Here is a 144,179-nt window from a genome sequence, read left to right on the forward strand (position 1 = left end):
CTTAATAAAATCACCTTTTTGTACCAAAGACGTCTCAAGAATTCTTTTGTGGCTCTTGGCTCCAAACCCCACAAACTCCACCATCACCCCAAAAACTTCATCAATATCTACCTAATATATGTGCAGGAGGAGAAAAGACAAGAAACTGGATGAAGAAAATAATACTAGAAAATTTCTCTGAGCTGAAGAAAAATTTGATCGGCCAAAAAAAAAAAAATAGTCTCTCATATGAAATGGGAATTATCAAAAGGAGATAACTAGATGTTTGTTGCTGAAATGCTGTGCTCGCTTAGGCAGCACATATACTGAAATGCTTAGCCACATTCTTTCTGAGGGCCATGATTCTATAAATATAGCTTCTACAGAACAAAGCTCACTAGGTCTATTCTGTCTGCAAAAGGTGCATAGACAATGTCTGCATGGAATATGTTTTAAATGTCTGCTAGATTCATTCAAAGAAGGCACCTACCCATTTTATTCTACTTTTAGCAAGCATCTGCTGCAGAACAATATAGGCATGGATAATCACTCTGTGCTTGTCAGCTAACTAAGAAACACTAACGAACTATTTCATGTATATAAGAAAAGCTACAAACAATACTTTTCTTTGAGGTAGGGTGATTTAAAGGATAAATTATAACCACCTTAAGCTTTCCACAAATGGAAAGATTTCTTCACAATACAATATGTTGAGTCAGTTGCATTAAGCAATGATTTTATAGCCACAGGTTCATTCACTTGTTCACATTCTTCACTTCCCAAATGAGTCTTTGGAACCTAATCCCTTCCTGTGCACTTGCAAAATGCCATTCAAACTTTAATAAGTTGGTAAAGAAAAGTTTACACACACACACATACACAAAGGGAACATATAGAGAATATATACACACAAAATAACCTGTGACTCTGTGAGGCATTCTCTTCATAATTGTTTTAAAATATTTTCTTGTTTTACAAAGCCAATGTCACAGTAGGTGTGTTTTAGTATCCCAAATAAATTAACAAAGAACTAATCAAGGAGACAAACCCTGGCTGCTGCCACTGTGATGGATTTCTGATAAAACATAAGCTTTCAAGAAAATGAAACTGAATCATCACAGTTTGGAGACGGACTCAGATTTTGTTCAATAGTAGCACAGGAAGGGCAAGGCAGGAAAAAGAGAAACCAAAGTTCAAGTACCCCAAATTAGCTACTCTGTGCAAAATTGATCAACTTATGGGATTTTCCTTTTTTAGAAATAGTGTGAATTCTCACATTCCTGATCTGCTCTTTCAAATATTCCTGATTTCCTCTGACAGCTCATAGTCACAAGCAATCCCTTACAGCTAGCACTGCTCTTGTCCAGATAAAGATCTGTCCACTGTACTCTACTTGCTACTAGAACAAAAGCCACAACCATTAAAAAAAAAATCTTCCTAGCACACTTCCATTGGGAATGAAGAGGGCTTACATTTCATTCATGTGACAGTATGATTGATTTGTTGAAAACATCAGGTTTGCATTAATGTATTCAACAAAATTTTATAAAGCACCTACTATGTATGGAGTCCTATGTGAGTTCCTAGGTTGTAGTCATCCACAGGGTAAGTCAGCTTCCTGCCAAACAGAACTTTCCCATCTAATAAGGGATATCAGGAGACCCTTGTGCCCCAAGGGAACAGGTAAGTAGGGCATGTTGAGCTAAACTTGGCATGTTGTAGAGGGCTCCTAGATGTGGCCTCTGCACGTAGATAGAGGTTTCCCAACTTGGATTGTATTAACATTTTGGAGCAGTTAACTTGTCACTGTATGGAGCTGTCCTGTACCTGGCAGTATGTCTGGCAGCATCCTTGACCCTATCCACTAGATGCCACAAATGTGGTGAATGTCCCCAGACATTGCCAAATGTCCCTTGGAGGACAAACTCTTCCCTGGCTAAGAACCTCTGACTTAGGTGGAAGATAAGAAGAAAGTTGTGGGGTGAGAGGGAATCACTAGTACAAAGGTCCCTAAGATGATGAACACCTTGGTCTCTTGGGTGGGGGGAGATGCTAAGCCCAATATGAGAAAGAGATAACTAGTTTCAGATCCAAAGTGCCTGGGTAAGGCAGGTTGACAGCTTGGAGTTTGTAAATTATCTACTGCTGTGTAACAACCCCCAAGACACTCTTATGTAAAACAACAAACATCTATTGCCTAAACAGTTTCTGAGGGTCAGGAATCCTGGAGCAGCTTCGCTGGGCGGCTCTGGAATAGGGGCTGTCACAAGGTCTGAGTCTAGCTGCCAGCAGGCCCAGTCTCTGAAGACTGGATTTGCTATAGAAAGAGGAGGGTCTATGCTGGCTGTGAGCAGGAGCGTTCAGTTCCTTCCTGTGTGAGCCTTCTACCGACTGGCATTTCATTGCTTTTCCCCAGAGAGAGGGATGGAAGGGAAAATGTGCATTTAAAAACAATTGCCCTGGCTTCTACTTAGAGCAGAAGGCAGAAGGAATTCAACAATCATTTTTGAATGGAGAGGTGCCATCATTGTACAATTTATCATTTAAGCCCCTGGATACTTAGAAAGTGACTCTAATTACAGAAGGCCTTGGTCTCTAAATTGGTCACAGTTCCACAAAAGTACAAAGTAATTAAACTAGCAAATAATTGAGCTAGCTCTTCTTCTGAATTCAATAGTGGCAAAACCTGGAATGTAAATTGGTGTAGTCACTGTGGAAAATGGTATGGAGATTCCTCAGAAGATTAAAAATAGAAATGCCACACAATCTAGTAGTTACACTAGTAGGTATTCAACCAGAGAAAATGAAAACGCTAATTCAAAAAGATACATGTACCTCTATGTTTAGCGCAGTGTTATTTACAATAGCCAAAATGTGGAAGCAGCCCAAGTATCTATCAAAAGATAAATGGATAAAGAAGATGTGTTGTGTGTGTATATAATATGTATTATATATAATGGAATATTACTCATCCATAAAAAAGAATGCCATCTTGCCATTTGTGATAACATGGATGAAACTAGAGAGTATAATACTAAGTGAAATAAGTCAGAGAAAGACAAGTACCATATGATTTCACTTACAGATGGAATCTTTAAAACGAAACAAACAAAGCAGAAACAGTCCCATAAATAGAACAAACTGGTGGGGAGAATGGGCAAAACGGGAGAAGGGGAGTGGAAGATACCAGACATCCAGTTATGGAATGAATAAGTCACGGGGTGAAAGGTACAGCATAGAGAATATACTCAAGGGTCCTGTGACAGAGAGTAGCGACACTTGTGGTGAGCACCACATAACACACAGAGTTGTCAAATTACTATGTTGTCCAACTGAAACTAATATGACATTGTGTGTCAACCATCCTTCAATTAAAAAAAAAATACTGGCAAAACTTGAGCCCAGAGAATCTAAATGATGGCACTTCTGCTAAAGCTCATCAGATTTGATAAAACTCATCATTCCTTTATAAAGCTTTTCCACAGTGAGATGTTGAAGTCATCAGAGCCCATTTTCCCTTTCATGTAAAAATTGGTCTTAGGAGTTTCTCAGATTTTAAATAACCTGTTTTCTGTACCACTATGAGCATAAACCAATCGTCCAAGACTAGACAGCCCAAGGGAAATAGCAATTGCCCAGAGAAGCAGAGCTAGGTCCAGTCTAGCCAAGACACAGTGATTGATTATAAGCAAAGAGGCCTGGAAAGCTGTCGGGCAAGAGGCCTTGGACAATAGCAGGGAGGCAGGCAGTGTATCCTGAATCAGGAGCTGTGCAAAGGACCAGGAATTGGACAGAGATCTGCATATACCAAAATGTGGTGCAGGAGCAAACAAGTGAACAAGCTGGGGAAAGTGTGATTAACTCCCAATGCCCTTCTACGATCTTAGTCTCAAGCTATCAGGAACTCAGGCTGGCATATTTGTCCCTAGACAACGGTTACCAACAGGGTTGAAATGGAAGGGGAAATGAGTGTACCTTAAATACTGTACTTGCCGGGACGCCTGGGTGGCTTAGTCGGTTAAGCGTCCGACTTTCGCTTAGGTCATGATCTCGTGGTTCGTGGGTTCGAGCCCCGAGTCGGGCTCTGTGCTGACTGCCAGCTCAGAGTCTGGAGCCTATTTCAGAGTCTGTATCTCCCTCTCTCTCTGACCCTCCCCTTCTCACGCTGTCTCTCTCTCTCTCTCTCTCCTAGAAATAAATAAAAATATTAAAAAAAAATACTGTACTTGTCATATTCTTTTTTTTTTCTTAATTCTTTTAATGGTTATTTATTTTTAAGAGACAGAGTGTGAACGGGAAAGGGGCAGAGAGAGAGGGTGACACAGAATCTCAAGCAGGCTCCAGGCTCTGAGCTGTCAGCACAGAGCCTGACACAAGACTTGAACTCATGAGCTATGAGATCATAACCTGAGACAAAGGCGGATACTTAACTGAGCCACCCAGATGCTCCTGTACATGCCATATTCTACTTCACCAATCCACAGGCGGCATTTGATTGTTTCTGATTTTTAATATTATAAGCAAATCTGTGAATTTTTTTTGCTAGTTTTTTCCATACATCCATGCCTATTTCCTTAGGATAAATTTTTAGAAGTGAGAATACCTGGATAAAAGTGCAAATTTTTCTACTTTTAATGTATGGCGTCTAAGCACAAGATGCATTCAGTTCCCTGAGATCTGTGAGAAATCATTTGACCATCTGTACATTACTTCCCAGCCTTGTCTAATTCCTCATCTCCTGGTAGGTTAAACAACTCAAGAGGAAGTTGAAGTAATTGTAGTTGGGAGGTGTTGAAATCATGGAAACTTTAGCGTCAGAATGAAGTGAAAGAGAATGGGCTGGAAAGAATGAAGGGTATAAAGGGAGTCACCTAACAAGTGAAGTACTCCTCCATGTCACTCCTGAGAGAAGCCTCCTCTTTCAACACGATGCTCAAGGTATTGTTGTATTTTATGTGGCTTATTTAAATTGGTTTTCTAGCTTACCTCTCCTTTTCTCTATTTCCTTGGAGCCTCTTGCTTCTTCTTCAAAAATGGCATTTTAACATTTCTCATGCTTCTGGGCTATTTAATTAACTGCATCTTGTTTTTCATCAGTGTTTTACCAGTAAAAGACATGATTCTGTTGCATAAAATTAGGAAGAAAATGAATCATTGAAAGTTCATTGAATCAACACCTCCCAGTTTTGTCTGTGTCCATTATGGCGTGGCCAGATTGCCTTTGTAATGATCTATTTACTGTCCTTAGCTCCCCGAAGAAGATAATCTTTTTGTGGCAGGAATTGTAACATCTTGGTTTGGTATTCTAGAGATCTTAGCACAGTGCCAGATACAGTAAGACCTCATGAAATATTTATTAAATGGTTGCATGTTTTGCCTTAATATATAAATTAATCACAGTATGTTATTGAAAAGAAATGTAGGGCACCTGGGTGTCTCAATCAGTTAAATATACAACTTCGGCTCAGGTCATGATCTCATAGTTTCATGAGTTCGAGCCCCACATCGGGCTTTGTGCTGATAGCTCAGAGCCTGGAGCCTGCTTCTCATTCTGTGTCTCCCTCTCTCTCTGACCCAATCCTGTTCACACACTGTCTCTCTCTCAAATATAAATAAACATTAAAAAAAAATTTAAAGGTAAAATAAAAAGAAATGTAAATGCCATGAGAAAATCAGTAAGACCAAAAGAAATGTTTTAGAAATAGATGGGCTCAGGCAGAGAAGAACAAATACCATATGTTTGCACGTATAGGAGGATTAGGAGGAACTTGACGGAGGAACGAGAAGGGCGGAAATGGTGGGGGAAAGGGAGAGAGGCAAACCATGAGAGACTCTTGAATGCTGACAAAAACTGAGGACTGATGGATGTGGGGGGGAGGAGGGAAGGGCATGGAGGAGGGCACTTGTGGGGATGAGCACTGGGTGTTATGTGGAAACTAATTTGACAATAAACTATTTGTAAAACAAAAGAAAGAAAGAAAGAAAGAAATAGATGGGCTCGGGGCTACAGAGAGTGGAGCAGTTGCATGCTTATTTTCTCATGTTCCCTTCCTCATGAGCCATTTCTTTGGCATATAGAGTGCTATTCAGAACTTCTCAGGGAATCCCCACAGGGCCCTACCTGCATAGGTCACCAGCACCATGGGGTCATGCAAATGGATGGTACAGTCACCTTCCAGGTGCCATGTTAGTGCCCTGACAACAAATCCTCCCTTGGCACACACCTTTCCCCATAAGGCACTCCCAGGACAGATGTAACCCTGAAGAGGTGAACAACCCATCACCAGATGCCCTAAACTGTAGGAGCTGTGGGGGTGGAAAGAGACTTTGAAAAAAAGCTCATTTTGGTTACAACAAGGGGTCCAATCAGTTCTCAGAACCCTAAGTTTTACTTGGTGGATCATCAAGCCAGGGCTTTTTCCTCCTTGCCTCCGTCTGCCCTTAAATATGCCTAACCAAATCTCTAGCAGCGTGACAAAGTTATTGTTAGTCTCCCTCCCAGTTAGAAGAAACATCTGTGCCAGCATCCTCTCTCCCATTCACGTTCTCTCCTGCTCTCTCCCACCCCAGACTCGCTCGCCTTTCTACCAAAGCTTCAGAGACATACAGTGTAGTCCATCCTTTTGAAAATGGTGGGGTTTCCATGACTTGATCATCTGAAGACTGAAAATATGAGACTAGCCGGTGGCCAGCTTGACGACTTTCAGCTGGGCACTGGATGCAGCTCTGCACCTCTGTGCCGGCACTATTCTTAGACACCCCAGGTCTTCCAAATTTGAAAATTCCTTACCCTATAGCTAATGTTTTAAAACGAGGTATCTGGGGGTGCCTGGGTGGCTGAGCCAACTGTTGAGTACCCAACTCTTGGTTTTAGCAGGTCATGATCTCAGGGTTTATGAGTTTAAGACTCGTATTGAGCTCCATGCTGACTGTGCAGAGCTTGCTTGGGATTCTCCCTCCCCGTCTGCTCCTTCCCCCGCCCACTTGCTCTGTTTCTCTAGCAAATAAATAAACTTTAAAAAATAAATAAATAAATAAAAGTGTCTAATGCTCAGAGAGACAAAGGAAGTTGTATGATGATGCAATAATAAGAGCAGAAAAGGGAAAGCAGCTGGTATTTACTAAGTAGTACTAAGCACTAGGCATGTAGTGAAAAACAATTTAAGAGTAGAGGTTTTTAGCTACACATAATTGATGTTCTCTTAGGCAGATGTGTAGAAAACAAAATAATTGCCTACACATTGAAGAACTTGATATTTAAAGGAATTGCAAAGTACTCTGCTGCTTATGAAATGCAAATAGTCTTGCAGGTTTTTATTATCTGGTTTGTGGGCGGAAGCAGAATGGTCTTAGCTAGGATGACCGCAGGCACTTCATATTCAGCAAGTTCACAGTGAGCCCATTATCATTGTCCAGATAGCTGCTCCTCGTCCTGTGCTCCCTCTCTTGGCAAACAGCACTGCCATATCCCCATCCCAAACCTGGGCTATTGCGGTAGTCTCTTTCTTACCTGCCCTTGTCTACCCCTCAACCCATTGTCTACATGAGCACTACAGAGAGCTTTGCAAAACACAGTTCTGATAACATCTACCTTTTTAAAGACAGCACCATGGCACCCCCTTGACATGAAGTATTCAGCATAGTGGAACCTTCCTGACTCGGTTCAAGCCTGTGAGTCCCTCTTACTTCTGCCCCCTGTGTGCAGCTCTGTAGCTGGGGGGTTGCCTAAATCACTGCATCCTCTCATGCCTCCAAGTCCCTCTCATGCTGCACCTCTGCCTTTAACCTCCATCCTTGCCCCGGGCCCCTTCACCTGCTGACTCCCAGAAGTTTTCATAGCCAGCCCAAGTATCCATGCCCCCAGTAATCTACACCAATAAGAATGAATGGGAAGTCATTCTCAAGTGTAATTTTAAATCTTCTAGTAGCCATATTTTTAAAAAGTAAGAAGCTAGTAAAATTAGTTATAAAAATATATTTCATTTACCAATATATCCTAAATATTATCATCTTTAAAAGTCCGTCACAGAAAGCTTTGCCAGAGTGATCCATGGCTTGACAGTGGAGCACCTGACCGACCGTGTGATTCAGAGAAGCAAGAGGATGATTCTGGACACTCTGGGTGTTGGCTTCCTGGGAACCAACACGGAAGTGTTTCACAAAGCCAGTGAATACAGTAAGGTGAGGAGCTCAGTGTCTACTGTAGAGAGGAAACCGAGTGTACACATAAGCCTGCTCATGACGTATACCCACCAACGTGCCCAGAGATGTGTGCTTATGTTCTATCACTCTACTCTGCATTTTAGATATTCCTTGGTGTGTATAGCATGGTTGTATATGGCTTTATGCTTTTCTATGCTCTATTTATCTGAGTTTTAATATTGATCCCTATTCTTTACTAAGTTACTGTCTAAAGACCAATCTTAAGACTAGTTTTAACATTAGCAAGATCACAAAATTTACTGTTATTATGACACAAAGCACTTTCTACCTGAGAGTCCTAGATGCAATAACATCTACCCCAATAGGGTCTACCATTATTCATGCGAAGACTTTCAGAGTCTCTGGGAAAAAAGCTGGTTCAGCACTCTGAGCAGAGAGCGTATGTGGCAAACGGACATAACACCCGCTCTCCAAAGGATGTATTTTATACACAATTTGTCCACCTTCTACAGTATTTACCCTCAAGGAATAAATAAGAGTGAATTCAGATCCACCTGTGGATCAGTCTGGGAGACAGCATCTCCTCTCTTTTCCAGAGGGAAAGTATATTCTTCTACAAGAAAGAGAGGAATCTAAGGGTTAAGGCTGAGATCCAGCACAAAGTTTTCAAACAAGCACTATTACGGTCATGCCTCCAAAGATGAGGAACAGCTCTTGAAATGGTGATGTGGCATGCTGTGTTTCCACTATGTATTGCTGATTGCTATTCTTTTGTTCCAGATCTACAGTTCCAATGTGGCCAGCACTGTTTGGGGCCAGCCAGACTTAAGGCTCCCGCCGACATACGCTGCTTTTGTGAACGGTGTGGCTGTAAGGATGTTTACATATCTTTTCTACTGTTAGGCAATCATAATAATTTCAGAGCCAGGAAATATCTCAGAAATTGCTCAATTTCCACATTTCACTGATAAGTCATTGAGACTCAGAGAGATGAAGTGGTTGGTCCTCTCTTCTACGTAGTTATTGATGTTTTACAGTGAATTGATGCTTATCAAACACATTGTGAAGTAGAGGAAATCAGTTGGAGGAGTTAGATAAAAATACCTTTAATGTATCTAACTTTGAATGTATACAGCAAAAAATACAAAACCCAATATCCAGACTCAATTCCTTGTGTTGTGACCACTACCAGGTTTTATTCAGTAACCAGCTTTTCATCTATCCGTCCATTCAACACATGTTTATTGAGAAAGAAACAATAGCCATATGGTGTCTATATTTTCTGAAACAAAAATCAGCACTTTTTGTTCGACAGACAATTTTTATGCTTTGTGTGTCAGCAGCAGTCTGTATCTATATACAAGATATAATTTAGACACGAATGTCTTGGGATGTCTGATATATTTTTATATTTTTGTGGGAAAGTAGCTCAGAATACTGAAAATCAAACCCAGTAGTGCATCCAGGAGTAAATGTCCGGCAAGCAGTGTCCATATCAGCCACATCCAAGAGACGGAAATCAATTTTTAAGTGAACTTCTGGCTGTTACTATTTCGTATAAGGGATAAGCAAATGGCTAGGATGAAGAGGGAAAAAGCCTCATAGCAGAAAATAATGATTTTAAAATATAGCTTAATGGTTAATCTGGGTTCAAGAGGTCTTGCAACTTCCCTGTAAGTTTGAAAATATTTCATAACAAAAAAGTACAAAAATATATGGCCTGATATGGAATAAATGACATTAAACTTTTAGTGCAACTTGTCTGGACGGTGGGGGAGGAGGAGAGGAAGAGCTGCCTAATTTCACAGCTTTGTTTTCAAGGGGGATATTGCTCTTTCCAGGAGCCGTGGCAGAAAGCTCTGGCTACCTGGGTAAGGGCCAAGCTCGTTGGGGCTCTTTAGCTGCTCCCCAAAGTCCTGCCTGCTCTGGGCAGAGGACAGCACATCCAGTGCCCAGCTATACGACTGAGAATTACAGCCAGTTTATAGGTTTTATTTTCGGATAATCAGATTGAAAAATCTCATATCAAATAAAGTTATAACTAAGCTAAACCCTTACTGGTCCAAAAGCCACTTGTTCAGGTAAATCTAATTTGGTTTTTGGTTGTTGTCTGTGTGTGTCTATTTATACAGATTCACTCAATGGATTTTGACGATACCTGGCATCCTGCCACCCATCCTTCTGGAGCGGTCCTTCCTGTCCTTGTGGCTTTATCAGAAGCTCTGCCTCCAAGTCCAAAGTGTTCTGGCCTTGATCTGCTCTTGGCTTTCAATGTTGGGATTGAAGTGCAAGGCCAATTACTGAGTTTCTCCAAGGAAGCCAATGACATACCAAAGAGGTAGGGAATTTGCCCCATCCAGAGGCAGACACATTCCCCCTTCACCTGTCGACTGTTATCTCTGTAGAGCTTTCTGACACAGAGATTAGTTAGCCCAGCTGAAGATGCTAACATTAATGCTGACAGCTAAGTCAATTTTCCAGTCACACAGTAAACCATATATCCATATACAAAGGTGTGGTTCCAGAAGAACTAATGAAAAAATCTCCTTTGGGTTTAGAGAATCAACTAACCATGACCATAAAATAAATTGGGGCCTCTTGTCCTAGGGCAATTCATGTCATTTTGGCATCCGAGGGTACTGTGAATAGTCCCAATCTCGTCTCAGAGTAGAATCTACTTTGATATTTGCTGAGGTCCTTCAGACTGACAATATTCAGAAGATCCTGACCCTGACTGTTCAACCCATAGAATAAAAATAGTCACATGTTGGTTGTATCACGTGATTCAATCTTATATTTATTTTTCCACTTGATCCAGCCTGCTAGCAGAGGAGTAGATTGGAATACTAAGTGAAATTTCAATTTCTTCCAGGCCCTCCATTTTTATAGCTACTTACATGGGATTTCAGCAAGCAACAACTTTTGCCTTTCTGGCAATAATTATAAAGACGTTATCGTGTCAGGAACTGTTGGAAGCATGTGAATTCAGTCAAAACTCACAAAACCCTATGAGACAGATATTATTGTCACCATTTTATGTAAGAGGAAACAAGTACAAAAAAGTTGAATAACTTTCCCCAGATCACACAGCTAGTATGTGGTAGAGCTGAGATTTGAACCCAGTCAGCAGAGCTCCATTGTCTACATTCCTGACTACCGTACCATACTGCCTCCTGGTGGTTGAGGTCTGTAAATCTCCAACTCTGCTTTTTTGCTTTCCAGGTTCCATCCCCCCTCGGTGGTAGGAACCTTGGGTAGTGCTGCTGCTGCATCCAAGTTTTTAGGGCTCAGCATGACGAAGTGCCGAGAGGCCCTGGCCATCGCTGTTTCCCATGCCGGGGCACCCATAGCAAACGCTGCCACTCAGACCAAGCCTCTTCATATCGGCAATGCTGCCAGGCATGGGATGGAAGCTGCTTTTCTGGCAATGCTGGGTCTCCAAGGAAACAAGCAAGTCTTAGACATGCAGACAGGGTTTGGGGCCTTCTATGCCAACTATTCCCCAACAGTCCTTCCAAACCTAGATTCCCACACTTGGCTGCTGGAGCAGCAGGATGTGGCCTTCAAGCGGTTCCCTGCACATCTGGCCACCCACTGGGTGGCAGATGCAGCTGCATCTGTGAGAAAGCACCTTGTAACAGACAGAGCCCTGCTTCCCACTGACCGCATTGCAAGAATTGTGCTCAGAATTCCAGATGTCCAGTATGTAAACAGGCCCTTCCCAGACTCGGAGCATGAAGCTCGTCACTCCTTCCAGTATGTGGCCTGTGCCACATTGCTCGATGGTGGCATCACTGTCCCATCATTCCACAAATGCCAGATCAACAGGCCACAGGTGAGAGAGTTGCTCAATAAGGTGGAGCTGGAGCACCCTCAGGACAACCTGCCAAGCTTCAACACACTATACTGTGAGATAAGTGTCACTCTCAGTGACGGAGCCACCTTCACGGAGCGTTCTGATACCTTCTATGGCCACTGGAGGAAGCCATTGAGCCAGGAGGACCTACAGGAGAAGTTCAGAGCCAATGCCTCTAGCGTGCTGTCCTGTCACACAGTAGAAAGACTTACAGAGATAGTAGAGAATCTAGAAGACCTAGAAGACTGCTCTGTACTAACCACTCTTCTGAAAGGACCCTCTTCACCGGAGTTGGTTTCAAAATCTATCTAACATCTAATAATTCCATCAGACAATCTCTCTTGAGGCTTATCAATATCTAAGTGACTTTATATTGGGGAAAAATCAATGATTTGCTTTATAGAGCAAGGGTTTACTGTTGGTTTGCCGAGGAATAAGTGAAGCAAGATGGAGAAAGTCTAGAAATAGAATTGGATTTTTATGGAAGGAGTCTTTTCCTATAAATTCTGCAAGACAGTTCTATTACCTACAGAAAAATAATAAATATGCAAGAAACACAGAGAAGTGAATTTTTTATAAGCATTCATAAGGCTGAAATTCAAGTCACCTGTGATTTGCTTGTAAAGTTAATTTTTACAGAGGAGTTCTTTATGAACTTCATGAACTTTAAGGTGTGGGAGGAATTTGAACCTACATGTAAGTTTGCTGACAATGGACAAGGGTTCTGGCATATTGTGCTAGCAACACATTTCTTAGACCATGGGATTTTACGAGCCCTCCACAGTGGAGGCATGTTATTGGGTTTAAATATAAGGAATTAGTAGGTACAAATCCTGCCCCTATAACTTAATAGATGTGACTCTACTGTTACTGGGTAGCCCTCTGCCTCAGTTTAAAACAGAAATAAAAAGCAGTAGAAAAAGTAAAACAGTCTGGCTCTCGAAACCATGCTGCTAACCACTACAATATATTTCCTCTTGTTACAAAAAAATCTTTTGAGAACAAGATCCTGGATGAAGAGTTTGCCATGTAATAAAGAGTGAGAGCAAAAAATGTGTGTAATTAAAAACTATTGATTTGTTTTAATAATAAAAATGTCTTATGGGGTTAAAAATTGTAACTTTAGCAATACATATAAGCAGGGAGTTACTATAATTAATGTGTTCTAAATTCCTTATGTCATTCAATGGGGCGCCTGGGTGGCTTAGTCGGTTAAGCGTCCGACTTTCGCTTAGGTCATGATCTCGCGGTTCGTGGGTTCGAGCCCCGCGTCGGGCTCTGTGCTGACTGCTGGCTCAGAGCCTGGAGCCTGTTTCAGTCTGTGACTCCCTCTCTCTCTGACCCTCCCCTGCTCACGCTGTCTTTCTCTCTCTCTCTCCTAGAAATAAATAAAACATTTTTTAAAAATTGAAAAAAAAATAAAAAAATAAAATAAATTCCTTATGTCATTCAAGAAAAAGGCAAAGCTATTAACTGTAGACTTTGATTTGTAAGTATGCATGTTGACATTTCCAGGGTAACCATTATAAGACAGCAGTAGAATATACCACTTCCAGTTAACAGAGAGAGAAATATGGAATTAGGAAAAAAGAAAATAAACCAAAGTAAGGCAAGAAAGGAGGAGAAAAGAAATATAAAAAAGATAAAATCTATAGAAAGCACAGTATAAAATGACAGGGATAAAATCCAAATATATCCATAATTACAAAAAGAATAAATGGACTAAATACTCCAGTTAAAAAATACAGAGACTATGTACACATTAAAAACAATCTTTACCAAGTTTATTACCATCTAATTTATAAACCATCAACTCATCTATTTTGTGACTAGTTCAATGGATTTTAGTAAATTTATAGAATTATTACAAACATCACCACAATCCAGTTTTGGAGAACTTCTTTTTTTTATTAAGATTTTATTTCTATTTTAAAAAACTTGTATTTTTAAGTAATCTTAAGCAATCAAATCCATTAACTCTGAGATCAAGAGTCACATGCTCTACCAACTGAGCAAGCCAGAAACCCCTGGACTACTTCTATCATGCCAAAAACAAAGAAACAAACAAAACTCTCATGCTGGTCTGTAGTCAATCCCTATTCCTACCTCCAGCCCTCAGCAACCAATGATCCATTTTCTATCTCTATGGTTGTGTCTTCTCCAGATACTTCATATAAATGGAATCATACAATGTGTAGTCTTATGTGTCTAGTGTCTTTCACTTAGCATAATGGTTTTAGATTTTTCCACATATGTATCAATACTTTATTCCCTTTCACTGCCGAGTAGCACTCTGTTGTATGGATATATGACATTTATTTACCCACTCAGTAGTTGATGGGCAGCAGATTGTTTGCATTTTGGGTCTACTATGAATAATGTTTCTATGAACATACATATGCATGTCTTGGTGTAGACATATCTTTCCATTTCTGTTAGGTCTATGCTTTAGTAAATACATGTTTAACTTTAGAAAAAACTGCTCTCCAAAATAGCTCTACCACATTACATTTCCACCAGTAATGTATGAGGGTTCCAGTTTCTCCAAATCCTCACCAACTCTTGGAATTGTCAGTCTTTTTTATTTTGTCCTGTCTAGTGAGTATGTAATGGTATCTTGTGATCTTAATTTGCATTTTCCAAATGACTAATTCTTGCCCATTTTTGACAATTATTTTAATTAGGTTGGCTTCTTATCATTCAGTTATAGGAATTCTTTATATATCCTGAATATAAGTTCTTTATCAGATTTATGTTTTGTGAATATTTTCTCCCAGTCTGTGGCTTGTCTTTTCATGTTTTGAGTGGTCTCTTTTAAAGAGCAAAAGTTTTAAATTTTAATCAAGTCCATTTTATCACTTTAAAAAATTTTACTAAAAAATATAGAAAATTAAAAAATTGTTATTGTTCCTGCTTTTGGTGTCATCAGAAGTCATTTTTTTATCCAGTTATATAAGTTATTTAAGACTCATGAGGATGCAGAAAAGTTCAAAGTAAAAAAAAAATGGGGGAATATTGATGGAACACTAACAAAAGCAAGCTGGAATACATAAATGTTAATATTAAACAAAATAGAATTCAAGCAAAAAGCAGTCAGTTAAGCATCCAACTCTTGGTTTTAGCTCAGGTCATGATCTTGTGGTTTTGAGTTTGAACCCCACATCAGGCTCTGTGCTGTCAAAGCTGCTTGAGATTTTCTCTCTCTCCCTCTCTCTACCCCTTCTCCACAGGCGCTGTCTCTGTCTCTCTCAAAATAAACAAATAAAAATTTAAAAATAAAGAAAATATAAGATAAATAAAATAAAAATCTCACAGAACACTGAAGGGGCACCTGGGTGGCTCAGTCAGTTAAATGGACAGCTTTGGCTCAGGTCATGATCTCACAGCTTGTGAATTTGAGTCCTGCACTGTGTTTGCTGCTGTCAGTGTGGAGCCTGCTTTGGATCCTCTCTCTGCAGCCCCTACTCTCACATGCTCTATCTCTTTCTCAAAAATAAACATTAAAAATGCATTCAAAATAAAAATCTCACAGAGCATTTACAAAAAAGGACCATATACTGAGCCATAAAGCAAATCTTAACAACTTTTCAAAGGACTGAATGGTATAGATCATCTTCTCTAATCACAATGTAATTTAAGTTCAATGTTGAAAAAAAAAGATAATTTGACAAGACTGAAATGTTTAGATATAAAAATTCCTTGAACTAACTTGGGTCACAGAAGAAATGATCATAAAAATCATAAAATATCTAGAACCAACCAATAACAAAAGCCACATATATCAAAATTTTAGGCTACAGCTAAAACAGTACTCGTAAGTGCGTAGAATTTTCTATGGCTGGCTCTGTATCACTTGGATTATGCTCTTCCATGGGACATATCCTGTAACTCTAATTAATCTGTCTGAACACAGTAAATAAAATAGGAGGTCAAAGTGGTGGTTTCTACTGTGGCCTTCAGATAAAATTTAATTATCCCATCTTTATACACAGAAATTTCTAGAGGCAAGACTAAGGGCTAGTGATAATATCCTCAGATAATCCCTGTTAAAAACAAGAGAGCAGGCCCCAAATGGAGTCCTTATGCTAAGTTCCAGGTCAGTAAAATAAGATTTACTTACAGTTTCAGCACTCCCAGAAATGAAATCTTAAACAGGTCATTGAGAAATTGCCAGATCAGCACCAGTTAGCCAATATGCCTAATAGACCCCTGCCATCCCCCTAAAGAAAAGTAACCTTGCAATAACCTGTTTTGTCTCCTGTAACTTCCTTGTTCCTCCTCCCTTCTACCTAGAAAAGTCTCTCATCTTACAGAGCTCCTTGGAGCTCCTTTCTATCTGCTAGATTTCATGTTGTATGATTCATATCAATTTTTGTTCAAATAAATTCTTTAAAAAAAATCAATAGGCCTCAGTTTATCTTTTCACACCCTTGATGGATGTTTCAGACAAAAAGCAGGGGTTGGGAAGAAGATCTCTCCTGAGGGGACAACAGCACTCAAGGTGACCTTGATATTGGTTGTTATGCGCACCGAGTTAACTGAAGGCAGGAGAAAATATGGGGGGATCTGGGTCTGTAGAGAGAGCATAAGGGTCCTCTTCACTGCAGCCCCGAGCGCCATCCGCCCCCACCGTACCACATACAAAAAAACAGATGATTCCTTTCTGGGAGAGTCAAAAGCCAGGGCATTGCTGAGCCAGAGTGCTAGTAGAGAGCTTTTGAGGAACTGGGAGAGGTCACGCCGAGTCTCTTGTCCCTTCTGTCCGTGAGGCTGGAGAACTAGGACAGCTTGTGAGCCTCCTCACCCTGAGAAAGGCCACGGTGGGGGCCTGGACCGCTCCGATCTGTGGTCTAGGCGCTGTGGCAGATGCTTGCGTTTCCCCTTCCATTCCCTTGGCGGTGGCAGCAAAGCATCCTGTTCAGCCTTTCGTGTTATCGGCCCTCTATCCAGGCAAAGGAGTCCTCCGAGTGGATCAGGCCAGACAACGAGGGAGAAAACCCACCCAAGACCCGGACAAAGGCCCCGGCTCAGAAAGAGGTTCATTCGAGCAGCCTGTGTTGCTGCATCCTCAGCACACGTCCGAGGCCTGGAGGCAAACTACCTGTCACCAGACACACCTGAGGAGCCCTGGTGCCGGCTAGTGTATGTTTCTGGGATCCCAGGGCCACACGCACACTCGGGGATCGGTAGGGGAACTTCTGGGACTCTGCAAGAAGGTGTACTCTGGGTAAGGTTTATTACAGTGCAAGGTTACATGACAGGATCAACTGGAGAAACAGACACTGGCAGAGTCTGGAGGTTTCTGACCCCCCCTCCCACCAGTGAGGAGACACATGAGTGTGTTTCTCTCTCCGGGAGTAAAAAATTCACTGAAGTGCGTGCACTGTGTCTGCCCTGGGAAGAGACTCTTCACCCAAGGCTTTTAATAGTGTGTGCTCATGTAGGCCCCTCCCCCCAGCAGCGATCGCAATCCCAAACTCAAAGAAGAAGAGTACGTGTTCGGCATAACTCTCTGCTGAACAATGATGTCCGCACAGTCTCGGCCACGTGAACCATTTTTATCAGTCAGGGAGTAGCTTACGTGCCAAGCTCCCAGACGCCGGCCAAGGACGAACCTCAAGAATAAGCCCTGATAAAGGCAGCAGCTTGAGGCCCGCTACGATCTCTTAACTGCACAACTTTTCCCATCCTCAAATGCCTTTCCTTCCTATTTGTGTGGCTTTGCAGGGCGCAGAGGAATGACCCAGAACCACAGGACTTTGCCTCCACTGCAGGGGTGTCTCTGCTCTGCAGCACTTGAGCCCTGTGCTCCATCGCAGTAGGAACGAAGACCGGTAGCCCCGTGCGCTTAAAGCTGTCACAGACCAAAGAGCTGTCGTGATTTTAACCCAGGCACTGACAATGAAAATGTGACTTTGAAGGGATTTTTTTATATATCATATTTTGTAACACCTTTATTTTGAATGCTTTATCTAAAAACGTTATCAGGTAAGTCTCCTCTGACCCCTCTTAAGGTCTGCAATGGCTTATGGAGGGGTTTGGAGATGCTGAGTGACTGGTGGGCATGCATTACCAACAAATTCGTATCAAGGGCTTAATATGCTAGAGGATGTTCTCAGTGCAGGTGATAAAGCAATCAACAGAATATTCAAGAACCTTTTACAATCATGAGTTTATAATCCAGTATGAGTAGAGAGATCAGCAAATTAAGAACCTAGGATAAGGAGAGTGCTCCGTAGCTACTCCGGCCTGGCTGTGCTTCCTTCATGCCTCCCCTGGAGGGAATCTGAACCCTCCTTCTGTGGAATTTATGGTTCCCAGTCCTTCCTGAGCCAGAGCATAACCTGTGACATTAAGAGATTTGCGGCACTGTAGAATGCAGCTTCCTCGTCAGTTCTGGAAGGACTTCCCTGCAAAGAGCAAAGCTCTAGGGAACTGAAGACAAGAGCAAAGCCACAATAAGACACACAGCTATCCTGCCAGCAGAGCTGTGCACCAGAGCGCATGCCCGTGTGTTATCTCTTCCCACCGTACGAAATCTACCTGCAGTGTTGCAGGTTTTTATCCCTCAGTGAGATTGTTTCATTCTCCCTCTCTTTTCCTATCCCATATTTTTAAAAAAGTATAGGGATAATTCATAGCAAATAAGTGATCATTAAAAAGACATCCAAAACAGAGGAGGGTTGCACAGGCTACTCCGGGTCCTGCTAAAGCCCGGGTGCCCGGCAACTGATAGCTGAACAGCGCGTCAAAAGAATGCATGATGCACAGGAACTTTAAGAAGGGTCCTGGCTTTATGTGAATCATAAAGAACAGAATACCTTCACAGAAATCGTGAAGATTCGTCATTTAGTTCCGTTGTAAACGCAGAACTCAACATCTGAGAATCTCACTCAAATTCTCCCTGCTTTCTGTTACAGTTATTATTAAAAACCACCCAACCCACCCCAGCTACAGTTGGTGTCCGTACAGGAGCCAAACTGGAGGTTCAGGAAAAAGCCTTTGGAACGGCCCAGCGCCCATCTGTTTGCAATGCGGCGTGAGGATGTTGTTTCTGACTTTAAAAAATGGAGGCTAGAACCGACAGTGTGCTATTTAGAAACCATGTACATCTGAATGATTCAGTGATGGTAATTTAATCTTGCAGCAAAGATCACATTGAAAGTTCTCACCAGGAAGTGATAAAGTGTGTCCTTCATTTGGTTGGAACTAAATATTTTTACTTGAACAATTTCTTCTAAATATTATAAGTAAAGCATCACTTTTCAAATCCACTATAAAACATTATAAAGCGCCCATTCTTCCTAATCCTCCACAAAGCCCGTGGAGAGGGGCCGTACCTGTGCGGTGTGGCATCTCACCAGGACTCACACCCCCGCAGCCGTGTTCGCATCAGGCTCCGTGGCCGTGGCTCCAGAAGCAGCATCGAACCTATCAGAAGAGAGGACAACGGGGGGTAAGGAAAGGTTTCTTTGGCAATAGATAGCAGGACTGTAAAGAGAGTTAAAATGATCGGTTTGCACTGGTCTCTCAAATGCTGCAGTATTTGGAACAAAAGCTCCCAGGCACTCTGCACGTAAGGTATCTGTTCTGATATGAGGCTTCATTTGAATATTCTCTTCCTAAGAGAAATGAAGGCTGTATGTACTAGGATCAATAGGAAATAATAAAGCAAGTATAATTTGGTCCATGCAGCTGAATGATATCATACAAGGCAATTGCTGTATCGAAACTCATTTCTTACAGAGAAAGCCAATATGTGTTGAGAGAATATTTCCCCTATGATTCAAAGCCATCTGGTGCCATCACCTTAAATCACTGTCCCTTACCATGTCCGCCCCCTGCCCTAATGCCAATCGCCAAATATGGCAACCCCACAATGAAAGATGATTTGTTAAGCAGTCACATGTATATTCATCTGGAGGAAGGAAAATAGGAAAGCACTGTAGAGCCTGCTTACCCAGCAGTAAGCTTTCATCCTTTTCTCCCCCTCCATCCACAATAATATTGTGACCCACTGTGACTTCACAAGCAGGAAGGCCGTAGCTGCCAGCATATGGGGCATGCGGCACCCGCTGGCAGGCATCTTGGCAGAGCGGAGGGCTGAAAGAGTCCTTTACAGAACTGTTGATGGCGCAGTTCTGGGCCACCCCAAAACCACCTACAAAGACAGGGAACCCAGGGTTACGTGAGGGAGCTGACAAGAAGAACCTATGAACAATTAGTTCTTAAGCAAAGAATTGAGGCATATGAGAGCAGTAACACATGCTTAGAATAGAAAAATAGCATTTCTTTAAGTCTTCTGGGGTTGACAATGACTCTTGTTAATTCATTAACTTCATTTTAAAAGTCACTTTAACCCCTATTTGTCAAAGTTGTTCAGAGATCCTTTTGACTTTCATTTAAAAAAATTTTTTGGGGGCGCCTGGGTGGCTTAGTCGGTTAAGTGTCCGACTTTCGCTTAGGTCATGATCTCGCGGTTCGTAGGTTCGAGCCCCGCGTCGGGCTCTGTGCTGACTGCCAGCTCAGAGCCTGAAGCCTGTTTCAGTCTGTGACTCTCTCTCTCTCTGACCCTCCCCTGCTCACGCTGTCTCTCTCTCTCTCCTAGAAATAAATTAAAAAAACATTTAAAAAAATTTTTTTAAAGTTTATTTATTTGAGAGTGAGAGAAAGAGAGGGAAACAGAGAGAGAGAGAGAGAGAGAGAGCACATGCATGTGCATGAACTGGGGAGGGGCAGAGAGAGGGAGAGAGAGAATCCCAGGCAGGCTCCACGATCCGTGCAGAGCCCGATCCCACAAACTGTGAGATCATGACCTGAGCCAAAATCAAGAGTCAGATGCTCAACCAACTGAGCCACTCAGGTGCCCCTCAGAGACTCTTGTGTAAGAAGCTGGTGCCAAATGCTAAAACAGCAACCCAATTATTAGGGGCTTTACATGGCTTCAATGTAGCCCTGTAGCAAATGGATTTTTACAGATATAGAGGATTTATATTAATTAAATAATAACCACCATTTTGCACCAACAGTAAAATTCTGAAGTTACAAGCTGGGATACCCATGATGATGATGATAATTTTTGCTAAATATTTCAAGTGTGGTACAAAGCAGAGCTATGTATTTTTAAAAAGCATTGAAGTAATTTCATTTCTCCTAAAAACAAAATGCATCTGCATGTATTAGAATAAAAGATTTTTTCCAGGTCACGGTAATTTTTAAAAATTGATTTATAAATAACACCAGTTTAGATATAAAAATACTAATTTTAACATTTGACCTCATGCGCAATAATCTTTACAAAGTTATCTCAGGGCATACCTATTGGCAGCGAAAGAGAAAAAGAATAAATCCACAAAACACCAGCAGCTCAAATAAAATTATCTCCCTTATCATGCCCACCCTGCATTTTGCAACTAGATACTTAAATTTATGTTATATATATAGTGTGCAGCAAGTCTTCAAAGATGGCACCCAAGATGCATGCCTCCTGGTCTCTGTGCCCTTTGGTAGTCTCCTTTCTTTGAATCTTGCCTCCCCTTTGATCCACAGAATGTGGTAGAAGTGATATTGAGGGACATCTGTGGCTAGAGCAAAAGAGGAAAAGCCCAGGTCTCTTGGAATGCTTGCTCTGGAGGATGTCAGCTTCCATGTGAGAAGCTCAGACACCCCGAGGTCTATAGGTTACAGGGAAGCCCAAGTCTGCCACACGGAATGGCCAGATGGCCGCGCAGCCAGCGGATCCCAGCTCAGGCAGCAGACTGGAGCCAGATCGAGCCCGCAGATGTCTGCAGCTCCAGCTACCATGCAGATGCAGGAGAGGCCTCAAGCAAAGCTCAAGCTAAGCCTAGTTAGCCAACAGAACCAAGAAAGATAATAAAGTATTGTTTAAGACACTACATTTTGGTGGTAATTGTCACATCTCACTAGATATCTGGAATACTTTATATGTAAAACAGCAGTAAGCAACCTGCTCAGATAAATATGTATAAGCATCCACAAGTGGCACACTTCTTTTTAATGTTTTTTAGTATTTAATTTTTGAGAGGGGGAGAGAGAGAGAGAGATAGAGAATGACCAGGGGAGGGACAGAGAAAGGGAGACACAGAATCCAAAGGAGGCTCCAGGCTCTGAGCTGTCAGCACAGAGCCCAACATGGGGCTTGAACTCACAAACTGTGAGATCATGACCTGAGCCAAAGTTGGACGCTTAACTGACTGAGTCACCCAGGCACCCCAGCACACTTCTTATCTAAAGCCATGATTTCCAAGTCTCACGGTGGGACATCTCCAAACTGACTCCATAGACTTCAAGAATATTGTGAATGTTTAAAATAACTTTTTAAAAATGTTTTATTTATTTCTGAGAGAGAGATAGCATGTGCAGGGGACGGTCACAGAGAAAGGGAGACACAGAATCTGAAGCAGGCTCCAGGCTCTGAGCTAGCTGTCAGCACAGAGCCCAATGCGGGGCTCGAACCCACGACCGTGGGATCATGCTCTGAGCCAAAGTCAGACGTTCAACCACTGAGCCACCCAGGCACCCCTAAAATAATCTTAAACTAGGGGCACCTGGGTGGCTGAGTCAGTTGAGCATCTGACTCTTGATTTCAGCTCAGGTCACAATCTCACAGTTTGGGAGATCAAGCCCTGCATCTGGATCCGCAATGGCAGTGTGGAGCCTGCTTGGAATTCTCTCTCCCTCTATCTGCCCCACCCCTGTGTGTGCATATATGCACACACACTCTCTCTCTCTCTCTCAAAATAAATAAATAAACATTTAAAAAAATAAAATAGTCTTAAAATAAAACTGATTGTTAATGTTTAAGCCAACCAAACAAACTTGGGACACCTGGGTGGCTCAGTTGGTTAATCATCAGACTCTTGATTTCCTGGCTCAGGTCACGATCTCATGATTCGTGAGTCTGAGCCCCACGTCGGTCTCTGCTCTGACAGCAAGGAGCCTGCTTGGGATTCTTTCTCTCTCTCCCTCTCTCCCCCTCCCCCACTCTCTCTTTCTTTCAAAATAAATAAATAAATCATATATATATATATATATATATATACACACACACAAACTAAAACAGGTTGTATTATATATATATATATATATATATACACAAACTAAAACGGGTTAGTTTGAATAATAAATATATAACATTCAATTCCCTATGAGAGAATTAAATAAAAAGAAATAAAAAATATCTAAGACCATTATACTTGTAAGTCAATCATTTATTTTAAAAGGTAGGTCTACAGCCATGTGTATAGGTATGTAGATAGGTAGGTCACCTACCTATCAAGTGATTACTGCAGTGAAAAGGTCTAGAAATAGGCAACCCTCCACTGTGACTTACAGAGTCTCGAGGTCTCAAAATGTGGGCTGCATGCCACATGCCACTGTCACCTTCACCTAGAGCTGGATGAGAATTTGCACTGGAACAAGATCTCCAGGTGAATTGTGTACCATATCGAACTTAGAGATATGCTGTTCTAGCGCAGTGGCTCCCAAATATGTCCACACATGAGAAGCATCTAGGAATCTTAAAAATCCCCAAATCCAAGCCACAGGGATACAGGCATTGGCGGTTTGGTTTTAACGCCTACCAGGTGAGTCCAGGTGCAGCCAAGTTGGGAACCACGGGTCATTCTTGATAGCGCACTGGTTCCTGAACTTTGCCTCACAGTGGAATAATCTTTAAAGCATCAAAAAGCACTGACATCTGTTTCCACCCCCAGAAAGTCTGATGTAACTGGTCTCAGTGTGACCCAGGCAGTGAGACCGTTTAAAGGCTTCCCAAGTGACTTTTGTGTGCAGCAAAGTTTGAGAACCATTGCCTACCACCTGGCACAGAGGCTTCAAAATGGTAGCTAAATCTGCACAGCTCTTGCTGGAAGAGGGTCTGAAGGCAGTGGACGTTAATTAAAATGAACAGTTGGCCTCACAGCTTTCAGCTAACTCACCAGTGTAATGGCATCCTCAAGCTTGCTGGAGTTCAGATCTGCCAAATCTTGTGTGCCCCCGTGGGCTCTTCTGGCACTTTCCTTCAGTACATTTCTCTTCTCTTCTGTTGGGCTCCCTTTCAAGTGATTAACAATGTACATCTGCTCAGCATTAGGAGCAAATAGCTTCACCTTCAAAAATAGAAATAAAAACAAATGATGTCATTGCCGCTTTGAAAACAATCAAGCAAATCAATCTCAGAGCATAAATAAACCAGGAAGAAAAGTCAGAAAACCACTAAGTAATTCCATATGCCTTCAGGGACAATACCAAGCACAATATCAGCCACAAGGAAGAAACTGCAAGGGACTTCTGGTGGGGGGGGGGGGCGCGGGGAAAGAGCTATAAATTAGCTTCTATAAAGAAAGTAGAATAGAAACAGGTTGCTTCCCAAATACGTACATACATATACCTACCTATATATACACACATACAAAAATGTGTGTGTGTGTGTTCAAAGTTTGCCTTTGAACAACACAGGAGTTAGGGACACTGACCTCCTGTGCAGTCAAAAATTCATCTATTGGGGCACCTGGATGGTTCATGTGGTTAATCTGACTCCTGATTTCAGCTCAAGTCATGATCTCACACTTCGTGGGACTGAGCCCCACACCAAGCTCTGTACTGATAGCACAGAGCCTGCTTGGGATTCTCTCTTTCCCTCCCCGCCCCTCCCCTGCTTACACATGTGTGCTCTCTCTCAAAATAAATAAATAAATATTCTTTAAAAATTTGTATGTAACTTTTGACTCCCCCAAAACTTAACTACTAACAGCCTACTGTTGACTCAAAGCCTTACTGAAAATATAAACTGTCAATTAACACATATTTTGTATGTTATGTACATGAGAGTCATCTAGGAATCTTAAATATATATATACATACATATATATGTATGTATGTATATATATACTGTACTCTTATATAAAGTAAGCTAGGAGAAAAGAAAATGTTAAGAAGTCATATGAGGGGCGCCTGGGTGGCTCAGTCGGTTAAGCGTCCAACTTTGGCTCAGGTCATGATCTCATGGTTTGTGGGTTCAAGCCCTGCGTCAGGCTCTATGCTGACAGCTAGCTCAGAGCCTGGAGCCTGTTTCGGATTCTGTATCTCCCTCTCTCTCTGACCCTCCCCTGCTCATGCTGTCTCACTCTCTCTCTCTCTCTCAGAAAAAAATAAAACATTAAAAAATATTTCTAAAGCAGGGATTCTCAACCCTGGCTGCATATTAGAATTACTTGGGGGGAGTTGAGGCCCAAACAGACCAGTTACACGGGAATTTCTGGGAATGAAGCACTAGCTTGGACGTTGGTATGTCTTATAATCTCCTGAGGGGATTCCATCATTTGTCAGGGTTAGCAATGACTGATCTAAAGCAAACGGAAAATAAAACTCACCAACTCAGGCCTCTGAGTTGAAATCTCAGGTCTAAATGCCAATAGCCCAAAGCAGACTATTGGAAGCTCTTACTTGACCCACCTTCACACATCCAGTCCAACCAAGCTCTGGAAACACCCCCAGCCTGCCATGAGAAACAGTTCCTCTTTCCCCAGCCGGTGGATGCTGCGGGGGCTCTGATTTGGGGAGCCATGAGGATTTGGAGGCAAGGAAGCTCAAGGTGGGCACTTGTATACTGGGGAGCCTTGGTGTCTTACCTTCTTCACTGACTTCTACCCTATCCCAAAACTTGCAGGTGCGCTTCTCCAGGAAGTGGACAAGGCTGGTCTGAGTCTTATGTCCCTTGGCTTCCTGAGAAGGCATCATTAAGACTAGAAAGCAAATGGGGCGCCTGGGTGGCTCAGTCTGGTAAACAACCAACTCTTGATTTTGGCTCAGGTCATGATCCCACGGCCATGGGATTGAGCCCTACATGAGTGTGAAGTCTGCTTAAGGTTCTCTCTCTCCCTCTGCCCCCTCCCCTGCTTACACACTCTCACACTCATTCGCTAATAAAAAAAAAAAAAGAGAGAGAAACTTTATTTTTTAAAAAAAACTATTTCTGGGGCGCCCAGGTGGCTTAGTCGGCTAAGTGTCCGACTTTCGCTCAGGTCATGATCTCGCGGTTCGTGGGTTCGAGCCCCGCGGCGGGCTCTGTGCTGACTGCCAGCTCAGAGCCTGGAGCCTGTTTCGGAGTCTGTCACTCCCTCTCTCTCTGACCCTTCCCTGCTCACGCTGTCTCTCTCTCTCCTAGAAATAAATAAAACATTTAAAAAAAAAATAAAAATAAAAAAACCTATTTGTTATTCATAGAAAGTGTATGTTCATGTCTTAGCCTCCTGTTATTAACCTTTGTATTTGATTAAAATATATATTAATATTCTAAACATCCTCTCTTCCCTCTAGTTTTGGTTTTACAAAATTGAGCAATGTCTCATGTCTGTGGAATAGATCTCTCTATGGGAGAAATCCTAAGCGCATATACATCCCATTATTAGCAAAAAGAGAAGGAAAAAAAACCTTAGAACATTCTGAAGGTCAAGAAAGATGGGGAAAAAAAATGTGTGGATTGGTTTTTAAACCAGTAATTCTGAAAAACAGACTGGCTTGCAGTTGCTTTGTGAAATCCGTCAGATCCACCTGCCTAAGGTAGAAGTGAAGATGAAAATTTAAATTTCACTTAAACTCTACCCTATCCCAGAATCCTACAACTCTATTTTTTCCTTTGAGAAGGAGAGTTCCTCTGGTGTGCAACAGTTCAATGGTTGATAAACCTGATTTTATCAGACTACAATAATGTTCTGAGTGTTCCTAAGCTAACTGAGCAAGGACCCATGGGAAAACAATTGGATTAAAATTCAACCGATTTTTTCACCAATCTTCAAGGTTTAAAAATCATGAACTAGAGAGGAGGGAGGGATCAGGCAAGGATAGTCTACAAGCGTCTTTAGCCCAGGGTGCTGGGCTCATAGCCAAAAGGAACAGAAGGCAGAACCAGACCACAGCAGATGGGAGCTACTGAGAGGCTGATTTAGGGCTAATTTAAAGAATTGCTTTCTTGCCATTAGAGCTCCCTGCTCACGGACTGAAGAGACTGCGGTCCCAAGAGAGGCGGTCTCCACCACTGACCACAGTCAACTTGAAGCTTGTTTCTGTAGCTCTGGGAAGTGCTGAGTAGGATGGGAAGCTCCACGGAGGCCCTCTAGTGTGTGGCTCCATTATTTGCAAATTGTACCCTGGAGAGTTGTCTCGTTTTAAGCCATGCTCCAGTACATGCTCACTGGGAGTGCTGTGGTGCCCTTCAAATTGGACATTTCAGCTGTTATAGTTAGGATGTGTCCCCACCCCCTCATCTTTTGTGGATCTTTGGAGAGGCCAGTGTAGGCGAGGTATTTTAAACTGGGCCATGATATATGGAGGAGAGCTAGGACTGGAGCCACCTGACCACTTAGGTACGTGGGTGTTAAAATGGTGCCCTGCTTGAATCTCCACAGAATTCCCCAACCTGGTGCTGCAAGCGTCAAAGGTCAAAGGTGGGGGTGGGGGCAGAGGTGCAGGGAGGGTTAGGGGAGAAGTAATTCCCATCAGCCCTCAGAAAACCTGGTATGCCTAGGGAAGCACCCGACTCTCCTTCCACCCCCAACAAGGGTCATAGGTGGTCACCTATGGCCACTGCAGCCACCTCACTTACTCCATTATGCTTACAAATATTATGAGGGTTCACTCTGTTGTGGGTGAAGTGAAGGCATGCTGCCCTCTTGTAAAAAAAAAAAAAAAGGTGACTGTGTTATTATAGTTTTAATGTACCTTTTACAGACATAAGTCAGTATCTTTGTACAAAAGTATGCCAGGCCATGAATATCTCACCAGAATCAGGGCAGCTGATCCCATTGTCCTGAAGTGGGTGACGGGTGAAGAAGAAAGGGTAATGCAGAATCTTCTCCCCTGTTCAAGGTGTAGGGCGCCAACAAGGAAGACCATCTGGGGATAAGGGGTAGAATGCATTAAAGAGCATTTAGGGGCACCTGGGTGGCTCAGTTGGTTAAGCATCTGACTTTTGATTTCTGCTCACATCATGATCTCGGGGTTTGTGAGATGGAGCCCCGCTTTGGGCTCTGCGCTGACAGCGTGGAGCCTGCTTGGAACTCTCTCTCCTCTCTTTGCTCCTCCCTTGCTTGCACATGATCTCTCTCTCAAAATAAACTTAAAAAAAAAAAAAGGCATTTAGAGTAGTATTGGGGGCTGTGTATTTGTTGGCCTTTGTTCTCACTGGCTTAAGGCGGGTGAGGACCAGGAATTCCTCCATTATTGTTTTCCTCGCTGCACCACCACCTCCAAATAACGATTCTGCCACACAAATGTTTGTCGTCACCTTTCGGGACCCTGCGTGACAGGGTAAGAGTTCCGTGCTAGAGAAGCCAAGGGAGGAAACCGAAGCTGATTGTTGGTTTAGTTTGGTTTGGATGGTGGTTGTTGAGCAGAAGTCAGAAAATAACTCCAAACAAGCAGTGATCTCTACACAGACGCGGGGCCAGAAGAACAAGGCATTAGGAGTCACTTTCAGAAAAAGGAGGCCCCACGGCGCGGACGGAGAGCTTCGGTCAGCGATCCGCTGAGGAACAGGAAAAAGGGCTGCACGGAAGAGCTCCGCTGCCTGACCCCCAGGAAGGCGCCCAGCGCCCGAGTCTGCGGCCAGGGAGGCGGCGGGACCCGCCGGACCACACTCGCCGGGTCCAGGGTTCGCGCGGCGCGCGGGGGGCGGGGCTCCGCGCGCATGCTCAGCTCGCGGGCCCTCCGCGTCGCCCGGCTCGGGAGGCGCCGGAAGCACCGGGAGCCGCCGCATGGCGCAGGCGGGGAGCGCCGGTCGGGGGGCCGAGGGGCAGAAGGCCGCGGGCGCGGCCCCGGGGTGCGCGCTTTGGCGCTGGATCCCCGGGCTGCTGTGGCTGGCGGTGGCCGCGGGCGGGCCCTCCCAGCGCCGGTGGCCCGTGCCCTACAAGTGAGTGCGCGCGGGCGCGGCGGGGCGGGGGCCCGCGGCCCGGAGGCGGAGGCGGCGCGCGCGGGCGGTGCAGGACCGAACTGAGAGCGCCGGCGTCGCCCCTCTTGGCCGCGCGACGCCCGGGCCGTTTCTTCCTCCCGGGACCCTTGGGCTCGTTTCTAGGTGGCCTCGGCTCAGGGCAGGCCAGAGTCCTGGAAGAAAAAGGAGTAATGTGATTTTATTTGGGTGACTTTTAGATACAAGTAATCAACTCTTTGAATGGTTAGAGGAGGCTTGGAACATCGTGTTTATTACTTGACGTCATGCATGTCATTAGTTAGTCATTAGAGTGCGTGCATATTGGCACAATATACAGCACGGCCTACGGGTCTTGGCTCTCTGGGAATTTCCATTTTTAGGTAAAAGTCACGCGTCCTGGGAATTCCGGGAAGGTTGGTGACCTCGTCTGTCGTTCATTTTCAGTCTGGGTGTAAGTTGTGGTCTTAAGACGAGGACAGAGACTGCACACCTGTGGAGCTGATTGGAGCCTTTGACCTAGAAGAGTATTCCCACGGCCTAAGATGTTCACGTGGCTAAACAGAAAGAAAACACGGTATTAACGTCAAGCACGGGAAAGGCCAACAGATTTTGCAAACACACCACTATTTCAGATGACGAAATAGTAAATGGGGAGGCAGGATAGCCTAGCTGTCCCCTGGGTTCCAGTCAAATCAGGCACCACCAGCACTAGCTTTTGAAATTGGCAGTGTCACTCAGTATCTCTGTGCCTACAGGACGTGACTTAGAAAGTAGGAATGGATGAAGCCCCTTGGTGGCTCAGTCCTTAAGCCTCCTACTTTGGTACAGGTCATGATCTTGGGGTCTGTGAGTTTAAGCCCCCCAGAGCCTGGAGTCTCCTTCAGATTCTGTGTCTCCCTCTCTCTCCCCCCCTTCCTGCCTCATGCTCTTTTTCTCCTTCAAAAATAAATAAGCGTTCATAGCAGCACTCTCCACAATAGCTAAAACATGGAAGAGCCTAAGTGTCCATCAACGGACGAATGGATCAAGAAGATGTGGTTTATCTATACCATGGAATACTACATGGCAATGAGAAAGAATGAAATCTGGCCATGTGTAGCAACATGGCTGGACCTTGAGGGTGTTACGCTGAGCGAAATAAGTCAGGCAGAGAAGGACAAATATCATGTGTTTGCACGTATAGGAGGATTAGGAGGAACTTGACGGAGGAACAAGGGGGAGAAGAAGGGCGGAAATGGTGGGGGAAAGGGAGAGAGGCAAACCATGAGAGACTCTTGAATGCTGACAAAAACTGAGGACTGATGGATGTGGGGGGGAGGAGGGATGGGCATGGAGGAGGGCACTTGTGGGGATGAGCACTGGGTGTTATGTGGAAACTAATTTGACAAACTATTTGAAAAAAAAAAAAAAAAGTATGTGAAGAAACTACCAAGGGCTGCAGAGAAACCTCCCGAAATAATTGGAAAAACAAAACAAAACAAAAATAAATAAGCATTTAAAAAAAATTTTTTTTTAAGAGGGAGGCTTGTTAGGAGGATTAAATCTAGTAAATGTCAGCTATTGTCAAGCCTGGATAGGAGTGTCTTCTGTTCACTAAATGGTTTGCACCACTTCCTTGTTTTGCTTGATATATATGAAAAGAGAAGTTTGGGTTTTCTTGAAAAGAAAAAAGTTAATAAAACGTTCATAAGTAAAATTAAATGTTCAATAAAATAAGGAAGAGATTGTAAATACAAACTACTTGATTTATAGTTAGGGCAAGGAATTGACTATACCTTAGGGTTTCTATAAAAGTTTCAAGTAGTCAGTACCTGCCAACATTTAGTCTTCTCAACTGAGTATAATAAAATTTAACTTTATTGGGGCGCCTGGGTGGCTTAGTCGGTTAAGCGTCCGACTTTCGCTTAGGTCATGATCTCGCGGTTCGTGGGTTCGAGCCCCGCGTCGGGCTCTGTGCTGACTGCCAGCTCGGAGCCTGGAGCCTGTTTCAGAGTCTGTATCTCCCTCTCTCTGACCCTCCCCTGCTCACGCTGTCTCTCTCTCTCTCCTAGAAATAAAAATATTAAAAAAAAATTTAACTTTATTAAATTATACTTTTGAAATTACCTTTGACCTAAAAGATTTTGCTTTAAGCAAGTGAAAACTATAGTTATGTATTTGTTTAAACCCATTGAGCACCTATAAAAACAAGGAAGTGTACGTGTTTCATAAACATTGGCTAACATCAAGATTTTAACTTCTTAAAATAGAATTTTTTGTTGATGCGTTAAGTTGTAAAAGAATCGATCTGTCTAAAATTTTAGAGATCCAGGATTCTTAGAGGATAGATAGAGGCAGTGTCCGTCTTTCTCCCGTCTTTCTCTTCCAGTGCCAAATATGGCAGGTGACCAGCAAGTGTCTCTTGACTTCAGCAGTAGTCACTCCTCTAGTCCAGCTGGGTGGCCCTCTCTGGGGGCCTTCTCCGTTACATTATTGCCGTAACCTCCTCATTCACCTCTGCCTTAATTTCGCCTCTCTCGCCACTCTCTTCTGACTTCTAAAATAAGGCTTGTTTTACAGCAAATTCAGTCACCCTAGGTCTGCTAATTAACATCCTTTAAGCTAACTCTGGGGCTCAGCTGTGGGAGTCCTGGGGTGCGGTTCACGCTGCATTAGTGCAAAATGACAGTCCCTGCCTGTCTCTCCTCCCTCGAAGCCTGAATTCCAGCATTGTTTACCTACTGTCTTATAATACTTAATGTTGTCCCTCCTTTTATGTCCTAGCCTTCGAAAGTATTTTAAAAACCTGAGATAGGTCTTCATCCCCGTCTTTGCTCTCCTCATCCCCACCTGTTCCACATCAGGTAAAAGTGATTTCTCTGTTTTCTGTGCCCATAGGACTTTGTATATTTCTTTAGCACTCACCATAACGCACCATATTAGTTGTTAAATGTCTTTCCAGTCCTCACCTAAATGTCCTTGAGGAAGGGAACATCATTTTAATTCTGCTTCCTTCCTCCCTTGCATAGTGTCCTATAGTAGATCCTTAGTGATCAGTTGGTCACTGGTTGATTTTTTTTTTAATTTTTTTTAACATGTATTCATTTTTGAGAGACAGAGATGAGAGCGAGTGGGGGAGGGGCAGAGACACAGAATCTCGGAGACACAGAATCTGAAACAGGCTCCAGGCTCTGAGCTGTCAGCACAGAGCCCGACACAGGGCTCAAATCCATGAACCATGAGATCATGACCTAAGCCTAAGTCAGATGCTTAACCAACTGAGCCACCCAGGTGCCCCAATTTTTTGTTTTTAAAAAATTGTGTAATATTTTATTTTATTTTTGAGAGACAGAGCACAAGCAGGGGAGGGGTAGAGAGAGGGAAACACAGAATCCAAAGCAGCCTCCAGGCTTTGACCTGTGAGCACAGCCCGACAAGGGGCTTGAACCCATGAACGGGAGATCATGACCTGAGCTGAAGTCAGAAACTCAACCAGCTGAGCCACCCAGGTGCCCGTTTTCAATTTTAAAGATTTAATTGGCTTTATTAAATGATTGATGAATTGGGCAGCATCCCATCTAACAAATAGAGGGGCACTCATGTTGGTTAATTTTTTTAATGTTTGTTTATTTTGAGAGAGAGACAGAGAGAGACAGAGAGAGAGAGAGAGAGGGAATCCCAAGAAGGCTCTGCACTGTCAATGCAGAGCCGGACATGGGACTCAAACCCAGGGACTGTGAGATCATGACCTGAGCTGAAATCAAGAATCAGATGCTTAACCGACAGCATCACCCAGGTGCCCCCTGTTGGGTAATTCTTAAGAAAATAGAAAACATATTCTATTTCATTATAATTATTTTGAAATAATCTTAACATTTGGATTGTTTAGGAAATTAAATGTTGTTTGAAAAATATTCCTTTATTCAGTGAATATTTGTCTATAAGATCTGGATCTATAAACATTTTTTAAGATAGTGCCCCTGTGTTCAAAATTCTCACAATGAGAGCAGATAACAGGGAAGCATGCATTTATCAAATGTATCATTTGCTTTTAATGACTTCATTGGAGTTTGTTGACAGAATAACAAAATGTTTAAACACTATGGGCTAAACTTTGAATGTTTTTTCTGAAAATGTTACTACAGTGATACTAAAATCTGAATTCTAAAATGTACAAGAAGTGGGGCGCCTGGGTGGCTTAGTCGGTTAAGCGTCTGACTTTGGCTTAGGTCGTGATCTCGCGGTTCGTGGGTTCGAGCCCCGCATCAGGCTCTGTGCTGATTGCCAGCTCGGAGCCTGGAGCCTATTTCAGAGTCTGTATCTCCCTCTCTCTCTGACCCTCCCCTGCTCACGCTCTCTCTCTCTCTCTCTCTCCTAGAAATAAATAAAAAGATTTTTAAAAAATGTACAAGAAGAACCAAATTCCATCTAAGTTTGTGGTTTCTTTTTTCTTTATTAGACGCTTTTCCTTCCGCCCAGAACCAGATCCTTATTGTCAAGCTAAATACACTTTCTGTCCAACGGGCTCACCTTTCCCATTTATGAAAGGTGATGATGTCATTGAAGTCTTTCGGTTACAAGCCCCCGTATGGGAATTTAAATACGGAAACCTCCTGGGACACCTGGTAAGGCTGCATCTTGATTTTATAACTTTGGTTAGTTATTTATTAAACATTAAGTGGATTTGAGGGAATAATCGCTGTTCAGAGAGCTAATTTTAGATTATGTATAATTGGTGTTCCTCCTAACATATTTAAAATGAGTAGTCAAAAAATGTTATCATGTTTTGTGATCCTGACAGTAACAAATGCAGTTGCTTTATTCCTTTTAATATTCTGAATCCATACCCAAGTCCGCATACCTAGCTCCTGGGAAGTAAGAAAGGAGTAGGCCCAGAGGAAGGGCAGGGCAGTCCGGTGACACTTCATTTCCAGTCCCTGCTGCACACATTTTCCTAGGTTAGCTCACCAGTTGAGCCTCTCATCGCCCTGGGAAGTATGTAGACTTCCTGAGCCTGTGGCATGGAGCTTCTCCAACCCATTCTAAACTGCAAAGAAATTAAGAGCATGTCCGTATAGCATATCTGAGATAAGCAGCATTGGTCAAAACCAGAGTGGACAAGGGCCTGGAAGTGGTGGAGCCACAGAGTAGACGCAAGAATAGCACCATGGAAGAGGAACAGCTGAGTTGTTCTACTTGCTGTGCAGTTGTGATACATTAACATTTTCTCCCATCTGGTTCCTGGACCAGTGGTTACTTCACAGATGCTTTCACACATGTATGATCTTTACACAGAAAATTATGCACGATGCCATTGGATTCAAGAGTACTTTAACTGGCAAGAACTACACAATGGAATGGTACGAACTTTTCCAACTTGGAAATTGCACATTTCCCCATCTCCGACCTGAAATGAATGCCCCTTTCTGGTGTAATCAAGGAGCTGCATGCTTTTTTGAAGGAATTGATGATATTCACTGGAAGGAAAATGGGACATTAGTTCAAGTAGCAACTATATCAGGTAAGTTTCAAAAATATGGCAGTATTTGATGACTGCATCAATATCCAAATGAAAAAAATTGCTTTCATTGAGGCATTTCAGTCATGTTCTACCTTCTAGAGGTCAGTTTACGAAATATACTTCTGGAAGCAATAACTTTTGATCAAACTATTACTCCTGTAAAACATCACCTTTAGTAGTCTTTTTTTTTTTTTTTTTTTTAATGTTTATTTCTTTTTGAGAGAGAGTGTGTGAGCAGAGAGGGGCAGAGAGAGAGGGAGACACAGAATCTGAAGCAGGTTCCAGGCTCTGAGGTGTCAGCACAGAGCCCAATGCGGGGCTGAAACTCACAGACCTCGAGATCATGACCTGAGCCAAAGTTGGATGTTCAACCGACTGAGCCACCCAGGCTCACCTTTAGATGATGAGTAGTGTATCTCCTCTATTCCATGGTAAAAAAATGAAATGATAAAATGTTTTCTGCAGTTAAATTGGACTTTCTAAATAAATAGTAGAAGAAAATTGACAGAATGCCTGAGAAAATATTTGATCAAAGGACCTGTTAACTGTATCTGGAAAAAAACTTTTTGAGTGATGATAAAATATTTTCATGTCAAGAAATAATAACAGCTGCCACTCATGGGGACTTACTCTGGGCCCGGCAGTGTTCTGAGTGCTTTACCTATATCATAATCATTTATCACAATCCCCTGAGATAGTTACTTCTATTTCCCCCATTTTACAGATGGATAAAAGTGAGGCACAAAGTCATTAAAATCACACAATAAGTAGGTGGGACCCTAATCCTGGCAGTGAAGCTCTATTGGCCATTTTCTTGACTACTTCTACTACATTGCTTCCTAAAACACATACAGTCTTACACATTTGAGGCTCCTTGAGCAACTGAAATATTTTATCACTGAGATTTTCTGTTCTTTTGGATATATTGGAAAGTTGCTGAAACACTTAGAATTTTGCTGCATGTGTTGTATTGTTGGCTAGTGATGAAAAAACGAGTTCAGAACTTTTATCAGAAACTGGTATGTGACCTTGTAAAATATGTGGGTCATATTTTACTGACTCATTACCTCGTGGGTAGAATGGGGATGAGACTGTCATTGCATTCTGGAGGTAGGAAGCTTGCCCATGTGATTTTTAGAGCTCTGCATTATAATTGTTCTCCAAGAAAGTGGAAATCTCTGAAATGAAAGCACTGTTTGTGATAAGAGTTATTCAGTGAACCATAGAACTTGAGGAAGTTATCAAGCTTTCCACTTGGATAGCCCTTTACAAAGCATTTTGGAGCATGTCTTCTCACAGTTCAGTGGGGAGGAGAAAACACACTTCTTCCTTATATAAATAAGGATTTGAGGGTCAGCCAGGTAGCATGACTTGCCAGTCACAGATCCAGATGTAGAACCAGGGATAGAATTGTGTCTTAAATCTAATCTGGGGATCTTTTAACTATACACCATGCTGTTTTCTAATCTTCCTTCCTTCTTCCTAATTGATATGCCCCAAAGCATCCCAGCAATATCAAAGTCCGTTTCTCTTTTAACAGTGCTCAGGGTGATACTTTTTTTCATTCCAGGCTGTTTACGTTTCTCTTTTCTCCTTGTCCACCTATTTCATTATCTGGAAATTCTTCTGACATCAGTATATGATAGAAACAAGTGATCACTACTTTATATAAAAGTTTGTAATATGCTAGTACTTAAATCTGTCAAATTTTCTTTTTTTTTTTTAAGAATTTTTTTTTTTTTAATGTTTTATTTATTTCTAGGAGAGAGAGAGAGAGAGACAGCGTGAGCAGGGGAGGGTCAGAGAGAGAGGGAGTCACAGACTGAAACAGGCTCCAGGCTCTGAGCTGGCAGTCAGCACAGAGCCTGACGCGGGGCTCGAACCCACGAACCGCGAGATCATGACCCGAGCGAAAGTCGGACGCTTAACCAACTACGCCACCCGGGCGCCCCAAATCTGTCAAATTTTCTATCTGCTTTATAATTAATCCTGTTCATTGAGATTTTCTCATGTTACAGAATAGTGTTTCGAAGTATTCTCTCTTAATTACAGTAACTTTTTAAAGTTGAAGAACACTAAGAACAGTATCCCCAGTTCTGAGAAAACAAGCTTTCAGGGCGCCTAGGTGGCTCCGTCAGTTAAGTGACTGATTTGGGCTCAGGTCATGATCTTGTGGTTCGTGGGTTTGAGCCCAGCATCAGCCTCTGTGCTGACAACTCAGAGCCTGGAGCCTGCTTCAGGTTCTGGGCTCCCTCTCTCCCTCTCTCTCTGTCCCTCCGCCACTCATGCTCTGTCTCATTCTCTCAAAAATAAACAACAAAAAAGGAAAACAAACTTTATATTATTCCATAGTTTTAATTCTAAAAAATTGATAAAGGCAGCTGCTAGATTCATTTTATAGAACATGAAGTATTGATTTCATGGACTCAAGTTGGAGCACTTAAGAAAGGTTTACGTATAGGGTGAAAAAGTGAAATGTTGTGGTCGAGCTCTATTAGGCATTGTAAATGCCCAGATGAGGTTGTTACCATGCAAAAGTATGGTGTTTTCTTAACATTTGGAGAGCTTCCTCTGGTCTGGTACAAGGTCGTAGGAGAGTGTGAGCTGTTCTGAAGTCTGTATAGTCCACGAACATGGCCGAAAACATTTCCAGTTCAGTTGATTCACTGGAAGAATTTGTATGGTTAGTGGCAAGGTTGTGAGCAGAATCCCAACAGGTACAAGTACAGAAAAAAAAAAGGAAATCCCAAATATTCAAAGTGGATAGTGTACGGCACTTTCTCTTGTAACATTAGTGGGCCAGCCTCCTAGAGTAGCTGTTCCTCTGGCTGCCATTCATACTGTATGCACCCAAGGCTTTGTGACACGAAAGCTCTGCACTTCACCTCTGCCATTCTTACGCTGCCTTTGCCCCATTCACTTTTTCCTCTATCCAGTTTTTCCTCGTTTTCTTTCTTTTGCCTCTGAATCCAAGATTTGTTGGGTAGGGTAAAGAAAGAGGGCTTCTGCGTGTGTATGATTTTGCTTTCGATGATAGCTTAAATGATTACAGAATTGGTATGTAAGACTTTATATACCTATTATATCTAATCTTTACAATTCAGAAATACCTTGTGCTTTGAAAAGTGGAATGAAAATTAGCTGAGCTTGGATTCCTATTGTGAGATACAGGTTTGGGACTATTATTATAAATAATAAATAATTAAAAAATTTAATACTACTACTTATTCATGACCTTAATCAGGTTAGAACATTTTACATAAAACTAGTATGATTGGCTTCGATGTTCACATAAGTAATTTTTTTTCTTTTTTAACTAGGAAATACATTTAACAAAATGGCAAAGTGGGTAAAACGGGACAATGAAACAGGGATTTATTACGAGACATGGACCGTCCAGGCCAGCCCAGAAAAGGGGGCGGAGACATGGTTTGAATCCTACGACTGTTCCAAATTCGTGTTGAGGACATATAACAAGTTGGCTGAACTTGGAGCCGAGTTCAAGAAGATAGAAACCAACTACACCAGAATATTTCTTTACAGTGGAGAACCTACTTATTTGGGAAATGAAACGTCTATTTTTGGGCCAACAGGAAATATGACTCTTGCTTTAGCCATAAAAAGGTTTTATTACCCCTTCAAACCACATTCATCAACTAAAGAATTTATGTTTAGTCTCTTGCAGATTTTTGATGCAGTGATTATACACAGACAGTTCTATTTGTTTTATAATTTTGAATATTGGTTTTTACCTATGAAATTCCCTTTTATTAAAATAACATATGAAGAAATCCCTTTACCTAACAGAAACAAAACACTCCCTGGTTTATAAAACTTTAATTCTTCTGCTTTTTTTTTTTTCTCCTGTCACCAGCATATGTTTTTCAGGTAGTGTTTTTCATTCGTGGATTTCTTAGGCCCTTCTTCTTGGAGCAGAAAGGTAGAATGCACCTGGGCAGAACTGCAGCATAGCATCTCAGGACTTTTTTTGGAGAGGAGCTGAAACTCTCAAATGGCATTAGCCTAAGTGAGCCTGTTAGGTGATCTTGATTTCAAACTCCAAGACTTTGTTAAAATGAATTACAGTTCATATCAGATACATAGGACCTTTGGACCCCATCTTTTTAAATTGTGGATATGGTATGCCAAGATTTTAAAAAATACCCTCAGTGACATTTTCATGGTGAGGGCTACTTTTTTCTGGCAGTTACAGTTTTTCCTTTAAGTACTTTTTGGTGGTTTAGACAGACTTTGCAACTTTTGTAACTGGGGACCATTCTAGTGGTTGATTCTGTTCTTTTACTTAAAGACTAATTTGGACACTGTGGCTGGAGTGGTTTTGCTTCCAGAGGTGGTAAAAACAGTGTTAAAGAGCACAAGTTTCTAGCTAGCATTTTAGAACTAGCCAGTAACTGGCATTTTGTGATGCAGGCAGCTTAGCATTTCTGAACCTTATCTCTGAGATGAGTCCTCTTTTAGGATTGTTGTAAAAATTGAAGCTATGTATGTCTGGCATAGGAAAGTTACAGAAAATGGTAGCTATAGTGATGAATCAAAGCACATACCACTGTCCTTGATCTGGCTAAATGTAGTTTACATGCCAACCTTTCCTGGGTTTTACAGTAATAATCTAAACTTTGAGCTGACAGCTTTAATGCTTCTGCAGTTGTTCAAGCACATGGGACACAGAAGTACCTGACTGCAGACATGTCTGGGTGAATAGGCACCCTCTGACAGACTTCTTTACTGCTTTGTGTAGTCCTTCACCCGGCAGAGATCCCAGTTTGGTAGGAGGGTATACTTCTCAGAGGACAGATCTCCCAAGTAGCGGGGCTTCCATTTAGTGCCATCAGACAAGGTTTCAGGGTCCTTTAAATGTCTGATGACCAACTGAACACTGTCTATTCATGGAAAAAAGGCCAGTTAGTAAGATGATGAAGCAGAGACCATCCGTTTTAATATGTAAATTATGTCCTTCAGTTTCTACTAACATTTGAGTGCCTCCTGAGAGAGGTTAGTACATTACCATTGAGTTCTCCTACAAAGCCTAACCACAGGTATTATTTACCTGATCAAATGAGTAAATTGGAGCTTAGAAAGTCTAAATGACCTTTCCAGGGCTACCCTGCTAATGGTACTGGAACCACATTTTGAACCAGTTCTGCTGACTGGATGGGAAACATGATCCCATCCAAGGACCCACTGGATGGTTTCCAGTGGCAAGGTTTCATTGTCAAAATGAAGTCCTCAGACCAATGCCTGCACCATAAGTTACTACTAAAACCACAGGTTACTGGTCAAGCATAGATATTGATGGGAAACTTCTTTTAAAGTAATCTTGTCTTTGTTGACTCTAATAAAAAAAAAAGGGGCTTGTAATTTTGTAGGTCTTTGTTTCATTTGTCAAAGAATTCATTTTTATTGTCTTTTTTAAAACTACAGGCACCACAACAGTCTAAAAATAAAAGCCCAACCCTTTACCACAGATAGCTTGAGAAGCACTGGATTATTCTGCCTACTGCACAGAGGCAAAGTCATGCTGAAATACATAGGGAGAACTTTACGTCACTGCCTACCATTTAGCCTTTGTATTCCTGGTAATAGTGTAAAGACTCCTACTTAATTTTGCCTTTTAACTTGCTGGTTGTCTTCAGAATGTCAACAAACTTGGATCTTTGCGTTATCACCACCTAGTGGCTGAAATCAGGCAATGCCAACTTCTGGATTCTTGAGAAAACTGATCTGGGAAAATAGAATTTTGGATTTTCTAGAACTGCATTGGGGTAACATGCAAAAACTCTTGTGCTAACTATAAAGCACAGGACTTGGTTCTGTAGCAAAGGCAAATGAGGATACCTGGACATGGAACCTGAGTTTTAAAGCAAGGTTCTAAACAGTTACATTAAATTCAAGATTTTTCAGTTCCTATGAATATTAACAACTGGAGACATTTTGTGAAATAGGTAGACTCAGGTAACTAGAGCATAGAGAGCATAAAATTCATATTAGTTCTTCTTAAGATTTTATCAAACTTGTCAACTGTACTTACAAGGTGAAGCAGGGCTTTTGGAGTAGAGATGATTCAAGAACATGCTTTCAAAACGGTAGTTGAGAAACCAAAATATGGCCAGGCGGGAATTTGCCAATTCTACCATGTAACTTAAATGTGATTTCTATTTTTCTGTTAAGTTACAAATGTATAAAATTTATTGCTAAAAAACCATTCTGTTGGAAGTTTGGGCATTCTGTTGGGCTTTAAATTAATATATCCTCACTTAACTAATTCTGGCTAGTATTAAGTATACTCAAAGTGCCATCAAGTATAATTTAATACGTACATACAGGAACACAGTCAAAAGGTTAAAACTGCTAAACATTAAATATTTGGAAACTTCAATATTGGCTCCTTTGAAATCAGGAAGTAAGGTCTTAGTAAAAGTCAGTTTTATAATCTGATCTGGTGGCACTTAATGAATTTTTTGGGACTTCAGTTCCTTTAAGATGACTTTTTTTTTTTTTTTTAAGATTGTTGGTATGTTATATAAAGAACAATGTTCCAAAACCACACACATGCTTTTTCCCTGTTCAGAGCCAAAGTTTGGCTGGGCTGGCCAGTTTGTTTCCGCCATCTTCCTATTTAACCTTCATTGTCCAAATAGGTTGCTGTGTTCTCAAACCTTCCTATCTACATTTTCTCTCCCCTACTTAAAACAAGATAGGCTATTAATCTTACATTCTTTTACTTGATTGATTATTCTGAGGATAAGCTCTTAGTTCACTTGTGGAGTAAAGGGCTTTGTGTCCACTTTATATGCCCTAAGACCTGTCCTTGTGTTTAAAGTAAAGTTGGGTGTCAGGAAGCAGGTAAAATTTTTCTGGCTGCTTGATAACTTTAAAACCACATATAAACTGAATCTGGAGTCTGCAAAGATTGTTCCCAGCTACGTATGGGGTAGGAGTTACTTACAGCTTCTTAAAAGCCCTAGTTCATGAGGCACCCGGGTGGCTCAGTTGGTTGAGTATCCAACTTGGGCTAAGGTCATGATCTCACCCTTAATGCGTTCAAGCCCTGCACTGGGCTCTGTGCTGACAACTCAGAGCCTGGAGCCTGCCTTGGATTCTGTGTCTCCCTCTCTCTTTGCTCCTCCCCTGCTCGTACTTTGTGCCTCTCCCTTTCTTAAAAATAAATAAAAACCTTAAAAAAAAAAATGACCTAGTTCAGGCCTGAGCCTTCTTCACACCAACCCCTCCCATGTATCTATTCTAAGCTTTTCCATAAATACAAAAAATTATTTTTGAATGCAATAAATTGATTTAATCTTTGGTCATGCCTTTTTTTTTCCTGATAGTATTGTTACTATCCCAGATTACCAAGGGAAATTGAAGTTATTTTCTGGAAGTTGTTAAAATAGGAAATGAAAATAATTTCAATAGTTTAAGAATTATTCTTTTTAAATTTTTTATGTTTATTTTTGAGAGAAAGGCAGAGACAGATTGAGCAGGGAAAAGGGCAGAGATAGAGAGAGACACAGAATCAGAAGCAGGCTTCAGGCTTCTGAGCTGTCAGCATAGAGCCCAATGCGGGGCTCAAACTCACAAACCATGAGATCATGATCTGAGCCAAAGTCGAATGCTTAACTGACTGGGCCACCCAGGTGCCCCAGAACGATTCTGATTCTATGAATTTATGTAAGACATTTCTCTATGAAAAGGCTATCTGGGTTCAAGGACTTTCACTAAGAATTCTATTTCAAAGTAATCTGTTTTATAAATTCTTATTCTAAAAACAAAGAGCCTATTCTTTTTAACAACCATTTACAAAATTTGAAAAGTAAGTTTACATTTCATGGTGAGTTTTTATTTTCTATCACTTTAGTCATCAGAACTTATTTCAAGAATAGACCTCATTTACCTAATCTTACATCTTTATAATAGTCATTTTACCATAAACATATTCAAAATTAAACACTGTATTCATCAAATATAAATTTGAAACTAAAACCATAAGTTTATAAGTTTAACTTGTTGGGAAACCAAATCTATATATGTTAGTGTAGTATAATTAAAAATTATAATAATACAACAGCATTAGTAACTATCTTTATTCTCAAATTGATAAAAGCATTTAACATATACTTACAGTATAAACAAAGTAAGTGCTATGCATTTTGCTTATAAAGTGACTTAAGGTATTTCAAGCATTATATAATTCAGTTTGTACAAAAAAGTAAATTTCTAAGTAAAGCTTTGGTTAGTAGAACTGATTATGTACTGTCAAATCCATTTTCCAAAGTTGTTCAAGGGAAAAAAGGCTTATCCACTATCACATGTATTTCTTGTATAAAGCTTTTGACTATTTAGTAGGAAGGGAAAATACTACAATAATTGCATTTAATTTCCAAGTCTGGATCAGCCTCTTTTCTTCTCATTTGCATGTGGCCAGAACTTTTGAAAAGTATAAATTAGGTAGAAAATCACCTCTTACTTTATTCTTAGGAAGGTAATCTATTTAAAAAATAGATTAGAGCTGTAAGACTGTTAGCTTCCATAATGATGCTTTCTAAAAGTTTCAAGCATTACTATATTATTCCATTGGGGGTAAATCACTTCTAATTTCCCTTAGGAAGGTAACATCTACTAGCATTAGTGCTCAGAATCAAAGCTTATATAATACCTAAAAACAACTAAATGTAGCCCCAAACTTAGTATTTTTTATAGCAATGTATGGTTTACCTTTATTCATATGAAATAAAAATGCTACCTAACTTAAATAATATAAAATAGCATTTTAACCAAATTAACAATCACAAAATTGCAGACATTGTTCTATTAAAATTTTCCAGTCCACTGAGTGATATTTACTCAAAAATATGATTATGAACTTAAATATATCCTGTGTTGAGTTCACTTGTTTATACTGAACAAGTGGTGTTCCTTTTATGATTTTTGAAATTCTACTTATGTAACTATTTAATTCCAAAATGGAAAATGAGCCATCACTAAAATTCACTGGAGAATAATATTCTTTCATGGAAATAATTTATAAACATTTTAAAGTTCTACCTTTAATTACCTCAATTTGGCTTTTTTAAATAGATAAGCTTTTCATTTCAATTAATGTATATAATACTCAAAACTAGCTTAAACAAAGAAACAAAACCAAGGAAAACTGGCAAAGCATTCCTTACTTTACATAGGATGCCTCAAAGTGTCACATACATAGTAATATATCACAGAAGAGAATTTATATGGTTTAGCAGATTATCGAGCAAACCTGAAAGTTTATACAAAACTAAACACTGCCTCCCTTCTGTTTATTTTCTTTTAATTTGATCTTGGCTCTGTTTATTATCCTTCTATAATAACCACTGTGTGACACAAACCAATTTTCTAATAGATCCAATTACTTATACATATCTCTTTAAACAGCTCTGTAACATATCTGAGAACATTCAACCAATTTCTTTCATTCGATATGATATAGCCTACATTTTTCTCACAAAATGCTCACTGTCCTGAGCTATATTAAACACCTTATAACAGGTGTATGTATAACTGAAGACCCTAAAATGTCAAGTTTACATTTTAAAAAAATGCATAGAAAACATAACATTTTGGAAAACTTCTTAGTACTCACTTCTCGGATATTATATAGGTTTTGTTTCTTTCAGGCTGTAAAATGTTTCATCTTTATAATGGACTATTACTTTCAGATCTGAACCACATTTAAAAAATTTTTTTCTGAGATTTGACTGCTGTTAGGCTAAAGAAACAGATGAAGTTTTCTGACCAAAAGTGGTCTATGGGTCTTCCAATAAACAATCCTTATATATTCAATGCAGGTATCAAATTTCCATGCCACAAAATAGTAGAATTACATCAGAACTATAGGAAATAAACTCTTATTATAATACAATATCCTTAATGTTAAGGTGCTATTCATCATGCCCTACATCACTCAGTCTTTACCAAGTAGGCATCATGTCTGGAAACCACACCCTACCAAGATGCTTGGACACCTCCCAATGGATCTGCTCCAAGCTGTATTTTTGGTCAGGAATTAATACTTCTTCCATAATGGATAATTGAGACAGGCGGCCACCACACATCTTCACAAACTCAACAAAGGCACTACATGAGACTTCACATTCCCCTAGTCCGATAGCTGACAAATTTTTACAACGTTCTGCTATGCGAATTAACTCTTCATCAAGTGGCCGTAATCCATTAGCACATACTACTAGTTCAACTAGTCTAGGGCATGTCATTCCCACACGGCCAAGCACATCTTTGCTTACTGATCTCCCAAAGTAAAGATGGGTGGCAGGTATTTCATACCGAAAGAATGGATCAAATTCCTCTTCATATAAAAAAAAATACATCACTAAGTTCACTTTTGGTGAATGTCTGATGAAAGCATCCCAGCTGCTTTTCTGAATAGTATGGAAGTGTGTCTGTCCAGGATTCTCACTTACTACATCAATGCGCAAATGTTCTAATCGAACATGTTTTTCAGAAGATAAAGCCAGCAGCAATTCATCACTTAGCAAGTGGTAATTCAGAGCCAGCTCACGTAAGCCGTGACACTGATCAGCCACACAAAGGATGCCTAGGAAGAAAAAAGACCTAATTATTTACAAATTTTTGTACAAGTTCATTATCTGTTCAAAAAATTTAATCAAGTACGTGTCTTCAAAAAAATATTACCATATTTCCCTTACAAAGCTCTACAGTTTAAAATTTGGTTATATGGCTGAACTAGCAGAAAGTCACAAACATTTAAAAACCTATTACTAGGGGCGCCTGGGTGGCTTAGTCGGTTAAGCANTTGAGTCACAAAACAGGTGGGATTTGAGGATTCTTCAAAGTCCTCTTGTAGCCAGGCAGTGCCGTGGCAAGCCACGCTAGAGCGTAAGACAAAAAGGAAAGTCACTGGCACTGACATTATCTTTATTTAAAATGTTTGAATGTTGGGGGCGCCTGGGTGGCTTAGTCGGCTAAGCGTCTGACTTTCGCTTAGGTCATGATCTCGCGGTTCGTGGGTTCGAGCCCCGCGTCAGGCTCTGTGCTGACTGCCAGCTCAAAGCCTGGAGTCTATTTCAGAGTCTGTGTCTCCCTCTCTCTCTGACCCTCCCCTGCTCACGCTGTCTCTCTCTCTCCTAGAAATAAATAAAAATATTTTAAAAAATAAAAAAAATAAAACCTATTACTAATTCTGTCTGTAAGAAAATGAGACCAATTCTAAACCTCATACCATAAAAAGATATAAGGCTCACTTATCAACTTACAACAATTAAGAATTTTTTTTACAGTTTATTTAGAGAGAGAGAGAGACAGTGCAAGTAGGGGAGGGGCAAAGAGAGAGACAGAGAATCCCAAGCAGGCTCAGGGATGTCAGTGCAGAGCCCGATACAAGGCTCAAACTCATGAACCTGTATGACTATGACTTGAGCCGAAACCAAGAGTCAGACACTTAACCAACTGAGCCATCCAGGCACCTCAACAATTATAAATTATTAATAAATACAGATGACCCTTGAACAACACAGGGGTTAGGGGCACTGACTACTGTATAGTTGAATATGTATAACTTTTGACTTCTCACTTCATTATTAATAGCCAACTGTTAGCCAGATATAACATAGTCAATTAATACATATTTGTGTAATATATACTACATTCTTACAACAAAGTTAGAGAAAAGAAAATATTAAGAAAATCATACAAAGAAATATATTTACAGTAGAATACTGTATTTATGAAAAATCCACATGTATGTGGACCCACAGTTCAAACCCATGTGGTTCAAGGGTTCGGTGTATGTTAATGTACCATAACAAAGGTTTACCCCAGTAATGCATAGACAGTGTCATATTAAAAAAAAAAAATTGATTATTGGGGCGCCTGGGTGGCTCAGTCGGTTAAGCGTCTGACTTTGGCTCAGGTCATGATCTCACGATTCGTGGGTTCGAGCCCCATGTCAGGCCCTGTGCTGCCAGCTCAGGGTCTGGAGCCTGTTTCGGATTCTGTGTCTCCTTCTCTCTCTGGTCCTCCCCTGTTCACGCTGTCTCTCTCTCTCAGAAATAAATAAAACATTTAAAAAAAAATTGATTATTAACACCAAACTTATAGATTAAGCAAGAAAAATTACATGGTCATCGCTACAGAGGCCAAAAGACACTTTTGGAAATTAAAAAACTAATTCTAATTAAAAAGAAAAAAATGTAAAGCCATATAAAAGAATCTTATGTAACTAAAAACTTTTGAGAGGTTTTTAAAAAAGGTTTCTATCAAGTGAGCAACAAAGAGTTTTTTAACAGCTAATAGTATGTAATAAACATCAAATTTCTAAAAAAAAAAAAAAAACCAAGATACCACTAGATAAATGACTCAAAGTTAACTAACCAATTTCCATTAATGGATATAGTAATTATAACTAACAAACTCTAATATATCCAGAAATCAGTTCCATAAATGGTTCCCACACTGTGCTTCAGAACTGCCCCAAACCCCGATCAAGCAGATCTAATCTCTGAAATGGCCTCGTATTGGAATTCTATCCCAGGGAGCCTGTAGTACTTGATATATGACCCAGTCAAACCATTTCTTTTCTTGTGTTTAGAAACAAGGATAGAAACAAAACATACATCATATTATCTATTATTTATTGTACAAGTATGATATGTCAGGTACTAGATACGGTACACCATATATACTCAAAAAAATCTAGAAAAATAAATTATTTCTATTTTGAAGTTGATGCAGCTACAGACAAACACAGACTGAGTGACTCTTAAGTTCATGCGCTTAACTACTACTTGAGAAGTGACAAGACAGAGGCACCAATAAGCCAAAGCTTAACAGCAGTGGGAAAATATAGGCAAAGAAATCAATAAAGAGATAGCCTGAATCACAAAAGAGTCCCCGAAAGAGGGAATAAGACATCTGTGCTTTACTATTCAGCCACTACAAAGTTTCTGTTCTCTACAAGGGATGTATGTACTTTGAAATAAACCCTCATTACCCAAGGTAACCTGAACACATCTCTGTTCTTTGCAATCTTATAAAGCTTGATATAAACAGAAAACAAATACATGGGGCATGGTAACCAAAGATGCAAATAGAAGAAACTGAGATATCATTTAATAACTATTAAAGTAGTTCTGGGGCACCTGGGTGGCTCAGTCAGTTAAGTGTCTGACTTTGGCTCAGGTGATGATCTCACATTTTGTGAGTTTAAGCCCTGCATTAGGCTCTGTGCTGACAGCTCAGAGCCTGGAGCCTACTTCAGATTCTGTGTCTCCTTCTCTCTCTGCCCCTCCCCAACTTGTGTTCTCTCTCTGTCTCTCAAAAATAAATAAATGTGGGAAAAAAACTTAAAGCAGTTGTGGCAGGCATAATTCTGAAAGTGGTCCCTAAGAATTTACAACCTAATCCCTAGCACCTGTAAGATACCACTCCCATGATTACATTATATAGCACAGTTGACTTTAATATGATTGTCCAGGCGGTTCTAATCTAATCACATGAGCCCTTTAAAAGCTGAGTTTTCTTTGGCCAGTTACAGAAAAGTAGTCAGTCTCAGAGCTTCTCTGGCTATGCAGAGAAGCTAGCTAAGCAATGGCTGTAGCTCTGATCTACAGAGCTGTGACACTACCAAAAGAGTGTCAGTTTAACGTGCTAAATTTGTAGTTGTTAGTTATGCAGCAATAGGAAACTTAAACAGTTACTATATAATTCAGCAATTCCACTCCTAGGTATATACCCAAAAGAAATTAAACCATCTGTCCACACAGAATCTTATAAAGGAATTTTCAGAGCAGCACTGTTCATAATAGTCAAAAGGTGAAAATAATGCAAATATCGATCAAATGATCAATAGATAAACATGGTACAATCCATACAAGGGAATATTTGGCAATAAAAAGAAATGAAACACTGATACATGCTAAAATGTGTACAGAAACCAATACGTTTTGGGTATTGTACAGAAACAATACCAAATATTGTTGGTAGTATTATAAATTCATACAACTCATTTAGAATACAGCAAAAAGCATAAAAAAGATCTGGACCCTATGACCTAGTTCTTCCACTTAATCATCTGTCCTATGGAAGAAATTGATAGACACAAACTGCTATGTGCCAAAATGGTTCATTTTTTAAATCACAGCAAAAACGTAGAAACAAGTATCCAACCTTAAAAGAATTATAAGGCAAATGTTGGCTTATCAAGAACACAGGACACTAAGTAACTAAATGTTCATTAGTTCAGCTATTAATTAATGAGTGTCTTATATGTCAAGCACAGGTGCTAGGATGGTAAAGATACAACATGAACAAAACGTCCTTATCCTAACAGCAGGCAGCAGATAATTAAACAAGAATGCTCTGGGAGTCATAACAAGGGAAATCAGGGAAAGTTTCCCAGAACTAACACAGTGAGACATAGAGAATTAGAAAGCACAAGCTAGAACAAAAGATACGGGAGAAGGAAAGTGAACAGTATTTCCTGTGTGAACTACCCACATATGGAAGAAACACAAGCATTCCAAGAACTGAAGCATTTCAAGCCTTCAGGTCAACATACAGTATGAAAGTAAGGTAACATCTTAAAGGATGAAGCCCTACAGAGAGGCAAGGGCTAGATCATATGGGACCTTGTCAGCCTCAGCTTGGATATTATCTAAAGCACAGTGAGAAGACCTGAAGAAAACTGGAGAAAAAAATCTGATTTATATTTTAGAAAGATTACTCTGTAGCATGGAAAACACATTAGAGAAGAACAAGCTGCAAGTTAGGAAATTAGTATAAGAGGGTACTGCACAAAGATTACCAGGACCTGTACTAGACGAGTAAGAGTAGAGATGAAGAAGGCAGAATGTCTTAGTTCGAGCTGCTTAAGAGAATACCACAGACAGGGTGGCTGAAGCAATAAACATTTACTCTTCACAGTGCTGGAGCCTGGAAGTCCAATCTGGATGCTAGCATGGTAAGATTCTGATGAGGTCCACAACTCTTCCTGGCTTGTGGATAGCCACCTTCTCCCTGTGTCTTCACATGGTGAAAAAGAGATCATCTCTCTCCTCTCTCTTCTTATAAGAGCACTAATGCCATTTATGAGACCTCCACCCTCATGACCTATCTCCCAATCTACCTCTAAATACTACCACACTGCAGCCTAGGGCTTTACTAATATGAATAGGAGACCTGGGAGAGGTCTGAGGAGGGGATCAACACAAATCTTCAGTCCACAGTGTAGAACTCAAGGCATATTTCAATGATGGAATCACCAGGCCTTGGTGACTAAAGGGATGTAGAAAGGAAGGGTAGGAAGAATCAAGGATGTCTGTCAGGTCCTTGACAACTAGATGGATGGAGCCATTTACTGAGACAGCACAAAGGAAAAAAAGCAAGAGATTTAGATAGGGGGAGAAGAAAATCCATTCTTCTGAAGTACCAGTGAGACATTCTAGAGGAACTGGGCCACTGGCAGCTCAACACATAGTTCTGGAGTTCCAGAGACACTGTAAGTAGGAAGTGTTAACATACAGAAAATAACTGACACCACAGACGATGATAACACAGCCCAGAGCTCACATAGTAAGACAAAAAGGACTCAGCACAGAACACAGTGAAACACCAAAATTTAAGGAATGAAAAGAGAAATCACCAAAAAAAATGGTAGGAACAATCAAAGAGGAAGAAAGAAAACAAGACATAATATGGTACAAGAGTCAACAGGCACTAGCGTCAAATGGTAGTAGTAGTAGTAGACATCAAGTAGTAGACAATTATAAGGACTATGTGAAATAGGAAAAATTGTTTGATAAAATATTCAGTGACTAAAGAACAGAAAAAAGCTCTTAATTTCAACTTAGAAAAAGAAATAATCCCAATATGCAAAATATAGAAAGAAAATATGCAAATATGTTAAATTTTAAATTAAAATCGTCTAAGGTTATATTCTTAAATTTAAAAGTATTTCAAGTGCTCTATTTCATTTCCTTTCCCTTCCTGAACAACTTGCCCAAAAGCCATGAGGTAAGATCAAGCAAGTTTATACTATTCTATCACAACTGATGTGTGTATTTAATAAAAGTAAATGAATATAAGATGTAACAGCATAAAGAGAATAATGAACTCATAGTCTCACTGAGAAACCAGAGACCCAAAGCTCTCATATAGAGTGGGAAGTGCTGTTAAGTTACATTCTTAACCACACATGGTGGTTCTAAACCAGAGAGGAGAAAATAAGAACAAAACCGGATCATCTGAGCTGAATTCTAAAGGCTGGCCTAGAGTTGCTGGATTAAGAAATGGGAGGAAAAAAAGTATTCCACAAAGCACAGTGCACTAACCACACACACACAGGTACAAAGAACTGTAGTTGTATAGGACTACAGTAAAAGCTATATGTGAGTGAGTAGCAAACAAGATTAAAGAGATAGGTGGAGGTCAAGATACAAAAGACCCTGTACATTATAAAGCTATGAAGTATGGACCTTGCTCCCATAGCAACCCATATAGTACACAGAAAATGTGCCAAGGTCATGTAAGAAGTAACTGCCCAAAGTCTATTCTTCTTAAGTTCCAGACTATTTAGATTATCATCTTCAGTAATAATCTGGAAGTGGCAGAAGCAGCTAGGGAAATACTGCAATAGCCATTCCTGTCACCAACATCCTCCCTGTAGGAGAAGTAGGACACTGTGTAAGTAATCTCCATCCAAGAGGAAATCACTTTCTTGGGGGAAGGCCAGGCTTTAGTCATGGCAAGAAGGTAGGAAGTATTTTGTAAAGACATCAAGGATTTAACATCGTCTTTTAAAAATAGGTTTCCCAAATAACACAGCCAAAAGACTGGGAGGGATGTCAACAGCGGGAGAATGTGTCAGAAGTGAAGCATCAGAAAGTAGTAATACCAAGTGTGAGTTTATACTTATTTTACAATACAAACTATTTGAAATTTAAGTGATCTGCAACTGAATAATGAATGAATTAATGCTCAGAAAATTCTATACAAGAAAAGTTGGAATGAGCTTTCCCAATGCTATTCCCCATTTGATGGGTTCTTGGCTCCAAAATTCAAATTAGGAAAAGGGTTATCTTGCAAAATGTAAGGTGGCAACTTCAACGCAACTCTCCTCCCTTTCCGCAGTGAGAAGAAAAGCAATTATGAGATTGCTCTGATTCAAAACCTACCTGGCTGGCTCAACTACAATTAAAGAAAGTTCTATTTTACCTAAAGGGCACCTCATGCAAATCTAATACTGTCCTTTTTTTTTTTTTTTTTTAATTTATCCATTTTCTAGCACAGATTGGACACAAGCTGCTAAATAAGAGTAAAAACTAAGTTGAAACTAAGTGTCTAGGCTAGGAATGCTACAGAAATTTATGCTACTGTATTATGACATTAAAAATTTGTTTATGCATATTTTATGCAGCTCTCAAGGAGATGAAATAATCATATTAACCTACCCTCAAGTTTAATGATCAGTTTTAATTTAATACATCTGTACATTTTAGTAAAATGTTACCTGGCAAAAAAGACAACATACCTGCAGGAGAGACATGAGGACAGCTGCTCATTTTCAGCAGCTTGAGTGTATCGCTGTTGTTGGCCACTAGTACTTTGAGGGATGGATCATCTACTGGGGTATCATCTATCTTAAGCGATGACAAGGATTTGGAATTTACAAACACTACTGTCAGTGCAGAAATAAAGTGAGACTGAAAAGCAAAAAAATGGAAAAAAAAAAAAGCTTCATTATGAGACATGAGAATTGGGGGGGGGGGGGGGGTGTTCATATAAGACATATATGGTTCATGTGACCGCTAATGATATATTCCATAACTGTTTTAGGGGTAGCATTCTGACACTCCGTTGTTGGGGATATCTTAAAAAATGGAGGTGATTATTTGCTGTATTTGAGAAAAGCTTTTTTACCTGTAGAAAAAAGAGATTTCAAGCCTCTAAATCACAATAATGACTGGTAAGTAAAAAGATGAATTACAGAATCCGATGAGAATACGTCCAGTGTTTTGTGACACTGAACTGCATTCTTTTTTGGTCTGATAGTTAATGACCATTAAAATAGTAATAAAATTATTAGCATAATCATTAGAAATTAAAATATCAACTCAGACTCACTTAGAATACAAAAAGCTCATGGAAAAATTGATTCTAAAAGAAGCAAAATCATACCTAAATAAAATTCCAAGTTTAAAACTCCTTTAAATATGTTAAATTATGTATAATATTTTCAAGCCATTTATCTTAATGTATTTTTCCACAAATGTACCAATTATTATTATTCCATTTATTATATACATGTAATATTTCTTGGACACAGAATATGACCTCAAGGAACCACTGTAGGGCAGCAGGAATCAAAGCATGGTCAGAGTATGTAACATGGAATCAGCTAAAACCAACAGACAAAGAATCCAGGAGTAGGAAAGAGAGGTCAACATATGCTCCAACACTTTCCTCTAGATAACCAACCTCAAGCTCCACTTAGCTTTATAAATTCACTACAGCAATGAAAAGGAATGAGGGCAAGCTAAGAGCCAATAAAGTACAAGGAAACATCATTTTCATGATGACATTCCCTAATTTTCCTCCACAATTAAATAACTGGTTAACTACTTAAATTTTGATTAAATAACTTTTTGCCTATTTAAATGTTAACTCTTTCTCCTAATATATTCACCTCAAACTCAATTATATCTATACAATCACATTTCATTAGTACACTCATGACTGCATCTCTGCGTTCTTTTTCCCATTTCCCTCAGATTTAATACCTCTGGTCAAATATACTTCTTTCATGTTCTCTACAACTCTTCCAGGATTTCCAAGGCATAGCAACACCCTATTTCAATCTTCTACAAGAGGCAAAATTGAGGGTGGGGGCCGGTGAGGAATAACATGAGCATCTTAGGCCCATTTAATAAGGAAAGAAGCCATTCCAGATGCATCATAGTTCCCAAAGACAAAACTACTACATGTAATTACAGTACTAGCATCTGTATAATGATAATCCTGGGTAATAAGGAAAAAAAGGGAAATTAAATTTGTTCAGCATACCTTATAATATGGTATGTTTTACATATACCATATGTGTTTTTTAACTATGGTATATACATAGAAAATCAATTCAAAATATATCATTTCCCATATGAAGCATGAACAAGGTGCTACTATGCCATGTAAGTCAGTGCTCTCAGAATCTCCTGGATGGCTCACAGGAAGGGGAAATTCGAATAGGGAAAGTAACCCAAAATTTCCAAATTTCTTAGATGATTTTCATGCACATTAAGTTTGAGAACCTCAGGGCTCTGACTCATGTACTTAGAATCTTAAAATGCTGAACAGAATCTCTATTTCCCTTATTTTACAGGAGGAAAACATTTTATCTCAAATGTATGTATTTAAAGAACCTTTTTAAAAACCAATTAAGACTTTGAAATCAACTGGTGAGACATTTGTTACGAATATTTCATTCCATAACCACCTGAGTTATAATACACACTCAATTTAGTACTATTTCTTCCTGAATCATCCTAGTAAATAAAACTGTTACATATGTAAAGGGGTATCTCTTAGTTTGCAGTGCACTCTGAAAAAAAACTTTCAAATTACTGTTGTGTGCTAACCTATCCAACATTAGCTAACACACCCAGGAGGCCTTTATCAGTTGCCTTTCTAAAAATCCACTTATTTTTCTATCTTAAGAGTCTAGTTATTAGATATACCATCTTATTATATGCAGGCTCATGTTAGAACATATTTATGAACATAAATAGTTCACCCCCCCAAAAAAAAAGGCTTTCTTTAAATAAAATCTGTAAATTAATCCAAGTGCACTAAATTTGCTCAGGAATAAATCTTTACACATTTACCAGAAGATTTAATAAGTAAGCTATATCTGTTCTCCCTAATGGCAATGTCTACTTTTCTTTAATTGTAATTTCACCAAACTGCTCTGAAAGTCCAAAAAAGAGCTACTATATGTCTTTTTCCTAATATGCTTATTTCTCAGTTATAGTCTCTTTTATACATCCTGTTGAAACCTCTGCAAATTCATTCACTCTTTAACTCTTCCAAGCAAGCAGCACAAGTGATCAGAAAAAGGAAAAGCTTTATTAAAACTCCTATTGCCTGACATTCTAAACAGTAACTAGTTTTCCATTATGTACACTATTTTTCTTACACTCCCATTGTCAATACAAGAAATGAGCAGGGATTCTATTGGATTTCTCGGTAACAGCCAACAACACAAAATTAACAAATACCTTTGGTAAATCCATAAAGCTTGGCCGAGCCGTTGAAATAAGTCCAAGTGTTTTTAAAGAGCAATTTACCAGTTGCGATAATATATCACAAGCTGCTTCGGCTGATTCTTTGCTGCTGTCCACCTTAGAAAAGAACACACCATTTACCTATGCATAGATTTACATTTCTCTGTGTAACCTTAATTTTACAGAAACAAGAAACAATTATAAGTTTATTACATTACAAATAATTAATATTCTTTCAATCATTCACCCTTACATGCAATGTCAGACTTTTCTGAACCTCTGAAAAATTTTAAGGGCAATTGTGAAGACTTAACTTTTGTTATGATAGACTATGTATTTAATGTTAAAAGGACTTTACTTGGCTTTTCAGTTGATTTATTCCAGACTATATAATATATAACCTAATGGAACACATGAATTTATAATCTTTGAAAAATCATTATATATTTGGTAGTGGATCCAAATTCTACATGTAAATACAGTGTCTATGGTATACATACATGTTTCAAGGCACCAGAAAGTGATTGTTTACTGAGAAGGTTCAAATTAATCACAACCTTGGATCATCATTAATGACCTTAATGGAAAGATGAATGTGAAGCAAAATGAGGGCCTCCAGCCAGTCAAGTATGAAAATCTGAACCAAAAGTAGCTGCTCCCACACACTCATGCATAGCCATTTCCTGGGGGAAGAGTAATATACTCAAAAACCTCCTCTAGGATATAGGAAGGAGCTCTTCTTTAAAAAATGTTTTTAATGTTTATTTATTTTTGAGAGGGACAGAGAGCAAGTGGGGGAGGGGCAGAGAGAGAGGGAGACAGAACCTGAAGCAGGCTCCAGGCTCTAAGCTGTCGGCACAGAGCCTGACGTGGGGATCAAAGTCACAAACCCTGTGAGATCCTGACTGGAACTAAAGATGGACACCTTAGTGACTAAGCCACCAAGGCACACCACTCCCCCATTTTTTTTTTTTAATTTTTTTTAAAAGAAGGAGCTCTTCTATCAAGAGAAATTTTTCCCTGAGCTAAAAAAAAAAATCTTAAAAGACAATAGTTAAAAGTAACATGTTTACTTTGATTTCCAGATTGATATACATTACCTTAACCCAAAAATGTTCTGAAGAGCTGGTTGTAACACTGATGGACTGTTTCAGAGCTACTTATAATACCTTCCTCTGGCTAAGTATTTCTACACAAGTGGTTCCTAAAGTGTGGTCCCTGGGCCAACAACATCAACATCACCTGGGAACCTGTTAGAAATGCAAATTCTCATGCCCAACCCAGATGCATCTTTCAGAAACTCTGGGGGGTGGGACCCAGCAATCTTTGTCTCAACAAGCACTCCAGGTATTTATGATGCGCATAAAGTTTAAGAACAATTGTTCTCCACTAACACTTGACCACAAGTCTGTCTGGCCTCCTCAGTGATGAACAGAACACAAATATAATCATAAGAGCTCAAGAGAATCTTGCAATATGGCTTCTTGCAAATCAGACATTATTTCCTCAGGAAAATAAACAATCCCCAATACAAATGTTTAAACTTACAGGACAAATGGTTTTGTGACAGTTATACAAGAGCTATAGCTTAACTGCACCAAGTGGCTGTAAAAGAGTAACACTGACCCAGCCAATCCCCTGAATGGAATTGGTCTTTAGACCTAGGAGATTAATGTACTACACTTATCTTTTTCTAAAATTTACCATTAGAATACTCTTAGACAACTCATAGATGACTGAAACCAAAAGAACGCTCTTCAAGTTTCTTAATGGGAAGGTGGAGGGAGGGACAACACTTGAGGAGTTCCTGGATTTGTGTTTGATTATCTCCCTTTCACTTGCCCTCAGAGTTGCCAGATAATATAAAGGACCACCCATTTAGATAAGTATTACATCCCAAATAATGAATGGGATATTTTTACACTTGAAATTATTTGTTGATTACCTAAAATTTAAATTAAGGGCACCTAGGTGTCTCAGTCAGTTAAGTGTCTGACTCTTGATTTCAGCTCAGGTCATCATCTCACAGTTCGTGAGTTCAAGTTCCCAGTGGGGCTCTTGCGTTGACAGTGAGGAGCTCCCTTGGGATTCTCTCTCTCCCTCTATCTTTGCCTCCCGTGTGTGCTCACTCTTTGTCTCACTCTCTCAAAATAAGTAAATAAACATTAGAAAAATAAAAATAAAGTTAAAACTCAATTAATAGGCATCCTCTATTTATATTTGCTAAACCTAGCAATCCTATACCCAGTGGCTTAAGTGCCATTGTGCATTTTTCTGGGACAATGGTCATAATGCGTCTAGCCATTCCTATCAGGAGACCCACCAGGTCTCTCTTCTTCAGATACAGATGGGAGAATAAGCATTCTCCAGAAGGAATGATATTCTTGAGCGCAGACAAGACTAGTTTTGGCAAAGAACTTGAATTAAGAACCACTGCTTTATCTAGGTTTAATTTGATCTGTTTAACAACTGCTAGCTATGGGTAATCAGGTATTCATGTGTTACTTTTCACCAATTATCAGGTATGTTAAAGATTTACTAAACATGCCTACCTTCCATCATTCGTCCCCAAAACAAAACATACTCCTATAAACCTCTGTACTCCTCTAAACCACTGTAATTCCTTAAACTACTCTAGACATCTCAATAAAGCCACCCCATTTCAATTATCTCAACACTGCATGAATTGCAGTACGTCCCTTCTGGCAATGAAAAGAAACAAATGGTTCTCTTTGGCATTCTTCCATGTACCTTTTTTTATTTCTAAAATATATTCATCTAAACCTTTTACATAAAGTTTCTTTATCTCCTTTTTCTTTGAAAACCCCATATCATAAAGCCATCAATAAGCAGAATTCAGTCTCTATTAAATAGTAATAGCAATTAAGTTTTCATCAATCATAATCTCTATTTTTTTTTTTTTTTTTAAAGAAAACGAGCACAGGAGACAGGCAGAGGGAGAGAGAGAATCTTAAGGAAGCTCCACGCTCAGTATGGAGCCCAATGTGGGACTAGGTCTCACAACCCTGGGATTATGACCTGAGTGAAATCGAAAGTTGGACATTCAAATAACCGAGCCACCCAGGCACCCCTTCACATTTTTTATTTATTTTATTGTGTATTTTTTCCTCAAACTTATTCACAATAATTCAATGCGACTGACAGCTTTGGTAAATGACTTATGCCTATTTAGTAGTTGCTTCTGTTCTCTTAAGAAATTCTGAATAATTATGATAAAAAAAAAGTAACAGCTCAAGTATTATTTCTGCAGATTCTAAATGATTAAAAAAAATTTTTTTAATGTTCATTTATTTTTGAGAGACAGAGACAGACTGGGACCAGGGGAGGGGCAGAGAGAGAAGGAGACACAGAATTGGAAGCAGGCTCAAGGCTCTGTCAGCACAGAGCCCGACACAGGGCTCAAACTCACAAGCCATGAGATCATACCTGAGCCAAAGTTGGAAGCTTAAATCACTGAGCCACCCAGCCACCCTACTGCAGCTTCTAATGTATATATAATATTTCTAAATCATTAAGAACTTTCTCTAAAAAAGCAGTATTTTTAAAACATGAGAAGATATATTGGTTTAGGATTTTAAAAAGCCACTAAATATGATTTTTAAAAAAAAAGATTTAAAGTATTACCTTGAAGCTGACATATTGAAGATGGTTTGAATGTCTTTTAATAATCTGTTTGATCAGCTCTGGATGTGTAGCTTTCAAGTAAGATGTAGCTGGCTGATTCAGTTCAAATTCAAAACATCTCCACAAGTCAGGCATGTGAAATACCTGGTTCCAGTTGCGACAAACTTGTGAAGCATGAGCCCGGTCAAGAAGAGGCAAATACTTAAATACTTGGAGAATAATGTCTTGAAGGAGATTACCCCAATCACAAGTCTGAGAATGCTCATTTGTAGTCCTCAGTTTCTTAGATTTCTCTGCAGTATCTTCTTCTGATGAATTATGGTCACTATCTCTTCCTCCTCGTTTCATCCTATTCAGAAAAATGCATCATTATTTTCATACTTAACTTTTGAATAGCAATAAATCCAACATTCATTTGGTCACTGAGATACATATATGTATGCTTATAAATGCAAACACAAACATGAAGAACTGGACCAGTAATTCAAGAAGAATATCAAGACAAAATATAATGAAAAATGCCAGTGGAGACCAACTGTTATTTTACAAATTCTATACAAGTGTTTTTAAACATTTGTGTTTATATTGTATTACTGGCGGTAGTGGGTGGAGAGACAGCATGATTCTGAAACTAAATCAAAAACTATAGTCAACTAAAAGGAATATTAAAAAAAGAACCTACAGTGACACCTGCTAAAGCTTTCTTAAAAGTCATCTAAGGATACCTGCTCTATGTGAGTTCTTGAATTCAAGGAAACCGCAGTCCCAGGAATCTTCTAGAGAAGATGTGAATCAAGTAGCCAATAGATCTCTCCACATTAAATAGTTTGTAATATATGTTACTGCCAGACACAATCTCTACTTAAAATAAGCAAACCCATCCCTACTACGCATGGTTTGGTCTGGAATGTAGTTTCTTCTTCCAACACATCACTGACTACTGCAATGTTTACCTGAAGTTGTATTTCCAAATGATAGGTATGTGTTTATTCTGTGTATTTGTACTATCTTCATCCCATTTGTTTCTCTGAAATAGTCTTATTGCAAAATAGTAGTATGGTTAAGAGAATGGGCTCTGGAATCAAGCTCCCTGGGTTTGAATGGTGGCTCTACCTCTCTGGTTATGTGGCCTTGAACAAGTTACTTGACCTTCCTGTGCTTCAGTTTGTAAAGTAGGGATAACACACAGGATTCTTGTGAAGAATTAAATAGTAACGGCTTGAAAAAGATAGAGGATGTTGAACTCAAGTACAGGAAAGCAGTCCAGTATTAAAGACTTTAAAGTGTGTGACAAAGAAATGAAATGTGTATGTGAAAAAATACAAGAACACATGCTTATATATGGAGAAATATACACTGGAACTGGATTCACCACACTAAGGTAGTAACGAACCATAATAAGTAAGTGGGATTATACTGTATTGTATTATATTAATAATATAGTAGTGTTCATAGCAGCACTCTCAACAATAGCTAAAACATGGACAGAGCCTAAGTGTCCATCAACGGACGAATGGATCAAGATGTGCTTTATCTATACCATGGAATACTACATGACAATGAGAAACAATGAAATCTGGCCATGTGTAGCAACATGGATGGACCTTGAGGGTGTTATGCTCAGCGAAATAAGTCAGGCAGAGAAGGACAAATATCACATGTTTGCACGTATAGGAGGATTAGGAGGAACTTAACTGAGGAACAAGGGGGAGAAGAAGGGGGGAAATGGTGGGGGAAAGGGAGAGAGGCAAACCATGAGAGACTCTTGAATGCTGACAAAAACTGAGGACTGATGGACGTGGGGGGTAAGGGGGATGGGCATGGAGGAGGGCACTTGTGGGGATGAGCACTGGGTGTTATGTGGAAACTAATTTGACAATAAACTATTTGTAAAAAAAATAAATAAATAAAACTATGATATATCATCCAAAAAAAAAATAATATAGTAGTAAGATAACAGTGGTGGCATTACAGGTGAATTCTTTTGCCAGAGAGAGCACAAGCAGGGGAGGGGCAGAGGGAGATGGAGAGAGAGAATCCCAACAGGCTCCATGCTGTCAGCAGGGAGCCCGACATGGGGCTCCAGCTCACAAAACTGCTGAGATCGTGACCTGAGCTGAAATCCAAAGTTGGACATCTAGCCACTAAGCCATCCAGGCGCCTCTATGCCTCTATTATATGCATTTCTTTTCATGTCAATCAATTACATTGTAATCAGGCAAACAGGTCTTGGTTTGATTTGTTATTTGGAAAAATAAGTATTGCAGACTAAAGGGAGTAACTGCAGACTATTCACTAGTACCCCTATTTACTTTAGAGCCTGTAACACTTTTGTACCTACAGAGTAGCTCTGGCAGAGTATTATTTTGGATTTGGAGTCATAGTTTTTTGAAAAGGATGGCTTGTGGCTCCAACTCCCTTCTTCTGGCATATCACTGTATAAGAATCTGTGATTCCTGCGTGGGCTGAAGGATGTATATATGAAAGACTCTTAACCAAGTAGGTCTCTGCAGGCTCTCTTTATCCAGTAGCTAGCAAAACTTGTGAAAGAGGACTGGGCCCTGGAAAAAAACAAAACAGCAAGGTCTCCTGGGCTTCATGCCATTAAAATATGCCCAGGAGGTCTTAGTATGTATGCAATGAATTCCTCATTAACCCTACTTCCAACTATGTGAGTCAAAGTGAAGTAAATGATGTATATTCTACTGAGGAAGGAGAGAGGAAAGGAGAAAACAGAATGACAGGTGACGGCAAGAGGGTAGTTTTATGGAGCATTAAAACTTACTTGTGAATCCAAGAATACATTTTGTAATGTGTTTAGTGAAAAGATAGTAGATAGTATAATCCACAATATAATCTGTAGTATAAAAAAAAATCCCTTCTGGTAATAATGTCCCACAGAGGTTGAGGTTACAGTGTCATTATGACCCATTTTTCAGCTTTACCTTATTCTGAAGACTTAATTTTAGCATAGAAAATTTGGGTCAAAGAACAAAGAGTTTGCTACCCAGCAAACTCATAATGTGGCTTATAATTTCTCTTCTGATTACCTGAAACTACTCATAATTTTGAAATACAGAAATTCAAAGCAGAATGAAGCTGCTTTACAATTTCTACTCCTTATTATACAATGTTGACTGCCTGTTCCTGGAGAAAATTTTCTAAAACCATTACTATTCAAGATGGAATGATTCACTGATCATATGAATATATAAACAAAAATGACAGCTTTATTTAAACAATTATCTTTGCTAATGTAACAATAGGTACTTTCTTTTACCAATTACAGCCCTGTTTTAAATACAGTATGTTTCAATACCTCTCCAAGTTGAGGGGAGAAAAAGGTGACATATTAAAAAGAAGTATGCAACAATGAGAAATAGTATTTCTTGGTCCAGTAAGACTATGATCACCAAAGTATATTTTAAGTGCTTACTAGTTTGTGAACAGCTGAGTAAAAGTCCATAAATTGTCATATGTAATATGACTGTAATATGTCAGAATTATAGGATATTTAGTAATAGAAAAAAATGCAAGGGCAAATGCTGATAAAAATGGTCTCTATTATCCTCATTTATGCATGAAAATAACACTGCAGACAGCTAATAAAATTTTTAAATGTCAGTTTTTTTCCATGATGGTCTCATTTATTCATCCAAAGATTGATACTGCTTCCAAAAGTATTTTATTAAATCTATTTACACACAGCTCTGCTGTATAGAAAATTAAACAATTCTGAGCATCCACTGGTCTGCAAAGAACTTACATCAATGAAGTATTTATCTTCTTTTAGTCAAAGTGAAAACACCCTCCTGCATTGAAAACGAGGAGTGCAGAGGAGGAAGCTGTACCACAAACGTCAGTAAGACTTGGTAGAGCACCAAAACCAGACCTCTTCAGGGCTCCAACGGTTCAATTTCAAACTACAACTTTTCTAGGCCCCAAATAATTGATGCAACTTAGGTCACTAGCGCACTGGGTGAGGGGCTGATAGGGTGAAGCACCAAGAGAGAAAAAGGAAAAAAAAAAATTAATGAGGAAAACCTAGAGTAGTTGAGCAGCACAGGGAGTTACTGAACTAACCTTAATATTTCCATACCCCCTGAAAGTAGTAGTAAATTTGTTCATCAGAGAAAGAGGGAACAGAACACTTCAGCTGTGTGTCCAGCATTGTATTAGATACTGTTGGTAACCTGTGCACGTAGTAATTTTATAAGCCCATATGTACACAGCTCTACAAAGCTTGTTTTGGCATCACATTTCCTTTCCATTTGGGTTCTACTTTAACTAAGATCAAAATTAATTTCCATCCCTTGGCTGCAATACAAACAAACAAACAAATAAACAAACAGTGGGAAGAGATTAACTCTCAGAACTAGATAGCAGGAAGTGTGTTAGTGAAAATGTGTCTGGCGATCATCTGTAGATAACTCGAAGTTGATGGTATTTTTATAAATATTTCGAAAGAAGGTGTGTGAGTGGGGGAGGGGGGGAGAGACTATTTAAAAGATCTGAGCCATCGAATCGGAGAACATCAGCAACAAAATAATAGTAACCTAACCTCTTAGCTTGGAGACGCAGGTCAATCGCTGAATAGGCTGCTTCCTGATCCCTGTCGCCAGCCCCACGTGAACCCGCTGCCCACGCGTAGGCAGGCGCGAAGCGGCTCCTCCTCACAAGTTGACCAAGTTTTCCACGGGGCTCCGAGGCCCGGACGTCCCCCCTCCCGCGCCACCTCCACGGATTGGCTCTCCCTGACATTTCTCACGCGCTCTGCCCTAAGCAGTGTTTTGACATCTTTAACGCCCCTCGTTTTTTCAAGCTACACGCACGGGCACAGCCCACGCCGGGAAGGGCCTGGCAGAGCGCGAGTTCTACGGTGCCCGTCGCCAACCCTGCCAATCCAGGCGGCGGCGGCCCCGAGCCCGCACTCGCACCACGCCTTGTTGACATGTTTTGAAGCAGGCATCGCGGGGAAACGCCCCCAAGCAGGCTCTAAGGTCTGGGCGCCGCGCCCCGCGCCCGGCCCGACGCCACCGAGGGGCAGCCCGCACGCTGCGGGGACCCCGCGCCCCCGACCCGCCCTGCCGCCCACGAAGGTCGGCGGACCCACCCCAGCCCTGCCGTCACAGGGGGGCTCCGGCCCTGCCCTTCCGCCGTTACCTGCTGCCGGGGGCGGCTTCCCCCACGCACCACCCCGGGCTCCGGGGACGCCGGCTGCTGGTTCCGCGGCTCTCACATGAGGCCCCCCGGGAGCCCCGCTTCGCGCTCCCGCCGCCGCGACCCCCCGCGCTCCGCCCGCATCCGAGGCGCTGGTCCCGCGGCGGACGCCAACGCGGCTCCACCTTTGCGGTTCTGGCTGCCCCGGGAGAAGCCTCCTTTCTCAGTCCCACGCGGTCCGCGTTCTCCTTCCGGGACCCCTCGTAGCTGCGAAAGACTCCTTCAGCTAGCCGCAGCCACCGCGTAGGCCCCCGCCGCCTCGGCCCACACAGCGACCCACACAGCGACTCCAAAATGGCGCCTGGAGCTCGCGGCCGCGCGCTTTCCACGGCGCGTCTCCGCCCGTGGGGGCGAGCGCGTGTCCGCCGGCGCGGGCCCGCGGAGGGGAGGGCGGGAGTGGGCCGCGCCCGCCGAGAGCGCGCACCGTCCGTGCAGCTGGGAGCCTCCGCCTCCCGGTTCACAGAGAGTGGGCAGCTTTCCTCTTGAGACGCGACTGCTACTCTTAGGGATTTTTCCTTTTGCAGCCAGTGTGGGAGGACTGGAGCCAGCTAGATGCCGAAGAGACTATCTGCTGTTGAAACTGGAAAGTTTAGGGAGGTGAAGCAGGAAGGGAAACGAGCCTGCTACCATCCAGCAGCTCGTAGTTCTCCGAGGCAGAGTTACAAACTGTAGCTGCAGACAGCTGACCCACCTCTGCACCGCGAGGCCACTGGGATGGCCACGACTGCACCACAGAACGCAAGGGGTTAAAATTTGCATACAGCATAGGGACATAAGGTGTTCTAAAAACTGCGAGGAATTATCGCAGAATGGTGGCGGTGTTAACATTGGGATAGCAAATGATTTTTATATTTAAAATATTTGTATTTTCATATTTTTAAAATAATTTTTATCATCAGTTATTACTTTTTAAAAACCACCTTTATAAAGTAGATAGACTCATGGGATGTCTGGGTGGCTCAGTTGATTAAGTGTCCATCTTGATTTTGGCCCAGGTGATGATCTCCGGGTTCAGGAGTTTCAGCCCTGTATGGGGCTCTTCCTTGACAGCATGGAGCCTGCTTGGGATTCTCTCTCTTCTCTCTTTCTTCTCCTCCGCTCATGCTTGTTTGCTTGCTCTCGCACTCTCTCTCTCTCTCGATAAATAAAAAAAAAAAATAAAGTGGATAGATGACTGAAATTTGTAAAGTTTCTGAAACATAATAAGGAAATAAGGAAAGTGTAAAGGACTAGACGGCTACTTAAAAAATAACCCACGGGTGAAGCCTCTTATCAATCCAGGCATTTTTGTTTGTAAGTGCTACCAACTTAGCTTGTTTTAACAGTTTGAATTTTTGAATACTGGGTGTCCCTAAAGCGAGAAATGTCCTTAGATACAAAACCATAACTTGAATCATGCGTCATCCCTCTTTCCTCCCTCCAAAATAAAAAGTAATTTTTCACCCAGAGAGATCTTGTCAATGATCCGACCCATATGTAAGAGACTGGAAAGCAATGACGCCCAGGGGAGTATTCTACTCTTCCATTGCAAAAATCGAGCTAGGAAGCCCTAATATAATGTGTAAAATTACATTAAGATTCGGTGTGGGGAAAATGCCAGTGTTGTTTGTTAAGGGCCTGGCTATCTGATCGTCAGATCAAACTGAACAAAGTCTCTAGCAACATAATAATGTGGATGTACCTGAATTGCAACATTTTTTGCAATATGACTGAATGAAGAGCAATAGTAGGAGGCTATTAAAACTTGCACTCCAATTGTGGTCCCTTTTAAAAATCCTCATTGTAGTGTATTCTCTCTCTAAAGAAGGGGAGGATCTAGGCGAGGATCTTGACACATTTTACCTATTGAATGTTCCTGATCCTTCCCTATTACTTTTATTTGACCTTTTGGTAACTCGTGTTTTGAAACTTGTGTTTCCTTTCAAATCAGTCAATACCTATTTACATTTATTAGTTGTATTAGTCAAGATCAATGCCACTGAAGGGGAAGGAAGAAGGTGGCTGTAGGGTAGTTTGGTCCAGCACTGAAGAATATTTTATTGCCAACCCTGTTTAGAATTGCCAATATATGTGATAATAAAAGGCAAACCAACATTTAGTCAGATTTATTACAGTTTTTAAATTCTCTACAGAAAATGTACCCCTCTACGAGGGACGGACTATTCATGTGTATCACTACCTTCATGTGTATATAGATTTAATAAAATACTTTTGGAAGCAATATAAATTTTTACATGAACAAATGAGATCATCATGGAAAAACTGACATTTAAAATTTTTATTAGGTGCCTACAGTATTATTTTCATGCATGAATGAAGATATTAGAGACCATTTTATCAGCATTTGACCTTGCATTTTTTCCCATTGCTAAAGATCCTATAATTCTGACATATTACACTCATATTACATGTGACAGTTTACAGACATCTGTTCACCTTGGCACTCCACTGATTGAGATAGATTAGGTTATGTTCAGTAGCTCCTAAAACATCATTTTGATTCCTTGTTTTAACTACTTGCACAGTTTTTAGGAATACTGCTTCGGTATTTTGTATAATTTTCCTCAGTAGGGGTTTGTCTCTTGTTTTTCTCATGATTACACTGGGAGGAAGATCACAAATGTATGAAGTACCATTCTCTTCACATCATATCAAGGCTACATGTTGTCAAAAGGACTTCATCCCTCTTGATGTTCACATTAATTAGGTGAGGTCAAGTTGCTCTACTGTAAAGTTACTTTTTTTCCCCTCCATTTCCATACTGCACCTTTTGGAAGAAGATCACTAAGCGCAGCTCACGCTAAAGGGTTGGGGAGTTAAGCTCCATCTCCTTGAGTAGGAAGATGTCTGCATAAATTATTCTGCATGACACAATTGCCTCCATATCTCTTAATGTCATTTTGTTATGTCTTTATTGCTCTGTACTGAAAACTTTGTAATTTCCTCAGATAGGTCTTCCACGTCACTCTTTCTTCAGAGCTATGTAGTTTCTGTCAAGCCAATCTGTGCCTTTATTTTTTATTTGTAAAAGTTACACTTGGATCTTTTTCACATCTGCTTGATTTTTCCTGAATTTTTTCTTGTTTTTAATTCTTTCTCTCTTTATTATTATTATTTTTTTAAATCAGTTTGTAACCTGGTTAAGGATGTGCCACTCTAGGGAAGTTTTTGTGTTTGCTTCTGCTACATGCTGCAAGGTATTACTAGCCTGGAACAACTTTTTATAATAATTTCTTGACTCCCGAGTTCTCGGGTCATGACAGTATAAATTCAGATGCCAATCTGTGTGAGGACAGAGCCATGGTTATGAATTCTCAGGAAGACTTTTTCCCTAACCTAGAGCTCAAGTTAAAACAGGTTACCTTATTATTCATCCCCCTGTGGGCTTGGCCAGCTATTCCTTAAAGAGGATAAAGATCTTCAAAATTCCCGCTTTATGCACACATCTCAGTTACAACTTCTCTTGCAAACTCCTGTCCTCTATGTCACTCTCTCTTCAGATAGTTCTTTCCTATCAATCCCTCCATTTTGCTCTTACAAACTTGACACTCACCCCTCTCAATTCATCCTCTATGTCTCTTAACTGCTCTTTCATATTTTTCTCTGTTTCTCTTTGCTGCATTACATATTATCTTCTAACCCACTGATTTTCTCTTTGCCTCCAATCTAGAGTTCATACCAGCTATAAACTGAAATTGAAAATTCCATTCCCCAAATTTCTCGTTTGTTTCTCATACGCATCTAGTTTTGAAATAATCATTCTTGGGGCACCTGGGTGGCTTAGTCAGTTAAGCGTCTGACTTTCGCTTAGGTCATGATCTCGCGGTTCGTGGGTTCAAGCCCCGCATCAGGCTCTGTGCTGACTGCCAGCTCAGAGCCTGGAGCCTGTTTCAGTCTGTGACTCCCTCTCTCTCTGACCCTCCCCTGCTCATGCTGTCTCTCTCTCTCTCTCCCCTAGAAATAAATAAAACATTTAAAAAAATATTTAAAATAATCATTCTTTATGAATTTCACAAACATATATATGACTAATATAAATATATAATAACCATATGGGAAGTATATATAGAATTGAAAATGAATACATAGAAAGCTGCAGTAATAATTCTAATAGCTGATGAAATAGAATTCAATCCAAATGATATAGGGGGAAAGATGCATTAATAAAAGTAATAGTACTGATAAAAGACACAATAGGGGCACCTGGGTTGCTCAGTCGGTTAAGCGTCTGACTTCGGCTAGGGTCATGATCTCATTGTTTGTGGGTTCAAGCCCTGCGTTGGGCTCTGTGCTAACAGCTAGCTCAGAGCCTGGAGCCTGCTTCCGATTCTGTGTCTCCCGCTCTCTCTGACCTTCCCCTGCTGATGCTGTCTCTCTCTCTCTCATAAATAAATAAAACATTTTAAAAATTAAAAAAATTGGAAACAAATAAAACAAAAAGTAAACAAATTGACAATGATACTCCAGAGGCCCCTTGCACTTTTTCCTTTTTCATAGCACATATTGTCAGCTAGCATATTACATAATGTATGTCTATTGTTTAATGTCTGTGTCCCTTACTAGAATATAAGTGCTAGGGTCTGTTTTGTTCATGGATCCTAGGCTCCTACGACAGTCCCTGCCTCAGTAAACATTTCTTTGAGTCATGAAAGAATAGGACAGGACAGGGCTAATGTTGGTATTACACAGTGCAATGCCTGGACTTGAGCCCTACTGTGACTCAAATGTGTCATGGGGAATAAATAGGCAGTTTGATGTCGCAAGGAGGGGAGAATCTCAAGAGGTGAACAGGATGGTGACAAGAAAACAGTCATAAGTGAGTTTGCTTATGGACCAGAGGACCCAAATGATACATCGAGTTCTGTGCTTTTCTGACTCCCCAATTTCACACATCCCACTAGGAATGGGAAACCTCACAGCAAACAGGAAACCTGTTAATAGAACCCAGGAGAAAGAGACTGTAGCTCCTGTGGCCCCTTCCTCCTTCTCCTCCTACGCCCTCCTTCGCTTCTTCCTCCTCCTCCTCTCTTCTTCCTTCTTCTTCCCCTTATCCTTTTTTTTCCTCCACTGTCTATAAGGAGCTTGGTGGTTGCAAAGAAAGAAAAGAACAGGAACAAGGTCTCATCCTTCTGTAGTTGTCTAAAGGGATAACGCCCACCAGTGAGATTAGAAAATACTATATACACGATGTATAAGTTCCTAATAATAAGATTAACACTGTATACAAAGGTGCTGAGGGCATGAGAGGAAGAGTAGAAGAGGAGTAGACAGGGAGAGCTCATTCATTGACTAAGGTCAGTTTTGATTCAAATCCTGAAGAAAGTAATGGAATTTGGCAGAAGAGTGGCAAGCAATCTATCCAAGTAGCAAGAAAAGCACAAGGCCAGGAGTCAGTAAGTTCACAGAATCATGGGGAACCTGGGTGGCCCAGGCAGTTAAGCGTCTGTCTCTTGATTTTGGCTCAGGTCATGATCTCATGATTCATGAGATCCGGCCCCAAGTTGTGCTCTGTGCTACGTGTGCAGAGCCTCCCTGGGATTCTCTGTCTCCCTCTCTCTCTCTCTCTGACCTTCCCGTTTGCATACTCTCACTCTCTGAAAATAAATAAACTGTAAAAAAAAAAAAAAGGAATTCTTTAAAAAAAGATCACAGAATCATAATTAGAAAGTCATCATGTTCACCTCTTATCCAGGACTGAAGTCTGTTAGGGCTTCTGTATGGACACCTATTCAGTTGTCTATCTAGTAGCTTCTTGGGGCGGGGGGGAGCCCATCCCCATCTACTTCATTTTAAGTCATAGCTTCCAGGGGCTCATGAACCTGGTCCCTATCCATCTGGTCTAAGACAGTCTTGCCCCAAGGAATTTGGAATTAATCTGAAGGAAAGAGAGCAATCCCTTGCTTGAATGCTTGGACTTGTAATATTTAGACCCAAGAGTAATATGTGGTCATTTTCTACCACACGGTCTGGAAAGTAATAAAAGGTGCTCTGCAGTGAGAAAGAAGAGCAAAATAGATGCAGAGAGGGGCCCCTGGGTGGCTCAGTTGGTTGAGCATTGTACGTCAGCCCAGGTCATGATCTAAGGGTTCATGAGTTCGAACCCTGCATCGGGCTTGCTCCTGTTCGCCTAGAGCCTGCTTCAGATCCTCTGTCCCCAGCACTACCCCCGGCCCGCCCTCTCTGTCTGCCTTTCCCCTACTCATGCTGTCTCTCTCAAAACTGAATAAACATTAAAAAATAACAGATGCAGACAGAGGACCTACAAGAGACACAGTCAGAGCCCCCAGCCCTGGAGGTATCCCAGCAATTGCATTTATTTTGTTTGTCTGTTTGTGCTCACTGAAGTTATTTTAAATTTGCTTTCTTTTGCTTGTCAATCAAAACTCCTAACCAGTGCAAACTTGACCTGGAAAGGCCCTTCCTTGGGTCTCAAATGATGTTTCCTTTTACCTGAAAGGTGATCATGGAATTTGGTCTCACTGTGTCCTATGTCTGGGCATGTGGGTGGGACGTGGCATCTTCTCTGTAGCTGCCATTAACCGAGGGTGATTCTGCCTCGTTATACAGGGACGGTGGAAGGCTGGGATGGGCTTGGCTCGGATGGAGTCCCAGGAAGATGAATGGGCATGACAACTGCCTCTTTTCCATGCCGTCCATGTTGACAGATCCAGCACAATCTTACTATGGGAAAGACATAATGCAGTTCTTCCGAGAGGGCCAGGTAGTTCTCTAAAGATCCTGGTTCTGCTTTCACAGGATGTGCAAGCTTGAACAATCTTCTTAACTTTTTTTATGCTTCAGTTTCCTCATCTGTAAAGTGGGAATAGTAATAATAATAATAATATCTACCACACAGAGTTGTCATTAGACCTGAGTTAATGTATGTAAAGCAAGCAGGTCAGCGGCAGGCATACAGTAAGTGCCCAGTAAATGTTAGGCAGCGCTGCTATTATTGCTACTGGTTGAAACTCCTCTGGTGAGGACACTCACTCCTCTATGATGACTTGGCTCAGCAACACCACTTCTCTGGGTTATTCCAGTATACACCTCTCTCTCTGCCAGATTAGCCTGATGGAACCATTTCATTTTAGGTCATCTCTTTCTATTTCAATTCTGTCTAGGGTTAGATTATAAACTTCTCAAAGGAAAGAAGCAACAGAAACCTTGTCTTTCAAGCCACTGTCTGACCCTTCTTCTGCATTATCTTCCTAAAACACATGTCTTTCCTCAAAAAATAGATCCAAAGATTGGTGACAAAATCCAAATTGCTGAGAATGAGATTTTATGCCGGTACTGTTTATTAGAAACGTATGCAAGTCACATATGCAATTTAAAATTTTCTAAAAGCCACATTAAAAAAAGGAAAAAGGGACTGGTAAAATTAACTTCAATAATACATATTATTGAACCCAGTCAATCCCAACTATTTCAATATATAAACAATATTAAAAATAACTTAGTATCAATTCTTTGCCTCTTAGCACTAGATCTTTGCAAACCCTTGGGCTGGTTGTTTAACCTCTGTGAGTCTGAGTTGCCTCACCTGCCAAAGAAAAACAGTTGTTCATAGGTTTGTGGAAGATGAAAGTGTGATCATGCCCATGAAGCCCATTGTATTTGTTCCTCCTGCTGCTGTAACAAATTACTGCAGACTTAGTGGTTTCAAACAACACAGATCTACTATTGTATATAGTTCTGGAGGTCAAAGTCCAAATGGGCTAAAATCAAGGTGCTGGTAGAGCTGCATTCTATCTAGGGGCTCTAGTGGAAAATGTGTCTCATTACCTTTTCCAGCTTCCATAGGTCACTTGCATTCCTTGGTGGCTCGTCCCTTCCTCCATCGTCAAAGCCAAGTAGTGTAGGGTCTTCCAGCCTCTGTCACCACATCTCCTCTGGCTTCGATCTTCTTGTCTCCTTTTTCCCATATTAGGACCATGTAATTACATTGGGCCTGCTGGATTAATCCAGGAAATCTCTCCATCTCAAGGTCTGTACCCTTAATCACATCTGCAAAGTCCCTTTTGCCACCAGGGGCCTACACAGTCACGTCTCCTGGGGATTAGGACGTGGGCATCTTTGGGGGGCTGTTATTCTGCCCCCTAGGCTCATGCATTGACACAGTGTTGGCTACTGTAAGCCCTCAACAAAAATTCTCTCTTGCTGTTAGAAAACATTAATTATAGTCCTTAACAACAATGTATTATTTACATACTTTTGTATGTGTGTTCTCTAGCACTTGGCCCAGCACAGTTGCACATATTTACTCATTAACTCAAGTTCACCGAGTAACTTCTATGTGTAAATCATGGTTACTAAGCAGGTGGGAACACAGTTCCCACCCTTTAAGCATGCACTGTCACCTGTGAATATAGAACGGTGCCCAAATATTTATTAAATGGATTTCTAAAGCAAAACATCTTACTTCCACTTCAGGGAACACATCAGTGCTTTGGTTCTTACCATGCTTTCTCCCTGGGATGCTCTTTCCTACATTCGCTTGTCAAAGTTTATCAATTCTTGGGGCATCTGGGTGGTGCAGTCAGTTGAGTGTCCAACTCTTGATCTTTACTTGGGTCATGATCTCGCAGCTCATGAGTTTGAGCCCTGCATCAGGTTCTGCGCTGATGGGTCGGAGCCTTCTTTGGATTCTGTCTCTCCTTCTCTCTGCCCCTCCCCCACTTGTTTTCTTTCTCTCTCTCTCTCTCAAAATAAATAAATAAACATTAAAACAAATTTAAAAAATTATCCATTCAAGACAAGGCTCAAATACCTGCATTTTGCTTTTCTTGAGGAAATGGACATTGCAAGTTGTAACAACACGTTTTTGCCTTGCCTTGTTAGCTATGAATCTTGTTTCTAAGTTGATGGCTTATTCTCTAGCAACTACCTCAGACATTATGCTTACTCAACACTCATCTCTAACCTTGGGTTTCCTTCTATAATTTTTTTCACCGTAACTCCCTTCAGTATTTACCTGTTATAGTCTCTGAATTTTTTTTAAGCTACCTATGTCATTTGTGAAATGAAGACACAATAAGTAAGTCATTTAAAATCTAGCACCCTCCTAGTGTCAGTCAGGCCCTCTGGGAAACAGATGTCAAGATAAAGTTAGAGGTGCAGTAAGTCTGGTTGGGGTAGTATGTGTGAGAGATGAAAGGGGGAGGGGGCAGTGGGAATGGAGGGCCATCAGACTGCGACGCAGGTGTGGCATCTATGAAATGGTAGATGAGAAGTGGTAGAGAGAAGGTCAGGTAGGCAGAGCTTCCACCTGTAGCGCTGTTCTGAGGAAGTCTGGGCTGGCCGGGGTCCCCACCAGATTTGCCCAGAAGGGAGCGCTTCCTCGGGCAGAAACGGCCAGGTTCTGGCACCTCACAGCTCTGCCACTGGCCGGGGGTTCCTTGGGGAGAGTGCAGCTTTGGACCAAATGCTGTGGCAGGCATGCAGCTAGAGGCTGTCAGCGGGCCGTGCTCGGTGTAGTGGCGGCCCCGCAAGGGGATTCGAGCTGCGCACCTCCACATCTAGGCTGCACGCTTCTGGAGGCAAATGCGGTCATGTCTCCTTTGTAACTTTGCCGTTATTGCAAGAGTCCAGTTGCTATTTCATAAATTACTTTTTGTCATTGAACCAGTTGGTGATGTAATAGGAATGGCATGATGTGGTAGAAAGAGCTTGGGTTTTAGAGACAGAAAGAACTGGATTCACACCTCAGGGTTTTTTCCCAGCCAAGTCTAGATTAGATTAGCAGGGATCCGTCTGATGCAAGTCATGAAATGAAATTAATGATGTTATAGCCTACAGGACTTCTGGGAGGATTAAACGAAATACCCACATTAAAAAATTTTTTTTAACATTTATTTATTTTTGAGAGAGAGAGAGCAACAGAGAATGAGCAGGGGAGGGGCAAAGAGAGAGGGAGACAGAATCCAAAGCAGGCTCCAGGCTCTGAGCTGTCAGCACAGGGCCTGATGTGGGGCTCGAACCCATGAATCATGAGATCCTGACCTGAGCGGAAGTCAGATGCTTAACCGACTGAGCCACCAGGTGCCCCATGTTTCACTTTCAAGAAAGACTTGATTATGGGATAAAGTGCTTGTGTAAATACTTTCTCATTTGACTTAGATTAGGTATTATTTTTTTCTAAGAAATTGTGATTAACAAAGGGTAAGTAGCTTACTCAGGTTCACATGGCCAAAACAGAGGCAGAGGCAAAGGCAGGACCCAAACCCAGGCCTTCTGGCTTCAATTTCAGCTCTTTAATGTACTGTTGGGGCTTTTCAGGAAAATGAGCTGCCATGTCCCATCCGGGAGCTTCTGTCAGAAACACATGACCATTTACAGGTGGAACCCAGTGACAAAGTGGGGAGAGATGTTGGGGCTGAGAAGTCTGAAAAAGAAGGGGAATCAACATCTGTTGAATAAAAAAGAGAATGGAGAATACTGTGCATATTTTTCAAATACGTTTATTGATAGGATAAGGAGTTTTTAGACCTAAAGTCTGGCCAGAAAACTGCTTAAAACATGGCTTTTCCTAGGCCTGAAAATATAACAGAAAAGGGAGTTTCTTTCTAGATTCCCTAACTCCTGCTATGGTGATTCTGTTTCTTGCTGTTTTCTTTGCGCACAGTATGCTTGAGCCAAAAAGCGTGCAGAGGCATTTCCCTTCTGTGCTTTGTCATAACTTTAAAGTTATATTCTCTGGTTTTGAGATGCTTGGGATATGATTAAATATAGCTTCCTCATCAATGACAGTAAGTTTTATCCTTTTGATTTCTAGAATGTTGATTTGAGATGGCTCATTCTACTCAAGCATCTTGTTAGTTTCCTGTTTCTTTTCCATGCCAATTTACACACTGGAACTGATCAATCTGCCAGCTAAGGTAATGGATACAAAATGGTATTCTCTTCAGTACTCAAGTGTCCATGATGTCTCCTATCTGTGTGGCATTCTGAAGGTTGGCTTCATTCCTGTGGCCTGTGGATCTAAATCCATGGTAATTACAATGGCCTCACCACATTCTCCCCTCCAAGTTTCCTGGATATTCTTAGGAACAGCTTCAGTCTCTGCACCTACTTTGTGTTTCTTGGAAACATTTAAAGCCAGTTCCAAGCCTGTGCCCTCGGTCTTCTCTCACAGGACGCGGCATGGGATGAGAAGGGCTGGGGAAGAAGAGAGACACAGGGCTTCCTCAGCAGATCCTGAGAGTTAGACCCTGGGGCTGGGGGTTGTCTTGGGAACAGGGTCATCCCTTCCTGATGCCTGTTGCCCAACATCCTCACAGCAGAACGACTTGTTCTGAAGACTGTATTGCCCTGAAGGTTCTAGAATCTCCTTTGAACACAGGCAGCCAGTCCCAACTGGCCCTCTGAGGATATAAACATGTGAATGCCTTCAGAATGTTTTTCTGTTTAAAGTATCAAGATTTCTTCATGAAATATTGCCCCAAGTTATTCTGCAGGTTGAGAGTGGATTAGTTCTGCTGGCAACGCTTTTAGCTCTCCGCTTGGGACCACCAAGAGTGCCCTTAAGGACAACAGATTACTCCTGCTTTCAAACACATTGGGGCAATTAAAAACTCCTTGCAACCCGAGGCACCATCACCCAATGCAAAGGGAGTTTGCATAATCTCCTTAGGAGATTTTTTAAAAGTGTTATCATTACTTTTTCAGTGATGGGTCAGATGTATCTTATTTAGATGAAGGGGGACCTTCTGTACTACTTAGAAGTCCTTGCTCAGAGCCCAAGAGCTTGCACATCCAGCGGATCCATAAACTGCATCATGAAGAGATCAGTCTGTGATTTTCAGGGTTTTTTTTTTTTTTTTTTGGCAGGAAAGTCTCCAGTATAAGGAGTTAGACTACTCACACTGTTCTATTACATTTTACAAGTTTCTATTTACATAGTTTTTTCTTACGCCTTTCTCTGCCCCTTGAAATGCTACTTATTCTTCAAGGTGGGGCTCAAATGACCTCTCAGCTATTCCTCTGCTAACAACAAAATCAAAAACCATTAACAACAATCTTTCCTAAATCCTGAAGAATAAGACTTGGGCATGTTTATGAAACTTATTAGAAGATTCTTTAAATATCTTCTAAGTTATCTGTGTTCAGATTTGATCTTTCCATTTTATGTTTAAGGCAAACATATGACACATCAATTTATGTATTTCCAACAATGGGAATATAGAACAAAGCTGATAAATTCTTTTGTCATTCTCATGAAATAAATATAACCTGATTTATGATGACTCATAAATAACAATTTGTCAATTTTATGAGTTAAGTGTAAAAAAGATCTACAGAAACACACTGTAGTCTGTAAAGATGAGACTAGTGATTTTATTGATTATAAAAGTCCAAAAAGGTTCTGGTTAGTAAGGTGGAGGTTGCTCAATTTCCTAGATGGTTTTTATCTGTCTTTGGCATGTGTCTGTTTATTAATATATATATTTATACATTCTTCCCAGTGTTTAAGATTCCAAAATGTACTTCATTATTAGTCTTATTTTTCCTAAGAGTTATGAAAGTTATCAATGTGTTGTGTTAGTGAATTTTTTAACAAGGAAAATTAGATGGAATTTAGACCTTAACCATATTTAAATTTTGTTTTGGAAGAAATACCTCACACAGTTGTTAGACTTTGTCACTGTATAAAAATGTACAGTGGTTTATTGACATGTACATTCCAATATGTTTACAGCTGCAGGATAATGAGGCACACTCAGTATTGCACTTCATTAAAATTTCAGGCTCAACTTAACCTAGAAGTTTAAATGAAACTGCATTTGTAATTTAGTAATTCTTATACAGAACAAACATTGATATTTTTATATACAGTGTGATACTTATTACATTTATATGCCAGTCCTAACACAATTTTTTTTAAATAACAGTCTAGGAAATAAACCAGAATATTCCTCTTTTCATCCCCACCCGTGATGCAATTATACAGGATTACAAAAAAAGGCAGTATACAATAAACAATGATTATTTTTCTTTTTTGCTTGAAAGCCAGAATCATTCTTAGTCCATGGGCATGGCGATTCTTTTATATCAATTATCTATAAATGTTCAATGCTTCACAGGCCAATGACGGTAATGGCCACATGCAAACACCTCACAAGTTTGATGTCTTGGTTCAAAAGAAAATAAACTAAAATAATAGGGAAACTTTCCATAGCAAGAATTATGTACATGGTATTTGGCATCCTTCTTGCACTGTTAATGGTTCATTTTCATGGATGTAAAAATGGTCCCGTCCTTATCCTGAGCAGAGTTTACACTTTACCACATCCACTTGGGGGATGAAGGCAACTTCTCTGTAGACAAAGGGATCTGAGTGTTCTAAAACGTGTGAGCATTTCTGCACACTCCACAGCCCAGAGCAAATTCTTCCCCAGTGGGTGGATGAACAACATGGAGTGGACATTCAGTTCCTTCTAATTGTTTGCCTTTGGGACCTGTATAAATTTTGAAGGAGGCAAAAGCATAAAATTTTACATACACACAAACCTGATATAAATAAAAATCACTGGTAAGTTATTAAAAAAATAAAATAAAAGGACTATGGTTACACAAATATACATTTTAAAAATAACAGAATCCCTTACCTACAATATCTTGCCTATAGCCGGTGAGCTATAGATCTTATTCTATTAATGAATGAGATACCTCATCTTAAACATTTTTTTTATGGAAGTATAGTTGACATACATGCTACATTAGTTTCAGGTGTGCAACATAATGCTTCTGCAAATCTATACATTATGCTATGCTCACCCCAAGTGAGCCATACCATCTGTCACCATTCAAAGCTATTATAATACCACTAACCACATTTCCTATGCTGTACCTTTCACTTCCGTGACTTATTCATCCCATAACTAGAAGCCTGTATCTCCCACTCCCCTTCACCCATTTTGTGCTTACCTCCTCCACCCAGAACCATCAGTTTGTTCTCTGTATGTGGGTCTGTTTCTGCTTTTTTGTTTTGCTTAGTTTTTTTAGAATCCACATTTAAGTGAAATCACATGGTATTTGTCTTTCTCTACTTGACTTATTTTTTATTACTCAGCATAATACCCTCTATGTCTCCACCCATGTTACCACAAAAGGGAAGATCTCATTCTTTTCATGGTTGCATAATATTCTACTCTGTGTATCTGTGTGTGTATGTATACACACATCTTTATACATTTATCTGTTGATGGACACTTGGGTTGCTTCTATATCTTGACCACTGTAAATAATGTTACAATAAACACAGGGGAACATACAACTTTTTGAATTAGTGTTTTCATTTTCTTTGGGTAAATACCCAGTAGTGGAAATTACCGGATAATATAGTATTTCCATTTTAAATTTTTTGAGAAGCCTCCATATTGTTTTCCACTGTGGCTTCGCCAGTTTGCATTACTACCAATAGTGCACGAGGGTTCCTTAATTTAGTCCACATTCTTGCCAACGTTTGTTATTTCTTATCTTTCCGATTCTAGCCATTCTGATTGGTGTGAAGTGCTATCTCATTGTGGTTTTGTTTGGCATTTCCCTGATTAGTGAGGTTTATCATTTTAAAGCAAAGAACAATGAACAAAAAATGAACATGAAAATCTGTCAGTTTAGTTGAATTGAAAATTATTCTGGATAAGAGAATATGGAGACTTTTGTATGGAATGTTTTTCTGCAGGTGAAAACAAATTTAAATGTAAACAAACCATGTTAGTTTCTTCCATCTCTGAAGAAAAAGCACACACTGATGAAATGGAAAGACTGATTATTAAAGACTGTTACTTTAAAAGTATCTGAAGGAAGATTAGTAGAAAAATGAAAATCAGTTTAAATATATGCATGGTAATATAATGTAAAATATAACATTCTGGAAGAAGCGCTTATGGGAAAATAGAAAATGAGGCTTAAAAATGTACATAAAACTATACTTTTCTATTTTAAAAGACTTATTATATTACTGTGCTTCATGTCATGGTTCTTATCATTTAAAAAGGACTTTTAGGGGTGCCTGGGTGGCTCAGTCAGTTCAGCGTCCAATTTTGGCCCAGGTCATGATCGCAGGGTTCATGGATTCAAGCCCCGCATCGGGCTCTGTGCTGACAACTCAGAGCCTGGATCCTGCTTCAGATTCTGTGTCTCCTCTCTCTGTCCCTCCCCTGTTTGCACTCTGTGTCATTATCTCTCAAAAATAAACAAACATTTAAAAAAGTAAAAAAAAAAAAAAAGGACTTTTAGCTCATTTACAAATGAGGAGCTTTACTGTGTAGGGAATCCTGGCTGGGCTTATACCTGAATACAGAGTCCCTAACAACAGAGGAAGGAACAGAAGTATGCACTAGTTTCCTATAGCTAGTAACCAAAACAATAAATGTAAATTTTGACTCTGAAAGAAAATTATGAGATTGGATGGAATGAGCTTATCCAGATGAATGGGGAATGAGATCTTACTGAATTTATCTTTTATAGGTTTAAAAGAAGGAAAACAGGAGGGATAAGAGGCTAGAGTTTATGAAGCTCTTAGCCTGATACAGTATAAATACTCAATAAATGTTAGCTGTCATTACCACCACTGAACAACTACTGACTACAAATATAAAAGTGTTAAGACCAAGTCAAGAGGCTAAATATCACAAAGAAGACAGATCATCTCAGAGGGAGAAGTCAGCTGCTGGTTTTGGCTACCAGACACAAGAGCAGCAGTTAAAACCTAGAAAGATATAATTTATAGTGTGTATCAGTATCCCCCACCCAATTCACACTGTACACTGATATTCTGCCTGCCCCACCGGTGGGTGAGGGAGAGTTGTCAGGAAGTGGGACACTCAGTGGCAGATCTAACTCAAGTATACAACACCATCAACAATGGCTCCTGCAAACTGCAAATTTTTTTTGTTTTTTTTTTTTTAAAGAAAATAAAGAATCACTTATTCAACAAATATTTACTCAGTGTCTAATGTGTGACTAGTGTTATATTAGGTGCTTGGGGATTTAAAAATGAATAGTACCTGGCCACTATCTTCATGGAGTTAGTAATCTAATCATGAAGGTAAAAAATAGTAATAGTAAAAGTAAAAACAAAAGAAAAAACATCTGTAGACATCTGCGCACTTGCTACTGAGGCACTGTTCTAGTGCCTCAACTCAATCTTCTACCAGTCATAGAGGCAGGAACTATTGTTGCCATTGTGCAGATAAGAAAAGTGAGGCAAAGTTAACTTAATCTTTCTTGATTCTTAGGTCCCTCATTTTTTATTTCAGTTTATTTATTAAAATTTTTTTTAACATTTATTTATTTTTGAGAGACAGAGTGTGAGTCGGGGAGGGACAGAGAGATTGGGTGACACAGAATCAGAAGCAGGCTCTGGGCTCTGAGCTGTCAGCACAGAGCCCGATGTAGGGCTTGAACTCACAGACCATGAGGTCATGACCTGAGCTGAAGTTGGACACTTAACCAACTGAGCCACCCAGGCGTCCCTTAGATCCCTCATCTTTTAAACAGGCACAGCAATATTTAACTTGCAGGGAGCTGTGGAGATTAAGTATTCTGGCACCAAGAAGGTGGTCAATAATTGTTCTAGAAATTAACAGACAGAAAGAGGAATGATCTACTTTAACTTCTTAATCTGGACTCTTGTTCTCATCCATATATTAAAAATTGGAATTAATGGGTTGACAGTGGTTAGGGAATCAATCCTTCTGTCCTTCTAAGTAAAATGCATGGTCATCTTCCCTGCCAATTTCACTGTGGTGTCTGCTTCAATTTTATTGCAGTTCTCTAAAGGAATGGATGAGTTAATGAGTTAGAAGAATGTGAAAGGCTGGGAGAACACGCCTCAGTCTAAGTGTTATGAACCTCTCTGGGCCTTAACTTTCTGTCTGTGAAGGTGGGGATAACACCAGCGACCTTGTAGGTTGTAAAAACTAGGTAAGAAGATGTATGTGAAAATGCCCAGGATCGATGTCAGTTCCTTCCTTCTGTCATCTCTCTAAATCCTTTCCTGCCTCATACCTCTGGCTCATGGTTGTTCCCAGGGTAAAGTCTCTGTAGTGGCCAAGCTGGATGTTCACGTGAATGTGTGAGGGGAAGCCTTGCCTTTGCTGGAACCTCTCAGCGACCACCCCACCACTGTGTTCTCCACACCTGTTTTATTGCTAGCTAACCTTTGGATTACTTTTAGTGTTTGGTTGTTGTTTTGTCTTTGTTTCTGAACATAGAACAAACTTTCTTTCATTAAGTAAAAATGTGGATTTTCTCTTAATGACATTGCTTGCCTCTAACTTTCTCAACTAGAAACTGCTTATCCCCTGAGCTCCTCTGTGTCATGAGGCCAGGAAGCATGAGGTCAGGAAGCAAGACTAAGTCTCCTGGTTCCCCATTTACTTCTAGACCACTGACTTACAACGTTCAACGCAAAAGCCCTCCTGCTCACCACCCTCCTCCTACTATTACATTCCACATCTTTATTCTGGTCATTATCCTTAACGCCTAGCCTCATATTCTAATCTTGCTTCTTTCAGAGTCTACTACATCTACTTAAAAAAAAAAAAAAAGTCTTTAGAGGGGAAAGAATGTAACAGTTTCTGTTTGACACAAACAATCTTTTATCTAATTAACATAAACAAAATAGCAAAAGTAGCTCTACTTAAAAAAAACCTACTTATTTGTTCTGAATCAATAATATATTTCTCATGGCTTAAAAACCAAAATGTTAAAACGCTGTATACAATAAGTCACCTTTCTTTCATCTCTACCTATCTTCCCGATTTTTCCCAATAGCAAATTAATTTTATTAATTTCTAGTGTATCGCTCCAGTTTTTAAAACACGGATATAAAAAATATGAGTATATATTTTCATTTTCCCCTTTCCTACAAGACAGCATACTACGTACCTTGTTCTATAACTTGATTTTCCATGTAAGTCTCCTACACATCTTTTCATATCAGTACACAGAAACTCCATCCTCCTCACCATTCTCTTTTTTTGATGGTGCACAGTACTTAGTATGTAACCACCCTTCTGCTGGACACCTGGATTGCTTATGAATTTTTATTGTTACAAGCTATGTTGCAATGAACATAGTGTATGTTGTATATCTGCTTTTTTTATTTACCTCACATATATAGGTATATCCCCAGAAGTGGGACTGTTGAAGGGCAGATGTGTCTGCAATTTTGAGAGGCTTTTTCTATAGGGTTCTAGCATCTGTTGTCGGATAAGCAGTGGATGAGTATGTTTCTCAGCTTTAAAAAGATTGTACACTGTGCTGTGAGTACTGCACAGTACATACCTTATGAATTTTCACCAAGTTCAGATACATCTCGTGTAAAATTCTCTTCTTTGGTCATATTTACCTTCCCTTCCACTTCCCTCATTTCTGTGAAGCCTGGCACTCCACTTCATTGGGACTCCCAGACTCCTGACCTCTTCCCATCTTTTCAGTTTCTTTTTGCTTGTATATTCTTATTTTTGTCAGCCTGACCTCCACACACAATCATTTCTCCTGTATTCTCAGTGGCTTAACTCCATGGCTTTCTAATGCTCGCTACGCTGCCAATTCCCAGCCATCCTAGATCTAATCACTTGTCCATTTTATGGTGCTGGTTCCAGAATTCTCAAAAAAAAAAAAAAAATCACAAAATCCTTTAAAATTGTTCTATTAACTCATAACTCCAAACTTCACATGGCCCTTTAGTGCTAACCAATGATTCTTTTACTGACTTCCTTCTTCTCCAGGCAACTGATTTCCATTACAACTCCTAACCCTTCATCACCATGGTGATCTTTCTACTTCACTCAGAATGTCAAAAGCTTACAAGTGACAAGAAATTTGCTCTAATTCTTTAGGTTAGTTTGAACCAGATTTCTGCCACTCAGAACAGGGTTCTCATGTGATCACATTAAACTCAAAAGTATATACAACACAACAATGTTTAAACGTATTAAAAGCATACCTGCAGGACAGTGTGGTAGTTCTTCCTTAGGAATGCTAGTCATTCTTTGAAAATCATCATGACAAGCATTACAAAAATGTGTTGTTCCAAAACAGAAAAAGACAGCCACTGAACAGCAGTAGCGACATTTATATTCCAAAAAGTCTGTGCCATGTTTTGGACACATCTATAGCAAAAGAAAATAAATAGACACAAGATTATTATAGCATGTCTATTTCAATTACAGTTACGATAGTTATATATATAGCTTAGTTGATTCTTATCACGAGAGTATACACATCTCAAAACTGACTGGAAAACTGATGATATATATATATATATATATATATACACATTAAAAAATTAATGAATAAATGCATGGCTTTGCCCAAAAGGTCTGCAGAAAGCCGAAAATTCTAATCTCAGATCATCATAGTCAATCTGATTTAATAAGCAAGACAGTTAATTTCCTGGTAAGTTTTTCCTGGCCGGCCAAACTGAATAGTTAATAATATTTAATCTATCTCTCAGTCTCACAGATGTACTATGAAGATTTCATCAAAATGAGGTAAAACTAAATGTGTGACTGCAGGTTTAAGAAAATGAAAAAAGTAAATTTATTACTTGTTGAGATATGGTGGTTATTTTATGGAAGACAAAATTATAAAATGCAAATATCATCCAAGAAAGTAACATATATAAATTGATTTGAAAGATGATACACTGCTATAAGCACTGGGCAAAAACCTGCTATATTATTCCTACCATCTTAGTTACATTATTATTTTTGGAAAAAAAAAAGAAGGGTAATATATCTAAACTGTCCTTTCTATTAAAATGTGCTACCCACCTGAGCCCTGGACACATCAGAACAGGCACCACAAATGAGCTCTCTGGGATCATAGTCATCCCCTTGTCCAGCCTCAGCATCGCACCGAGCTTCGCCACCAAAATATGCCTATGTGGAGAACAACAACAAAAATTTTGCCATGGAAGATACAGAATGAGGTTAGTGAAAGTAAAATCAAGCGGTCTTAGAAAATACTATTATCTATTAGACTCTTCCTTGCAGTGCCTACTGGGTGCCCATTATGGTTAGATGAGGGTATGAAATAAAGCTACTTTAATCTGAAATAAACTCATGCTTAGAGTAGTAAGGTCAAACACTGTATTGTCAAAGCAAAATAACAAAGGAATGTATAATATTCCAAATAAATATCAATAACAGTAAATTAAAGAGTGAAGAGAAAGTGCTTTTTCAGGGCAAAGTTTAAGTAATTTTTCTCATTTTGAAGCATTAAATGCTTTCTTCTATTGCTTTGATAAACATGCCTAATTTCCAAATTTTAATACTGTAGTACAAAAAATATGCCTAAAATAAATATTAGTACACAATTTGAATCCTGGGGTTAATTGGACAGAAAAAATAAATTTCATCCATACAAAAGTTTTTAAAAAGGAAAGGGAAGGGGCACTGGCTAGCTCAAGTGGGAGAGCATGAGACTCTGAATCTCAGGGTTGTGAGTTCAAGCCCCACATTGGGCACAGAGTTTACTTAAAAAAAAAAAAAAAAAAAAAAAAAAAAAGAAAAGGAAAGGGCAATTCGGTAATTCTACTCAGAAGACTGCTTATATTTACAAAGCTATACTGTGTGCTGGAATTCAACAGTATCCAATATNAATATGCCTAAAATAAATATTAGTACACAATTTGAATCCTGGGGTTAATTGGACAGAAAAAATAAATTTCATCCATACAAAAGTTTTTAAAAAGGGCCTGGAGCCTATTTCAGAGTCTGTGTCTCCCTCTCTCTCTGACTCTGAATCTCAGAGTTGTGAGTTCAAGCCAAAAAAAAAACAAAGAAAAAAAAAAAAAAAAAAAAAAAAAGAGAAGAAGAAAAGAAAAGGAAAGGGCAATTCGGTAATTCTACTCAGAAGACTGCTTATATTTACAAAGCTATACTGTGTGCTGGAATTCAACAGTATCCAATATACATGCCTGAATAAATGAAATTATCTTGGGGGATGATTTATCTGTATTTGCTTTGGGCACAACATAAATGAGGCCAATTATAACTGGGGCAATCTGCATGTACAACATGTCTCATAGCCAAAAAGCTATGTCCATATGTGATGATAAACAAGATGAGTCAATATTAATGTATTATCTGTACCAGAAAAGCAGGTCAAAAGACAGGCTCCATTGATAAAGAGGTTATCAATGGTTGCCCACCACTAAATCTGGCCTCAGAAATATTTGTCCCAAGGTCTAGTGCTTATTTCAGCTGTTTCACTCTTCTAGAGTCCCTGCTTGGCCCCCCAGACAGTCAACTGTCATCCCTGGGGTAAAACAATACTCATTTATGAGGTTTAGCATATCACACAGAAATAAGTATTTTGTTATTTGTAACAGTACACATTTTACAAATGTACACTATTAGTTTTTCCTTGAATGTACATATATATATTTGCCTTTCTGGCTATCATCTATCTATTTAGCTTTCCATTCATTAGCTGTATATTCTTTCTGTTACATTGGGAGACTATACACCATTTACAGACGAAATATTCCTTCACTTATTTTATTCATTCTCTAGTTAACTTAGTGCCTAGGAAGCGCCAAGTACTGGAGAAAGAGAAGTGAAAACACATAATCCTTCATTCTCAGTTCTCACAGAATGTATCAAGTAGTGCTGAGACAAGTGAACCAGTAATCATAACAAGATACAGAGTGCTCTAAAGGCGGTACGCAAGATACCAAAATCATGTGGTAGTGGAGCAGAAGCGTGGGCACATTACAGAGGAGGTGAAACAGATGTGTGATTGGACAGATGTGGCTATGAGTAGGAGATGTGTGTGGGCAGGTGTCGGATGAGAGTACAATGCAGAGAAGGAGTAGGAGAGTGCATGCCATGAGGAGAAACAGCCTATGCGATGGCACAGAGGAGTCGGTGAGGGAGCAAACATGGGCGAGCTTGGGGAGCTGCAGGCTGTTCAGTATTTTGTAGCATGGGGCACAAATGGGAGCACACTGGGAAATGAGACTGGAGTGTGGACAGGGCTATTACAGTACTATAAGCAGAAAAATGACACAATCAGATTTAAGGGTTAGAAATATTAATCTACTAGTAGCAATGTGAATGTAAAGGATTGAATATAGGGGTTAGGGGCTCCACACAAGGGGCTCAGTAAGAAGGCTACTATAATTACCAAAGAAAAGGATTAGGCTTGCTGAAGTTGTAATAGAAAAAAAATAACTCAAGAGATATTTAAAGACAGAATTGACAAGACTTTGTAAATAAAGACTAGACACTGACAGAGTCGAAGTCAATGAATGTAGTTATTCCTCATGTGAACCTTGAACCATCTGTGAGAAATTACAATGTGTGGTAAGCAGTTAAATATTTGTATCTAAATCTCAATAATTTTGCAAGGTCAGAATGGTACAGATGTTTGGCGAACAAGAGCTCTGGAAAGGTAAGAAGGTTATAATTAGGCAAGAATACAGTGCCGAGAAACTAAATCTGTAAGGAGTAGGTGAATGAAAAGGAACCTTATAAAGGACTTAAAGAAAAATAACCAGAAAGAAAGAGAATATCAAGACTAGTGTCTAGGAAGCCAAGGAATTTTAATGAGGAAATGGTGAAAAGAGTCAAGTAGGAGAAGTTTATTTAAGAACCAACTGGATTTGGCAAATAGGAGATTACTGATGGTGAAGTGGCTTGTGTACAGAAATATTACATGCTTTAGAAACTGTGTAGATTAAAAAAAATCCCATAGTTTGTATAGGTTAAAAAAAAGTCCCAAAACAAATTAAGTAAAAAAGTTCAACTTAAAACATAGTATCAAGCTTTCTCTTTTTTTTTTTTTTTTAAATATTTTTATTTATTTCTAGGAGAGAGAGAGAGACAGAGTGAACAGGGGAGGGTCAGAGAGAGAGGGAGGCACAGACTCTGAAACAGGCTCCAGGCTCTGGGCTGGCAGTCAGCACAGAGCCCGACGCGGGGCTCGAACCCACAAACCGCGAGATCATGACCTAAGCGAAAGTCGGACGCTTAACCGACTAAGCCACCCAGGTGCCCCTATACAATTCAATTCTTAATCATACAGGTAATCTCTAGGTCTTAAAAATTCCCAAGATAATTTATAGCATACCTTTCTGCATTTGTAGCAGACATAATATGCATATCTATTCATGGCATAGCCAGCTGGGTCATTATAAAATCTCACACCAGGAGTTGTGATAGCTTCACTCTTATGTAGACCTTCATATTCCAGTCTCATTAAGGCTTTTCTTCTGACATCTTCATAGAGATCTTTTATTGGATCAAGCAGGTCTTTTAATACTATATGATTTATTTTGTTCTGAAATTTAAAAAAATGAACATTTAGTTATGAGTTCAACAAATACTTAAGTTAGCATCTAAGAACTAAGCACTGTGCTAGGAAATAACCAGAGTGAACATTTTCTAAAAAAAATACCATTTAAAAATAATCCTGTAAAACCCTCACAATCCCAAATTTTTCCAAGATCAGGGACAAAAGGGGACAAAAAACATGAAAATTCTGTTTTATTGGCTTCATATTTCCTGAGTCTGAAATATATCTCCTGCTGCCTTAGCTCCTCTGGGAGTAAACGGTTGCCTTGCTGCCACAAATAGGACAAAATCCCTGTGTGTGTGGGTTCTGGTTGTTTGGGGTAGGGTAGAGTGTCAGATGACAGAAGTGAAGAGACAGTACTTTCTACATCACCTTCGTGTATCATTTCCTAAAGGTGACCTTTTCTGTGGTACCATATAAGAGAGAAAAGTATTTGCTACAATCTTTTTGACTGTTCCTCAGTCTAACTAAGCAATGTTTATGCTAAGTCTTTGCATCTTATACCCTTTATACCAGTCTGCACATCTGAAGGAAATAAGGAGGACTTAATAGAACAAGAAGGAATGAAGAATTACTAGAGAAGGCACTGTCAATTATATTATTAAACAAAGGTTTTTTGTTAATCATCACTGCCTTGCCAAAACAAGTTGCTACTCTGCTTACTATTTTTAAACAGATGTGTCAGAATATCAACAATTTTCTCCTTATTTTACCTATGCTTCAAAAGCATCTGTCTTAATGGCCCTGAAAACCCAGCCTTCTTATACCTTACAGGTATAAGAACCTACAAGCACCACAGGCTCATTCACCTGCTGTCATGTCACATGACCTGGTCTGAAAGTGGTGATGAACTCCATGCATGATGATGTCTACATGAATTTTCTGATGCAATATGTTTCATTCCATTTAAATGGTTTTTAATTGACAATTACTGTTTTGAAATGCATTATAATAGATGGATCTTATAACATTCTCTAGCACACCTGGATGAAAAGAACAGAAACTGATGGGGACCCGGGGGGGAAAAAGTAAATTGGGAAGGACACCAAGAGATGATCACGTGTTTATTCTGAAAGATGAAGATAAAGATAAAAATAGAAAGTAGTTTCTGATTCTCTCCATACCTTGCAAATGGGACAAGATATAAAACCAAATGTTATCCTTGGACCAAGCCATCTGTTTTCCAAAACTCGTCGGCAGCACTGTAAGTGGAATATGTGACTACAGTCCAGCTTGAATTAAAAAAGGAAAGGGATATAAGCAAATGTGATAATGATAAACACTTGAATAAATGGCAGATTAATGTTAAACGCAAGGTGCTAGTTAAAGCAGGTAAGAGAAAAATCAAGTTTAGAATAATGAAATTTCAGTACTTCTTTGTTATTCATGATATATTATAAACTAGATCTTCAGCTTCTCCCAATTTATTACCACCTTAAAAGAGTAAGCCTGGTTAGGGAACAATTTAAAATTATTCACTTGTATGCATATGAATTACATATACAGGTACGTTTATCAATTATATAATGCCACCATTCTGGGCTTTTGAAATTAAGAAGAGAGTGGTTACTGGATAACCTTATTAACCTTATTATTTTTTCCTCCCTTAACATTTTATACATTCTATTGATCATATAGATTCACACAAATCACAAATTAAAGCTCAGCACACAAAATGGAAAGAAACCTAAAGGGATAGAATTTGCTCTTCAAGAAACTGGAAGATGTTAGTGGGACATTTTCTTCCAATGATATAAAATAGGTTCGGTGATCTGTTTATTTAACAAATACATTTATACTTCCCGTTTTAAGTTCTAGGCACGTTTAACACTGTAAGAGCTGAGACAACCTGAATGGCTGGTGCTGCCGAGAGCGCCTCGGTGAAACAGATCATGCACATGTCATCCGCGTCTTGCTTCAGTGTGGTGGCGCTCTTATCACAGCCGTGCAGGCAGGGCAGACAGCGCTCTTCGTTTTTAACACCTCCACATGGATGGCCACAAGGATGTGTCTTACTACAGGCTATCTTAGCATATTCCTATAAATATAAATCATAATGGCATTCCAAATATCAAAAAGGGCATATATCCTGGTAGTTGTATCCATTATATTAATTTTCCAAGATATTTCCCACAGGAAATACACATTTAGGTTATGTAACAATAAGGTTATTTTTATTCTTCATTTGAATATAACTTAAAGATCAGCAAGGATTTTAATGTGTAATTTTTAATTAAAAAATTTTTAAAGTGTAATTTTTAAAATATAATTTGTTGTCCAGTTTGCTAACATACAGTTCAATTTACATAAAAGGAATGCTGATAAAAAAATGAAATATAATTTTAAACTATTTACTTTCATGCATAGTCCTGAAGCAAAAAAAGTCCTGATATACAATCTCCTAATCACCACCTATCTCCTCACTAAAATGGTATAAAAAATATTTGGGTATCTTTCATAGCGGGGCCCTATTCAAATTCTTGTTAACTGACTTAAGGAACTGAAAATATTTGGATAGCATGGAACATGTGTATGGGTGTTCAGAACTAAAGAATTCTTAAATACTGGAAGTTTTTTTATAGGGAAATAAATGAGTAAAGTATGTAAGAGGTAAAGGAAATACAGTCCACACATTTTTACCTGTTTCTAGCACAAAAGCAAACATTAAATATATATTATGATGGTAGCTGATAAACACACAGTCTGGTTTGGGCTTGAGAAACTTATCCATTCTCTAGCTCTGCTAAAGAATTTAACTTTTTTTTTTTTTTTAATGTGTGTTTATTTTTGAGAGAAAGAGCGTGAGTGGGGACACAGAGAAAGGGAGACACAGAATCTGAAGCAGGCTCCAGGCTCTGAGCTGTTAGCACAGGGTCTGACATGGGGCTCAAACTCATGAATGATGAGATCATGACCTGAGCCAAAGCTGGATGCCCAACTGACTGAGCTACCCTGGTGCCTCAAGAATTTAACTCTTGACATGGGGAATATACTAATTTAGAAAACTGAAGTGATGCTGAGCTCTAACTCTTATTTATATGAAGTGAATAAGTCCCGAAGGAATACAAGCTATTCCTTACTGGGACAGCCTGAATGTCTCCTATATACTCACCTGGCAATCTGCATCAGAACAAACACTGCCAACAGCAGATAACTCTGTCCCACTCCTGGAACCACAGAAGCGGCATGCTTCTGAGCTACTTGTGGTGGGTTTGCCTAGGTTCAAGCAGATAAAGAAAAATCTAACTTAAGGATATGTTTCCCACATATTTTAATGCAGCTAAATAAAAAAACAAAACAAAACAAAACAACCAACAGGAGAATCTGGTGTATATCCGTTGCTATCATTGGGAAATCAGCCTGGTGGTTTGACAGTAAGACAAGCAACTAAAGATCTATCTGAGGCCAAATGGATAGGAAGTTGAGCAGATAAGACAAATTCCCAGCTCCGAAAGCACAGATAAATATATTTTGCATACAAAATGTAATAAAAATTAGAGAATAATACACAGAAGACAGCTCTTTAAGAAGTTCTACAATAGCAAAATTATATGGTATAAAAAAAAACCTATCATCAGATAATAAGAAGCTTAAATAAACAGAAGAATTCCCATCTAAGGAACTAGAGTAGAGAGAACAATATGAAAAGGAAATTAAATGTCTGAAATCATCAAAGAAGTAACAGAATCCAGAAAATAAGAAGAGAACAACAGGAAAAAGAATAGGAAGATTTGAAAAATGCAGCTCATGTGAAAACACAGATATAAAAATTCTAAATATAATAGTAACACACAGAATTCAGCAATATTTACAGGAAAAAAGTTTTTTTAAAGGATAGTTTAATTCATGAATACAAGAATGGTTCAACACCAGAACATTTATAAATGTATCATCTCCTATTGGATGATAGGAGAAAAAGAAATCACCTATGAGAAGGAAAGACCATGCTTTTGTATCATGAAAAATTACTCCTAGAGTTAATTCGTTCAGATTTGCACTCCACTCAAACATCACAAATTTTTGTCAGTCAGACAAAAGGCAGAATACAGGGGTTCTGAAAACTAAGAATTCATAAAATTCAATGTAACTTTAAGTTGAGAATATAACCAGATTTGCTTTAGAAAAAAAATAAAAAATGAAACACCACATATTTTGGAGATAAAATGATTTGCTCAAGGTAACACAGCCAGTGAGTGACAAACCAGGTTTCCCGACTTGTGGTCTAATGTTCTCTCTACTATATAACATTGTCTAGTAAATAGAATAATACAGTGATCAATGATGTCATAGTTGCCAGAATATACTCAAAATAATCCACATTGAATCAATCACATTCATATCATCCAGTTCAATCATAATCAGTAGTCATGGGTCAATCTTTTTTTGAAGGCATGCTTCAATCATAAATCCTCTTTTACCTGTGTGCTCTCGGAATTCCACCATTGCCTTCATTGTTTTTGAATCTGCTAGTGCCATCAACCAGAACAATTTGGTTCTACCACAACCTTCATGAAGGTCAACCTTTATAGCTTCTTCTTCCTCTTTGAAGACCTATTGTTTCGTTAAAGAAAAGGGGAAAATATTTTATTTATCACTTGGAAAGAGGAAGTGTAATATTTAATTACTCAAAAAAATGGCTTTTATTTACAAAGCACTCTAAGAAGTTTCAGATATTTCCAATCTTGTCTTGAATCTTCACAACAACCCCGTTTTTTAAAATGCAGAAATGAAGTCTCAGAGAGGCTAAACAACTGTCTTTTTACACAGTGAGTAAAAAGTAAGTGAGGCAGTTGGGAACTCCACTGAGGTCTCTGATCCCAAAGTCCCCTTTTCCCATTACATCAAGCCTCTTCCCCCCATTTATTTCAAAATTTATTGGCTGTATCTTATGCTCCAGATGCTGTTCTGAGTGTAAAGACAGACATCTTCACCTGTCTTTGATGGGTTTTGGTTCGCCGATGAAGATGAAGGAACCTGTCACAGTCGGTGCACAGATTTCCACACACGTTGCATAAAATGATTGCTGCAGTTTCTCCGTCATCATGGTTGTCACACATAGGCTAAAACAAGTCATTTCCACATGTTACTTTACAATAACAAGAAAGTTTCAGACACACATACAAATGGAATGTAATTTATTCACAACAATGTTGTTTTGAAGTCTATTAGGAATTTAGAATCTGAACATTAAACAGAATTATGGCAAGTGTACTTAAATATAAACATCCCTCCAAACCTCTAATTCAGTAATTAATGTGCTGAGCAGTTTCAATGATTAATAAAATAAACATGTATACTTTAATGACTTAAGACACTTTCTCCTCCTACATGCAAACATTCTGTATGCTAAATGAGTAAATGATTCATTCTGAAACTTAACATTAATGAGAAAATGTTGAAAGGGCCTATATAATGTCTTCCCTTCCAGTGAATGTAGGCACACCTGTCAAACCTACTTTAAGTACGGTATACTTGTGAATAAATGGTATGTCATGGTGCTTCTCTTAATGCTTTATTTCCTTCTTTCCATAAGACTGAAGAACATTTAGTGTGGCTAAAAGCACATTTTGATGTGGTGCAAGCATGGCTCAGAGAAGAAGGGGAAAACTCTTGTATATAATAATTAAAGCCCCTAATAGACTATGAAGAGAGGACCCTAAGTGAAACAGACTTGTGAGATGACCCGGGCAATGTGACACAATTTTGCACTAATTGTGGACTTGCAGGGGATTTTTTTTGTTTTTGTTTTTTTAAGCTAAGCTAAAGATTACTTATAAAGAAAAACAAGACAGGAGGACATGTTTTTATAAAACAATTCTGATCTTACCATTTGTTTCTGTTGCCCGTCCTTTCCCATCCATCTCCCTGAGGAGAGACGATCTACATGGTCCTGATCCAGCACGCATAGTGATGCTAGAGCAAGCCAGAGCTGTTAATAGGAAAGGCTGTCACAATACTGAATTTTTAGGAAAGACTTAAAAAAACACTGCCTGCCTGATCCATGATAACAACTCAACAAATGCCAGCTGAATTTGAAAAAAAATTGAAAACACTCCAGTTTTCCTGATGTGATACCAGGTGCACATGCTCATTGCTGTATGTGTCGTGCACATAGTAGGTACTCAAATATTTACCAAATAAATCACTGCTGCTCTGATGAACCATTCTGCTTTTTACCTGACATATAAAATTATCGTTTTTGGGATATACAAACATTATATCAATAAATAAACTTATTGAATATTTACTGTACCAGTGCCTTTTGCAAATTTTTCCATCTAGCATCATCTGCCTAAGGCACTACATTCCAGGGAAGGTGGCACAATGGCTGTCTAATTTGACATAGTCCCATGAGTCGGTAGGTGGGTACCTATTAATTCTTCTGGGTAATAACAGCTCCTCAGAAGTCTCTGTACCCCTCTAAGTGCCCAGCACTATGCTTGGTATATACTTTGTTGGGAATACGATGTATCTAACAAACTTTAGAAAACAGTCCTCAAAAAGAGTTTAAAACTTTCTAGGTCTTAAAGGGTTAAAATTCAGTTTTACATGGAATGATACATTTCTTCATTACTGAAAAATAGTTAATTACTTAAAAAGTCCTTAAGAGTGAATAGAGATGAAGAGTAAGACAGGGAAAAGTTAGAAAACGGAAAACAAACAGATGAAGAAAAACAAAGTGAGCAAGGAGAGAGAGGAGTGCAGGGTAAAAGAGCGTGGGTATGGTGGAGAAGCGGTGTGGACAGAGTAATGCTTCACACGTCACACTCACTAGAAGCAAGTGTCAGGCAGCTTCTTTTGCCCTAGAGAAATACAATTTGTCTTCTTCTGCAGACTTGTGAAGATTATATAGAGCTATTTCTGTCAGTGTTTACTTCTTAATGCTGCCACACTGCCCTGTTTCAAGGAAATCCCTAATCTCTTTTGGAAGTATACAGGCCATGAAATTTTGTAGGTTAAAAATTACTATAGAGGTCTCAGCTGAAGAATGCACTCCTTTTCCCTAAGAGATTCTGCCCCACCCTGCTCTGGGAATACACTTTTTACTTTTTTAGAAGTAATGTCTATAAATCCAGTAAGTAGGCTCTACTTTAGGATAATTGAGCCATAACAAAATGAGTAGGGAGGGCCTGGTCTTCAAAGGACTTTGAGTGTATTTGAGCATAATGTTGACACTAAATTTACAGTATAAGCTACACTAAATACACCATCAGAAAGATCACACATGGTAACTTAGCCTTTTCCTACCAGTTTATCCTTAGCTTCCTAAATAATAACAAAAAGAAGTGATAGAGAACATACAACAGTGAATGTGAATGTCTATAACCACTATACTTAGTTCCTAATTCAAAAAAGCCTTTCACACTTTTTCAATAGAGAGAATATTTGGTTAAAAAATTGGATTAAGCTGACTGACTGATTTAAGCTTATTCCAACTTATTATGAGAAAAAGAACACTTAACAATAAAGACTAAATGAAAAGAAACTCCTACCCTAGTTGTTGCAATACATCTCACTGGAGATCTAAATTCTTCCTCCATCTTGGTCAAGGCAATGATGGTTTCTGCTATGGCATTTTTCGTCACTCGGGACCATGCTTCAGACAGATGACCCTATCAAGCAGGAGAGAATTGTTTAATAACAATTAAACAATTGTTATTGTTTTATCTTCTTAAATAACATCTCTTCTCTTAAATAACATCTTCTCAACAATAAGGAAAGATTTATTTATTATTGCAACTTTAAATCAAGGGCCATACTTTTGAAATAAAAATCCATCATAACTCTATGAAAAACTCAACTTCTAATCACTAATTTAATGAATTAATGAAACTTTTTAATGAAAAGTCAATAAAAATTAGGTCTCAATTCCTATAGAGCTCAAGGGTATTTCCTCTTACATTTAGATAAAAACAACAGAAGTACTAAGGTATCTAAGTTTGAGAAATTCTGATTATGAAGACTTGTTATTTAACACAAAATTCATATTGCTAAGCTAAGTCCTTCCAGATGAATATTACTAGAACCCAAGAGCATAAATGGGTTTAAATTACAACTACTTTATTTGCTAACTTGATCTTTGCTGAATATAAACACTTGACTATTATACAATTTAGGTATTCCTAAATCTTTTCCATAAATATTTTTATCTTGAGAAAGACTCGTTGAGAAATGAGAAAGTTCTCTATTTCACCAACTGAGGAAATCTTGCTGCTGGGAAAAGTGACAGAATTTCCTATTTCCCCAGAATATCCTCTCTAGGATGCTATCAATCTCTTAAAAGAGCAGTTCCATGGGTGCCTGGGTGGCTCAGTCGATTGAGCATCCAACTCTTGATTTTGACTCAGGTCATGATCCCAGGGTTGAGCCCCGCATCTGGCTCCATGCTGGGTGTGAAGCCTGCTTGAAATTCTCTCTCCCTCATTCTCTCTCCCCCCACCCCTCCCCAGCCCCTTTCCCCCTCTCCCCTGCTTGGTGCTCTTTCTCTAAAAACAAACAAAACAAAACAGGACAGAACAAAGGGCAGTTCCTCCTCCACCACCTCCTCCAAAATGCCTTCTGTCTGGTCTGCCTCTCAGGAGTTCACGCTCCAGAGCACCTTGCCCTCTCAGCCCGGAAATATAATGGAATGTGAGAAAACTAGCAATATGGAGCAAACAGTAAGAGCCAGGTACTCTGGAGAAATAGTTCCCTTTCCCTCACACTCCCAGATCTCCCTGAAAAGCCAACATCTAAAGACAGTGGTATTAATAAAGAAGAGTAAAAGTTTTATAAACCAGAAGAGAACTAAAAAGAATGAGAAACTTTAGGGAACCCTGTTTTTCCTTTAGGTTTTTGGATTCTGGCTGATTTGTAGAGCTCAAAAAGTATATTTTATTTTTTAAGTTTTAAAGTTTTAGAAGACTAACAATTCTCAAGTAAATTAACTGGGAAGCTTGAAATGAAGTTTACACAAAAAACAAATATATCACTGACTAAAAAAACAAACGGTGCATTAACCTACTAAACAGAAGCTTTAAGTGAAGCAAAATCACACTAATGTACTTCTGCTATGAATGTAGTACAGTAAGCTGCCTGTTTTAATCAGATTTCTATTGTACTTCATTGACATAATGATCAGAGAGATGGAACTCACTGCTGCCATATCCTTAATAAGTTTAATGATGATCTCTGAGATCTGGGTAGGAGTTGAGCCCTTCATCCACCAATGACTTTCACCTCTTCGAACATAACTACAAAGAAAAGTCAGCATTTGCAAAACAATCAGTGACGGTTATAAATAAATATGCTGAAAACTGCTATTTTAGTATGTATTTCAATTTTTTAAATGATTCAAAGTATTTTAAAAAGAAATTAATCAACATATTATTCATAATCTTCTCTTCAACCCTGAGAGAGCAGCTATTCTGATACATGTTCCCTTCTAAATATTTGTTCCTATATTATTTTTGTACCCTGCATCTTCTAGAACATTGCTGTTCAAAGTATATCCACAGACCACAAGCTATTTGTTACCAATCCAGACAGATATTGAGGGCTGGACCAGAATGTCAACTATGTCACTGGGTATACTACTGTTTATTTCAGTTGACATTGTTTTTTCCTTTGCAAGACTATCTGGATGGAGAGAGCAGTACATTGATTTATATTCTAGTGTTACTTGCTTAATATCATGGACTGATTCTTTGACTAGTAATGTTCTAGATGTCTAATTTTCTGCTGTTACACACTATTCTGCAACGAACTTCCCTGCACATCTTTGTCCGTAAGTATAAACATTTGGTAGGTCAAAGGGTAAGCATATTTTCAATATAGTAATATGTTATTAAACTGACATCCAAAAAGGCTGTAGCAATCTACATTAGATGTCGTAATGCCTAGTTCTTCATAATGCTGCCAAAACAAAGATATTTTCCTATTGTTTTATCTCAGGACTAACTGCTCATTGTATATTTTTCTATCAGTTGTCTGTCTTTTCTAATTAATTTGTAGTCATTTCAAAAAATATTATGACTAATAATTCATTCTCTACTATATAGGTGTTAAATATTTTTCCAGGTCAGTTTATATTTTAAAAACATTTTAATATTATTGTCTATCAGTTCACTTTCATTCTTATATAGCCAAATCTGTGAATCTTTTCCTCTGACTTTTTGGTTCTGAGTTTTAAGGAGGTCTTCCTGGATTGAAGATTATAGAAATATTCTTCTATAATTTGTCTTAGTGGAGTGTTAAAAGAAATATACATAAAGTTTTAATTGATCTCAAGTTTACTTTTGTATATGGTGTGAGATAGAGGCCTTCAATTTTTTTTTTACACGATAAGTATTCCAGTATCACATACTCAGCACCCGTTCCTTTTCCCACTAACCTGCAATGACACTTATTACATATAGCATTCTCTTTCATACATGGATTTATGTTTATGGTTTCCATTTGGTGAGCAGACTAACAAGGTAGAATTTGGGATCCTGTCTTAATTCTACAAATAGTAGCTCAACTCTGTTCTATTTTAATACTAAAACGGATGCAATGACCAACCTGGAATTGAAAATCATTGGGAGAGTGACCGTGGTAACACCTTTGCCCACAGTGGTACCAGCTGTTCCTGTGATGGTAGTTCCTTTGGCTTTGAGCTGTACTGTGAGTGCTTTGGCGATGCATCCCAGAAACATGTCCAAGATACCTAGTTTATTCCAATCTCCTTTCTCTGTTGAGTGAATGATATCACTGATATCTGCTGGGGGGAGGGATTTCACTCCTATGATGCTGGCCAGACGATTAGGGGTCACTTCAGGCAACACTCGCCTTAGTAAGGAGGTTACCTGATAAGAAAAATGAAAGGAAAGAATGCCTCTTAAAGACTGGTATTCTAAAGTTTTCTTTTTTTTTTAATGTGCCCTGCTGCCTTTCTATGACTTCAAAAGCTTTGAGAAGGACAGAAATATGACTTAAACACTATTTTTAATTTCTCAAGTGGCAATTACCCCTCCAGGGCAGCAAGAAAAAGAGATGTCTTTTATTTGGTCAAGATTCAAGAGGGGCACCTGGGTGCTCAGTCGGTTACGCATGACTTCAGCTCAGGTCATGATCTAATGGTGAGTGAGTTCAAACCCCACATCAATCTCTGGTGCTGACAACTCAGAGCCTGGGGCCTGCTTCAGATTCTTTGTCTTTCTCTCTCTCTCCCTCTCTCTCTCTCTGTCTCTCTGCTCCTCCCCCCTCTCAAAAATAAACATTAAAAAAAATTAAAAAAAGATTAAAGAAAAACCACACATCTCATGGTAATAAGACAATTAGTAGACAGAATATTCTTTATCACAACAGCACATTAGTAAAATGGAACATATTTTATTCTCCCATATTCTCATTACAGTGAGTCAAAAATAAAAAGCATGGAGTTAAAATACAATCCAAAAAACCAAATAGCAGAACAGAATAAAAATCAATACTTAAGACCCTAAGGTGAATCTCTTTGCTAGTGTAATTTTTTAGCAGTGTTTTGAGGAACAAAGTAAGTCAGAAGGTAAGTGCTATGACCAGTCACCTGTCTCTGGACTCGAGGAGATGCCGTGTGGAGCAGAGAAAAGAGATCTTGGAGCAGAGTCAGCTGCTGAGCCAGATACTGCCGGCCCACGTTAGAGCCACTCAGCGCTAAGACCATAGAGAGCAGCTCAAAGCAGTAGGCATCAGAGGAGGCATCTTCGTCACTGGGCTGAGAATTGGCATTTTCTTTGCTTGAAATGGCATGTTCCCACTCTTCACGAACTCTGGTGGCTTCCATGCGAATTGCCTGGACGATGTGAGCACACACCTATAAAGGCAACATGAAGAAAACGTAAAAACATACTTATAAGTCAGATTTACTATTTCTAGTAAAAAAAAAAAAAAAAGAAAAGATTTACTATTTCTAGTAAAAAAAAAGACAAGAATATTAGTTGATACTCAATTTAACACTCTTTTCCCAGTTTTTTCTCTATCATATCGTTCTCTTAACTCATCTTAAAAACAATTAAGGAAAACTAGCAGAACTATGATTAAAAATCTTAATATTTAAATCAACTCCTATGTAGAAACTATCTATATACAAGTTACCAATACCCATACCTGTGGTTTAAGACATCAAACAAAAGCAAATTACCATATTTTATCACTTCTAAGGCATATTTTCCTCCCACATTTTAACATTTCTATTCATAATGTGCTTTATAATTGATGGCATTCACAATGTAACTGGCAGCAAATTTTCATTTTTTTAGTGATACATGAAATAACAGCACATTTTATAACTGGTAGCATTTAAGATTCAATGAAACGCTGTTAAAAAGATAAAGCACAGATAAATTTATTTACTTAAGCAAGATTAAATGATGCTGAAAGTTAAATTAATGGGCTAATTTAAAACCAGTATTTTATTCGACATCTGAAACACTAATTTTTGTTACCCAGGTACTCCATTCATTATATGAACAATCTAGTACTACTCCATCTCCTTACAATTAAAAATATCAGCAATGATTTAGTTAACACTATAATTGTTCAGAAAAAAAATCAACTGACAAACAAGAAAAGTGGGAAAAGGAACACAGAAAATGCAAATGAAATCTGATATAGGTGGATATTTGACACCAACATGAAACAATCCACCTGAAAATGAGAAATAACAAAAGAGCAGCAAGGTCAGAAAGTTAACAATCATAAAATCTTTAAAGTGATTCAGGTATGCCAATATACTAAAGGCAGATACATTCTGCAGGATCTATAAAAGAGTCAGCATAAAAAGTCTCTATAAATTTTGGAAAATACTTCACACCCTTAAAACAAATAAAAACTGATGTGGACAATGAAATGACAATTTACCAACCTGTTTTTGTAAATTAGTCAGCTTACTCCTGCTGAATATGATTCCAACCATATGTTCTTTCAGGTCAGCGTCTGATGTTGCCTTTACATAAAAAAAAAAGGGGGGGAGGGAACCCAGGTTCTTTGAATAAAATTTGTATTTGAGATCTTAAAATATATTAATAGGTAACTATGAAGGTTATTTTATAAGATGAATTTATTTTAACACTAAGACAAAGGATAAAGTCTGAAGAAATCATTACTGGCTAAGGTGACAATAAAAACAGCAAAATTTCTGAATTTAAGAAATCCAGAGAAGCATACTATCTTTTCATGAACTTCTTTAATTTATCATTTTGGGTCACTTTGGATTAAATCTATTTCTAAACTGTGGATATCCCACATTTAGATGTTAGAAGAACAATTCAGAAAATGACATTGGGTTAAAAGGAAAATATCCTAACAAAACTCTTTGATAATGGTGTTCTTAAATTAGGCTAGTCTACCACTACCAGTAATCAAAGAAATGTATCATAAAGAAGAAAAATAAAGGCTGCAAGTTTATAGTCCTTATTATGTGAATGGAACTCTTAGGTTACAGATATATAGCTGTATAGTTATCAGATACATATGCTCTTATTTAATCTTCACAATAAATCCATAAGGTAAAGTCTAATATTCTATTTTACAGGTAAGAAAAGTAAGGCAAGCCACTCTTCTACAAATAAAAAAGACTCTTAGTTTCACATCTCTTAAGACAAAGAAAGCTATAAGAAAATGTAACTCCCATCTTAACAATGAGAAAAACCTGATAATCTACAAAACCATACATTTTTTGGTGCCTATCATATAGCTGAGATTGGAACCCAGGTAAACTAAAATCAAAATAGACAAATCCATATAGCTGGACACTTCAAAATGTTTCCTGTACTTGATAGAACAGGTAAATGAGCAAACTAACAAAAATCAGTAAGGCTCTCAAAGACTTGAACAAAGCTATAAACTAACGTGAACTAATTGATATTTATAGAACCCCATAACAGAAGAAAAGCAGAGTTCATGTTCTTTTCAACAGCATGTGGACATTCACTAAAATATATGAATCAGAACTCAAATCTTCACAATTTTTACAGACCTGAAATTATACAAAGTATATTCTCTGATCACAATGAATTAAAATAGAAATTAGTAATAGAAAGCTATCAGAGAAACACCCAACTATTTACAATTAAACAAGAAACTTCTAAATTACCCAGAGGTCAAAGAAGAAATAAAAAAATATTTTGAATTGAATGAAATGACAAACCAGATATATATATCCAATATATATATATATAACCAACACACCAAAATTTGTGACACTCAACTAGAGCAGGGCTAAGAAAATGGCACTATTATTTACATGAGAAAAGAAAGATATCAAGTCTTTGGAAAAAGAAACAAAAGCAACAAAGACCAAAATCAAAAACGGTCAAATCAAAAACAAAGCAAACAGATGGAAAGAAGAAATAGAAGATAGCCCTGTATCCATTACAAAAGGTACACTGGTAGAATAATTCTTTTGCTACTTGAAACACTACCTACATTATACATTAACAAATGAATTCCTTTTAGATAGTTACTTTATCTCCTTATTTTTAAACTTCTTTTCATAATTAGTTTTTTTAAAATCGGCTTGAGATATAGTTAACATACTTTACTATCGCTCATTTAAAATGTACAATTCAATAGCTTATGTGCAACCATCACCACAGTTAATTTTAGAGCATTTTCATCACCCTGAAAAGAAACCCTGTACCTTTAAGTTATCACTCCCCTAGTTAATCTCTTCGTTCTTATTAAAGAAAAATAAACTAAGTTTAAGCTAATATTACATAACCACTAACATACATATGAATATACCAATTAGCTTTAATGAATACAAGAAAATGAAAAAAGAAAAATATATAAGAATATTCATTCTGATAAAAATTCTCAGAGCAAAAAATCTGGTTAACATCACACTTAATGGTGAAAGACTGAATCCCTCCTAATAAGATCCAGAAAAGGCAAAGATGTCTGATCTCACCACTTTTATTCAACATGGTACTGAAAGGCTTAGTCATTACACTAACACAAGAAAAGGAATTTAAGGCATATAGGTTGGAAAGGAAGTAGTAGGGGCACCTGGGTGGCTCAGTCAGTTAAGCTCGTCCGACTTCGGCTCAGGTTATGATCTCATGGTTCGTGGGTTTGAGCCCCATGTCGGGCTCTGTGCTGACAGCTCAGGGCCTGGAGCCTGCTTTGGATTCTGTGTGTCCCTCTCTCTTGCCCTTCCCCTGTTCACATTCTTTTTCTCTCTCTCTCTCTCTCTTTCAAAAATAAATAAATATTAAAAAAATGTGACTCCCTCTCTCTCTGACCCTCCCCTGCTCACGCTGTCTCTCTCTCTCCTAGAAATAAATAAAACATTAAAAAAAAAAAAAAAAAGAAAATAATAAAATAAAATAAAATTCAAAACAAATGGTATTTTAAATGTATGATCACTTATATGTGGTTTCTCTGGAGCAAAACAAGTCTATCCATATTGTTCCGTTGTAGTCAAAGTTAACTCCTTCTCATTGATGGATATGTTCCATTGCATCAACACTCCAAAATACACTTGCCCATATGAACCTCCTATTTATTTCTAGTTTGGGGCTTGTCTGAGTTACTTGGTTAGGAGCACATTTATAAATATNAAAAAAATGTGACTCCCTCTCTCTCTGACCCTCCCCTGCTCACGCTGTCTCTCTCTCTCCTAGAAATAAATAAAACATTAAAAAAAAAAAAAAAAGGAAAGGAAGTAAAACCAACTTCTTCACAAACAATATGATTATCTATGAAGAAAATCCCAAATACCTACAAAAAAGCTTCTAGAACTAACAAGTGAATTTAAGAAGATCATAGAAGTTTAAAACATAAAAGTGAGTTATATTTTTATATACTAAAAATGAACTGGAAAGTGAAATAAAAATACCATTTACAGTGGCATCAAAAACAATTATTATTTAGGAATTATTATAGTTATTAGGGATCAATTTATTTATTAAAAATTTTTTAAAGTTAATTTATTTTGGGAGAGACAGAGACAGCGTGACTGGGGGAGGGGCAGAGAGAGAAAAGGAGAGAGAGAATCCCAAGCAGGCTCCATGCTGCCAGTGCAGAGCCTGACTCGGGGCTTGAACTCATAAAACCACGAGATCATGACTTGTGCTGAAACCAAGAGTCGGACGCTTAAGTGACTGAGCCATGCACGTGCCCTTAGGGATCAATTTATTTTAATTAAAAAAATTTTTTTTAAATATTTTATTTATTTTTGAGAGAGAGATGGAGACAGCATGAGCGGGGGAGGGTCAGAGAGAGAAGGAGATACAGAATCTGAAGCAGGCTCCAGGCTCTGAGCTGGCTGTCAGCACAGAGCCCACTGGGGCTCGAACTCACGAACAGTGCGATCGTGACCTGAGCTGAAGTTGGATGCTTAACCGACTGAGCCACTCATGCACCCTGGGATCAATTTAATAAGACGTGTACAAGACCTGTATACTGCTGACAAAACACTGCTGACAAAATTAAAGATCTAGATGAATGGAAATATATATCATGTTCATGGATAGGAAGACTCAGTATTACTAAGATGTCCATTCTCCCCAAACTGACCTAACAATTTGGTACAATTCCAATAATATTCCAGATTAGTTTTTTGTTTTTGTTTTTTTGGAAGGGGAAAGAATTGACAAGTTGGTTCTAAGCTTTATATGGAAATATATAAAGGAGCAAGAATAGCCAAAATAACTAAAAGAAGCAGGCTGGAATCTGATTTCATGATTTTCTATGAGCTGCAGTAATCAAGACAGTCTGAGGTTGGTGTAAGAATATATAGATCAATGGAACAGAGTAGAGAGAATAGAAATAGACCTACATGTTTATGGTGAATTTATTGTTGATAAAGGACAGACTTTTCAACAAATGGTGGTGGAACAACTGGGTATCTACATGCAAAAATAAATAAAACTCAACCCTTGTCTCCGACCTCATAAGACTTGAGAAAAATTAACTTAAAAGGTACATAGCTATAAACAAAAGAATTAAAACTCTAATGTTTCTAGAAGAAAATATTTGTGACATTAAGTTTTAGATAAGATACAAAGACCCTAAGTCATTAAGAAAAAAACAGATGGGGTGCCTGGGTGGCTCAGTTGGTTAAGCGTCTGATTTCCACTCAGGTCATGATCTGATATTTCATGGGTTCCAGCCCTGCACTGGGCTCTGTGCTGACAGCTCAGAGCCTGGAGCCTGCTTGGGATTCTGTGTCTCCCTCTCTCTCTGCCCCTCCCCCCCGGCACTCCATCTCTCAAAAATAAACATTAAAAAAAAAAGGTGATTTTCTGTAACATCTAAAGATATAAGAATGTCGAGACCAGTCAGGGTTGACTTGTCTTTTTGAAAATAGACGAGGTTTGGGGCGCCTGGGTGGCTTAGTCGGTTAAGCGTCCGACTTTCGCTTAGGTCATGATCTCGCGGTTCGTGGGTTCGAGCCCCACGTCGGGCTCTGTGCTGACTGCCGGCTCAGAGCCTGGAGCCTGTTTCAGTCTGTGATTCCCTCTCTCTCTGACCCTCCCCTGCTCACGCTGTCTCTCTCTCTCTCCTAGAAATAAATAAAAAATATTAAAAAAAAATAAAAAGAAAAGAAAATAGACAAGGTTTTCCTCTTGGGTAGAGTGCTTTAGGCAGACCAAATAAGTAAAGGCAACTGCGTTTTTTAAAAAATTTCAAGGAGCGCCTGGGTGCTCAGTCAGCTAAGTGTCTGACTCTTGATTTCGGCTTGGGTCATGAGCTCATGGTTCGTGGGACTGAGCCCTGCGTTGGGCTCTTTGTTGACAGCATGGAGCCTGCTTGGGATTCTCCCTCTCCCTCTCTGCCTGTGTCCTGGCTCACTTGCACACACATGCTCTTTCTCTCTCAGAATAAATAAATAAGCATAAAAAAAAAAAAGGAAATTTCAAGAACAATATAAAGAACACGTTCTTCCAGTAAAAATGTACTGAATGCACGTGTGTTTATGCCATGGACACAAAGACAAATCAGATATGGTAACTGGTCTTTAAGAAGCTATGGTGTTGTGCAAATCAACATATAAAGGAAATCAAGAGACTCCTAGAAATTAGTATGAAGTTTAGCAGAAGGAAAACTGAATATTGTTTGGGAGAAATCATAAAGAAGATTCCTGGAGAAGACTATATTTTTTAACTGGACTGTGAAGAACAGATTAAATGGAGGAAATGGAGGAAAGAGCAGATAATTAATGGTACACAGTGCAATAAATGACTAAGTTAATTTTACAAATCCTAACATTTGAATACTACAGCCCAAGGTATAGAGCAAGTTTTGCTGTTACTCACAATACTAGTTAGATCATATATAAATAGGTGATTTCTTTTGATAGTTTCTTCATCTTCTAATTAAAGTAAAAAATATTAACTTCATATAAATTAATGTCACATATCCCTTAAAATCCATAGCAATAGATGGATTATTTCATGTAAGAAAAGTAAGAAAATGAAAAAGGGAAGTATTTTTAGAATACAAATAAATACATTGTATACTTTTTCCTCTCCTTCAGGTGATGACAATAGTGCTTTTTCCTCTTGCTCTGGTGTAGGTTCAGCATCTCCAGAGATGAGCTTTCCAAAAACCTGATAAAGACAAGAATGTGAGAATGAATCAATGGCAGTAATTACTAATGTGAAAGCTAAAGGTTGCATGAGCTAATTCTGTAGGTTTTATAATATTACCGTTCTTGCTACAGGCTACTACTTTTAAGAATTAATGAATGCAAAGTGAAACACAGGGGTTTAGGGCTAGGAGAAGAGAAAAATGGGTCACATGTTTGCCAGCCATCTCTAACAAGCTTTACAAAGTATTCTGTTGCCCTTTGGTATTAGTACGCCTAAGATATGATTTCAGTGTATCATATGCTTGAATCCGGAGTAAGGACACTCACTTGAGACGTAATAAGTCTGAACACTCGCAGAGTCTCAGCTTCACAGTTTCTTTGCTGGGCCACACTGGCTGAAATCTGGCCAGCAATTTTTGTGCTTTCACCATCCTTCCAGCCCAGGACTTTTACTTGTCGAACTCTCAGTGTGTTTTCTGGCCCCTTTAATTCAATCTTGATGATGTGATTATCCCCTCCTGGAAGTTCACTTGTTACCCAACCAATGTGCCTGGAATCCAGATCAACCTAGCAAATGGAAAAGGGATAGAAACTTGATACAGTCCTATCACTCTCTGATCAAGGTCCTAGACTTAGCGCTAATAACTGCAAGCTCAAATAACAAAGACTTGTACAGAGACTAAGATCTACTGCATTATTTCGCACTGACTATCTTACTTAAACCTTGTGAGAATAAGTAATACTACAGTAGCTATTATACAGATGAAATGAGGTTAACCCAGGTTGAAGGATTCTCAGTAAGAGATAGAGTTGAGAATTAAAATATAGGTCTGACTATTTTCCATGCACAAGTTATATTAAGTAAAATCATTAAAACAATTTATGTGACTGTCCTTCCCCTAATCTGACTGTGAGGAGAAATACAGATAAGCATGAAATCCTATTTTGTGCATCTTCACATTAAACAACTATTTAAAGATAAGCATTTTTTTAAAGACAGATAAGCATTTTTGATATGGAGTTACTTAATATGCTCTACTTTTGAAGACAAATTATATGATATGTAACTGCATATTTGTGATTCCTTATTTCACTGAGAATGTAACTTTTCAAGGATTAAATTTCAAGGCACTATGAAATGGTTTTTTGACACTAATCATTTGATAAAATGAAAACTGTTCTCATGGCATTCAATGTCTAAGAGAAACAACGTGGGACTTCTACATTATATATACAGACATATAAATTTATATTATTTTAAATAATGCCAACTTCCTAGAAAAATCATTAAGCATAAATACTGTCTCACTGAACAGATTGCCCCAAATTCTTTAGACTTTTAAACAAAATTTATTATTTGTTTAATCCAAAATTTCAATTTATTCTTTCAATGTGATTTGAAAAGCAAAACAAATAGTTAACATTTATGGGATAAGAGCTTTGATAAAGTTTCACTAACACAGGGGAGCTTATACAGAATGCCCACATACAACCTAACTCGTTTCTAGAGTTCATTGGTAAATTGACTTGCAGCATGGATTTAGTCACACTGTTGTAAGTGACAGATTTTCAGACTAGAGGACAAAATCTACATTTTAACCTGAAGTGTAAGTGCTAATTGTGAATGGGATTTATGATGCATTTTAAGGTGCCCTGCCTGAATCTTTCTTTGTAAGGGAGCAGGAGGCAGAGTGGAGGACTGTAGGTATAGTATAACTGATAGTGACAGGAGAGCATTTAGGGCACTCCTGGATATTAGCACAGGGATGGTTGTAAATGTTCCTATATCTGGACTATTGCCAGTTTAGGGTTTTGTAAATAGATGATTTCCTAGAATACTTTGGTAGCATGCCTAAATTAGAATTTAATAGAGGAGGCTGAGAAGAATTTCTCCCTAGGTACCATTTAATGACAAAATTTTGATTACCTGCTTTATTCTGCACAAATCTTCTACTGCTTTGCCAGTTAAGAAGGTCATTGAGGTAACTTTATTCTAAAATAGACAATGCACAATTATTATTCCATACTATTGCTCCTGAATTTACAATGATATCTTACAGCCTACTGATATCACATCAACTCTTCTGCATGTCTGTCATGGATTCTTTCTTTTAAAAAAAAAATTTTTTTTAATGTTTTATTTATTTGTAGGAGAGAGAGAGAGAGACAGAGTGAGCAGGGGAGGGTCAGAGAGAGAGGGAGTCACAGACTGAAACAGGCTCCAGGCTCTGAGCTGGCAGTCAGCACAGAGCCCGACGCGGGGCTCGAACCCACGAACTGCGAGATCATGATGACCTAAGCGAAAGTCGGACGCTTAACTGACTAAGCCACCCAGGCGCCCCTGTCATGGATTCTTTCTAACTGATCTCACTCCACCTGCCCAACCAGCCACATTCTTACAACTCCAGTCTTGTCTTGTTCTCAAAATTCTACCTTCAGTCTCCATGGGGTCTGAAAGAAAAGGCCGGCATTCCCTCTTTCTATCTAAAGTCTGAAGATTTAAATTCTATCTCTATCATGAGGCCTTCCAAAAACTCTACTTGTCATTCTTGTCTCCAGCTTCTGGAGGCAAAAGCAAGGAAGGCAGGTGACTTAACTAACAACTACTCCTGAGAATCACAATGTACCAAGACCACCTTACAGTCTTGGAGAAGGATATAGGAGAATAATGGGCTTTGTCCTCTCGAGATCCCTGCCGCACTAGGGAAGGAGCATTAACAAACAAAATAAATGTCAAACAGAAGTTCAGTATCATTAAGTACCGAAAAGATCATGCTGGTACTAGAGCCAGAGACCTTAAGGTTGAATAAACTTAATGCAAAGCACATCAAGAAATAGATGAACACATTAATTCTTTGGAGCACTGCATACTTTAAGTACTCTAGGTCGATGCAGTTCAAACAACTGCCACGTATAAGGCACTGGTGGTGGGCAGGCTGGGGATATACAGGTATGGAAGCCTCAAGGATGCACAGAACTCAAAAGGAAAGCAGATGTCAGCTTATCTACTGGGGCTTTTCAAAAACGAATACTGCTGTGATTATCTCCCTGAAAGATGTCAAACTGATTGGAAGCATTGTTCTGAGGGAGAGTGTGTTCTGGCTTAAAATATACCATGAGTCAAAGTTAATTTTGTACTGAACAGTAAGTTCTAGCTAGAAAAATGGTTTGATTTGTTACACTTGACTTTCTAGTAAGATAAAGTAGTTGTACCAGTCGAAACTCTTGGCTCTGAAGAGGAGGAGATATGCTTACAACCTTTTCGCTAAGCCCTTGTTCTTACTCCCCACCAGGGAAGCACCGCAGCTGCACACATGGACAGGAGCTGGGGGTGGCTATGGATGCTGAGGGGTGCTCTGACTGCGGATGGGGCTTCTCGGGTTGGCCTTCTATCGAGGTTACCCAAGCCCCAACCCCACCACTCTCGCTCTTCCTGGGAAAGGAAATGCACAAATGGGATGGGAGCAGCTTGGCAATGGTCAGAGGGGATTCATTAATATCATTATCTGCTAGCAAGCCACACACATTCTTTTTTTTTTTTAATTTTTATAAATTTTTACTTAAAGAATTTCTTTAACGTTTATTTTTTAGAGAAAGAGAGAGACAGAGCATGAGCAGGGGAGGGGCAGAGAGAGAGGGAGATACAGAATTTGAAGCAGGCTCCGAATCAAGCCACATCCATTCTGAGGGAAAAAATTCTAAGGAGTGACCTTCTCCAGGAATGGGGAGAGAAGCATGCAAATTTGGCAGTTGGTGTCTTCTTCTTGGTTCTTAACACTGAAGTAAGTAGAATGCTTTTTCCATTGTTTGGTGCCTTTTGTAAAGGAGTACTTAATTCTATTGAAACAGGTGAACAGGCTAGTGCTAGGGAGAATATAAATTATGATAATTTAGGTTAGTCTAGAAACTCCACCAGCATCACCAAGACAGCTAAGGGTGAGGCTTAGAAAGCTCATTACATGAGCTAATTACATGATAAGCCAAAAGTGTATTCAGTGGCATCAGAGTAATAGAAATCAGAACCTAGAGAAATGAAAGGGTAATTTTTATAGAAGAGTTACTGACAGAGGATTTCTCTGCTGGTCTTTTGAGATATTGGGAGAATGTGATAGGCAGAGTTTAAGGGAAGGACTTCCAGGCCAAGAGAATAGCTTAAACAAGCGCATGGGGTTAGGCAATTTCACAGCAGACATTTATTCCGGTTAGCTGTAGCCAGGATGTATTTGTAATCACACCTCATTTTAGAACTGGTATACCATAGTGCCCCCCCCAGTCCTATTAATCTGTTTTTAGAAGTAAGATTTACTTGGGAAATATAAAAATGCTGTTTGGTTGGTGAAATTCCACAAGAAAATTTTTTTTTGCTAAACTTAGAAAGATAGGGCATGGTCACTGAAGGTCTGAAAAGAACTAATGATCCACAAATTAAGTTTCCTTTCTTACCCCTAGATCGCGGGAATTGTCCACATGGACAGATACATAACGGGCATTGATTCCTTTTACACAGTTGATGGTGATGTTCTTAGTTTTGTTTTTATCCTCATCTCCTGACTCCCAAAAGGTTTCCGTAGAACCATCTGTCAAACTGCCAATCATGGCAGGTCGGCTTGAAGTTTTTATGTCAACAATGCTGGTTAAGTCCTTTAAGCACATTACTATGCACAATTCCTACCAGAAACAAACATACATTATTACAACACTGAAATGGGAATCTTTCACAATAATAAAACAAAAGAGGTGAGGTAAGAAATGAATGAATCAAATTGTTTATGAGTGACTTTCAGTTTCCCCTTCTATACATTGTTGAATATTAACAGGATAATAGAAGCTAACTTTCAATGACTGACCTGACTCATCGCTTCAAAGCCAGACTGGATACTGATGCTAAAACTTTCTTCACTGTCTCCATCATCTGATTTTGAGAGAATATTGTTAATGTGATGAAAGACATTACTCTGATGGAGGAACTGGTGATCAGATTGCTTGAATTTCAGACTCCAGCACCTAAAAATATATAAGCAATGTATTAAACAATTCCTAAGGGATTCCTGGGAAAGCACTCTGTAGTTAAGATTTTTAAAAATCTTAAAACAAAAATTTTTAAAAATATTTTATTTATTTCTGAAAGAGAGAGAGAGAGACAGAGAGACAGCATGAGCAGGAGAGGGTCAGAGAGAGAAGGAGACACAGAATCTGAAACAGGCTCCTGGCTCTGAGCTAGCTGTCAGCACAGAGCCCGACACGGGGCTCGAACCTACGAACCGTGAGATCATGACCTGAGCCAAAGTTGGACGCTTAACCAACTGAGCCACCCAGGCGCCTCATGATTTTAAAAAATCTTAATGTTCTAGGTAAAAACCAGAAATGAAAAAAATCAGGGAATAGTATCACTGCCTTTTTGTGAGAAATCAAGGTAATTTCTTTGGAACACGGTAAGATCTAAGGAAAGTTCACTCACTGTACGTATAGAAAAGTTGTATACATGAAGATCAAGGCTGCAGAAGCTAAAAAGGTAATAAATCAATCTTATAGACACCAAAACAGTCTCTCAAATTTATTAGTCTTACAATTCTATACTAATTAAGCAGAGTACATATACTCTGATATATAACACATCCTGTACTTCAAAAATCTTGTGAGGAGGAAACACAATCTCTCCTCCACCTGTCTTTAGGGATGTGGGTAGCCAAAATTCACTCCAACAACCTACAGTTTATAAAAACCAGAGGAGCACTTATTTATATGTGTGGCCCAGTGTGAAGATCTGATGACAAGTTTCACTATGTAGAAGTAATGTTAAGATCTCAGCAGGCTCAGACTTAAAAGTAGGCGATGTTCCTCAAGGTAGTTTTAGGCACCATTGCATGTAACAAAGGTTTCATTTTTCTTAAAATTCTCTTCAGTTCAAAACCCTATTCTGATTTCTGTTTCTGAGATTTCTTTCTCCCCCTCCCTTTTGTAACATTTAAGATTTCTACTCTTGGGTAGCACTGAGACAAGCTACTTGGGGTAGAAGAGGGGAAAAAGTAAGGAAAACTGTTACAGACTGGGATAATTCAGAGCACTAAGAAGTGTATTATCCTCATTTTACAGAGGGGCAAACAGGTGTGAGCCAAGGAGGAAATTCTACAGTAAGACAGTAATGAGGGAAGCACTACTCACCTAATGTAGAGATTCTTCAAACCCTAGAATTTACAAAGGTCTTTTGGGCATTTCGAGCTTTGAATACTATGTAAAATCTCTTCCTAGAATACTGAGATATAAAATTACCTTAGGGCCATTTGCTGTAATGAACTGCCACTGGGCAGAGACATCATAAGATCAGAGATAGTTTGAAGTAAGCGGTGAAATGTATGTGGTAAAGGGTGAGCGGCTTCCCCTGCAATCACTATATCTGAGAGGGGATGTTCGCATACTCTCGTGTCTTTCTCCTAAGACAGAAATTGAAAGCAAGTTGATTAGTCTGTATGCTGGAAGGAGCTTTTCCCCACAAAAAATATTATGTATACTTAAAAGTGTTATGTATACTTTAAAGACAGTCATGTACCAGAAATGTAAACAATAAAACCAAAACCAAAGCATCCCCAAAACACACATTCACATTAATTATTTTTGTATTATCTTTTAGGGAAAAAGTGATGCAGTCACTCATAAATAAAATCACCAAATGAATCCTGTAACTGTATCAATTCTAGTGTGCTCACAAATCTCCTAGTGTGGTGACTCTATACGTGTAGGCAGGAACTGAGCCTCACCCAAACTGCTGACCCATAGGGTTGTCAGCCAACAGGAAACTGTTTTCATTCACTGAGTTTTAGGGTGGTTTGTTATGCAGGAATATTTAGTTGTTAAAGGTGTGACACAATCTCACACTGTAATTGTGGATGTTTTTTTCTCCTTTTCCTTGCAGTTCTGTCAATTTTTACTTAATATTTTTAAGGGTATATTATATTCTAAACATAAATATATGTTTAGAAAACTGTTTTTGTAGAAACCTTTTTCATCCCTATTAATAATTTCATCTTAAAGCTTTTTTGTTTCTGATGTTAAAAGAGCTTTACCAACTTTCATGTCCCTACAGAGTATGATTTTCACTCTCTGCCAACTTACAGCAACGTTGTGAAGTAGGCAGATATTCTACATAATAATGTTGCCCTGTTTATCTGTCTTATACAGCACTATAACAGTATGTATCTTTCAGTTCATTGCTTCATGACAATAGTATTTAGTGAGAAATCAGTCACTAAGTACAGTGACGATGTTGCTCAAAAGCACTGAAATTTTATTCTTGCCTTTAGCTTATATAATCTGTGCATGAACTCATGCATATTATTATATGATCTGAAGGTGGTCCTACTCTTATATAAAAATATGGACAAATGAAAAAAAACCCAAAAGTTCACTTACTTGTTCTGCATTTTCTTTGTTTGTTTTATTTTCCTCATCCTCTTCTTCCTCTGGTTCCACTGGAGCAGGAGTCAATGATGCCACAAAATGCCATAGAATATCATGCAGAGAAGTCGTCTGGATGACGTTACACAGAAGCCAGTTGAAAGCCTGAATAAATGATGGTTAAATAAGTCAAAGATAAAAAGAAAACATGCAAGTAAAAACTGCAGGACTCTCCTTACTCAGAAACAAAGTACCTCCACTAAGTGTTTCAAGGAAAGATACTAAAAACATCTGACCTTCATTTCACTGAAAACACACTGGACTTGAAATAGTCAATAAGTTTGGTCTTAATTAAAAACATAATAGGGAAGGGGCGCCTGGGTGGCTTAGTCGGTTAAGCGTCCGACTTTCGACTTTCGCTTAGGTCATGATCTCACGGTTCGTGGGTTCGAGCCCCGCGTCGGGCTCTGTGCTGACTGCCAGCTCGGAGCCTGGAGCCTGTTTCAGTCTGTGACTCCCTCTTTCTCTGACCCTCCCCTGCTCACGCTGTCTCTCTCTCTCTCTCCTACAAATAAATAAAACATTTAAAAAAAAAAAACATAATAGGGAAAACAATATCTATAAAATGTAATACAGAAAAATTTTTTCTAACCTCTTTTTATTTCAAACTTTCATATTCATATTAATTTGATGAAGCACATTTTCCCCCAGCTTGTACTTAGGATAAACAGCTGGTTTCTCAAGCTCTACACAAGCTATTATTAACTTAAATATATTTATATTATTCCTATCAATCAAGTGGCAGATTCTTTGTTATAATGCTCATGACAAAGAAGAAAGATTTACTATATCTAAAAATACGACATCTAGTGATCCTATAATTTCCAGAGAAACAGACTCAGGAAAATTATTGTTAAATTTATAACTCAAAAGCCCTACTTTTCGTCCCTTTTTCATGATTCTTCTAACTGAAATGACATCCTCATTACAAAAAGTTTTTTTAAAAAGACACTAATGGGTTTCAAGTAATAAGGCAGTACAAAAACAAATTTCTTGAGAGTGCTTAATTCTGGATCTCTAAATTCATTTATATTCATAAACTTAAGAGTTTAATTTTGATGTGAACATTTGATATTTTTGATTGACTAATGTCTCTTAATTTTTGGAAATTTCTGTTGGATAGAAAAGTAACATCACTAAATAGAATCCTCAAATGATTTGTTATGATCAAGGAATCAATAACCCCATTAATGTATTCATACCTCCATAGCAAAAACACGGCAAGCAGATTTCCTTAGGGCCTGTTTCATTGCTATTTCAAGACCTTCTAGATCATGATGTTGTATAACAAAAGCCAAAACTGGCCACTGGAAATTTCGTTCTCCTTTGGAAAGAGAGCTGTGGGCTGAGATTAGCCGGGAAAGCTCAGGAGATGGATGTCTCAAGAGGGAAGAACCAACTTCTATTTATTGGAAAAAAAGAAAAATTAACTTCCATAGGCAATACATGCAATTAACATATTTACAGTAATATTCAAGATAATAGTATCTAGCTAATTCATTATAGAATCTTTGAAGCTGCATATGACAGAAATCATAACCTCAAATTTTACTGAGGCTGAAAAAGATTAAATATCTTACTTTCCTAAAATCATACAGCTATTAAATTGTGGAGCTAAATTTTAAGTCAAGGGCTGAATCTAAAGTCCATGCTTTCTAAAATGCTCTAAAAGCTAAGTGATGTATTTTCCCCCTAAACGGAATATATAGAAAATACAGAATCATCTGTCTATAAGTATTAGACCAGACCTTCATTTTAGTGAAATGGGCTACCTGACAGATCATCACCATGTTATCCTTTTCTCTTGGGTTTCCTTTTTCTTGACACAGAATCAAGCAGCCCTAATTTGGGGCTGTTGATACCAACTAGTCCAGATTACCTAACTTTTTTACTATTAAGAGCTACTTATATCCCCAAATTATCTATTCAGAGAGGAACTAGCTGCAAGGGTTATATGTAAGCTTCTATTAGGAGTGAGAATATAAGTGTGAAAGTGTAAGTCACTGGAACTACTAGTTCACTGAAGCTTAGTAGAAGACCTCATGGTAGCAACATTTGGCTTATACACCTAACAAGTAAGATTTTAAAGGTCAATTTATTCTTGAATAATCACTGGATGCTCTCTAGGTGTGTTTTCCAAATGAAATGCAAAACTTAGAGAGGCACATTTATAGCTGTGTCACAGTAAAGAAATGTCAATCACAATTTAAAATTAATCCATTTCTGGGGCGCCTGGGTGGCTCACTCAGTTAAATCTGATCTTGACTCTTGATCTTGGCTCAGGTCATGATCTCACTGTTTGGTGTGTGAGTTTGAGCACTGCATCAGGCTCTGCACTGGCAGCATGGAGCCTGCTTGGGATTCTGTCTCTCCTTCTCTGTTCCCTTTCTCACGCACTCGCATGTGCTCTCTCTCCAAATACATAAATAAACTTAAAAAAATTAATCCATTTCCTTTCAAAAACTAGATGTTAAAAAATATCTATAAATAAAATCATGTGGACCACTCAATCTTCCTTTTTATCTTTATACTTACCAGTGTCTCCACTGTTAACTCTTCTTCTAGGAATGGCTTTAACTCGTGCAGGTAAAATGGAGTGTTGTTTATCATATTCAGAAGCAACAACTGAGTATGATCTTTGGAAGACGGTTCTCTTTGCAAGATCAGTATCGGTTATGGGACTAGTTTCCAAACTGCAGACAGAACATGATAACACATGAAAACAGGAGAAAAAGTGAAACTATATTCAATTTATGACAGTGTAGTCAAATATATGAACCTGTATCTCATGTGGAAATATCATGTTGGAAAAACACAAATTCAAAGCCAACTTGAAAATTTCTCTTGAGAGCAAAAATAAACTGTTGGGACCTCATCAAGATTAAAAGCTTCTGCACAGCCAAGGAAACAACCCAGAAAATTAATAGGCAACCAACGGAATGGGAAAAGATAGTTGCAAATGGCATATCAGATAAAGGGTTAATATCCAGAATCTATAAGGAACTCACCAAACTACACGCCTGAAAAACAAACAACCCAGTGAAGAAATGGGCAGAAGACATGAACAGACACTTCTCCAAAGAGGACATCCAGATGGCCAACAGACACATGAAACGATGCTCAGCATCCCTCCTCATCAGGGAAATACAAATCAAAACCACACTGAGATACCACCTCACGCCAGTCAGAGTGGCTAAAATGAGCAAATCAGAGAACTCTAGATGCTGGCGAGGATGTGGAGAAACGGGCACCCTCCTACACTGTTGGTGGGAATGTAAACTGGTACAGCCCCTCTGGAAAACAGTGTGGAGGTTCCTCAGGAAACTAACAGTAGAACTCCCCTAGGACCCAGCAATAGCACTGCTAGGAATTTACCCAAGGGATACAGAAATGCTGAGGCATAGGAGCACATGGACCCCAATGTTCATAGCAGCACTCTCCACAATAGCTAAAACATGGAAAGAGCCTAAGTGTCCATCAACAGATGAATGGATCAAGAAGATGTGGTTTATCTATACCATGGTATACTACATGGCAATGAGAAACAATGAAATCTGGCCATGTGTAGCAACATGGATGGACCTTGAGGGTGTTATGCTGAGCGAAATAAGTCAGGCAGAGAAGGACAAATATCCTATGTTTGCACGTATAGGAGGATTAGGAGGAACTTGACGGAGGAACAAGGGGGAGAAGAAGGGCGGAAATGCTGACAAAAACTGAGGACTGATGGATGTGGGGGGGAGGGGGGGATGGGCATGGAGGAGGACACTTGTGGGGATAAGCACTGAGTGTTATGTGGAAACTAATTTGACAATAAACTATTTGTAAAAAAAAAAAAATAAAGAAAGAAAATTTCTCTTGAAATCACAATTTGATCTTTCCAAAAGTATTAACATTTTGATTGATTTCAGAACTGCATCTTAAAAGTTTTGGTTTTCTTAAATCTACTTTGCATTTTTACATGAAAAAGAAAAGACATTAAATGCTCTAAATCAGAATCAAAAGCACTGTGGTAGAAGTTATCTGTCATGATATTCAGGAAAACCAGGGAGATATAGTTGTAAGAGCACTGAATGGAAAGAAAATGGATCTGTACATACAGAAACCTAATAAAATGGAAAGTGAAAGAGTTCAATGTTCTCTCTGTACTTGAGTGCTCTATTAGGTTTTTCATTCTTGGGAAGTGGTGCCCAAAGCCTTTTCTACAACATGGCATACTAAGTGCAACGAGAGGTAACAAACTGACTTTTGGCATAGAGCTATATTATACTGACGTTCTATAAGAATTCAAGGATTTTCACTCAGATTTAAGTAAACTAACAATTTTTCTATTTACAGCAGCATTAAAACATTTTTGAAGAGTTATTAATATGGTTAAATAGTTTCCTTTACTGGGGCATTTCATAAAAAAAGAGAAGTACTTTCCTTTACTTTCTAAGACAATTTACAAGTTATTTTTCTTAATGTATTCCTTCTTCTCTTACTTCTTTCCAAATAGGAACATTTGTGCTTCCTGGGAGTTCTGCATTTCTTTTCTGTCATTCAAGCTAGGTTTGAATGCCTATGTCTGTCAGTAAAGCTTATACATTTTCTAGGAAGCAGCTAACTCCTGGATTGTTTTCTTCACACACCACCTCTCTAAGTGTATGTACATTCTCACTTGAACAGGATATAAATACTGTATATAACCTATGGGGGTAAATATGCCTGGATGTCAGCTTGGGCCACCGGGTCCCAGAATGACCAGAGAAAAGGGATATGTTCATTTCAATTCACTTTCTAAATGGTGTTACTATAAGATTCAAGACATCTGTCATGCTTTCAGAGGAAGTTTATCCCACAAATTGGAAAAAAAAAATTGATATAGAACCTAAAAAAATGACTCGTTCTTATAAAAATGATCATGTTTGTAAAAAAAAAAAAAATTCAAGCAACACAAGAAAACCAAAAGGAAGCAAAGATGATCACTAACAACCATGGCTACTTTGCATCAGATAATCCTCACTGTGGAGGGCTGTCTTGTGTACTCTAGGATGTTTACAACATTCATGACTTCTACACACTAGGATGCCTGTTGAACAAGATGACTTATGACAAGCAAAGATGTTCAGATGTCACCTGGGAGGCAACACCACCCCCTTACCCCTCACTGAGAACTACTGATTTCATGGAGTCATTATTCATTATTTTTAGTACCAGCTTGACTTTGTCAAGACTTTCTTAAAGAATAGCTCAAAAATGCCGTATTCCTCAATTACTATATGCTTAAAATGTCTCAACCTGGCTGAATATAAACACTTGAATCACAGTTTCTTCTGTTTAAGAGTTTATGAAAATTATCCTTATGTGTATATAGTCTTTTTTTTTATTTATTTAAAAAAATTTTTAAATGTTTTTTATTTATTTCTGAGAGAGAGAGACAGAGACAGCATGAGCAAGGGAGGGTCAGAGAGAGAGAGGGAGATACAGAATCTGAAACAGGCTCCAGGCTCTTAGCTAGCTGTCAGCACAGAGCCTAACACAGGGCTCAAACCCATGAACCATGACCTGAGCTGAAGTCAGCCCCTTAACCAAGTGAGCCACCCAGGCGCCCCAGTATATAGTCTTTTAAACATGCTTTTTATAACATGCATTTGACTCCTTTGATTAATCCACAATTTAGTTCTAAGATTCCCAAAATCTTTTATATTTCAGTTTGTCTGATTGATTGGGTAAAACTTCTAAGGTAGTATTGTCTTTCTTTTGAAGAAACAGACATTATTTCACTTTTTTTCATTCAAAGTTGTTATACAGAAGTCTGAATTCAGTCTAATTTTTCCTTTTGCAAGATGACTTTTTTTCATTTTTAAGTTTATTTATTTGAGAGAGACAGAGAGTGCATGAGCAAGGAGGAACAGAGGGAGAGGGAGAGGGAGAGGGAGAATACCAAGCAGGTGCTGTCAATGCAGAGCCCAACGTGGTTTGAACCCACAAATGGTGAGATCATGACCAGCTGTAATTAAGAGTCAGACGCTTAACTGACTGAGCCACCCAGGTACCCCGCCATTCGAAGTTGTTATACAGGAGTCCAAATTCAGTCTAACTTTCTCTTTTACAAGATGACTTCTTTTTCTGTGCTCAGTTACTTGAAAACTTCTTATGGCTCTTTTCTTGGAATTTCAATAACTTAAGCTATTTTTTTGTTTTTGGATCTAAGCTATTTCTTATAGTTACCTGCTATAAAAATTTCCTTTTAGTCGAGAATTCAATACTTTATGATTTTGGGAATTTTTTTCTTACATTATAGCTTTAGATACATTTTCAATTTTATTGGTTGTTTTTCTACTTTAAAGATACCAGTTGGATTGGCCTATTTCCATACCTGTTATCTTCATTCTAACTGCTAGAATATCTTTGTACTTTTACTCTTCACTCACTGTAATTATCTCAAACTTCTCCTTTATGTTCATCATTCAATTTACTATTCTAAACTTTTTAAATTTAGTCTTATAATGGTGTTGATTTAGTCTTCAGTCTGTCCTCTTAGCTCTGTGATATCTCCTTTTTATTCATTCTGCTTTTTATCTCATTCTCCTATTGTTTCATTAAATTTATATCATTATCACATTTTTCAGGACTACAGAGTACTTGCAGAAATGTTGTTTCCTTGAAAGGGTTTCCTTTCAGATTGGGTTCTTTATCTGACTTTCATTACATGCCATCTATTTTCCTTTTGGTAATATTTTAAAGTGGGCAGATCTGTCTAGGTCTTTTGTTTGTTCTGACAAAATATCAATGGATTTCCCTAGACTTCCTTTTCCACACTATTTGATACCTGTTTTGTTTTTTTTTTCTCTCCCAGAGATAACTTGAAGTTTTATCAAATCTTCTCTACCAAGAACCATTCAGCTGAGTTGTGTGTATCCCATTTCTGTGCAGCACTCCCTGGCACCTTGGATTGTTGCTTTACTTCATCATGGAGCTCTGGGAAATAGGATTCCCTAGATTTCTACTTTCTTCTGTGACCCTAATAATGATATTAGGGGCTTCTCTGCTAGAGGAATTTATCTTGACTATGATATTCTATGATACATAAAATATTCTCTGATAGTCTAAGATACATGGAACCTTCATTTCATTGTCTTTACCTACAAGTTTACGCCACTTGATTTTGATCCTAAAGGGTAATAATAACCCAATGAATCACATTTATTATACTAGTCTCAAATGGTTTCTAACTCTTTAAAAAAATTGATCTCCTTTAGAGATACTTCATTACCTTTAAAGATAAAAAAGGTTATAGTGTACTCTTTGGGGGAAATTTCAAAAGCAGTTCAAAAAAACTCTGATGAATAATCCACACAGTAGATTATCCAATAGATTGGATATAGAAGTTCTATCGTGTGTATTAAAATATCTACTATATTAGTTTATAATCATAACCATATAGAATTAACACAGTTGCATATAAAGAAAATGTCTTCCTTTCCAATAAAAATGTGTTTGCAGTTTCTCATGACTGATATCTTGATGCTATCTGAAACTTAACCTTTGTCAGTTAGCCAACAAGCCACACTGATTTTTCCTATAAAACATTTCTTTTATCCATCATCTTTCCTCATAATCATTGCCAACATAATCCAACTTCACAGTTAGTGGAAATCTTTGACTAAATTTATGAACTTCTTAACTGGCACTATGAGACTGTCTTTGCATTTTTATCATGCGGTTCCCTCCTCCAAAAAGTTGCGGTGGTACCCGAATTCCCTCTGCATTCTATTTAGATGCTTCCAGTCAGTTTTCATGAGGGTCTTTACACTGTTGTTACCATAGCTAAGTGAGGGGGAGAATACTGTATGCATTAATCCAGTAAGTTCAAGATTTATTTTTGGTGCTACATCTCGCATGAAACCTTCTAAAAGCACTGCCTCAAAGTGACCTTTCTCTAGTCCGATTTACCACAGCTTTAAATGATATAATATCATATAATGGAACCTTTTACTTCATTTAGTTGATCTTTTCTTTCCACCTAGTCTGCCTCTGCTGTCAAGGACTATGCCTCATTCATGTATATATGCTTTTTCTTACTGCTCTAATAGTTAGTAGAGCTGACTTAATGTCTTTCTTGAGATGGACAGATATACAAAAGAACTTCTAAAGCGTTGTTTTCTAGTTCAGTCTTTCTCCCATCACCAAACACTGGCTATTCAACAGAGAGGAGAGAAGTGAAATACCTTGGTGGCATAGATTTCATATTGCTCTCTGGCTCTTCAAATACATTAGGACTTGCATCAGGGGTTACGGATATATATGGGGCAGGTACAGATGTTGAACGAAGATATCTCATTTCATCCTGGAATAGGTTGTCATCTTGATAGCCCACAAAGTTTTCGTGATGATGCCTGCATTAAATCAAACCCAATAACTTCAAGTATGATGGCACCATAGATATTTTTCGTTTTTAATCTCTTTCATAAAGGAAAAGTAGCACATGTAATTCTATAAGGGTAAAGTATTAAAATATCATAGATATAAGTAGGAGAAATAAAAGTCAGACAATTTCATACATAAATATTCCAGGTGCCACAAACAGATCAAATCCAAAATTGAACTCATTTTCTTTCCTGTTGAGAACTTTCCATCTTCTAGTGTTTTGATGAATGATCTCACCAACTATTCACGCGCCTAGGCCAAACTACCTTGGTGCTGTGGTAGGCCTAGTGCTCAACTGTGACCAGTCACTCATGCCTATGAATACTAGGGTTCCTCTCTGCTGACTCCATCATCGTTGCCTTTGCTTCAGGCTCATGTTTCCTGCACGGACTACTGAAATACAGTCAGTCACTTTTTTGGTAAGAACATAAGTAAGAGTCAAATTTGAGAAAGATTAGACCCAAGAAACATTTCACTGATGGGTGGGTTGGGTTGTGGGTGTTCAAAATCCATAAATATGGTACAATGGCATTTTTTTTTTTTTACATGTTTTACAATTTGATTCTTTCTTTTTCAAACTGGAACAGAGAGTTGTTAACCTAGTCTACTAAGTGGTCTCAGTGAAGCTCAAGTCTCAAATTCTCATTTTGTTTCCCATTCATTTTATTAAAATAGGAAGTAAAAGATTAAAAAAAATAGTATAATTCTGCTATAGAGAGGACAATATTGCCAAAATGGAACTGTTCGTTGGCAAACCATTCCTGCAGGCAATCTGTAGAAATCTTTATTCATCAGTTATTGAAAAAAAACCCTGAATCTGGCATATGAAAGGCTGTTTACAATGCCAGTATATAATGGATGGAAGTATAGGCCGCACAAACTCAAGTCCAGTCTAGGAAAATGGTATACAATAGGCTTCTCTCCACCTTCAGTTATGCCTTTCATGAAGTTTCCATGTTTGAAGCAGTGATATTCTAACTGCAAATGAGTTCATATATTTCCCTGTTTAATATTCCCTGCCTGTTTTTCTTGTCTATGGGATAAAATCCAACCTTAGTAAGGGCTACAGAGCCCCATATTACCTGGTCTTAAGTAACTACTTCTACGGCATTTCATTAACCAGCCTCTGATCCCTTAAACGTGTAATGCTATTTCATGTGTGTCTTCACACATGTGCTTTACTCTGTGAGGAGTCACTGTCCTCCATCACCTACTTGATGGATTTCTATTTATCTCTTAAGACTGCTACAGTGTCAGATCCTTTGGGAGACCCTTCCAGATCTCCTTGGGAAGATTCAGGTATTCTCCATCTTTTATACTCTAACAGCATCCTCTGCATACATTTATTATAGTGCTCCTCACAAAACATTTTAAATGCTTCCTTTATACATAGGTCTGTCTTTCCCCAAGAGTGTGAGCACACGAAAATCAGGGTCTTCAAGGTCTACATCAAAGCTGATACCTGGCTAACTAACATTTAAATGCTAACAGAATAATTTAAAAATGAAAAATTTCAATAGCAAATAGTTTCTTTCCATTTTAACATTCCCAGCTAGTTAACAGACTGAAGTCAGCTCACCAAAAAGTAAAAGACAGCTAAAGTCTTGGTTTCTAAGACATATTTTATATTAACAATACAAATTGATATAGAATATACCTTTTTTTTTAAGTACTTACTACCTTAAAGTGTGTACCCTACCAGTCATATGCTGGTCAAGAGACTCTGAAAATAAATTCCTGGTGGTCTCTTTTTCAGAGCATGATATCAATCAACAATGACTATTAATCCCAATTGATGAAAACAACAATCACCACCACCAAGTTACATTACCTAGCTAATGTCTGCAGGTAGAGACAAGGCATTTTAACAGGAAGATCCTCAGAAATGCCCTCTTTCACGCTGGGAAGCTGAGACTGAAACGGCTTTGCAGGATGGTAACACAGAATGCTGGGCTCCGCGGCACTGCTCAGAGACAGCAGGAACAGCGCATTCGCTTTAATCACTTGGTGAGCTTCCATGGTGGGTAGGGCACGGGGGGTCTTGACTTGCATTGGCTTCCTCCGGGACTGCTTGACCTGGCAAAGAAAAATGTGCTGTGATCTCTTCCTACTTATATTCAAATTTTCAATTTCTTAACCTAAATATTTTGAGTTTCTAATAAAAATCATTAAATCTTTATACAACTATTTTAAAATAATAAGTTATTACCAAAAATGACATTTACTTTAAGCTTTTCCTGAACTGCCTGAAACTTTTATTTCTAACACAAATAATTTCTTTCCTTGGGAAATCAAAAAAACCTAACTAGTAAAATCTAAATGTAATTATTTTATTAAAAAGAGTAAATAGTGTGTGTGCATATGTGTTCTGCAAAATTTTTAGTTGGGTGTGCTTCTAGCTTCCATGAGACCTACAGCATACATAAGGATTAAGAAAAAGAGGCGATAAAGAGTAGAAAAGGAAGAGGAAAAGGGAGAGTTCATAGACATAAAGGTGAAAAGGAAAAGCTATGCATATGTGTAGAGTAGTAGATAATTAGTAATAAAGAATTACCTGGAAAGCAATTATGAATATGGCATATGTGCCACAGGTTATCCCAAGATGATAATTTATTTTTGAAATTAAAAATAGCTAACCTAGTACAAATGTTAAATTTTTAAATCATTACAATTTTAAGAGCTGATCTTTAATATCAACTACATAATTACTTGGCATAGTATGATGATTAAAAGGGATTTTTATAAGGTTTTCTTATCATTAAGAGTATTGTCAGAACCGAATAAAAAATACCTTCTCCCTTGCAGCAGCCTGTTTTTCACGGAGGTATTTTTCTCTGCAGCGATCACAGACTAGATACCAAGTGCTCCCTCCTATGCCACCATCACCACAGTTACCAGCCCATCCTCCACAAAAATGCCCAATGCTATTGTAACCTTGTCCACCAGCATACCGGCCACAACCTTGAAACAAGAGCAAAATTAACACTTTAAATTCCTGTAACAATTTGACACTTACACATGAATGACAGATTCACCTTCTCAAAGTAAGCAAAATATTGAAGCAAGTATCTGACTTTTTTTTTTTTTTCAGGCTATTAACTGCATCAGAAAAATAGCATGGTTGGCCAAAAATGATCAATTAAATGATATCTAAAATACTGGAGATACTCTATACCAGTAGATGAAAAGAAATTTAAGATGTGGGTACATTTAGGCTTCCTGACATATGCCAAAAAACTGGACAAAATAGATATAAAATATTCTTTAAGAATGATGTATTTTAAGGAACCTTGTATTTTAAAATACATTTCAGGTGTAATACATAGAAAGAAAAAAAGTTTAACCAAACTCCTAATAGGTGAATTTTGTATTACTCATCAATTGCTATAGAAATCCTTACCTTTATCTAAAATACAATCTTCTGATGTATTTTTTTAGTTTTTATTTTCTTAAAATTTTTTTAGTGTTTTCATTTATTTTAGAGAGAATGAGGATGAGCAGGGGAGGGTGAGAGAGAGAGAGAGACAGACTCCGAAGACAGGCTCCAGGCTCTGAGTTAGCTGTCAGCACAGAGCCTGACGCAGGGCTCAAACCCACGAACCATGAGATCATGACCTGAGCCAAAGTCGGACGCTCAGCTGACTGAGCCACCCAGATGCCCCACCATCAGATATTAAACCATCTGATTTAATAGTTGAGATAATTTCTATAGGAAAATGCTCAAGGAAATCAGTATAATTTAATTTAATTTGCAATTTTTAATAGAAAAATACTAAAATTTAAGAAGATCGAATACTGGGATATTTCCTATGTACAAGGACATGTCATTATTTCTTTTGTGTGAGACACTTTAATAACACCCTTTGGGTAACATATAAAGCATTTATTTAAAAAAATTTTTTTAAATGTTTTTATTTATTTCTGAGAGAGAGAGACAGAGATAGCGTGAGCAGGGGAGGGTCAGAGAGAGAGGGAGAGACAGAATCTGAAACAGGCTCCAGGCTCTGCGCTAGCCCTCACCACAGAGCCTGATGCAGGGCTTGAACCCATGAACTGTGAGAACATGACCTGAGCCGAAGTCGGGTGCTTAATCAACTGAACTGTCCAGGTGCCCAAATATAAAGCATTTAAAAAATAAAGTGTTTCTGAATGTGATACATTAAAATTTAATTGTACTAAATTACCACTGTACTACTAGAATTTCTTTAACTATTTTCCTCAAAACTGATATTGATAATGCACTTTAAAGTTTCTCTGTACTTTAACATAATTTATAAAGCAGTTCAAGTTAGAAGTGACTGAGTTCATTATTTTACGCAGAGTATGCATAATATATATTCAATAATACTGCTTACCTGGGTGAGCCTGTCGCATGTGATAGGTAACTGGGTATGGATGCGATTCTCCACACAGCTCACAGATGGTGTCTTTCTCTGGTCCTCCGACTGCCAGCTGGGCCATCTCACCAAACAAATTACCCCTGGGCCGGACTTCTGTTTTTTCTTTTTTCTTTTTGTCTTTTTTGGCCTTCTTATTCTCTTTTTCACACTCTTTCTTTTTAAGGACTGCACAAGAGCCAGGACTTGGAAAAATCATATTCTGGGATGCTGCTTTGATAGTAGCCAAAGAGATGTCTTCCCAGAAAGCCACCAAATGTTGTAAAGTTAACGGAAGAGGAGATTTGGACTTCATTGGGTGGTGCATAGACATTTCGAAAGTGGCTTCGGTTTTCCCATCCTCACACTTTTCATGCAGAGGTGGTTCTTTAAGCATAGACAACACCTTATTTTTGTTGATACTACCCATTTTAGATATATCTGGTCCATGAGGTGCAATATTAAACATATTCAGTGCAGATGATATTTCCAATGAATGTCTGTTTTTTAATTTGGTTTCCTTTTCTTCTGTAGGCTGTTGACTGTTTAAACTATTTCTTATAGGAGCATGTTCTTTGGAAAGTTCAGGATTAAATTTTAAGAAAGAAGAACATGCCATTGCATCGTGTACTATGCCTTCATGCCACAGGAAAGAGGCAAAGACGGCTCTGGCACACTCGGCCACAGAAGGAGACATGGCTTGCTTGGCTGGCTCTAGAGGTTTGGACCCATCCCCTTTGAAGAGAAAGCTGGATTTTTCCTTTTTGGGCCTGGTGTGCCTGTTAGCACATTTTCGACTTATTTTGGGGGATGCTCTCATTTCCTGTTCATCCTTCAATGGTGCCTTCCCTATGCTGAAATGAACTTTATTTGAACCTTCATCAACACTCTTAAATTCGCTACCTTCATCACAGGTGCTATCTGTTAGACTATTTGTTTTTAAAGTACTTGAAGTGCAGACTTCGACCACCTCACTGTGAAGGTTTTCTTGTACCACATGGGGAGAAGGGGCTCTATTTTCAGATCCTGGGGAATCTTTAGAATCCTTTGGTACTGGTTTTGGTTTTGGTGATGTTGATCGTCCCCTTAATGGTTCTGTGAGGGGCATTTTCTTCTTGCGTAGAGTGTCTGGGTCAAGTGTGTAAGAGTCTGATTTGGAACGTTCCCGAGGAGGATCAAGTTTAGTCTTAACAGGAGCAGTGGTTTTTTGAGGTAGATTTTTATCATGTGGTGAGGAGGAGCGTGGAGAACTAGCACCAGATGGGCTAGCCCTATTGGGTGGGAGAGTCTTTGGCTTAGGAGATGATGACCGAGAACCTGGTCCTGGGGATTCAGCTCTAAAGCCAGAAGACATCCTCCCATCAGATTTTAGTGTCTGCAAGGTATTATGGTTTGGAGACAAGGACCTGCTATGAGAGTCTGACCTCAACTTTGCAGCATCAGATTTCAACATAAGGGATTCACTAGCTGATAAGCCTTCTGTATTCCTTGGCTTCTTCTGATCAGCAGTAATCCGGCTCATACGTCCATCAGGTTTAAGTGATCTGCTGTGTTTGGAGGACAGTTCTGATTTTCCTGATGTAGAGACTGGTCTAGAAGATGTTGAGATAGTTCCTCGGTCACCTGTATGGTCCATTTCATAGTGAAACTTGTTAATAAGATTATAACTTACAATTTAGCCACTAGACACTGAAATAAAAGCATAGCTAAAAAATTTATGCTGTCATGGACAAAAATACTTGAGGAATAAAGGACAAAAGGGAAAATGTTTCTAATAAAATTTCTATTGCATCATTATACAATCATTTCCACTAAAAACTATATTCATGGATGCACAACAGGCTGAATAAATAAAACCTATATTTCAGTATGAATTATCCATGATTTCTGAATCTCAGCCCTAGTACAATAATTCAAATTTAAATTCAGGGACAGACTATAAAGAAAAAAACAACTATTGTTTTAGAATAAGAAATTATGAAAACATATGTATTTTTAAATATAAAGCAGTCAAGCTAAATTTTCAGTAAAGTCCTATCTCACATCCTTATTAGGGTGATGGTATAGGTCTTACTGAATTAGGAAACTGAATTCATATATAGATACATTTATTATTTTCAAGTACACAAATACAATTAGGCTAATAAAGAGCTCCTTAGAAAGCCCTCCAATGATTGGATTAGAACTTATAATACATGAATGCCTGAAACTTATTATTTAATTACATATAGTTCAGGCAGTATATTGTTTATAAATAGATTATATTCTAAAAGTTTATTAGCTCATTAAGCTTAGCTGGTTAGATCAGAACTTACGTTCTCTTGGAAAAAGAGAAATAGGAGGATCCTCAGAATTAGTAGTACAAGTCTGAATCATGGGGCCTTGAAACAAGGAGTCAGGAAAACAGGAAAAAAAAAAACGGATAAAAAAATTTCCCTCTTTCCTAGGCAAAGCACTAGCTATTTCTATAGGACACCATTTGTTTCTGGTATCTTAGCCTTCATTCAATGTGTCTCCTTTCCCATACTTTCCTTTGAGGCATTAGAGCCAGGTTGTCTTTGTCACCAGTAAGTAGTCACCCTAATTTACTTTTCTTCCCTGAAGTAGAAACTTCTACCTTTAATGCACGTAATATCAATTAGTTGTAAGAAGAAGAAAAGCAATCTGATTAAAGTGATTCAAGTGGTATTGAAAACTGAAAATCCATAAACCTTTCTATAAGTATTATTATTTTTTGAAAAAGGGTCCCTAGTAAATTGAGATGGTTCTCTTAACTGGTTATATTGTAGGTATTTCTCTCCCTCTCTCTATCTCTTTTGAGAAAGGGATGCAAGCAAATTTGGATATGCAGGGAAATGTTTTTGGCTGGCCTGTGTGTGTGTGTGTGTGTGTGTGCGTGCGTGTGCATGCACGTGTTTAAGTGCACACATGTGTTTCTAGTATAGGTCAAGGCAGTATTGCCACACACACACAACCTGCCCTCCTGATGGAAGGTCCATAAGGACTGGTATTTTGTCTGTTATTCTTCACTGATACAATGTTAAGAATAGGTCCTGGAATTTAGTATGTACTTGATAAGTACTTTTTTCTTCTGCTATTCCCAAATTTCAGATTCTCTGAAAATCCACTTTTTGCAATTGTGACTCCCAAGACCACAGGGCAAAGGTAACTAGCCACTGTGGTGTGAGGATCAGGTGCTTACAAGTCAAGTAATTCCGTAGTAGTAAGACCATGAAGTGTGGCAAACAGCCTAGCTAGGGTATATAAATGAACTGAATACTTAGTTTAACATGCTAGTGTTCAGAATAATTATTCTCATTCTTTGGATGAATAAAAATAACTATACTAAATATAAGGCTCCTCAGTTTCTACAGTTCCTTATTATTCCATCATGAATTTCATTTGTCATATATAGTATATATTCTTTTTATAAAAGCAGTATAAAGTGACTGGGCTAATTTGAGGGAAAAGTCATGGGAAAAAATCACAATACAGAAAAAAGTTCTAGATGCTGATATGGTCTTAGGATAGCACAGATAAAAAGGTATAACAATCCTGATAAATAAGTGCTCTCAAACTGTGCAAAAGTAGTTTAACAAACTGCTGCTCATCTTATTGATCTAGTAATAGATCTACAGAGTGAGTTTTATAAACAAACATACTGTATTTTACTGTGTTTGGTAGAATTACACACGAGTCTAGTTCTTTCCACTAACTTTTAATATGTGATGTTTGGAGTACTATATATATATATATATGTGTTATTAACCTGACAGCTGGAAGTGCTTTCATCATGACATTTATTTCAGAAGCTGAACCATAAGAAACAGTAAATCTAGACATAAGTAGTAAATCTTTTATATTTGCCAGCCCTCTAAGAGATCAATTCAAGAATTGAAAGAGGCTTGCTTCTGAAATCAATGGCGTGCAATTTCTCATAGAGCAAAATCTCTCTGTGGTTGGCTGAACAATGGAATCTTATGAATAACAAGAACACCACTTGTCATACGTTGGCAAAAACCGTCTGTTATATAGAGAGGGTTAGAGAGTACAGGCACCTGTATTCTCCATCTCTATGCCTCTAGTGGTGGTGAATATTAAGATCTCTAAGTGGTGATATCTGAATACATTTTGGGAGTCCAAGTGCATAAATAATGCAGAATTATTTCTCTATGAACTGTTAATTGCCAAATTATAACTAAATCCTCTTGAAAAAGTTACTTTTTCAAAATATATTTCATATATTGTTTAAATAAAATATCAGCTTTGTTAAGTGCATAAACATTAAATTTAAAACATTTTGGATCACTGGGTTCTATTCCTAAAACCAATACTGTAACTGTACATTAACTAACTTGAATTTAAATAAATACATTTTAAAAAATAAATTAAAAAAACATAAAACATTTTGAAGCATGTTGTATTTCTAAAAATTGTCATTTTGTGGCTGCTTGAAAGATCAATAAATATAAACAAATCTAAAAATCTTTAGAGCACACATAACTTTCACATTCATCACTTAATTTAGTTTAATGACTGTAGTTATCATATGTAAGTTTAAGTGATAATAGGCCAAAACTGTCTAACCTCAATGGAAATCTGTAGAAAAAATATTACAGGACAGGACAGAAATTTAGCATATTCAAACAAATTAGTAAACATGTTAGGTGTTACATATTTACTCATTAATGACCTTTCTAATTTTTTCATGCCCAAATCATAAATCATCAGGTTATATGTTACCATACTATAACTAACGTACCATAATATAATGCTATAGTGTGCTATGCCATAATATATATCAGGTTTGACAACACTATATACTGTAGAGATCAGGTTCCATAATCCTATTTATTATCCTATAAGAATACATAACATCACTATCAACTGTACTAAGGAGAGACATAAAAATATTTTACCCATTTCTAAGAAAAAGGAAAATTACTTGAAAATCTTATGCAATACATTAACCACTGGTGCAAAAAACAACTTGATAAAATTTTCTTAAAACACAGAATATTAAATTTAATTAAATATTACTTTGAGACAAAGATATGAGTAGGAACCTATAGTTTTACAATAAACCAAAAGCATATTTTTAAACTGTCTGAAATTTTATTAATTGTCATAGTAACTAAGAAAATACTATAAGGAAGAGTCCATGCCAGACAGGACAGGTAGGTTTATATCCATGTATCTATATATGTATATACCTGTCCTTATAACTAAGTTAAACTAAAAAACTTCAACTTAATTATCAAAGTGTTTTGCATAAAAAACTTAAACAGGAAAATGATTTTAACATTCCATAACAGTAAAATGGGTTTAAGACTAACCTGTCACATAAGATAACTATGTTCTTGCAGATCACAATGTGCTTTATGCCTTATAGGTATATAACATCGTGTTCTGATAATGACTTTACAACTCCCCAAGTCAGGCATTTCTTTCTATATACCTATTTTATTTTTTAAGATCTTATATGGGTTTGAAATAAAAATAATATTTAGCCTACAGATATAATAAACATGCACAACAATTAGGGTAATTAATACTATAATATTGAATAGATACAATATAAATTACCCCAAAATATCAAATTTTAAATAAAATTATAAACTTTAATCTTAAAAAATGGAATGGGATGGAAATGACTGAGGTGAACTAATAAAGCTTCTTTACTGAAACCTCCTGTGTTCATTACGAATGGCCCATCAGTGAATGCACGCATACCCACCCTTGAGTTTGTGAGACAGAGATGAGAGAGCAGAGGCAGGCCCAGCTACACCATAATTTTTGTAAATGCGCTCACGAGAAGCAAGGTTGTGAGATGGAGATTCTATAGTGGAAAACATTGGCAAAGAAGCAGCACAGATTCAATGGAAAAAAAATTCAGCAGAGAACACAAGCAGAAACAAAGCATTTCAAATGGTATGCACAATCACCTTATTAAAAAGTTTATATTTTGCTAAATTTTTCAACAGGTTTATATTTCTCTAAAATTAAAACTGAAAACAAAGGTCAAACTGATTTAAATGAATAAACATAGATCAAAATACATTAAAAGTTAAGTAAGGCTCATTGCTCTCATGAATCAAATTTGAACATTTCTTTTTAGACTAATATTTTTTTAACTCCATTTTCTTTGTGCTCATTTACTTATAAATAAGAGTTTATAAGTAAATTTTTTTCTTTTGTAAATAGTATATTTTGTAAAAATACAGAAATATTACTTACAGTTTAGCATAGCTACTGTCACCTGGTTTTCTGTATGGACACATGATTATGATTTTTCCAATATGTATGGAAACAATATAGGGTTGACTACTTTTCTGAGTCCACCTTCAGTGGGCAATGTTAGTGCTACTCCTTATATTTAATGTTTGTTCTTTACAGCTTATTACTAAGACACCAAATTTTGCTTTATAAAAAGCTTTGCAACATAAATAAAGCAAAGAAAATTTACAAGTCACTGAAAAATGCTAGACACATTAATGATTTTACCATGCAGAAAATGAAGTACTTAAAAATTATTTATTTTTTTCCAAATAATTAATAGAACCTCTAAATTATAGTCTTTTCAAAGTTTTATGCTAAAAAAATGCTGTATCTAAAACTGAAAAACATCCATTTTATTTAAAAAATTAATTCATGGTGATTAAAATAAATCAGCTGATCTGCAATCAAATAGTAAGGAGATAGATTTCTTGTTACTGAAATAAAAAACTGGATAAGGATACACTTTGTTCAAAACAGGAAAAGTAATAGTTGACTGATTCTTTACTGTGGCCAAGATTAAAGATGAACTACTCAAAAACCAAGAGGTCACTCCATGCAAGGTACGGAGTATGTATTACATGTCAGATATTGTTCTGGAACTTGAAGATAAAAGGATAAACAGATATCAAGTCAATGCTCTCATGAAACGTATCTTCAGGTAAAAGGAGAGACAACGAGCAAATATATACTACGTCAAGTGGTGATGAGCTCGGGAGCCACAAGCATGCAGATGCTGAGTGACATTCCATGCCTGGAGAGGAACAGTTAGGGACTGGAGTCCAGAAGAGACAAAGCCCTGAGACATTACTAGGAAGACAGAACAGAGGAGGATGCAGAGAGGAGAAATGAATAGTCAACGAGGTAGGAAATATCCAGCAGAAGGTATTTCAGGGAAAAAAAGAGATGAACTCTGTCAACACATTGCTGATACAGCAATAAAATGAGATCTATAAACTGAAGACTGAACTTAGCAAAACAAAAGAGACTAATTTCTGTGAATAAGGACAACTGTAAGGACCCCTTGCAGTGGGTTCAAGAGAGAAAAGGTAGGAATGCATGGAGAGATGTGACATATATGCCCTCAAATCATCTTCATCTAAATTTTAAAAAATATTAAATTTTTAATGTTTTTGAGCAAACTTCTTTTTGAAATCTATAAAACCCCAAAGGTACCGGGTGCTGCAAAAGGAATTCTCATGCTCTTTAAATCTCACATACTACCAAGTCTGCAACTCTCACTGAAAATATCAGTTAGGAGGGTATTTTTCCATTGGAGAATTAATTCAAGGGGAATTCAACCTGCGAATGTAAGGATACAGCCTCGTGGCTTGCTTGCTAACATCTGTGAAGACAGGGTTTAGCAGGAGGACATAGGAGCAGAAATCAGGATAATGTCATAATTAGAAGCACCCATAAACATAAAGGTGAAAAATAAGGACATTTGCATTTAAGGACAAAATCCTGGGAAAGGTTTTGAAGCCAGAACAGCTTTGAAGTCTTTAAACTATGTTACAAAGCCTATATAAAGATTGAAATCCTAACATTTTTTGAAAGTCTAAAAAAGGTTGTTAAACACCTAAAGAAATAAAGCTGGGACCACAGCCACTTGTTCAATGCATGTAATTTTTACAAAAGTTGCTCATATTTGAACATAGTTTGACACAGTTAACTTTTTAAAAGATTTATGTTTTTCAATTCAAAAAGAGAAGCAATCCTTAAAACATACATTGATATCTATGCACAAAAGAAAAAATGTTGATCAACTTTCAGGCAATTTGTTGGAAGCTAGATAATCATGTTCTTTTTAAAAGCTCATTTTATAGGCAAAACAACCTATTATCAAATTCACCTCTGGAATTTTGATTCTTTTTGGTACAACATATAGCTCACTAAAGAGTATATTAGCAACATAAAAAACAAGATTTCTCTTCAGTACTCATTGAAGTCAATGTTGTCTGTTTGGCATAAAATATCCCCTTATTAACAAGAGGGTTCTACATGTGTCATTTATTCTTTGTCTTCTTTGTTTTGGATCCCAACTATTAAGTTCCCTGGGATATTTAATTCATTTTCTGAACATAGCAACTTTGAGTCCACTGTCAATTGTATTTTAAAAAATTACTCCTTAGATACTGATAGTAAAAATAAAAAAGTATAATTTTAATTTTTAATAAAGAAAGCACTCTCATTTCAGTTTAACAAGGACAAACTGTGGTTCTGCTGTGAATATGAGAAACCTGACCTTGCTCCTGGGAACATAAACTGGAATAATCAAGGCATAGGTCACCATCTGGTGGCAGTACACAGAACTGCAGTTCTGGATTTAAAAGGGATATATTCTTTTTTTTTAATGTTTATTTCTGAGAAAGAAAGTGACAGAGTGCAAGCAGAGGAGGGGCAGAGAGAGAGAGGGAAACACAGAATCTGAAGCAGGTTCTTGGCTCTGAGCTATCAGCACAGGGCCCGACGCGGGGCTCAAACTCACAAACTGTGAGATCAGGACCTGAGCCGAAGTTGGATGCTTAACCGACTGAGCTACCCAGGTGCCCCCATATATTCTTTTTCAATGTTAAGTAAACAATTAAGCAATGATCAGAAATACTAAACAGAATATTAGAAAGGGCACTAGAAATACATTATATCCAGGAGGGCAGGTGTCTAATCACATCACCCATGTCACTATTCCTGATACTCAGACAGGGGAAGTAATAGTGATGGAGTTTTTTCCACAGAACATACCACAGGAGGCTACAAATAACTGGCAGAAATGAATGTCAGGATCTATTTTTGCTTTTCAGGTCTTCTAGCTCTCAGTCTTAAGAAGGCAATACAGGAGTTATAGATTTTATAGTCCTAGTAAAATTAATAAATGCAATCTTAACATTGATATTTGAAAGAATTTGAGAAAGTTTTATAAATAAATCTATGAAAATGCTCAAAATTCACTGTATTCTGTCCATGCTTATACATATCTACATTTATATGTGTATATATATATTTTTAACATATAAGAAAGAAATCAAATTCTATAGATCACTCCCAAGCAATGATTATAAAATTTCACTGAGTTTATGGAAGAATGGCAGGGACAGTGTTCGCGACCTTCTTCACCTCATTTATATCTCAGTAACTGTACCTCTGACTACTGTTCTGAATAGAATATCAGATATTTTTGATAGTAGATGCCTGTAATAGGCATCAAGTGGTTAAGCCTAACTTGGTGTTCGGCAATTATTTAGTTTAAAAATACCTAATCTTAAAAATAAAAAAAAAAACCCTACTATTGGTTCTTGAGACAATATATAAACAATCAACAAGGTCAAAGGATGTTAGTAACTGAGCAAAATGCAGATAAACAAATAAGTGTAATTAAGTATAATTATTATTCCCACATCTGTCTACTAATATTTTGGGGAGTTTAAAATAAAGTGAGAGTAATTATTACATACTCTTAGCTAGCAGCTGTCTGTACTGACAGCTTTAGATACAATGTCACTGCATAATCAGTATATCCAGAATCCTAGCACATATATCAGAAGAAAAGTGGAATTATGTGAGTGTCATAGGAGCTTAAGAAATGGAATAGGAAATAAAATTTATTCACATAAATGTTAGTATACTAAATGAATTATAAAATAATGAAAGCTGGAATAAAATTTCCAAGTGAAGGATAAAACAGAAATAAGCTTTGCACTAGTATATAACATTAACCTATGTGATAGGAAAGTCAAAAGGAAGATGATGAAAATCTGTTAAGGCGGATAACCCCAAACACAGTATGTCTCTAGATGACTTCTAGACATAACTGCACCTGCATAAAACATACTCAGAGCATTATTACTGAATACATAGTAAATTCCAAGTAACTACGGTTAAGGAATATATAACATGAAGGAAAAGCATATCATTTCAGTTTGTGATGGCTGAGATAGGAAACTTCTGAGCAAAATCTGATGTGCAAGCCAAGGAAACAATCCAGAAAACTAATAGGCAACCAATGGAATGGGAAAAGATAGTTGCAAATGACATATCAGATAAAGGGTTAATATCCAAAATCTATAAGGAACTCACCAAACTGCATGCCCGAAAAACAAACAACCCAGTGAAGAAATGGGCAGAAAATATGAACAGACACTTCTCCAAAGAGGACATCCAGATGGCCAACCGACACATGAAACAATGCTCAGCATCCTTCCTCATCAGGGAAATACAAATCAAAACCACACTGAGATACCACCTCACGCCAGTCAGAGTGGCTAAAATGAGCAAATCAGAGAACTCTAGATGCTGGCGAGGATGTGGAGAAACGGGCACCCTCCTACACTGTTGGTGGGAATGTAAACTGGTACAGCCCCTCTGGAAAACAGTGTGGAGGTTCCTCAGGAAACTAACAATAGAACTCCCCTATGACCCAGCAATAGCACTGCTAGGAATTTACCCAAGGGATACAGAAATGCTGAGGCATAGGAGCACATGTACCCCAATGTTCATAGCAGCACTCTCCACAATAGCTAAAACATGGAAAGAGCCTAAGTGTCCATCAACAGATGAATGGATCAAGAAGATGTGGTTTATCTATACCATGGAATACTACATGGCAATGAGAAACAATGAAATCTGGCCATGTGTAGCAACATGGATGGACCTTGAGGGTGTTATGCTGAGCGAAATAAGTCAGGCAGAGAAGGACAAATATCCTATGTTTGCACGTATAGGAGGATTAGGAGGAACTTGACGGAGGAACAAGGGGTAGAAGAAGGGGGGAAATGGTGGGGGAAAGGGAGAGAGACAAACCATGAGAGACTCTTGAATGCTGACAAAAACAGGACTGATGGATGTGGGGGGAAGGGGAGGATGGGCATGGAGGACACTTGTGAGGATGGGCACTGAGTGTTATGTGGAAACTAATTTGACAATAAACTATTTGAAAAAAAAAATAAAACAAACAAAAAAAATTGATGTGCATGTATATCTAGGCCTGAGAAACAATAACTTCAAAAAATTTCACAAAAAGGTTAAGTACTATTCCTTAAGAAATAATGTGAGGCACAAGAGGGCCGAAGATGCTCTTAAAAATAAAAATCTGGCTCTCCACAAATCTTACTAGTTGCAAAGTTAAAAATGGTAACTATAGACCAGAGAAATCAGAAACTTAACTGTATCCTGCCTTCAGAATGATGAAACCTGCATGAACTACAGAGACAGCTGAAATCCAAACCAAAACGAAAAAGTTTTTAGGATAAGATACTTCTGTTTGAAGAGAGAAGGGCAGGCACATAAGCCAAGGTTCCATCCATGCCACACCTTAACAGCAGGCAAGTAAACAAATGGACAAATTCTGTGGTATGATTATAATTCAGGATAGAAATGATCTTTATGTCCTAGAAACAAAGCTGGCCTTTATATTAAAATTCATACTAATATCTGAACATAATGTTAAGTCTATGAAGAATCGATCTCAAGACAAATAATAAAGTTATACTATAACAGTGTAAACTGAGAAGTAGCCAGGAAACCTCAATTGTCCTTTTCCAAATTCCTTCCTGCAACACCTCCACACTGAGAATAAACTGCTCTCTCTCAGGCTGTGATTTCTTCCAGTCCTGTGAGCACAAGAGATGTTAAGTGCTTGTATCAAAAGGCAATAATGATACCAGGAGTTAACATTTACTGGGCACCCCACTTTATGGATGAAGTAAAAAGGGCTCAGCTATGTCAAGTAACCTACCTAAATAAAGCCAGTAAGTGGCTGGAAGGGAAATCTGAGTTTTAAGTTCTTTCCATCACTTCATCTCTATAAGCGAAATGAACACAGTGATTTAGTATATACTGGTATTCCCTAATGTAAATAAATATGCATGCAGATACTCAAGTGGACATTTTAAGTCACAATTAGCAAATATTTTGTCTCATTTAAGAATGTGACATACAGGTATAATAGAAAACCTCTTGTTGCCAAGGTAACCTTGAAGTTTCCTATCTGGGCTTGAAAATACTGTTATTTTGACATATGTTAGTTATATGTTTAAAATGTCTGAGAGAATAGTATATTGTCTTATCATTTTTTCTACAATAAAAATAATCTATTAGGTCTCCTGGACAGTAGATTTTAAATGCTTATGTTAAACACAGTCATTTGGAATAATTTTTCAGTAGGAGAATCTTGCTTAGATATAAAACTCCTAACTACCATAACTCAATATAAACTCAGAATTATTAGACTCTGTATCAACATATTATAGTGGTTTTAATTAGTACTGAAACATTCTTCCTCTTCTTTGAGGGTATACTCTAATACTGGAATACCTAGCATAAAATAAAAAACACATGATCTTAAATTCGTGGTTTACACTAAAGAAAGTGATAATCTTAGGCATCTAGAGTCCATAAATATTCCTCCGATGCCTATGATGTGTTAAGACCCTGTCAAGGGCTATGAGACAGAAAATGATACTCAAATGGAATGAGTAAAGATAGTGAAAATACGCAGTGAATTATTCTCACAGAATAATGGCAGAGATATCATTCTCCACCTCAGTTCATTAGAACCTTATTGCAAAATTGCTTACTGATTCTAAAAACTACATAAATAATTTGAAATAAAAAAGTAAATTATACAATAGTAAAGAAAAAGCCTATATATACTTCTCTCCCTCCCTCAGGCCTATACATACATAAGACAAGGAAAATTTGTAATTTTATTTCTGTATTTATTCTATTTCACTAAAAAGTTCAAACAATTTGTGTGTATACATAAGCTTGCTACTATACAAAATTATCAAATTATTTTAATCTACCAGAACCAGATTAAGACCAATTCCGAAGATCAGTGAAATCTATGCCTCTGGAAAAACAAAACTAAAGAATTATTGATAACTACACTCATAAAAGTTCTTTTTTTTCTTTTTTAACATTTATTCTTTTTTTTTTTTTTGAGAGAGATAAGAGTGTGAGTGGGGGAGAGGCAGACACACACACACACACACATACACAGACACACAGAATTTGAAGCAGACTCCAGGCTTTGAGCTGTCAGCACAGAGCCTGACACGGAGCTCAAACCCACAAGCGGTGAGATCATGACCTGAGCCTAAGTCGGATGCTTAACTGACTGAGCCACCCAAGTGCCCCTAGAAGTTCTAAATAAAGTTAATACGTAGGGCAGTTTATATATGTCTATGTAGAGCTTGTATACTTATTTGGCAACTTGAGTTATGGCATTTAGGAAACATCTTTTTCCCCTCCAACTATGCTACATTCTTAAAATTAAACTATAAAGCATAAATAAACAACCCAAACAAAGCTAATACTATAGACTAGATGATGGAACAAATGTAGACAGAAATTTGAAAAATATGTATCAAAGGCCAGTTTTGACATTACTCATTAGTACGCAAAGCTGAATGTTTAAAACATGGCCTTTGTAGTCAGACAGTAGAACTGGCCTCACACTCTGGCTCTACTATTTTACTATGTTTATTTCTAGGGAAAATAATTTCTATTGGGTTTCTGTTTCCTTACAGAATGTAAAATGGAGACAGTATTTCAAATGAGGATGTATTAAAGTGTTTAAATACAGTGTTTAGTACATAGTGGTGACTATCAATATAAGGAAAAATTAGTAAATATAGTCTTCTACAGGGGCGCCTGGGTGGCTTAGTCGGTTGAGCGTCCGACTTTCGCTTAGGTCATGATCTCACTGTTCGTGGGTTCGAGCCCCGCGTTGGGCTCTGTGCTGACTGCCAGCTCAGAGCCTGGAGCCTGTTTCAGTCTGTGACTCCCTCTCTCTGACCCTCCCCTGCTCACGCTGTCTCTCTCTACTAGAAATAAATAAAACATTTAAAAATACATATATAGTCTTCTACATAATAATGTTTTCTTTTAGTATCACAAATGTCTAAGACAGAAGTGATTCTCACTTTACTAATTAGTAATGGGAAGTTCAGTATGTAGCCATCCTCTATTTTTTTTTTAAGTTTATTTGAGAGCGTGTGCACGTGCATGCACACACACGCACACATGCATGCACACGCACACACACACACACACACACACACACACACAGACACACACGTGGAGGAGGGGCAGAGAGAAGGAGACAGAATCCCAAGCAGGCTCTGTTCCATCAGCACGGAGCCTGATATAAGGCTTGAACTCAAGAACTGTGAGATCATGACCTGAGCTGAGATCAAGAGTCGGACGCTTAACTGACTGACGCACCCAGGTGTCCCGGTTGCCACCCTCTAAAATGAGGGGAACTGCTGGTGCGATGGATAGCAGTGAAGTTCAGGAAAGAATACCTTACTCAGGTAGTCTTAACAATAAGCACACTCTGCCATATTTAATTTTCCTAATATGATGTGATGAATACTATTCTAATTTACTTCTAAAACATTAAAACTGTTTTAGATTCCATACTTTTTTTAAGATGTGTTAAAAATTAAGAATTTTGGTTTCTGGAATTTGTAAGTCAAACTTCAGTGATATTCTGATGAAAAATTAAGAGGTTAAAAGAAAGATCTACATAATTCCTATTGTTGGAATAGAGACAAGCGATGATTCAAAAAATTGGTAACTGAGGTATGTCCAGGCCATGATTTCAAAGTTCCTCCAAGATGGTGGTAAAAGGAAGCAGTGGTACTGATAACACCTAGACACAAGATGCATAAAATTCTGCTTGATTATGATTTTTTTTCCCTTTTTGTTTTTCCCCTCGTCTTTACCTTTAAAACTTCCTGCAATCTAGGCATATATAAGTGTAAAAAAACTATTGCTTCATTAAATGAGTAAACTAAGTTGTCACTTCTCTTTCCTTCATCTGTAATGCTTATCAAAGAAGGAAAAAGCTATTTCACACACGTGACACTATTATATTTCCTTGAAGTTCTTATTTTAAGATGCATTCAAGTGAATATTATACATATATAAATATACACAAAGATGGGCTAGAAACTGATACTACTTAATTTCCAAACTACTTAATTTCATTAAATTTGCCTAATGTACAGTGCAATCCCAAAAAAGTTTATATTTCTGTATACTCTTTATCTAAGGTAGATAATAATATCCTGATGAGTAACATTATTTGCACGAACTGGAACTTTCATGAATTATCTCATTCAGTGAGTATGTTTATATATTATATAGCCAATACATGAACTGAAAGCCAAGGAGAATATATTACTGCCATACTACAAGAAGCTCTTGGAAGTTTATGTGGAGGCCTGAGGAGGTTATTAAGAAAAAAAGAACACTTAGTTAAGAGTAATTTGTTTGGGTCTATTTTCCAGATCAATGTGAATTACTATCATAGACAGGGGGCTAGAGCAATCTTTGAAGGCACAGCTATAATCACATAATCACTTAACATATTAAGAACAGAAAGACAACAACAAAGTAAGAGAAGAAACAACAATTTGAGAAAATCTGGAAGCCTCAAGTTGCTATAATTTCACAGATACCAAATTCACCTAAAAGAAACAAACCTGCCCCGTATCACCTCTCCTCCACCCACTGGTATAGTGAAATAGGTTTATTCTCTTGGGGCATCCCTAAGTAACAAAAATCCAGCGTAAAACAATGAAAGTTATCTCTATTAAGTGATGCTTAGCATAGTCATGCATTTTATATATAAAAAACTTTTAAATAAAATGTTTGTCTTAACATGCTTTATAGTATGTATTTGCTTATTCTGGAATTAGAATAGAGAGCATAACAGCCATACTTTAATAACTATGCTTAATTTAAAAAATGTGTGATTAAAAAACAAATGTTTTAGCTGCACAACGTCTTAGCACAGGATAGCTCAAATGTTTCAAAAATGTGGAAAGGGATAACATTCTCGTGAAATAAAATCATTTAAGTGAGTTGATAAATAATTAGTAACTGATAAACAACTCAGAACGAAGCTTCAGAAATGGCTTGATGAGGCAGGTAAGGCTGACAGACTTACTCTGAAGCTGAGGCTGCTGGAAGGAAAGGGGCTGTCCGAACACAAATGGGCTGTGGACTAGGGAAGAGGGAGGTTTTGCAGCTTGATCAAAGATGGAAGGAGCTGGGAGATTGGGCCGAGACTGAATGGAATTCAATATGGCACTCAGTTGGTCACCTGCAGTGGGCAAAACAGTCAAAACTACAACTTGTTATTAATTAACATCCAAAATGGCAAAGAATATGGTACTTTATGACATTCAGATAAAGTTAAACACTAAAAAAAAAAAACTATGCCAATTCAGGAGTGAGTGGAAGTTGGTGATCATTATCCTCAAATTAGGGACCAAATGTTTATGTTGTTTTAATAATCTATAACAGCCCACCTATGAAAATAAATTCATGTAAATTCACACACAACACTGAGCACCAGTGTAGGAGAATTCAGTCTATGAAGATCTATGGTTGAGAAGTTGACTCAATATCATACAAATGTAAATGGAGATCTAAGTAAAAGATGTCTTCTACATAACACCTAACAAATGACTAAGTAACTCCACCTCATGTGCAGTATTCTTCATTTCAAATAATATGAAAAGGTTTTTTAAGTAAATGTAGATTTGAAGGGAGGCAAAGTATGTTATTAACTTAGTAATATATTTACATTAGAGTCAATAAATTATTATTTTCTTTTTTAAAATTGTTACTGACAAAGAAATTATACTTTTCAAAGCATGAGCTCCTTTGCTTGGATAGATAATATAAAAACTTTTAACACTTATAAGATAAAAAGGAGTATGTGCTACCTAATTTGAATAGTATCTCAAGTATGAATTCTGACATTCTTCCTTAAAATTAAATACGCATGACTTTAATAGAAAAATATTTTTATAACTATGAAACAATATAATTGGATGATCCTTAGCTTCTTCTTTAGGAGATTATATGTATTACATAGTTTAGATAATACTGAAAAAGAGAAGAAAAAACATATCTAGATTAGTTGATGCAAAAACTGGAAAACAGTACCTTTCCAGCCACATTCCCTACATATAATAATGTTTCTTAAGTGAAAACTTCAACTGAAACAGGAAGAAAGAATAGACTTATATGGAAAGAACTGTATACACAGCTACATGTCTACTTTTCAAAAATTTATGCTGTAGACTACAGGAAGGATTTTAGAAATTATGAAGAATTTTATAGTATTAAGAATAAAGAATTTTTATAAAAAGATTTCTTGATCTTGGACAGCATAAACAGTGAAAGAAAATGGGAACTACTTTAAAGGTAAGTTCATAAACAGAGGTCAGATATATTTAATTAGATTTAAGTTTCTTAATATTCCTTTGCACCAAGTATTTTAAAAGCCTATTAATAAATACATGCTATTTCTGAACAATATAAGCAAAATCACACTTTAAAAAAAGCAGTACTTCATTATTTCTATTTAATAACAAATGCTCTCAGCAATGTTTGTCTCTTAAAATTTGATTTACATTCCTATGATGTTTAAATAAATTATATTTTGGAAACTGATTTAAAGTGATAGTCACCAGTATAATTTAGACATTTTAGAGACTGATAGCATACAATTTGAATTAAATATGGCTCTGAAACAGATTACTAATGAAATAGAGCAGTAGTAAGTAAACACTGAGATTTTAATTTAAGGATTGATAATGGGAGAGGTAAAAAGGACATGAAGAAAACACCATCAAGCATTTACCCTACTCGGGTATGAAGGTCTAGCTCAAGTTAGTTGAAATCTGAGCTATTAGAAATGAGCAAGCAGGCAGGCAGTCCCCAAGCCTACAGGATAGACCAATTCAATAGAGTAGGAAAAGCCAAAAAGAATCTTGTAGCTAGGCTTCCTTCATATAAATACTTTGTGGAAAGCAATAAAGATATCAAACAAAATGTAGTTTTATTTTAAACTGAGTATCTCCTCTACATTGATGTCATTTTGCATTTTATTGACAATTTCATTATTTCATTTGCTCTGCAAGTCAGGTCTAATGATGCTGTATTTGTTCCCTGAAATCAAATCCTATGAATTAGTAGTGTAAATGACATTTTAAAGTAAAATTATTTCCATGTAGGCTATCTTCTCCCTCCTACCCATCCCCACTTGTATGCTACTTGCTGACAATATGCTGATTTAAAAGGAGTCAGGATCATATGTATAGAAAAGAAAAGGAATCTGTCTGAATTTTAGATGAAATGCAGGTATAAATTATTCTGAAATAATTATTGTTT

The 144,179-nt window shown here is 38.3% G+C and overlaps 4 protein-coding genes across 6 annotated transcripts in view; 2 read left to right on the forward strand and 2 right to left on the reverse strand.

The window, feature by feature from the left end:
- The first annotated feature begins 4,810 nt into the window (after positions 1 to 4,810).
- ACOD1 (aconitate decarboxylase 1) lies at positions 4,811 to 12,926 on the forward strand. Its single transcript, XM_039252462.1, has 5 exons — positions 4,811 to 4,917; positions 7,999 to 8,160; positions 8,923 to 9,012; positions 10,275 to 10,480; positions 11,365 to 12,926. Exons 1-5 carry the CDS (start codon positions 4,873 to 4,875, stop codon positions 12,308 to 12,310), a joined length of 1,449 nt encoding a protein of 482 aa, XP_039108393.1. The 5' UTR covers positions 4,811 to 4,872; the 3' UTR covers positions 12,311 to 12,926.
- Positions 12,927 to 28,703: 15,777 nt separating this feature from the next.
- CLN5 (CLN5 intracellular trafficking protein) lies at positions 28,704 to 40,843 on the forward strand. The gene is made up of 4 exons (XM_039252452.1): positions 28,704 to 28,928; positions 33,385 to 33,550; positions 34,221 to 34,446; positions 37,767 to 40,843. Exons 1-4 carry the CDS (start codon positions 28,774 to 28,776, stop codon positions 38,276 to 38,278), a joined length of 1,059 nt encoding a protein of 352 aa, XP_039108383.1. The 5' UTR covers positions 28,704 to 28,773; the 3' UTR covers positions 38,279 to 40,843.
- On the reverse strand, positions 29,211 to 63,932 carry FBXL3 (F-box and leucine rich repeat protein 3). 3 transcript variants are annotated; one of them, XM_039252450.1, is made up of 7 exons: positions 63,561 to 63,628; positions 62,164 to 62,384; positions 58,398 to 58,746; positions 54,747 to 54,869; positions 52,007 to 52,178; positions 44,785 to 45,055; positions 29,211 to 29,500 (listed from the first exon to the last, which is right to left on the reverse strand). In XM_039252450.1, coding segments are annotated over exons 2-7 (1,095 nt in total). In that variant the 5' UTR covers positions 62,166 to 62,384; positions 63,561 to 63,628; the 3' UTR covers positions 29,211 to 29,322. The 3 variants fall into 3 exon arrangements, with proteins under 3 accessions (XP_039108381.1, XP_039108380.1, XP_039108382.1); XM_039252449.1 differs by lacking the exon at positions 29,211 to 29,500 and having other exon boundaries at positions 42,283 to 45,055; XM_039252451.1 differs by lacking the exons at positions 29,211 to 29,500; positions 62,164 to 62,384 and having other exon boundaries at positions 42,283 to 45,055; positions 63,561 to 63,932.
- Positions 63,933 to 76,247: 12,315 nt separating this feature from the next.
- MYCBP2 (MYC binding protein 2) overlaps positions 76,248 to 144,179 on the reverse strand; it is a 280,386-nt gene continuing 212,454 nt past the window's right edge. The window contains exons 56-83 of the mRNA XM_039252458.1: positions 125,691 to 127,334; positions 124,127 to 124,296; positions 123,167 to 123,411; positions 121,137 to 121,304; positions 115,459 to 115,616; positions 114,126 to 114,325; positions 112,879 to 113,028; positions 111,742 to 111,902; positions 110,319 to 110,475; positions 109,915 to 110,139; positions 107,399 to 107,464; positions 105,799 to 106,038; positions 105,392 to 105,490; positions 99,799 to 99,879; positions 98,482 to 98,748; positions 97,476 to 97,759; positions 96,070 to 96,166; positions 94,427 to 94,546; positions 92,761 to 92,862; positions 91,865 to 91,993; positions 91,352 to 91,484; positions 90,046 to 90,149; positions 88,783 to 88,971; positions 88,058 to 88,165; positions 86,709 to 86,918; positions 83,405 to 83,512; positions 82,576 to 82,741; positions 76,248 to 77,074 (exon numbers count right to left, since the gene is read on the reverse strand). Of these exons, the coding sequence (XP_039108389.1) occupies positions 76,959 to 77,074; positions 82,576 to 82,741; positions 83,405 to 83,512; positions 86,709 to 86,918; positions 88,058 to 88,165; positions 88,783 to 88,971; positions 90,046 to 90,149; positions 91,352 to 91,484; positions 91,865 to 91,993; positions 92,761 to 92,862; positions 94,427 to 94,546; positions 96,070 to 96,166; positions 97,476 to 97,759; positions 98,482 to 98,748; positions 99,799 to 99,879; positions 105,392 to 105,490; positions 105,799 to 106,038; positions 107,399 to 107,464; positions 109,915 to 110,139; positions 110,319 to 110,475; positions 111,742 to 111,902; positions 112,879 to 113,028; positions 114,126 to 114,325; positions 115,459 to 115,616; positions 121,137 to 121,304; positions 123,167 to 123,411; positions 124,127 to 124,296; positions 125,691 to 127,334 (5,897 nt within the window). The 3' untranslated portion in view covers positions 76,248 to 76,958. The remainder of the gene's footprint in view (positions 77,075 to 82,575; positions 82,742 to 83,404; positions 83,513 to 86,708; positions 86,919 to 88,057; positions 88,166 to 88,782; positions 88,972 to 90,045; positions 90,150 to 91,351; positions 91,485 to 91,864; positions 91,994 to 92,760; positions 92,863 to 94,426; positions 94,547 to 96,069; positions 96,167 to 97,475; positions 97,760 to 98,481; positions 98,749 to 99,798; positions 99,880 to 105,391; positions 105,491 to 105,798; positions 106,039 to 107,398; positions 107,465 to 109,914; positions 110,140 to 110,318; positions 110,476 to 111,741; positions 111,903 to 112,878; positions 113,029 to 114,125; positions 114,326 to 115,458; positions 115,617 to 121,136; positions 121,305 to 123,166; positions 123,412 to 124,126; positions 124,297 to 125,690; positions 127,335 to 144,179) is intronic.

Source organism: Hyaena hyaena, unplaced genomic scaffold, assembly GCF_003009895.1.
Source record: "Hyaena hyaena isolate Hyena2069 unplaced genomic scaffold, ASM300989v1 scaffold_413, whole genome shotgun sequence".
Taxonomy (NCBI): Eukaryota; Metazoa; Chordata; class Mammalia; order Carnivora; family Hyaenidae; genus Hyaena; species Hyaena hyaena.

What these genes read in the sequence shown, in the direction of transcription:
- ACOD1 (XM_039252462.1), top strand. Translation starts at nt 4,873, where the DNA reads ATGTCACTCCTGAGAGAAGCCTCCTCTTTCAACACGATGCTCAAG. An exon ending in CTTTCAACACGATGCTCAAG is followed by an intron (nt 4,918 to 7,998) that starts GTATTGTTGTAT and finishes CATCTTTAAAAG; the next exon opens with TCCGTCACAGAAAGCTTTGC. An exon ending in AAGCCAGTGAATACAGTAAG is followed by an intron (nt 8,161 to 8,922) that starts GTGAGGAGCTCA and finishes CTTTTGTTCCAG; the next exon opens with ATCTACAGTTCCAATGTGGC.
- CLN5 (XM_039252452.1), top strand. Translation starts at nt 28,774, where the DNA reads ATGGCGCAGGCGGGGAGCGCCGGTCGGGGGGCCGAGGGGCAGAAGGCC. An exon ending in CGGTGGCCCGTGCCCTACAA is followed by an intron (nt 28,929 to 33,384) that starts GTGAGTGCGCGC and finishes TTTCTTTATTAG; the next exon opens with ACGCTTTTCCTTCCGCCCAG. An exon ending in GAAACCTCCTGGGACACCTG is followed by an intron (nt 33,551 to 34,220) that starts GTAAGGCTGCAT and finishes ATCTTTACACAG; the next exon opens with AAAATTATGCACGATGCCAT.
- FBXL3 (XM_039252449.1), bottom strand. An exon ending in TTCAATATGTCAGCTTCAAG is followed by an intron (nt 54,870 to 58,397) that starts GTAATACTTTAA and finishes TTCTTTTCTAAG; the next exon opens with GTGGACAGCAGCAAAGAATC. An exon ending in GCTTTATGGATTTACCAAAG is followed by an intron (nt 52,179 to 54,746) that starts GTATTTGTTAAT and finishes TTTGCTTTTCAG; the next exon opens with TCTCACTTTATTTCTGCACT.